A 119,784-nucleotide genomic window follows, 5' to 3' on the forward strand; every position below is an offset into this window, starting at 1 on the left:
CTTCCTGCATGGTAAGCCCTGGGCCTGACCCTAGGGATACAGTGGACAAACACAACTTTCTCATAAAATGTAGCCACAGAACTTGTCCATATTCTTAGGGTCTGGCGGGGGGATAGACTCTAATCAAATTATCACACAAGTATGTAGTTTCAAGCTGTGGTTAAGTGCTATGAAGGAAACATACATTTAAAAATGCTAACCCTTGGCCGGACATGGTGGCTCACACCTATAGTTCCAGCACTTTGGGAGGCCAAGGCGGGTGGATCACCTGAATTCAGGAATTCGAGGTCAGCCTGGCCAACACAGCAAAACCCTGTCTCTACTAAAAATACAAAAATTAGTCAGCGGTGGTGGTGGGCACCTGTAGTCCCAGCTACTTGGGAGGCTGAGACGGGAGAATTGCTTGAAGCCAGGAGGCATGGGCTGTAGAGAGCGCAGTTCTCCCCACTGCACTCCAGCCTGGGCAACAGAGACTCTGTCTCAAAAAAAAAAAAAAAAAAAAAAAAAAAAAAAAGTAATGCAGCAGAGGGCAGCTCATTCATTCATTCTTTTTTCTTTTTTTGAGACGGCGTTTCGCTGTTGTTACCCAGACTGGAGTGCAATGGCATGATCTCACCGCAACCTCCGCCTTCTGGGTTCAAGCAATTCTCCTGCCTCACCCTCCCGAGTAGCTGGGATTACAGGCATGCACCACCATGCCCAGCTAGTTTTTGTATTTTTAGTAGACACGGGGTTTCACCTCGTTGACCAGGATGGTCTCGATCTCTTGACCTCGTGATCCACCCACCTCGGCCTCCCAGAGGGCTGGGATTATAGGCGTGAGCCACCGCGCCCAGCCTCATTCATTCTTATGTTCATGCATCAACTCTTACTGAGCGCTCTGTGGGATGTCAGGCACCACCCTGCACTATCAGAAAGGTAAGGCCAGCCTTCTCTGGTTTGCAACTGGACACACATTCCCAGGGAAGATAACCACTTAAAGAAGAGAAGAGAGGGGTGAAAATAAAAAAAAAAACAATGCTAGTAGAACTCCTTTTCTGGTTCCAAAAATGGCATTGTTCATGGTAGCTGACGCTTTGAGTTCATGTCCAGTTGGGAAAAACAAGCCCCACATGGACACAATGTGAGCTCCTCAAACCTGGCCAAATCAATGAAGGAGAGGCAGTAGCAGAGCTGTGGCATGGAGAGAGGCCGGTTCTAGGGACAAACTGAACCATTTATCTCCTATCCCCTGAAACAGGACTGAGACCCTCCCTTCAGCCTTCAGTCCCTGGGGATGGGCTAATTCCAGCAGCATCTGCTGTAACTTAGACATCAGCATCTTCTCCATCAGCTCTCAGATATAACTCTGATGTATAAAGCTAGACGAAAATGAGATAAAAATTGGCAGAGGTTGAAGAGGGTCAAAGTAGTCCAAACATAAGGTAGACTATTGCTCCATTTATGTCATTCTGTGCACTTTGGAAAAATAAAATTACAAGTCCCCCTGAGATTTTTTCACTGGGAATGAGGTATTAGTCATTGGTTTTCCATAGACCCCCAAGGTTCCCAGCTGGGAGGAGCGCGGTAGCTGTTTCTGGTGCAGACCCCGCATGACCTTAGACAGTGGCGATGTGAATGTGTCTTGTGCCTGCAGACAGCCATGGTGAAGATGATGCTGCCTTACATGGTTCGCATCACACCATCGCAGTGTTTGCTTGGCTTCATCTTCTTATTCAATCTTTGAAAACCCATGCATGTAGCATTTATTGTCACTATCTGATAACTTGAGGAAACCGAGGCTTCAAGAAACCACGTTTTCAGTAAATGTCAGCGTGCCTGCTAGGGGCTGGGACACAGAAGTTAGTAAGACAAGCACCCTCTCCTAGAGCCTCACCAGTGTGAGAGAAAATAATCAAGTAAAATAACTAAATATAAAGAATAAATAAGGGTAGAATTAATTGTGAATGAAAGAAGTAGGATAAGGGAATAGAAAAATGGGAGAGTGTGAAGAGCCAAGGGAGGACTTTAACAAGGAAATCTTTTTTTTCTTTTTCTTTTTTTTTGAGACAGAGTCTCACTCTGTCACCCAAGCTAGAGAGCAGCAACACAATCACAGCTCACTACTGTCTCAAACTCCTGGGCTCAAGCAATTTTCCCACCTCAGCCTCCTGAGTAGCAGGGACCACAATTGCGCATCACCACATCCAGCTTATTTTTAAAATCTTTTTGCAAAGACAAGGTCTCACTTTGTTACCCAGGCTGGTCTCGATCCTCCTGCCTCGGTATGAGCCATGGTGCCCAGCCTAAGATATACCTTTTTAAAATATGGAGAATTATCTTAGGGGGACCAGGGAAAGATCTGAGGGATCAGTTAGTAGGCGATACCCCTTGTCTGGGCAAGACATTGCACTAGCTTGGGTAGGGTGGTGGGGTGAAGAGCTTGGATCTATTTTGAAGACAGGACGTCTATGAGGGTTCTCAATTTCTATTCCTCCAGTGCTCTTCCAGAGCACACCACCACCTGCTGCTGCCTCCTGCCTCCAGTGCACCAGAGTCTGCAGCAAGCTGCTTCTCTGGAGGGGGATAAAGGCAGGGGTCTACCTGGGGAGATGAAACAGCACCAACAGAAATCAGGGGTTCCAGAGAGGAGGACACCTGGCCCTGTGCTGCTGCGTGTGTGTGTCAGTTGTGATGCGCATAATCATCTTTGGTCTTATTTTTTCCAAGTAACTGGAAAAGTTCATTTCTAGTTTACTAATGTCTGTTCCTTCCTTAAGCTCCTCTAGTCTGGCTTTTGTCTCTGCCACTCCTACTGAAACCATTCTGCTCAAGGCTGTGGTCAATGTCTCCATTGCCCAGCCCTGGACTGTCAGGGCTGCTCCAGGACAGATGCACCAGATGCATGCATTTCCTGATACAGCGGAATCTCAGTGGGGGCTTGGCGTCCACCTGCCTGGTGCTCTGCGATGAATTTCTGCACAGATACAACCTCTGTGGGCAGAGGCCAGGATGAGGCTTATGCATCTGTAAAGACCAGCCTTCCATCTGTTTTCTGATGCAACCAAAATGCTTCAGGACTTGGCTTATCTGAGAGGCTTGATGGCTACATATGTGAGGGGCTTCCAGGTAGAGCTCAGCCCTGAGACCTCTGGTCTCCTGATGCACATCTGTATGAGGACGGAGAAGCACCAGTCAACCTCTGCACAACTCTCACCAAATTCTCCTGGAACATCCTCTGAAGGTCGCTGTTAGTGCTGGGTTTTGGCAGGAGAAAGAGAACTCAGGGAACAGAAGAGCTGATCTGCCAAAGTGATACTCTTCTTGGAGACACAGGAACTCTATCTCTCATTCTCAGTTGCAATTTGATGTGGCAACTCAAATATGTTTTTCCAGATGGAACATGAGCAGATGTGATGTGTTCACCCTCCAGGTCTAACCCATGCAAAGCCTCCTGGGAACACATCTCATGTCATTTCCTCTTCCATCAGCTGAATGTGGATGACAATAAGGAACTAGGGTGAGGTGGAGCCATAAAACACAGGGAGCCTGGGTCCCTGAATGACCACATGGACATACACATGCCAAAGACTGCCTTGTAAGCAGGAAATAAACATCTACTGTATTGAACCTTTGCATGTAGGGACTATTTGTTATAGCAGCATAGCTTACCCTGACTAATACAATCTCTGCACTCAGAGAGTTTATAGTCGTTTTAAGGAGACAAGACTCAGTCACACAATTCTGCAACAATAGTAGGTGGCTCAGAAGAAGGGGTTGTAGTGTTTAGACTTCCAATTGTGAAGTCAGAGGCTGCAGGCCCCTGGATATGTGACTTTCCTATCTAATCCCTTTTCTGGAAAAAATGGAGAACAGTCAGATTGGGGGAGACCCCATCAAAGGTTCACAAGTAGGACTTGAAGCAAGTCAAGATGAGACCAATAATGTCAATTCTTAGAAAGGACAAAAGAAAATCGCCTCTAAAACCCTAAGAGCTTTGGCTGCCAAAGGAATGAGATGGAGGCCAGTTTCCTAACTTCTGTCCTGTGACTCCACACACCTCAGACGTTCCCTGGGGAGGAGCCCTGAGCCTGGGTGTGTGGGGATTTGATTATTCTAAGTGAAGGAACTCAGTAATGAAAAACCAAACATTGAATATTCTAACATGTAAGTGGGAGCTAAGCTATGAGGATGCAAAGGCATAAGAATGATACAATGGACTTTGGGGACTTGGGAAGGGTAGGAGGTGGGCTAAGGATTAAAGACTGCACATTGGGTACAGTGTATACTGCTTGGGTGATGGGTGCACCAAAATCTCAGAAATCACCACTGAAGAAATTATCCAGGTAACCAAACACCATCTGTTCCCCCAGAACCTATAGAAATAAAAATAAATAGGCTGGGCATGGTGGCTCACACCTGTCATCCCAGCCCTTGGGAGGCTGAAGCAGGTGAATCACGAAGTTAGGACATCGAGATCATTCTAGCAAACATGGTGAAACCCTGTCTCTACTGAAAATACAAAAATTAGCCAGGAGTGGTGGCAGGCACCTATAAGCCTTGCTACTCAGGAGGATGAGGCAGAAGAATCACCTGAACCCTGGAGGCAGAGGTTGCAGTGAGCCAAGATCGTGCCATTGTACTCCAGCCTGGGCAACAGAGTTGAGATTCTATCTCAAAATAAATAAATAAATAAATAAATAGGTAAAAAAAAAATGGGAAACCATGAATAATAAAAAAAGAAAGCTGGATCACCAGCTCTCTTAAAAATATAAGACTGGGCCAGGTGGGGTGGCTTATGCCTGTAATTCCAGTACTTTGAGAAGCTGAGGTGTGCAGGTCACAGGGTCAGGAGTTTGAGATCAGCCTGGCCAACATGGTGAAACCCCGTCTCTACTAAAGATACAAAAAATTAGCTAGGTGTGATGGAGCATGCCTGTAATCCCAGCTACTCAGGAGGCTGAGGCAGGAGAATTGCTTGAACCTGGGAGGTGGAGGTTGCAATAAGTCGAGATCGTGCCACTGCACTCCAGCACAGGTAACAGGGTGAGACTTTGTCTCAAAAAAAAAAAAAAAAAAATGGTAAGACCAGGTCTTGGAGGGCTGCATTCCAAGCAAGGGTGATGGTGGACGCCTCTTTTCTGTAATTCTCAGTTCCTGCCTGGCCAACTTCACTCATTAGGGCACTTACTTGGCTCTTGTAGACAGTTGAGTTTGAGATGTTTGGTGTAGAGAATGTTACCCCACAGTTACCACGAAGGAAATGCCAAGAGATCTCCAAAATATCTGATCACGCCAACGGATTGCCTATGGTATCTTGTGATCTTTCTGTTGCCTTTGAGAGAAGGTCACGGAACAGCGGGTGGCAGGGCCAGGTGGGCTCAGAGGTAAGGAGGGTTCTGACACAGTCAGGGAAATGCTTTGTGGCACAGAATCAAAGATCCCAGATGCCTCCCACCTAACTAACATGGCAGTATTCCAAAGACCTGTTGACCAGAAGCATCTTAAAGCAGGTGTAAGACCTGGGAGAATTCGTTTTATTCCACTCCCAGGAAACAGACATGCCCCTCTCTGGCAACATCACCAGGCCACTCCTCTCATCCACAGAGCAGGTGCCTGTTTTCCCTGGGCCACTTGACATTGGAGATACAAAAGCCGCAAGAGAAAGCTCAAGACAGTGGGCTGAGCCCTGGAGGGGAGTTTGCAAGTTCTTTCTCTCTAGGCCCCAGAGTCCTTCCAGGTAATGCAGACTCTCTTGAGGCTCTTCCAGGTTGTTTATCTTGTGATCTTTGGTCAGAAGGGATCTTTCACAGGTAACAGGTGAGTGGAGGTAGGATCCCCAGAGCCCTGGGCTTCCCCCAGCTCCTCTTCATGGCCCCAGAAAAGACTCCATGGGTACACTTTGAATCACCTGGACTAGATGATTCTTACAGCTTCCCGTCCCAGTTAAATATTCCAGGGCCCCTTGAAAAACAGGAAAAGGTCTTATCAAGCCAGAATCCCAAATAGAACTCAACTACCCAGGAAGTTTACATGGCCCTAATTAGACCCTGCAAGGGATGGGTGGCACAGGAGTGTGGACTGGCGGTGGGCATGAGGCTTTTCCCTGCTGCCTGCTCCTCACTGCATTTCCTCCTTGCTCACTCCCCATGCAGGGACTCTCTCCAGGACTTGGCTCAATGTCTGTTTCCCCCTAGGAGAACGAAAGCTCTTGAGGGCAGGGTGTTCTCTGTTGCCACAGGCTGTGTTCCCATCACCTGTCCCATGGCAGCATTGGCACAGCTCACAGCAGGTGCTGAATAGACACTCATAAACTTTGAAAACTCCTCACCACGCAGGATGTGAATCAGCCATCCTCTCCCTGAGACATGCACTTTCCTGTGTCATGGACCATGTGGTGATGCACAGAAGGCTGGCCTCTGCAGGGGCAAGGAATCAACCGAAATGTCCATAACAGCTGATGGGATAAAGAAAATGCAGTTCACAGGCTCCATGGAATACTATGCAGCCCTAAAAAGGAGACCACATCTTTACAGAAACATGGACAGACCTGGAGACCAGTATTCTAAGTTAAATAACTCGGGAGCAGAAATTCTCACTTATAAGTGGGAGCTAAATGATGAGAACACATGGACACAAAGAAGGGAACAACAGACACTGGGGCCTTCCTCAAAGTGGAGGGTGGGAGGAGGGAGAAGAGTAGAAGAAATTACTATTGGGTACAGGCTCAGTACCTGAGTGATGAAATAATCTGTATAAAAAACCCCCGTGACACAAGTTTACCCATATGATAAACCTGTACATGTACCCCTGAATCAAAAATAAAAGTTAAAAAAACAAAAAAGTTTTGTGGTGGCTCATGCCTGTAATCCAAGCACTTTGGAGGCCAAGGCGGGTGGATCACCTGAGGTTGGGAGTTGAAGACCACCCTGACTAATGTGGTGAAACCCCGTCTTTAAAAAAGAAAAAAAAAAAAGGTTTTGCAATGATAAGAAAAAGTTTACTTTTTCATTCCCCTCCCGCTGTTAACTGACAAGAGGCCCTCCTTCACTCGGAAAGCACAGAGGAAAATTAAGGGCTTCCTGACGACAAGGCAGTTTGTGTGAAAGCATGGCAGGCTGTGCGGGAAGTGTGTATTGGACAATATGACACATCGGCTTCTCATTGCTGCTGCCTTTCTCATCAGTAATACATGTTTTCAGAAAGCCTTGTCTTCATGTACACAATGGACTATAATTACCACAAAGGTCCACTGAGACCTGTTTCTAAAAGTGCATTTGTTTTTGTCGGGTTTGTCAAAAATCAGTTGGTTGTAGGTGTGTAGCACTACTTTCGAGGCCTCTGTTATGTTCCATTGGTCTGTATCTCTCTGTTTCGGTACCAGTAAACTGGACCCCTTCCTTACACCTTATGCAAAAATTAAGTCCAGATGGATTAAAGATTTAAACATAAGACCTAACACCATAAAAACCCTAGAAGGAAACCTAGCAGTACCATTCAGGACATAGGCATAGGCAAGGACTTCATTACTAAAACACCAAAATCATTGGCAATGAAAGCCAAAATAGACAAATGGGATCTAATTAAACTTAAGAGCTTCTGCACAGCAGAAGAAACAATCATTAGAGTGAATCCACACCAAAAGAATGGGAAAAAAATTTTGCAAGCTACCCACCTGACAAAGTGCTAATACCCAGAAATCTACAAAGAACTAAAACAGATTTACAAGAAAAAAACAACTCCATCAAAAAATGGGTGAAGGATATGAACAGGCACTTTTCAGACGAAGACACTTACACAGCCAACAAACACATGAAAAAATGTTCATCCTCACTGGTCATTAGAGAAATGGAAATCAAAACCACATTGAGATATCATCTCCTGCCAATTAGAATGGTGATCATTAAAAAATCTGGAGACAACAGATGCTGAAGAGGATGTGGAGAAATAGGAACTCTTTTACACGGTTGGTGGGAGTGAAAATTAGTGCCACCATTGTTGAAGACAGTGTAGTGATTCCTCAAGGATCTAGAAATAGAAATACCATTTGACCCAGCAATCCCATTACTGTATATATCCAAAGGATTATAAATCATTTGATTATAAAGACACATGCACATGTATGTTCACTGTGGCACTGTTTACAATAGCAAAGACTTGGGATCAATCCAAATGCCCATCAAGGATAGACTGGATAAAGAAAATGTAGCACATATACACCATGGAATACTATGTAGCCATAAAAAAGGATGAGTTCATGTCCTTTCCAGGAACCTGGATGAAGCTGGAAACCATCATTCTCAGCAAAGTGACACAAGAACAGAAAACCAAACACCGCATGTTCTCACTCATAAGTGGGTGTTGAACAATGAGAAAATATGGTCACAGGGAGGAGAACATCACACACTGGAGTCTGTTGGGGGGGTGGGAGGCTACAGGAGGGGCAGCAGGGGGTGGGGAGGTTGGGGAGGTATAACATTAGGAGAAATACCTAATGTAGGTGACGGGGGGGATGGAGGCAGCAAAGCACCATGGCATGTGTATACCTATGTAACAGTCCTGCAAGGTCTACACATGTACCCCAGAACTTAAAGTATAATAATAAGTGCATTTTTATTATTAAGTGCATTTTATTATTAAGAAGTGCATTTTATTATTAAGAAGGTGATCAAGTCCACACATAGGCCCCGTCGCACACTAACCAGCCTCTGGCCAGTGGTGCCCTCAGACTGGGGCCGCCTCATGTGAGCAAATCCCCCAGGAGCTTGGGTGGGCCCAGGCATGAATCAACCCACTATTCCAAATGTGTCATTACAAGGTCAGAGGAGTGGTCCTCTGTAGCAAAGGGGGCGCTGGGGTCCCAGGCTCTCTCCCTCCAACCCCAAGAAGGCTAGGGGTTCCCTGGGGAGAGCTGGAAGTCTATGGTTGAGCCAGGACACAGAAGACAGGTGTGGGCTCTGGCAGGCTAGTCTCGTGTTTGGCCACCAGCCCCTCACACCACACAGGTGCATGCTGTCACCTGTGGGTGCGTGCTGTCACCTGTGCAGATGGGAAGCCCAGACTATTTGGGTCGGGGTCCCCTGACTTTCTGTGCCACCTAAGCACTATACACTGGCTCCTTGGGCCTCATGGCCACAGCTCCTCAAGCTGACCTGATGGGAGAGAGGCTGGTGACAGGGCAGATGGGCCCTGAGGGGGTCCATCTGAGGGTCCAGTAGAGAGAGGAGAGAGCCCAGCCAGGCAGTCAGCCTGTCCAGCATCAGCCAGGGTCTGGCCAGAGTGGCTCCTGGGAGGTGGGGGGAGGGGGCTATTCAGGTCCACCCCTTCCCTCTTCATTCTCCTGGGAGACTGAAGGTCAACAGGCAGCTATGGCTTAGGCAGTCAGGAGGGGTGAGGGGCAGGCCTCTCACTGTCAAGCCTGGAGCTGGTAAGTTTCAGCTCCCTGCTGCTGCTCTCTGGGAGGTTTCCTGAGAAGTCAATGCAATTGAGACAAATGTAACTTTTTTTAAGACTGAGTTCTCCCGGGTAGAGGGGGGAAGGGCACCCCCTCCACACTCCCCCCATGAGGCTGAACATGGCCACATTTTCCTATAGAAGAAATTTACTGCTTCTTTAAATAAACATAGAAATTGATCATCCCAGTCTTAAAGAAAGTTACATTGTCTCAATGGCAGAGTCTCATCAGGAAACCTCCCAGGGAGCAGCAGCAGGGAGCTGAAACTTACCAGCCACTGCTGCCTGTTGACCTAAAAGAATGTCCTTGGGGTGGAGGGCCCAGGAACCTGGGCCTGGGGTGCTGCAGAGCCAGCCCCTCCTCTTCCTGCTGTGTCCTGGCTGAGCTCAGGACTGAATCAGTGATCTATACATCGCTCAGCAGATCTGAAAAAGTGAAGTCACCCTGGCAGGCAGGAGGAGGAGCTGCCAAGACAGGCTGGCTGGGACTTGGTCAACTTCTATGTCCAGAGCAGGCCTGCTGAGGGGTAGGTGGTGTGGGCACCAGCCCAAGAGAGCTACTCTAAACCATTGGATGCTCTACTGCCTGCCACCCACCCCCACCAGGCCTTTCAGAGCTGGAGTTGGCCACAGGGGGCTCCCTTGGGTGCAGACAAGCACTGTTTCTGTTGCTAGCAGCTATGCAGGCTTCATCCTCAGGCCTATGCCCAGGGAAGGGCTATTGTAGGTAGGCAGGGACTGAGGGGCACTTTTGGCAACAAACAAGCTTTTGTGACTGTCTCCCAGGACAATGAAGAGGGAGGGGGTGGGCCTGAATAGCCCCCTCCCGACACCTCCCAGGAACCACTCAGGCTTGGCTGCTGCACAGACTGGATGCCTGGCTCGGCTCTGTGACCACATCAGGGCCCATCCGAGGCTGTGCTCCTGCCCAGCATCTCAGGCACTTCTCCCTCCCCAGCCCCACCCTTGGGGGGCTTGAGTGAAGAACACCTGACATCAGGGGGGATATAGTCTTCTCTTGGGATAAAGGTCTGGGAGCCTCACGTGGGTGTACCCCTGTACACTTGCATACATACACACATGCACACGGGTGCATACTTTCTTCGATGTGCACACCCAGGGACCTGACTAGAGGGTCGCCCAGTAGAGGACAGAGGTGGAGCCTGGGGACTATGGGGAGGGGAGACAGCCCTATCTGGGTGTGGGCTCAGGATCCAAAACATTAGGCAGCAAAAAATAGCTCCTCACCAACACAGGGGAAATGAGGCCACCCCAGAGGTCCCACAAGGGGAGGTGGAGGTGGAGTGGGTACAAGCAGAGTGAGTACAAGGCCCTGGCTTCTCTCCGGTTCCTTGGGTGAGGGCGGCCTGCAGGGGGCTCTGCCTCCCTTTCTTACCTTCCCTTAGTCAACTCTCTCAGAGCCTGCTTCCCCAGCTGTATACATCTCCGTCTCAGAAGGAGGTGTTGTAAGAATTAAAGAAAGAGGAGAGCAACATGATGGTTTGCTCAACAGTCAACAGGTTTATTTCAAACTTGGGAGGGACTTCTGACCGAGTTAGGTCAGAAGCTGCACTCCCTTACAGACTAAGGGTTTTTAAGGATTCAGGATGGGAGAGTTTGTCAGCGACTTCCACTGCTTCCGTGTCTCTTTGTTGTGCTTGTCAGAGGGAGAGTTGTGTGTCTGTTCACATACCTTTTTTTTTTTTTTTTTGAGACAAAGTCTTGCTCTGTCACCTGGTGTCAGGCTGGAGTTCAGTGGTGGGATCTTGGCTTATTGCAACCTCTACCTCCTGGGTTCAAGCAATTCTCCTGCCTCAGCCTCCTGAGTAGCTGGGACTACAGGTGCACACCACCATGCCCAGCTAACTTTTGTATTTTTAGTAGAGACGGGGTTTCACCATGTTGGCCAGGATGGTTTTGATTTCTTGACCTCTTGATCCGCCTGCCCTGGCCTCCCAAAGTGCTGGGATTACAGGTGTGAGTCACTGCGCCCGGCCTGTTCACATACACCTTTCTGCAGCTGCAGGCATATCTTAGAGCACCTGAAGAGAAAGGAGTGTGCTTATTAAGGCCCACTGTTTTATTGGGGCCCATTGTATCAGGGTGAAGTTTGGCAGTTACCGGAGAGACTCCCCCACCTCCTTCTGTGCCCGAGCTGTCTCCTCTGTGTTTACTGTCTGCTCTTTCTGGCTGTTTGTAGTTCGAAGAGAACTGATTTCTTTGAAATGCCTGACGTAGAAAGAGCTGGAACTTGAAGTGGCGATGTTTCTCCGAGATGACACTGCTCCTGCTCTGTCAGGGGTGAAGATAAAAAGAGGGTGTACATGGGAGACTGGAGCCCAGTGCCAGGAAAACAGGCAGCACTCAGTGAGTCCTAGCCAATGTCTTGCCCGGGCCTCCCTGGGCCAGGGCTCCACCCTTACCACACCACCCTGTTGAGGGGCACGGGCTCTCTGGGAGCTGGAGGAGCTCCCTGACCCTGCCCACAGGTGCCCTTGGAGAGCCAGGGGCAGCTCTTATGAAGACCCAGTTTCCTGAGTGCCCCCTCCATACAAATCCTCACTAGAACCAAAGTCCCCGAGAGGTTCTGGTGCAGACATCTGCTTGGAATTATCAGATTGGAGTCTGGATTTACCACTCAGTTGTGTGACATTGTACAAGTCACTTTACCTCTGAGCCTTGGTTTTGTCATGTGGAATGGGGGCTGAAATAGTGTCCCTGTCTGGGGACTGTGAGGAGTGACTAAGGTGGTGTTTCCCAGGCCCTGCTCAACACATGGTAAGGTGCTCACACCTTCTCCCTGCAGCACCTGGGAACTTAGAAGTCCCTCCTGGCTTCTGAGCAGGGGAGGATGACCTGGAGACCCTGGGGTCTTCCCCACAGCACCAAACACAGCACAGGGAAGGGAGGGTGGAGGTCATGCCCAGCACAGATGGACATGTCAGCAGAGCCTGCAGGGTCTGCCCAGCAGCAGGAGCTGGGGCTGGGGTGGGAGGTGGGTGGGAGGCTGCACCCTTGGACCAGGTGGACATGGGTATGTCCGGCCTCACTGAGAAGGCCACCAATTGGAGTGAGGCTGAGTGCAGGGATGGGAAGCCTTGGCTCTGGGTGTGTGTGTGACTTACAGGAAGAGGGAGACACATCCAGGAGCACAGCCCCATCCTGGCGACACTGGAGGCTGGACAGGTGGTTGGAAGCACTGATTCTGAGACTGGCTGTGCACCGTTAGTGAAGTGCTCAGTGCCTCCGTTTCACCATCTGCCAGCCGCTTCCCTCTGCTCCCAGGTGGGCTGTCAACATGAGAGGCAGGTCTACGATTTGCCTCCCTGCCCCTACTGTTGGCCTCTCCAAGGGCAGCTGCAGGGAGGAAGCTAGTGCCCACCAGCTGGCTCTGAGGGCAGTGCGGGGAAGGGTACTCGCCAGCCCATCACACCAAATATGCTGTCCCCTTTAACTTGCTCACAGGATGCCCAGCTTGGGCTCCCAGGGCGTGGCTGTTGGCACCTGAGGTCCACAAGCAGGTGGGACCTGCACAAAGATGGGGGCCTCAGCCCAGCCTCGAAGACCCCTGCCTTTACCCTCCCTGGGACCTGACTATGAACAGTGTGCCCAAGGCCTGAGGCCCTGGCTCCTGAGCACAAGAAATGAGCCTGCATGCCCATCAGAGATGCTGGGAGACTCAGAGAAAGCTCGTCCCTTCCTCCCACTAAACTATCCACCCCCTCCCGCTAAACCATCCACCCTCTCCCATTAAACCACCCACCTCCTCCCAGTTACCCATCCACCCCCTCCCACTGACCCATTACCTCCTCCCCTTGACACCTCTACCTCCTCTAACTGACCCATCCACCTCCTACCACTAAACCATCCACCCCCTCCCACCGACTCTTCCACCCCCTCCCACTGACCGTCCTCATTCCTTTGCCCACCTCACTTTTCCATTTTCCCTCCTGGGTTATCTTCTGAATTTCTTCCCCTCTCCCTGCCATCTCCCTACCCCTCCCTCCCTCTCTGTCTTCCTCCTCCTTTCCCCTCCACCCCTTTCCCCCAGCACTAGAGCTAGGCTAGCCACATCACTCAGTAGCTTCTGTGGTCTTCTCTGGGCCTCGGGCTCCTCCTCTGTGGATGGGAATGATACAGGTACTGCCTTGAGGGTAAAGCACAATGATGCATCAATGGGCTCGGCACACGGTGGTGTTTCCTGCCCCTCTCCCAGGGTTCCCTCTCCTCCAGGAGGCTGTCTAGCTGTGAGCTGGGCCAGTGGCATGGTGGGGAGTCTTCAGGGAGGCTCTGAGTGTGTCCTGGCTTTTTCATCTTGTGACCTTGGCAGGTTACCCAGAATTTCTGGGCCACAGTGGGAAGGCAGAGCTCCTTCTCCCCAAATTCCCATGTGATCAGTCAGTCCACACAGAGCCTTCAGTACAGGACTCCAGGCTGTCAGCACGGGCTGCCCTATCAGCCTCTAGCCTGTGAGCTGGAGGAGCTGAGGCCCAAGTGGCCAGTAGATGGTGCTAGAGTGGCACAGAAAGCCAGGGGGACCAAGACACAGACAGACTGGGCTTACCCCCTTCATAGGTGACAGCAGGCACCTCTGTGCTGTGTGGGGCTGGTGGCCAAACTTGAGACTGGCCTGCCAGAGCCCACAACTGTCTCCTGTGTTCTGGCTCAGCCACAGGCTTCTTGCTCTCCCCAGGCGATGCTCACTGTGCAAGATATATTCACATAGCCACAGCCGATGTCTGAGGTCACGCTGGGCACAGAAAGAGCAGCTATTGCGCTCCTCCCAGCTGCAAACCCTGGGAGTCTGTGAAAAAACAATGAGAAAGCCTCAGGGATATTTGTAATTTTATTTTTCCCAAGTGTACAGAATAGCGTAAAGCAAAAGGAGCAATAGTCTGCCTTGTATTTGGACTACTTAATTTATTTGTTTTTGTTTGTTTTTTTAGATGGAGTTTTGCTCTTGTTGCCCAGGCTGAAGTTCAACGGTGTGGTCTCGGCTCACTGCAACCTCCACTTCCTGGGTTCAAGCAAGTCTCCTGCCTCAGCCTCCCGAGTAGCTGGGATTACAGGCATGAGCCACCACGCCCAGCTAATTTTGTATTTTTAATAGAGATGGGGTTTATCTATGTTGGTCAGGCTGGTCTTGAACTCCCGACCTCAGGTGATCCACCCGCCTCTGCCTTCCAAAGTGCTGAGATTACAGGCGTGAGCCACCGCGCCTGGCCAGACTACTTAATTTGTAAAAAATAGGTTCATGTCGGGGAGAGATCCAAGATGGCCGACCACTAGCAGGTCGGACTGCAGTGAAAGCGCAGAGAACTAGACGATGCCACACTTTCAGATGAATTCTTGTTGCTCAAGGACCAGCAGATTCCCAGCGGAGGAGCCCCACGGGTCGCCAGCGCAACTCTTGCAGCCGGCGTTGCGGTTTTGCCGGTGCCCGGTCGCAGCCATTCTCGTTGCAGAGTAAACGGGACTGGTTCCCCTTTTGGCCGACGAGGTTTGGAGCTGATTGAAACAGGGATTCAGGAGGGAAGCCAGACTGGAGACTCCCGGACAGAAAAGCACCAGGAATCTTGATGCTGCTGTTTTAGCCGGTGCAGTGGGTTGCTCACATTTCGGCCCTGGGAATCGACAAGTTGGACTTCCACTAAGAGACCTAATTTGAAAGTCGGTAATCACAAAGATGACAGGTGGATAAATTTACAATGATGGGAAGAAACCAGCGTAAAAAGGCTGAGAATAATCAAAATCAGAATGCCTCTCCCTCTAAAGATGATCATAGTTCCTCATCAACAAGGGAACAAGGCCTGATGGAAAACGAGTGCATTCCATTAACAGACTCAGGCTTCAGAAGGTGGATAATAAGAAATTTCTGTGAATTAAAAGAACATGTTCTAGCCCAATGTAAAGAAACTAAGAACTTTGAAAAAAGATTTGACGAAATCCTAATGAGAAAAGACAATTTAGAGAGGAATATAAGTGAATTAATGGAACTGAAGAATACTATACGAGAACGCCAAGAAGTATGCACAGGTTTTAACAGTCGAATTGATCAAGCAGAAGAAAGAATATCAGAGGTTGAAGACCAACTTAATGAAATGAAACGAGAAGACAAGATTAGAGAAGAAAAAGTAAAAAGGAATTAGCAAAGTCTCCAAGAAATATGGGACTATGTGAAAAGACCTAATTTACTTTTGATAGGTGTACCTGAATGTCATGAAGAGAATGAATCCAAGCTGGAAAATATTCTTTAGGATATTATTCAGGAAAACTTTCCTAACCTAGTAAGGTGGGACAATACTCATCTCCAGGTAATACAGAGACCACCACAAAGATATTCCTTAAGTAGAGCAACCCCAAGACACATAATTGTTAGATTCATGAGGGTTGAAACAAAGGAGAAAATTCTAAGGGCAGCTAGAGAGAGGTCAGGTTATCCATAAAGGGAAGCCTATCAGACTTACAGCAGATCTCTCAGTAGAAACTCTACAAGCTAGAAGAGAGTGGGGGTTGATATTCAATATTCTCAAAGAAAAGAATTTTCAACCCAGAATCTCATATCCAGCCAAACTAAGCTTTATAAATGAAGGAAAAATAAAATTTTTCACGAACAAGCAAGGACTCAGAGATTTTATCACCACCGGGCCAGCTTTACAAGAGCTTCTGAAAGAAGCACTACACACAGAAAGGAACAACCAGTATCAGTTATCCCAAAAACTTACCAAAAGTTAAAGAGTACCTCCATAATGAAGTATTTATATCAACTAATGGGCAAAATAGCCAGCCAGCATTAAATGACAATATTAAACTCACAAATATCAATATTAATCCTAAATTTAAATGGATTAAATGCCCCAATCACAGACACGCAAACTGAATAAAAAGTCAAAACACATCGGCACTCTGTATCCAGATCCATCTCATAAGCAAGGACACACAAAGACTCAAAACAAAAGGTTGGAGAAAGACTCACCAATCAAATGGAGAGGAAAAAAAACAAAACAAACAAAAAACAAAAAAACAGGAGTTGTAACTTTCATCTCTGACAAAATAGACTACAATAGTAACCAAGACTAAAAGAAACAAAGAAGGACATTGCATAATGATAAAAAGATCAATGCAACAACAGGAGTCAATGATCATAAATATATATGTACCCAATATAGGGGCACCCAGATATATAAGACAAGTTTTCAATGACTTAAAGGGACTTGGACTCCCACACTAATAGCGGGAGACTTTGACACCACATTGTTAATATTTGACGGATCAACGAGATAGAAAATTAACAGAGACATTTATGATTTGAACTCAGACCTGGAACAAGTAAACTCAGTGAATATGTATAGAATTCTTCACCCCAGGTCCACAGAACATACATTTTTTTTTAGTATCACATTACACCTATTTTGAAAGTGACCACACAAATGGAAGCAAGTCACTCTTCAGCACTTGCACAGCATTTCACAGATTTAAACGAAATATTGGTTGGCTGTTTGTTTGTTATTTTCTTTCCTTATTCCTTCCTGTCTCCGCTGTTAAGCACAATCATCAGCATAAAAGAGGTTTTTAATACCTATTTCTAGATTGCATTCCAGCTTGGGCAATAGAGCAAGACTCCTGTTCTCTCTCCCCCTTTTCTCTTTCTCTTTCTTTCTAAAAAAAAAAGAACACATCAAAAAAATTATGCATAATGACCAAGTTGGATTTATCCCTGTCTCAACACAGTTTTTACCATGAAACAATGGTAAAGATGCTGAAGAGGCAACTTAAATACTGAGAGAATAGATTTACCAAACATAGTCTCTCTTAAACGTTTAATACCTAAAATATGTAAGGAATTCAAACAACTCAATAGCAAAAAATAATAATAACCTGGTTAAAAAATAGGTAAAGGACCTGAACAGACTTATCTCCAGAGAAGACATAAAAATGGCCAACAAGTACCTGAAAAGGTGCTCAACATCACTAGTCATCAGGGAAATACAAATCAAAACCACAATGATTTATCCACTAACGTGTTGGGATGCTTGTTACGAAAAAGTTAAGAGATAAGTACTGGTGAGGGTGTAGAGAAAAGGAAACACTTGTAACCTGTTGATAGGAATGCAGATTTATGTAGCCACTTTGGAAAACTTCACAGAGCTTCCTAAAAGAAATTCAATGTAGAACTACCATAAAAAAAAAAAATAGGTTCATGACCTCAGAGGCAGAGGTTGCAGTGAGCCGAGACTGCACCACTGCACTCTAGCCTGGCGACAGAGGGAAACTTCATCTAAAAAAAAAAAGAGGTTCATGTCTGGGAGGAGATGGAATAATGGAGTTAAAGAAACACAAGAGATTACAGGTGGTAAAACTTGTCATTGTGGTTTTAATTAGTATTTTTCTAGTGACTCATCATGTTGCACTTTTTTTAAGTGTTTATTTGCCAACTGTATGTCCTCTTTGATGAAATTCCTATACATACCCTTTGCATATTTTCTGATTAGATTATTGGTATTTTTAATGCTGAGTTCTGAGGGTTCCTTATTTAATTAATTAATTTATTTATTTGAGATGGAGTCTGACTCTGTTGCCAGGGCCAGGCCAGAGTGTACGTGGCATGATCTTGACTCTCTGCAACCTCTGCCTCCCAAGTTCAAGCGATTCACCTGCTTCAGCCTCCTGAGTAGCTGGGATTACAGGCAGGCGTCACTATACCTCGCTAATTTTTGTATTTTTAGTAGAGACAGGGTTTTGCCATGTTGGCCAGGCTGGTCTTGAACTCCTGAGCTCAGGTGATCTTCCCACCTCGGCCTCCCAAACTGTTGGGATTACAGAGTTCTTTACATGTTTTTAGATACAATTCCTTTGTCAGATATGTGACTTGCAAATATTAACTCCCAGTCTATAATTTGTCTTCGAATACGCCTACCAGTCTATCACTGAGCAAAAGTTAATTTTGATGAAGTCCAATTAATTGACGTTTCCTTTTATGGATAGCGCTTCTGGTGTCAAGTCTAAGAACTCTGCTAGATTGGCAGAGCTCTGCCTGAAGATTTTCTCCTATATTTTTCTTTTTTTTTTTTTGATGTCCTATAATTTTACATTTAAGTCCAAGATCCATGATAAGTTAAAAATTGTAAATGGGAAGGTTAGGTCAGGATTTTTTTGTGTGGGGCTTTTGCCAGATGAATGTATAATTGCTTCAGCACCATTTATTGAAAAGGTGACCACTTTTCCTCATTGAGCTGCTTTCTTCCTTCTTCAAAAATTAATTGAAAAAGCCACTCGAGGTGGGTTATGCCTGCAATCTGAGCACTTCGGGAGGTAGAGGCAAGATGATTACTTGAGGCCAGGAGTTCGAGACCAGCCTGGCCAACATGGCAAAACTCCATCCCTACTAAAAATACAAATTAGGGCCTGGCGAGGTGGCTCATGCCTGTAATCTCAGCGCCTTGGGAGGCATGGTGGTGTGCACCCGTAGTTCCAGCTACTCAGGAGGCTGAGGCGGGAGGATCGCTTAAGCCTGGGAGGCTGCCGAAAGCTGAGGCTGCAGTGTAGCCATAATTGCACCATTGCATTTCAGCCAAGGCAACAGAGTGAGACTCTGTCTCAAACAAAACAGTTATTTTTTTTCGTTTGTTTCTTTTTTTTTTGAAACAGAATCTTGCTCTGTCACCAGGCTGGAGTGCAGTGGCGAAATCTTGGCTCACTGCAACCTCAGCCTCCTGGGCTCAAGCAATTCTTCCGCCTCAGCCTCCAGAGTAGCTGGGACTAGAGGTGTGTGCCACCACACCCAGCTAATTTTTGTATTTTTAGTAGAGACAGGGTTTCACCATGTTGGCCAGGATGGTCTCCATCTCTTGACTTCGTGATCCGCCCATCTCAGCCTCCCAAAGTACTGGGATTACAGGAGTGAGCCACTGCACTAAGCCTGTTGGTTTCTTTTTTTGAGAAGTGTTGTTCTGTCACCCAGGCTGGAGTGCCATGGTGTGATCTCAGCTCACTGCAACCTCTGTCTCCTGGGTTCAAGCGATTCTCCTGCTTCCCATGTAGCTGAGACTACAGGTGCATGCCCCCACCCTCCAACTAGTTTTTTAATAGAGACGGAGTTTCACCATGTTGGCCAGGATGGTCTCAAACTCTTTACCTCGTGATCTGCCCTCCTCTGCCGAAAGCTGCTGCTTTAAATTCCTGCCGGCGCCTCTTCCTCTTCCCCGGGCGCCTCCATGGGTGCCTCTCCGGGTGCCTCCGCCACCACCAAAGCCTCCAGCGCCACGGTTTCTAGTCATGCCGCCTCTGTTTACGCTCCGTGCAGGTCTCCGCTGTATATCGATCTGTGATGTGACAAGCTGAATGTACATGTGGCGGCCATCCAGAGGGACACCGTTATACTGCTTCATGGCTTTCAGGGCGTCTGCCTTCCGCTCAAAGTGTACATCTGCTGTTCCTAAGCTGCGGCCAGAGCGGTCATAGTGCACAGCTGCCTTTTTCAGTGTTCCAAATTCAGCAGAGTTCCTGAATATCGGTGTCTGACACTCCAAAATCCAGGTTGGACACCAGCAGTTTCCCACCCGTCTCCTCCACGCCAGCACCACCCCCGAAGCCACCGTCGAAAAGATCGTGCTGCCACTGTAGGGCGCCGGTCGCTTCCTGGCGCCTTCGCCGACCGTGCCGCGGGCGATGGCCGGCCGGTTCCGGATGGGCCTGCCGCCTCGATTCACTCGCCGCGGCCTCCTCGCTGGCTCCGGTTCAGTTTAGTGATGTCGTCCAGAGACTTGTCCATTTTGTCAGCCATGGCGGGCGCGGAATCGGGCATCGGCTCCGAAATAAATTTAAAGAGCAATTGACCAGAACTAGAGAGAAGTGAGGGAGGGGTGGGTGTGGCTATATATCTTGGGGTGATGACACAGGTATCTTTTTTTTTTTTTTGAGGCAGGGTCTAGCTCTGTGACCCAGGCTATAGTGCAGTAATGTGATCATGGGTCACTCACTGCAGCCTCAACCTCATCTCAAGTGATTCTCCCACCTCGACCTCCCAAGTAACTGGGATTATAGGTATGTGCCACCATGCCCAGCTAGTATTTATTTATTTATTATTATTATTTTTTGAGACGGAGTTTCACTCTTGTTACCCAGGCTGGAGTGCAATGGCTCGATCTCGGCTCACCACAACCTCCGCCCCCTGGGTTCAGGCAATTCTCCTGCCTCAGCCTCCTGAGTAGCTGGGATTACAGGCACATGCCACCGTGCCCAGCTAATTTTTTTGCATTTTTTAGTAGAGATGGGGTTTCACCATGTTGACCAGGATGGTCTCGATCTGTTGACCTCGTGATCCACCCGCCTCGGCCTCCCAAAGTGCTGGGATTACAGGCTTGAGCCACCGCGCCCAGCCAGAATTTTTTATTTTTTGTAGAGATAGCGTCTCACTGCATTGCCCAGGTTGGTCTTCAACTTCTAGCCTCAAGTGATCCTCCTGCCTCAGCCTCCAAAGTGTTGGGATTACAGGTGTCAGCCACTGTGCCTGGCCCAGGGAAGTATATTGATTGTGGTGGTGGACACCTGAAGCTGCATGTAACAAAGTTGCACAGAGAGCCCCTCTTCCCACACACACACACAAACGAGTGCATGTGAAACTGGTGAAATCTAAATAAACTCCATGGTTTGAACCAATGTCAACTTTCTGGGTTTGAGATTGTATTATAGTGGGCAAGTACAGTGGCTCATCCCTGTAATCTCAGCACTTTGGGAGGCCGAAGCTGGTGGATTACTTGAGCTTGGGAGATCCAGACCACCGTGGGCAACATGGTGAAATCCCATCTATACCAAAAATAAAAATAAAAGGCTGGGTGTGGTGGCTCACATCTGTAATCCCAGCACTTTGGGAGGCCAAGGCAGGCAGATTGCCTAAGGTCGGGTGTTTGAGATCAGCCTGGCCAACACGGTGAAACCCCATCTCTACAAAAAATACAATAATTAGCTGGGCATGGTAGTGTGTACCTGTAGTCCCAGCTACGCAGGAGGTTGAAGCATGAGAATAGTTTGAACCTAGGAAGCGAAGGTTGTAGTGAGCTGAGATTGCGCCACCGCACTCCAGCCTGGGTGATAGAGCGAGACTCCATCTGAAAAAAAAGAAAAAAAAAAGAGAGAGAGAAAGAGATTGTATTATAGTTACACAAGATATTAATTTTAAGGAAGCACACCCTTCTTTTCTTTTCTTTTTTTTTTTTTGAGACAGAGTGTTGCTTCGTCGCCAGGCACCAGGCTGGAGCACAGTAGTGGGATCTCAGCTCACTGCAACCTCTGCCTCCTGGGTTCAAGTAATTCTCCTGCCTCAGCCTCCCGAGTAGCTGGGACTACAGGCGTGCGCCACCACAACCAGCTAATTTTTGTATTTTTAGTAGAGACAGGTTTTCACCATGTCGGCCAGGATGGTCTCCATCTCTTGACTTCATGGTCCACCTGCCTCGGCCTCCCAAAGTGCTGGGATTACAGGCATGAGCCACCACGCCCGGCCCCTTCTTTTCATATATCATCCCATTCTCACCCTTTCCCCAAGGGGGTGACCCAAAGGCTTACATGCCAGTATGGCTTCTGTGGTCCAAAGTCTATGAGTTAAAAGATCACCTGCCTCCAGCACATGCAATGTATGACTAGCATTAGGAATAGAACAACTGCAGCAAACAAAAAAGCAATGTAATTCAGAAAATGGGAGGATGGTGGCGTCACAGCAGTGGCTGCTCCATGCCTGTCTGCTTTTCCTTCCCTCTGCCGTCCCTCTGCTCTGGAGGTAGAGGGAGTTATGGGTCAGCCCATCTGGGAACCCTTTGCCCATTGACTGAAAATGATATTGTCCCTGCTTTCTAGAAAGTTTATTTTCTTTCACGGTCACATTGGACTTGGGAATTACACCACCTGCTTCCTACTAGTGTAAGTTTGGGGGGTTGGGTGTTGCCTTTGAGGTTAAGTAATTATGTAATTGCAGGCCATATTTGTGGGTTTTTTCTTTTTTTCTTTTTGAGACAGAGCCTTTCTCTGTTGCCCAGGCTGGAGTGCAGTGGTGGGATCTTGTCTCACTGCAACCTCTGCCTCCTGGGTTTAAGCAATTCTTTTGCCTCAGCCTCCCAAGTACCTGGGATTATAGGCCCGTGCCACCACACCTGGCTAATTTTTTTATTTTTAGTAGAGACGAGGTTTCTCCATGTTGGTCAGGCTGATCTCGAACTCCCGATCTCGTGATCCACCTGCCTTGGCCTCCCAAAGTGATGGGATTACAGGTGTGAGCCACTGCACCCAGCCCTAACTCTCACATTTCTTAAGTAAGGTGAGTCCACAGATCTCTTTCCCTGAATTCTATCCACAGATCCCGTAGTGGTCCATGGACCCCAGAGTAAGAATCCCTGCCCTAGGGGATGACAGGACCATAAGAGGAAGGGACCTGGGTCCCTGAATCAAACAGAGGAAGTCACCTGCTGAATTGGAATGCTTCAATGGACAGCTAGCAAAAAATAAACTGATAATGTAGCAACCCACAGATTTTGTTTGTATCTGTTCATTAGAGCAGTGAGTGTTACCCTGAGCCAATAAATTCCCATTTCTGCTTAAATCGCTTTAAATCACATTCTACTATAGAAACTGAATGAGTTCCAATAAATTCAGACAGTGGCCCATGAATCAAGTTATGCCTGAAGAAACCTGGGAGTCCTGTTCGGGGCTCCTAGATAAAACCTCGTGTCCCCTCCATCTTCCGGAGGACCTACATCTCCTGCATCTCTTCAGCTCCACTGATGTTCCCCTTGGAGACCCTGCATGGGGGTTCTGGACTGATCCACTGCCTGCAGAGGCAGGTGGGCTGATGTGGGGCCACAGTTCAGTGTGCAATGCCCTTTTGGGTGTCCTTGAGGCAACCGCCACCCCTCAGCTGGAGTGTTGTGGCATTCTGGGGGACAGTCAGGTCAGTTTTTGGAAATTTTTTTTTTTTTAAAGCCATGGTTTCTCCATGTTGATCAGGCTGTTCTCCAACTCCCAACCTCAGGTGATCCACCCGACTCAGCCTCCCAAAGTGTTGGGATTACAGGTGTGAGCCACCATGCCCAGCTCAGTTTTTGGAAACTTAATAAGTCTTGTGTTAACCTGCCAGGAACAAGAGTCACCGTGCCCTAAATTCTCCAAGGGCAATCTCCACAATAAATGCCTGTTTAGGCTGCACACGGTGGTGCACACCTGTAATCCCAGCTCTTTGGGAGGCCAAGGTAAGCAGATCATCTGAGGTCAGGAGGTCAGGAGTTCAAGACTAGCTTGGGCAACAAGGAAGAAACCCATCTCAACTGTAAATTAAAAAATTAGCTGGGCATGGCAGCGCGTGCCTGTGATCCCAGCTACTCGGAAGGCTTAGGCAGGAGAATCACTTGAGCCCCAGGCAGTGGAGGTTACAGTGACTTGAGGTTACACTACTGCACTCCAGCCTGGGCGACAGAGGGAAACTCTGTCTCAAATAAATAAAAATTAAAATAAAAAAAAAAATGCCTGTCCTAAGTCAGCCTCCTGCTCAGGCCAGTACCTCATATCCTATAATAAGTAGCAGGGCAACTCAAAATGTTTTTCTCCCAAGGGAGTATCAGTGATTAATCTGCCTGCAGGCACTGGCGTCTAGGGGCATCTCCCTGGAACTCCACCCTGGCCAGGCACGGCAGCCAAGCAGACCCACCCTCCAGCCACTCACGCCCAAGCCCTGTGCTACCCCAATGCCCCTGCCTCTCACACCACACACCTGACCAGCAGAAACTCCTAGGGGGAGTATGATCAATACAATACAGACTGTCTAAACTGCCTAGAGCTTTCCTTGCTTTTTTTTCTTCCAGATTGACAATGGGACGCATTGGTTTAAATTTAGAGGTTAATTTATCTCAAACACTGTCTGGTCATTGAAGAAAAACACACAGCATATGATTTGAAATGCGCTTAATATGCTGTTTAAAAATAAATTTGTCCTGTTTCTAGGCCTTTTAGACACCCCGTATTAAGCCTTAAGTCAAACAGCCCTAAAAGCTGCCCTGTCTCTATCTGGACTTCTCGTCATGAGAGTCAGTAACTGTGGCGGGTTTGTTATTTAAGGCCAGCGCATGGTAATCAATTCAAATGCTTGTCTCTGGGGAGTGTGGCTAGAATAGGGACAGGGATGAGATATCCACTTCCTTCTTCATGACTTTCTGCTTCTTAAGTTTTACTAATTTTTTTAACTTTTTTTTTTAGAGGCAGGGGATGGTCTCGATCTCCTAACCTCATGATCCTCCTGCCTTGGCCTCCCAAAATGCTGGGATTACAGGCGTGAGCCACCACGCCCAGCCTAAGTTTTACTATTTTATTTTATTTTTTGAGACCGAGTCTCACTGTTGCCCAGGCGAGATCTTGGCTCACTGCAACCTCCGCCTCCTGGGTTCAAGCGATTCTCCTACCTCAGCCTCCCAAGTAGCTGGGATTCCAGGCGTGCCCCATCATGCCCAGCTAATGTTTGTATTTTTAGTAGAGATGGGGTTTCATCATGTTGGCCAGACTGGTCTCGAACTCCTGACCTCAGGTGATCCGCCTGCCTTGGCCTCCTAAAATGCTGGGATTATAGACATGAGCCACCACGCATGGCCAGTTTTACCTTTTTAAAAATCATGACTGCAGGCCAGGCTTGGTGGCTCACATCTGTAATCCCAGAAATTTGGGAGGCCGAGGTGGGTGGATCACCTGAAGTCAGTGTTAAAACTGTCGCTCTGAATGAAGAGACACCCCCCCAACACCAAACAAGCTTTGTGCGAGCAATATGGCTGTTTATTCACCTGGGTGCAGGTGGACTGAGGCCGAAAAGGGCATTAGCAAAGGGCGGTGGGGTAGGATTTGATTTTATAGGTTTGGGGTGGGCAGCGGAAAGTTACAGAAGTTATTTTAGGGCGGTATTTTGCAAGCTGGGAGGGGTTCCTAGGGTGTGGAGTCACGAGGTTGACCAAGGCCAATTACAAAGTCCAGTGACCTTATCAATTAGGGCGGGAATAAGGAACAATAGAGAATATCTCAAAATTGGCTGGGCTCAGTGGCTCATGCCTGTAATCCCAGCACTTTGGGAGGGTGAGGCGGGTGGATCACCTGAGGTCAGGAGTTTGAGACCAGCCTGGCCAACATGGTGAAACCCTGCCTCTAAAATAAATAAATAAATAAAAATAAATAAATAATTAAAGAGAATGTCTCAAAGTTAAGTAGGTGCCTTGGGGGTTGATCATTTCTTCAGTCTTCCAGTTACTTTAGACTTTCCAGGAACTCTTCTGGAGTGTCCGTGCAGGTCACAGAGGTTAACATGGCATCCATGACACTGTCAGTTAGCCTAAAAGAACTTACAGTCAGAAGTTTGAGACCAGCCTGGCCAACATGGTGAAACCCTGTCTCTACTAAAAATACAAAAATGAGCCGGGCATGGTGGTGGGTGCCTGTATAGTCCCAGCTATTTGGGAAGCTGAAGTGGGAGAATCGCTTGAATCCGGGAGGCAGAGGTTGCAGTGAGTTGGGATCGTGTCGATGCACTCTAGTCTGGGCAACAGAGTGTGACTCTGTCTCAAAATAAAAATATCATGACTATAAATTATTTTTTAATGACAAAAAAAGGTGGTTTAACCTTTAAAAGGTAGGGCCTGGTGTGGTGGCTCACGCCTGTAATCCCAACACTTTGGAAGGCTGAGGAGGAAGGATCACTTGAGCCCAGGAGGTTGAGGCTGCAGTGAGCTCTGATCAAACCACTGGCAGAGGAAGATCCCATCTCTTAAAAAAACAAGAAGCATCCGGTATAGTCATGATGCTGTGTTAGAGACTAATGAAAAATAAGTTGAAAAGAGAGAAAAAAAAAAACAAAAAGTAAAACCAGAAATAAAACCAGATTGGCTGCCTTTTCCCCTTCCCACCAATTCTCTATAGTGAAGTCTTTGGGGAGTGCGTCTGAGCTCTGCATGGGAAACCCCGTCTCCACATTCTGAGACCTCGAGGCATCTTCTTGACTCCACATACTGAGTTTGAGGCCAGGACAACACAGGTGCCCAAGGAAGCAGCTGGCAAGACGCCTGTGCCATGTAGGTGGAGGCTTGACAGAGCATGGACCTCAGGCCTCTGCCTCTTTCTTCCTTGATGCTTCTATTCCTCTCTTCCAGCAATGGCATCCCAGATTTTTCTCTGACTACCCCCATCAACTGTTTTGTTTTGTTTTTTTTTTGAGAAGAAGTTTTGCTCTTGTCGTCCAGGCTGGAGTGCAATGGCATGATCTTGGCTCACTGCAACCTCTGCCTCCCAGGTTCAAGGATTCTCCTGCTTCAGCCTCCCAAGTAATTGAGATTATAAACGTACACTACCACGCCTGGCTAATTTTTTGTATTTTTAGTAGAGACAGGGTTTTGCCATGTGGGCCAGGCTGGTCTTGAACTCCTGGTGTCAAGTGATCTGCCTGCCTCAGCCTCCCAAAATGCTGGGATTATAGGCATGAGCCACCACGCCCAGCCCCCTTCAAATCTTTCCATGTATGCTTGCGTGCAGCTGAAGATGACCTGCCCCCATGATTAGGGCATGTGACTTCTTCCTGATGGGTGTATGACACACACCAGAGCACGGTGTTTGATTTGGAGCTGGAAATGAGAGTCAGGGCTAGGGCTGCTGTTTGACCTGGTGTGGTGGCTCACGCCTCATTTGGGGGATGAGCATCATTTTGGGGAGGCTCTCTTTCCTGCCAGGCTTGAACCTTGGAGGAGCTGGTATCACTTTTACTTGAATATGGTACCTGATGACAAAGTCACCATGGAGGTAAGCAGAACCAAGTGGCATTAGCTCCCAGATCAAGCCACACCTGCAGCTAGTGTACTCTTCCTGGTCTCATAAAGCTATCTGAGCCGACTAATTCCTTTGACCCCCTCTTAAAGCTGTTTGAGTTAGGTTTTCAACCAATTGCAGGCTAATACAATGGGGTAAGGGACAAAGGATAACAAGGGTAAGAAATGATTGGGATCAGAAACTGCATCTAGGATACCAGGCCCTATCTAAGGAAAATTGTGGTCTGCAAGCCTCAAGTCCAGAGAAGGGAAGACAGATGGCCAGGATGTGTCCATGTCTCTAGCACTGCATGGCAGTGAGAAATTTTGGTCATCAATGCTGATCTCTGGCCACCAGAGGAGAGGTCCAACTGTTAGAGCTGAATGGCTCCACAGGCCTGTATTTAGACTCACCAAACAACCTCTGAATGGCTTTGCTTCCCTCTAGAATGTGCTTTTCTACTAGTAGACAGTTTGTCACATGGCTGTTCAGTTTGTCTTACAAATAAACCTTGGGACCTGCTTCATTCATCAGTCTCCTGTGAATTTTGGTTCTTATGGTCAGTCTCTAATCAGCACTGCATATCTCTCTCTAGGTTATGGTCAATATCATCTCTGTTCATTTTCTTTTGCCTATAACAGAATCTTTCTCTCTCTTTATTTTATTTTATTTTTTTGAGATAGAGTCTTGCTTTGTTGCCAGGCTGGAGTGTAGTGGTGTGATCTTGGCTCACAGCAACCTCTGCCTCCTGGGCTAAAGCAATTCTGTCTCAGCCTCCCTAGTAGCTGGGACTACAGATGTGCACCACACACCCAGTTAATTTTTGTATTTTTAGTAAAGACGGGGTTTCACCATGTTGGCCAGGCTGGTTTCAATCTCTTGACCTAATGATCATCCCACCTCAGCCTCCCAAAGTGCTGGAATTACAGGTATGAGCCACCGCACCCAGTTCACAGAATATCTTACGCTGGGTAGTTTATATAAAAAAGGAATTTCTTTTTCTTTCTTTCTTTCTTTTTTTGAGACAGAGTCTCACTCTGTTGCCAGGTTGGAGTGCAGTGGCAGGATCTTGGCTCACTGCAACCTTCACTTCTCAGGTTCAAGCAATTCTCCTGCCTCAGCCTCCTGAGTAGCTGGGGCTACAGGCACACCATGATGCCCAGCTAATTTTTGTATTTTTAGTAGAGATGGAGTTTCACTATGTTGGCCAGGAGGGTCCCAATCTCTTGACCTCATGATCTACCTGCCTTAGCCTCCCTAAATGCTGGGATTACAGGTGTAGGTCACCACACCCAGCCAAAAAGGAATTTATTTCTTACAGTTCTGGAGACTGAGAAGTCCAAGGTCAAGGGGCCACATCTGGTGAGTGCTTTCCTGTTGGTGGGGACTCCCTGCAGTCCCAAAGCAGCACAGTGGGTCACATGGCTACCAGGCTGGGTATGTGGAGGTGCTAGCTCAGGTCCTTCTTCCTCTTCCTACAAAAGCACCAGTTCCTTTCCCATGATAATCAATTAATCCATTAACCCATTAATTGATCTATGAATAAATTAATTTATTCACGTGGGCTGAATTTTACCTCAGTTAAAAGAAAATAGGGTAACCTAACCTTGAGAACATTATCATAGAAGCTTTGAGGAATTATTTAGCTTTATATATATGTGTTGTGAAATTCAAATACTTATTTCCCATAGACTCTTATTCATGTATGTGTAAGAGACAGAGAGTGAGTCAGAGACAGAGTTTTAGATGATTTGAAAAAAATAAACTATGGGCTGGGCATGGTAGCTCACACCTGTAATCCCAGCACTTTGGGAGGCTGAGGCAGGTGGATCACAAAGTCAGGAGTTCAAGACCAGCCTGGCTAATATGGTGAAACTCCGTCTCCACTAAAAATACAAAAATTAGCCAGGCATGGTGGTGCACACCTTCGGTCCCAGCTACTCAGGAGGCTGAGGCAGGAGACTCGCTTGAACCTAGGAGGCAGAGGTTGCAGTGAGCCGAAATTGCACCTCTGCACTCCAACCTGGGTAATAGAGCAAGACTTGGCCTCAAAAAAAAAAAAGAAAAAGAAAAAAAGAAACTTAGATTTTTATATATTGTTGGTGGAAATAAACTGGTACAGCCTTTTGAATGAGCCATTTGGTGATATCTACCAAAACCCAGTAAATTCTTTTGTAGAGATGGGGTTTTGCTATGTTGTTCAGGCAGGTCTCAACCTCCTGAGCTCAAGCAATCTGCCAGCCTGGGTAGAGTCCCGATGACCCAATCACCTCTTAAAGGCCTTACCTCTCATTACTGCGCCATCCCCGAAACCATTCTGCCCTCTAGGCCCTCTAGGCCTCAGAGCCTGTGACAGCAGGGGACGCCTCAAAGACTTCTAAAATGCCTTAGAGGTCTTCCTTCCATTCTCTTTGATGATCCTTTTTCTCTGTACTAATCTTAGTGAAAGACCACTGGGCCACCCTTGGTTTCTGCTTCTGAACACACATTTTCACTCTACACGACCGGGCTGAGTTTTCCAAATTTGTCTGCTTTGCTTCTCTTTTGTTAATTCTGTCTTCATGACTGCTGGAGGGGACATATATTCAAACCATAGCAACATTCTCCATCAGTCCTGGGTTGGAATTCCAGTGCTCCAGTGTTTGAGTGACAGACACCATAGCAACAGCAACAATTATGGCCATGACCCGGGTGTCCATTTTCATTATTCAACCACCCATCGGAAGCCCTTCTCTCAGGGTTAACAGGAATCCTGGACAGAAACATCGTTACAATTAAGCATTAATCAGGCAGCACTTTGACCCACTTCCTTATAACAGTAAGTCATGTAGCTCTAGACACTGACCATGTGCAGCCCCTTTGTTCCTACAAACAGGATTTCTGACGTTAGAGTCTTAAGGCTTTTGTTTAAGAATCAAACAAAAGCAGCCAGGCACTGTTGCTCACGCCTGTAATCCCAGCACTTTGGGAGGCAAAGGCCGGTAGATTGCTTGAGGCCAGGAGCTGGAGACCAGCTTGGGCAACATGGTGAAACCTCATCACAACAACAATTATCTGGGTGTGGTGGTGTGTCCCTGTAGTCCCTCACTCCAGAGGCTAAGGTGGGAGGATCACCTGAGCCCAAGGAGGTTGAGACTGCAGTGAGCTGTGATCATGCCACTGCACTCCAGCCTAGGTGACAGTGAGACCCTGTCTCTAAAATAAAATAAAATGAATAAATAAATATAGGCTGGACGCAGTGGCTCATGCCTATAATCCCAGCACTTTGGGAGGCTGGGCGAGTGGATCAAGAGAGTTTGAGACCAGCCTAGTCAACATGATGAAACCCAGTCTCAACTGAAAATACAAAAATTAGCTGGGCGTGGTGGCATGCTCTGTAATCCCAGCCACCCAGGAGGCTGAGGCAGGAGAATTGCTTGAACCTGGGAGGCAGAGCTTGCAGTGAGCTGAGATCTCACCATTGCACTCCAGCCTGGGCGACAGAGCAAAACTTGGTGGGACACAGGGGGTCAGGCCTGTAATCCAGCACTTTGGGAGATCGGGGCAGGCGGATAACAAGATCAGGAGATTGAGACCATCCTGACCAATATGGTGAAACCCTGTCTCTGCACAAAATACAAAAATTAGCTAGGTGTGGTGGCAAATGCCTGTAATACCAGTTACTCAGGAGGCTAAGGAAGGAAAATCGCTAGAACCCAGGAAGCAGAGGTTACAGTGAGCCGAGATCACAGCACTGCACTCTAGCCTGGTGACAGAGTGAAACTCTATCTCAAACAAACAAAGAAACAAACAAAAAGCAAAGACAAAGCAAGACTCTGTCTCAGGGGAAAAAAAAAAAAGAACAAAAATAAATAAAATACATATATAGGAGGCTGAGGCAGGAAAATCGCTTGAACCCAGGAGGCAGAGGTTGCAGTGAGCTGAGATTGCGTCACTACACTCCAGCCTGGGCGACAGAGCAAGATTCCATCTCAATCAATCAGTCAATCAATAAGAAGTACTCAAGCAGAACCTGAATTCCAGCAGAACAGCTGATGCCAACCAGTTTGAAGACCCCCCAACCCCCACCCAAAGGAACCAAATCAGCATGAGAACACCCTGCTTCACCCTGCTCTCCTTGACAAACCAACAATCTCCACTCTTCGGCCCACTCTAAAACCCTTGAAAACCCTAGCTGCAAACTCAACAGGGAGGCAGATTTGGTTTCCTCCAGTCTCCATGTCCTGTGGTCCTAGGATTAAACCTTTTCCTCTGCTGCAGCCCGCTGTCTTGGTGCACTGACTTGCTGTGCACATCTGATGATGACCCTATTCTGGTCATGTATCCATCTTTGCAATGCATTTACAGAGTCAAATTAGAATTATTTTGGTTCTAAGCTACAGAAGCCAAACTCAAACTAATTTAAGCAAAAATGAATAAATAAATACAGTATTGGTGTGTATACTTGGAATAGGTCACATGCTAAAGGGAAAAACTAGTGAAATCAAGTTGTCAGGACTTTACTCTGAGACTCCACATCTTCATCACTGTCTCATCTCTCCCTGTGGTGAGGAAGATGGTGCTGGCTGCCAGCAATTCATGCTGTCTTAGCTTAGTACATCTCAATCCCAGATGGCTCCTGCTTTGGTACTGCCTGGCTGCAGTAGAAACAAGGCCCAGGTCAGGCCAGTGAGAGCCCGCCCTGGGTCTTTGGCTGGAACCATTAGGAAAGAAGTACCTTCTCTAAGTGGAGAAGCTGGTAGAATCTAAGCCTGCAGGTATTGGTGGCATCTTTTCTGCCTGTGTGAGACCAGGAGAGAGAGAGTGAAGAGCAGGGTGGAGGGTGGGAGGTGAGATCGATTCTTGATTCCACCTTGCAATGTCTGAATGGTTCAGCCATGTGACACTTGGATATGTCAATTCCCTCTTTTTTACAAAGCCTATTGAGTTGTGAGTTTCATAACTTGCAATGGGAGGCCTAATGTGAGGGACACTTTGATCTGGGTCTGAAAGGGTGAATAAGCATTTTGCAGGGTTATTTTCAGATATGCAGAAAGAACAGGGCACGCACAGCAGAGCCACCATTGAACCCTCCTGGTGGTAGCAAGTCTCCCCAGAGGGCTCCAGTAAGTCCACCCGCCCTGCATGTGCACACGGCTCTCCACAGCTCCTGAATCTGGCTTGGGCTGTGCCTGCTTTAATTAGCAGAATACTGCAGTGGCCTTCTTCAGAAGCCTTGGCAGCTTTGGTTTCCTCTTGGAGCCCCTGGTTGTCATGTAAGAAGTGCAGGATGACCTCCTGCTGGAGAGAGGAGTCACACACAAAGGCTGAAGGATAGGATGAGACACTGCAGGGGGAGGCCTCATTAGGGGGCACTGAGGTGCCAGATGTTCAACACCCAGCTGCCACCTATGGCACAGGCATGAGGCCCCAAGGGAGAGTATCAGACTCATGAGATACAGTAAAACTGTTGCTTTATGCTACTGAGTTTTTTGATGTGCAACAAGACCTCCCCTCCTCCATATACACCATGCCAGTCACAAGGGAATAGCTCCCTCTGTTTTTTTTTTTTTTTAAATACAGAGTCTTGCTCTGTTGCCCAGGCTGGAGTGCCATGGTGCAACCTTAGCTCACTGCAACCAACCTCTGCCTCATGGATTCAAGTGATTCTCATGCCTCAGCCTCCCAAGTAGCTGGGATTATAGGTGCCTATCACCAAGCCTGGCTAATTTTTTTGTATTTTTAGTGGAGATGGGGTTTTGCTATGTTGGCCAGGCTGGTCTCCAACTCCTGGCCTCAAGTGATCTGCCCGCCTTTGCCTCCCAAAGTATTGGGATTAAGGTGTGAGTTACCTCGACCGGCCAAGAGTAGCTCCCTCTGGCCCTACAAATTACAAAAAAAAAGCACCAAGCCTGGAGCACAGGCGGCCAGGGCACTCACACAAGCAGGAGAGGCCCTGCAGGATGACTGTCCCATCGGCCCTTCAGCCTGGATGCTCTGTACAGCACAGGGCTGCATGACTCCCTCTGCCTGGGGTTGGAGGAGGCTCTGGAGGGATGGCCACAGGCAGCTTGCTGGTCTGCAGGTGTTCTTCCTGACTCCTGGGCTTTTGCATTGCCCTCCTTTTGCACAGTGTCCTGTGGCCCTAGAGGCATGGGCTGTCACTACTGATGTCATGGCAGTGCCAAGGAATGACCATCCCAACACCATGCTGGGGAGAGGGAGATCATCTTGATCTTTTATTTTTTTTAATTTAATTTTTTCTTTTTCTTTTTTTTTGAGACGGAGTTTCGCTCTTGTTACCCAGGCTGGAGTGCAATGGCGCGATCTCGGCTCACCGCAACCTCCGCCTCCTGGGTTCAGGCAATTCTCCTGCCTCAGCCTCCCGAGTAGCTGGGATTACAGGCACACGCCACCATGCCCAGCTAATTTTTTGTATCTTTAGTAGAGACGGGGTTTCACCATGTTGACCAGGATGGTCTTGATCTCTTGACTTTGTGATCCACCCGCCTCGGCCTCCCAAAGTGCTGGGATTACAGGCGTGAGCCACCGCGCCCAGCTTTCTTTTCTTTTTTAAAGATGGGTTTCACCATGTTGGCCATGCTGGTCTTGAACTCCTGACCTCAGGTGATCCACCCACCTTGGCCTCGAAAAGTGCTAGGATTACAGGCGTGATCCACCGGGCCTGGCCCATCTTGATCTTTGAGCAGCTTTTGTCCCTCATCCTTTCCTTGCCCTTCCAGCCAGGTCTCCACCATCCCAGACTACAAGAACCCATTTCCCACATCCCCAGCTCAAAACAGCCTTCAATGAAGTAGAAGCTTTGGTTTGTTGCTACTGTTGGTTCCTGGAACCTGTCTCACTCTCATTTCTTTAGGGTTGATTTTCCAGGAAGCAGTTAGCAACCTATCCTAGTCTGCCACATAGGTGGGCAGGCAGATATTCATTTTCCTACCCTTTAGCACATACCTCGAATTTTTTTTTTTTTTTTTAGACGGAGTCTTACTCTGTCTCCAGGCCGGAGTGCAGTGGCAAGATCTCGTTTCACTGCAACCTCGCCTCCCAGGTTCAAGCGATTCTCCTGCCTCAGCCTCCCGAGTAGCTAGGATTACAGGCGCCCGCCACCACGCCCAGCTAATTTTTTGTAGTTTTGGAAGAGACGGGATTTCGCCATGCCTGTCAGGCTGGTCTCAACTCCCGATCTCAGGTGATCCGCTCGCCTCGGCCTCCCAAAGTGCTGGATTACAGGTGTGAGCCACCGCACCCGGCCAAAAATACAAAAAAATTAGCCAGATGTGGTGGCGGGCGCCTGTAGTGTAGTCCCAGCTACTCGGGAGGCTGAGGCAGGAGAATCACTTGAACCTGGGAGGCGAGGTTGCAGTGAGCCGAGATCTCACCACTGCATTCCAGCCTGGCGACAGAGTGAGACTCCATCTCAAACAAAACAAAACAAGTCTGTTGGGTGTTATTCTTGGCCCTAGACTGTGAGCTTACTCAGGGCAGGGTGGGGTCTGATTCATCTCTGTGCCCTGAGCATCAGTCAAGTAATATTTCCCAATGTAAGCATCATGAATCAGCCAGTCGTGCCCTCCTTCAATCACCAGAGTTTGCCCTGAACAGAACATCTTGATCTTTGAACGCCGCAGCTCCTGTCCATTACTCAGGCTAGGACCCCAGCACCAAAACTGTCCATTAATGTACCGGAATGAATTACCACTAATGGACTGAAACGGGCTATTAACTTATTTTTTTCTGCAAAATTGAGAAAGGAATAATTATTCGACTGTTCACGATTGAATGTCTTGTCTTTAGGCAGAGCAAAATACTGTCTATGGTCAAAAATCTGTTTCGACGTGATTGACAGGTGAAGGCCTAAGGAAAAGGAAGAGGAGAAAAGGGGAGGAGGATCAAGGAAAAGAGGGAAAGGGGAGATAAAAGTGGACAACCCGAGGCGGAAAAAGAGCTAGATGAAAAATGAAGGAGCGCTAAGGAGAGGAGAAAATAGAAGCGCCAAGGAAGGAAAGGAGCGAGGAGAGCGGGCAGAGAAGGAGAGGATAGATGGACGGAAAGACGAAGGGAGGGAGGGCGGGAGGCGGGGAGGGGAGGCAGGGTCCTCAGCGCGCCGGGCCGAGCCACCGCTCCCCAGAGCGGGGGTGAGCAGGCGGGGCCGGGGCAGCGGCGTGCCGGGAGCGACCCCTGCACCGAAGGCTGGATGGTTGCGCCTGAAGGCGGCGGCCAATGAGCGGCCGGGATGTTGGAGCGGAGGCGGTCCGGGCGCTCGCTGGCTGAGAGACGGCAGCCACCGCCATGATGCTTGTTTGCTGTCAATGAAAGCGAGGGGGGCGCGGAGGAGGAGGCGTCGGCGTCGGTGGCGGCGGCGTCGGCGGCGCGGAGGCGAAGGGGGCGGCGGGCGCAGCGAGGAGGGCGAGGCCGGGGGCCCAGAGGGCGCGAGGGCGTAGTGGCCGCCCGTAGGGGCGGCTGAGGCGGGCGGCTGAAGTAGGGGGAACAAAGAGCGGCAGCTAAGGCGGTAGAGGAGCGGCGGCGACGGCGCTGCAGCAACGGGCGGGACTGGTATGGTGGTTCCACAGGTCAGACCGCGCTGCACTCACAGGGAGGAGGCGGCGGCAGCGGCAGAGGAAGGCGGCGCACCCCGAGAGGTGAGCGGTTAGCGAGGCAGGCCCGAGGCCCGGTTGGGGCGCCGCTCTCCGCTCCGGCTGCGCACGGATCCCCCATCGGCTGGGCTCCTGGGCCCCAGAGCGTGCCGGGCTCGGTCGCGGGCAACTTTAGTTTCTTGGGCGGCGATCCCAGCAAGCTGGAGGCTGTTGGTGGGGGGGCCCTTCGACGTGCCGCGATTCCGCCCCGCCCCGCCCCGCCCCGCCCCGGGCCGAGTCCAGGGGCTGGGGGCGTTGATTGACGGCGGCGGCGGCGCGCGGTGAGGAGGGGGCCGGCGCTGGGCTCCCGGATCCCAGCCGATCCCGGCTGCGGTCGCCAGAGGAGGCGAGTCCATGTCCCTGAACTCGTGGCCAAGATGGGTGGCAACTTTTGAGGAGCGCTCTGTGGATGGCGTGCTGCGTGGTGTGGAACTTGGCACTTCGTAGCGGCAATTACTGTCAAGCGAGAAACCAACTGTTTATCCCCTCCCCCAAAATGTTTTTAAAATTCAGTTTAACGCAGATTTTGTGGGGAGAGGACGGGGTGGATTACAGGTTAAAGAAGCACTTAGCATGCAATGAAGAGATTTATGGTATTGCTAAGGATTTGGAGATTGTACTGGTTTCTTGAAGCAGCTTTCTCTGGTAACCCAAATTACATCCCTCCTTTTTTCCCAACACTAATCGTTGCTTTCTTTGGAAACTCTTCCGTTGACTCTTTACCTCCTTCACCTTCCTTGAAGAGCTTGCTAACAACACCTGTAGCCTTACTTCTGTTTTTAACCGTTATTGCCATTGACAACATTGTGAATGGTCATCTCGCTTGACCTTCTTGGATTTGTTGTTACTGTGTTAAGCTGGTGTGTTTTAGATAATATGTTTGAATTTGAGTTCCATACTTACCTGTTTTCCAAGTGGATTGTCTCATTGTTAGTGCTGAATCTCCTTGCCTACTTGTATCTGGGAATTTAACTTTTTTTTGGGGGGGGGGCGGAATTTAACTTTGACGAGGAAGAGAGTGAATATGAATAACTGAAAAATAAAATAGTGTAGTAGCACTTTGTATTTTTTACAGTATACTAGAATTTACCACTCCAGAACAGATTTGTAGGCTGTAGGACTGGACACGGGCCGTTGATCAAAACAGTTTAAAGGCTTTTTTGGGGAATTGCTGTTAAGACATTTATCACAGTCTTTATTAAATGTATTTATTGTTTTTGAGACAGGATCTCACTATGTCGCCCAGGCTGGAGTGCAGTGGAACAGTTCTTGGCTCACTGCAATCTTGGCCTTCTGGTTCAAGCGATCCTTCTGTCTCACCCTCCTGACTAGCTGGGACTACAGGCAGATACCGCCACGGCTAACTTTTTAATTTTTTTGTAGAGATAAGGTCTTGCTTTGTTACCCAGGCTGGTCTCCCAGCTCCGGGGCTCAAGCAGTCTTCCCTCCTTGGCCTCCCAAAGTGCCACCATTACAGGCATGAGCCAACATGCCCGGCCAACACAGTCTTTAGAATGTGATGACTTTTAGAGTAAAATTTAGAATAAAAATTGTTTAATATCTTTAGATCTGTGATCTACTCCAGGTGTTTTGTTTTAAATATTTGAACAGCTGCTGATGAGAAAACAGACCTTTCTAGGTGGAGATGACTTGCCCATGTTATGGTAGTTATGAGGGAAAGGACCATGTTTGTGTGCATGTGAGGGCACATGAGAATGTGACCTAATTGCTAGAGGTTTGTTCTTTTGGGAGGGTAGGGGTCATTTTAATGGTTGGAAGTTATTTAAGGTAGTTGACTCTGGTCACTTCTTAGTAGGTGAACAAGATGCTTAATGAAATGGTCAAAAAGATTGTTTTTCCTATATGTAAGCAAAAAAAAAAAAAAAAGATTATGTGATGGCTAGGCATGGTTGCTCATGCCTGTAATCCCAGCACTTTGGGAGACTGAGGAAGGATGGCTTGAACACAGGAGTTTGAGACCAGCAAGACCCTGTCTCAAAAAAATATGAAATAAAATATGTAAAGACTGTGATAACTGTCACAACATAGTGAGACCATGTCTTGATCAGTTTTAAAAATGGTGACGAGAGACCAAAGATTTTCTCTGGAAGTCAATCATTAGGTAATTTCCAAAGTGTCTTGATAGTGGTGGTGTAGCTCAAGAGGCTCCTTTTGAATACCTCTTCAATTTGTAGGTATTTTCAGTTTTCTTAAATCTTGTTGGCAAATAGTCCCAGCTACTTGGGAGGCTGAGGCAGGAGGATTGCTTGAACCCTGGAGGCGGAGGTTGTGGTGAGCAGAGATTGTGCCATTGCACTCCAGCCTGGGTAACAGGAGCGAAACTCTGTCTCAAAAAAAAAAAAAGTAAAACTACAGTTATTGGGAAATTTCAAATTGTTTTCTTTTGAGCAGACATAAGGTTGGTTTATAGAACTTGGTCCTATGTACGAATATGTAAAGGCATTGTAGGAATGTCCACTGTAGCTGTAGTTTAAAAGTATACATTTTATGCCAGGCATGGTGACGCACCCCTGTATTCCCAGAACTTTGGGAAGCTGAGACGGTTGGATTTCCTGAGGTTAGGAGTTCGAGACCAGCCTGGCAAATATGGTGAAACCCCATCCCTACTAAAAATACAAAATCAGCCAGGTGTGGTAGTGCATGCCTGTAATCCCAGCTATTCTCTAGGCTGAGGCAGGAGAATTGCTTGAACCCGGGAGGTGGAAATTGAAATGTGAGCCAAGATCGCACCACTGCACTCCATCCTTGGCGACAGAGTGAAACTCCGTCTCAAAAAAGTATGTATTTTGGTTAATGCTTATACATTTCAGTGCCTGTATTTGCCTTCTTATATTCTTTAAAGTGTAAACATTTTTCATAGTACAATAGAAAAGGATTATATATGTAAGGCATATTGTAATAAATGGTTAAGGCAGCTTACAGCTGTATTCTTTGGGACATTAGGGGTGAGGGATCAATATGTTCAGCATATTTAGAACCCTTCCCATATGCAAAGTCCACTGGTTTGGGAAGCTCTGCTTTAAAGCATTTATCACTTTGAAATAGTCCTAATAGGTTCAGCCAAAAAGGTATGTTTTACTGGGATAGCCAAAGACTTGGGAGTTATAGATATCTTTGGCCCACTACTCAAAGTAGTCATTTTACAACAAAGTATGATTAATAGGCTGGGCACGGTGGCTCATGCCTGTAATCCCAGCACTTTGGGAGGCTGAGGCGGGTGGATCACCTGAGGTCGGGAGTTGGAGACCAACCTGACCAACATGGAGAAACCCTTTTTTTTTTTTTTAAGATGGGGTTTCACCATGATGGCCAGGCTGGTCTTGAACTCTTGACCTCAGGTGATCCACCCACCTCGGCCTCCCAGAGTGCTAGGATTACAGGCGTGAGCCACCGTGCCCAGCTGAGAAACCTGTCTCTACTAAAAATGGAAAATTAGCCGAGCATGGTGGCGCATACCTGTAATCCCAGTTAGGAGGTTGAGGCAGGAGAATCGCTTGAACCCAGGAGGCAGATGTTGCAGTGAGATCATGCCATTGCACTCCAGCCTAGGCAACAAGGGTGAAATTCCATCTCAAAAAAAAAAGAAATGCTGAGTAAACTGTAAACATACTGTATGCTTAGCTGGGGTGCATTAGAGTACAGTGGAATATACCATATTTTGGTTCTTGAATGAGTAATTAGTGAGAAGGGGGGTTAGTTGATGCAAAATGGAGACTCATTTAGGCTTTCACTTTACCTTCTCTGGTCTCTACCTCTCTTTCATCCATTTATATTTTCTTGGTAACTTAAGTTACACATTAAGGTAGGTACTGGCCACAGTGTTTAACATTGAGAATTCAAAGAGAAATGATACTCCAATTTTGTCTTCTGGTCATATATAGGCTTGATAGGTGCACAGAGTGCTGTGGAAGAAGACAATAATGATTAAACTTGTGGAGGGTGTGGAGGTAGTTTACGGAAAATAACCCCAAATAGGAATTTGCCTCACTGGGGAGAGAGAGTCATTTCAAACAGAAGGAACTGTGGGTGCACTGCGGAGTCAAGTGTTAGGGGAAGAAGGCTAGTGTTAAGGTATGTTACTGGAACAGTGGGAATGACTTGATGAGCCTGCAAAGGTGGGTCTTGTCTAGATTTTGAAGGACCATGCTTGCTAAGCTAAAAATGAAGTTTATACCTGTATTTTATAGCAGAAGAGAGAGCCAAAACATTTTCAGCAGGGGAGCAAGGTGATTTAGAGATCACTTTGGCATCCCTGTGGAGAATAGAGTGGAGGCCCTACAAGTAAAAATCACATTTGAGATAGTATAGAGTTAATGACTTTGAATGTATTTTTTTTCTTTTTCTTTTTTTTTTTGAGATGGAGAATCACTCTGTCACCCAGGCTGGAGTACAGTGGCATGATCTCGGCTCACCGCAGCCTCCACTTCCTGGGTTCAAGTGATTCTCCTGCCTCAGCCTCCTGAGTAGCTGGGATTACAGACACCTGCTACCACAGCCAGCTAATTTTTTGGTATTTTTAGTAGAGAGGGTTTCACCATTGGTCAGGCTGGTTTCAAACTTCTGACCTCAAGTGATCTGTCTGCTTTGGCCTCCCAAAGTGCTGGAATTACAGGTGTGAGCCACCACACCTGACCTGAATCTGTTTTTAACTTGGATATGGTGTCTTCTGAGTCTGTGGTCCTTTCTGTAGTAGGCTTGAGGGCTATGCCTAGTTGCGCTATAATACAGGGTCATTTAAATTCAAAATGTCAGTATGTTTTGGAATAGGTTAAGAGCAGTCAAAACTATGAAAGTCATAAAATGGTACACATGAAGGTTCAGGTATGGAGAACACTTGTCTTCTGAGTTAGGCTTAGGCAGACTATAGAACTTAAGCTGGAAAATTCAATCCAGTGCCTACCTGAAATCAAAGCCACCAGACTTAAAAAGTTATCAGTATCCTGATGGTTTGCTAGGGTATGGGCTGTAAACATTTTGTGAAATTTTGGGGGAAGGCAGTCATCTCCCTAGTAAATTATTGGAATTGAAATAGAGTAGCTTAAAGTCTAAGAAGTCCTCATTCAGCTGTTAATTTATACAGTCAGTTCTGCTGTAAAGCAACGTACAGATTCCTATACATCACTCCTTTGCAAAATCCTGTAGTAGAAATGACGGACAAATAGGATTGGGGTATACATGCTAAAGCGTTGTCAGTGACACATTTAAAAAACGATCCTGGGCTGGGCATGGTGGCTCATGCCTGTAATCCCAGCACTTTGTGAGGCCAAGGCGGGCAGATCAAGAGGTCATGAGATTGAGACCATCCTGGCCAACATGGTAAAATGCCTTCTACCCTGTCTTTAAAAAAAAAAAAAAGAGAAGAAAAAAAGGCCGGGCATGGTGGCTCACACCTGTAATCCCAGCACTCTGGGAGGCCGAGGCAGGTGGATCACCTGAGGTCAGGAGTTTGAGACCAGCCTGACCAACATGGAGAAACCCTGTCTTTAAAAACAACAAAAAACCTTCTCTACTGAAAACTACAAAAATTAGCTGGACATGGTGGCTTGTGCCTGTAACCCAGCTACTTGGGAGGGTGAGGTAGGAGAATTACTTGAACCAGGACTCGGGAGGCAGAGGTTGCAGTGAGCCAAAGTCGAGATTGTGCTACGCACTCCACTCCAGCCTGGGCTACAGAGTGAGACCTCATCTCAAAAAAAAAAAAAAAGAAAGAAAGAAAGAAAGAAAGAAAGGAACCTGGTAAAAATGATAGAATAGTTTTACACATGTTGAATAGTTAAGGAATATGTAGATACTGTAATAAATGTGGCATTTTGCCTTTTGTTTTTATTTATTTGTTTTCTTAATTATTTTTTTTTCTGAGAGTATTCCAGGTAAGCATTTTGCCTTGAAGAAGGCCTGGTTTGCTTGTGGAAAGGGAAGTCAGAAAGGTTGCAGCTTATGAGTTTGCTGTGAAGTGGTAGAAGGAGAGTTATTACCTCTAATCTGATGGAAAGTGGTAACACTAGAAGCGAATGGGTGTGGCTCTTAACAGAGTGAACTGACTTAGCTGGTAGGTGTTTGAAGTGTGTTTCTTGTATTTCTACAAAGTTCAGTTTGGCTGGATGCAAGTTTTTTACCTTCATCTAGTGTTTACATGACAAAATAGCACATAAATAAACAGAAAATATGCATTGTGCTCAAATTCTCTAATTTGTGTATCAATCACATTGGAACAAATTCTCCTTTCCTTTTCCTTTCTTGTCAGGGTCTCACTCTGTGTCACCCAGGCTGGAGTAATCATGGCTTGCTGCAGCCTTGACCGCCCAGGCTCACGTGAGCCTCCTGAGTAGCTGGTATCACAGGTGTGTGTCACCACACCTGGCTGATTTTTCTTATTTTTAGAGGTCTCTCTATGTTGCCCTGTTTGGTCTCACACTCCTGGGCTCAAGCAGTCCTCCTGCCTTGGCCTCCCAGTGTGCCGGGATTATAAGAGCCACTGCACCTGGCCAAATTCATGTTTTCAAAACAAGTGTTACAGATGATTATACTTGTTTAGTACTGTTTTTAAATAGTACTAAAACTCAGTTTCAAAAATACTTGTTGAACAACCTGTGTGTCAGGTACCATGCTACCTTTGTGGGGCTGGCAGTCTTTTGTACCAAATAGGTTTATAATGTGGAGAAAGACAAATGAACCAATACAGCACTCATCAGGTTATACAGTAATAAGGAATGCACAAAACATTTTGGGTATGGTAAGGAAGGAGAAACTTACTCTGCTTGGAAAACCCACAGAGTCATCTCAGAGGTCTTTAAGCTGAGTTTTAAAGGATGAATAGGGATTTGTCAGGTTGAGTAGGACAAGGAGAAGGAGCAGCATGTTGGGAACAACTTGGGCTGTGGAGCATAGGACACAGGAATGAGAGGGATGGGAAGACTGTTCAGAAACAGCTTGTAAATGGTTGTAGGCTTTTTCATTAAGTGTTGGGATTTCCTCCTGTATATGACTGAAATCCAGTGAGTTTAGGTGGATGGGGGGAGCAAATGGTGCATGTAACATCCTTTTTTTTTTGGAGACGGAGTCTTGCTCTGTCGCCAGGCTGGAGTGCAGTGGCGCAATCTCGTCTCACTGCAGCCTCCGCCTCCTGGGTTCAAGCGATTCTTCTGCCTCAGCCTCCCGAGTAGCTGGGACTACAGGCGCGTGCCACCACACCCGGCTAATTTTTGTATTTTTAGTAGAGACAGGGTTTCATCACGGCAAGGATAGTCTCCATCTCTTGACCTCGTGATCCGCCCGCCTCCGCCTCCCAAAGTGCTGGGATTACAGGCGTGAGCCACCGTGCCCGGCTGTAACATACTTTTTTTAGGAAGCCCATGATGAAAATGTAGAAGCTGGATTAAAGGAGTCACAGTTCATTTACAACCTGTGAGAGCTCAAGTACGTCAGCTTAGGGGATAGAAAAGCATAGGATACCAGAATTAGGGACAGACAAGCCATGAGCTATAATAATAGGGAAGAATGAATACGATTCAGAAGTTGTTTAGCTTGGAGAACTGTTGGTACAGTTCAACTTTGGAAATAGAACAGAGTTGGACAAGGAAATTAGAATAGTTTGAATTTTGATCCTGTTAAGTTTGACGTACCTCTTGGATATATCTAACAGGTATCTGGACCAGAGCGTGGTTTGGGGTTTGATAGATTTGGTCATTGTATAGTTGGCATTGGAAGTTAGGGGATTACTCAGGAAGAGTGTGTGAACAAATATTTTTTACCTTTTTGGCAGAGGTAAGATCCCCATTTGAGAATTGGTTGAGAATTATGGACTCTGCTGAAGAGAATGAAAGTATGCACATACACAAGTGTGAAACTTAACTCATGGACCACAAGAGGAGAGGACTAAGGGAACCCTAAGGAACAACTAATATTTCATTCTGGACTAAAATGGTTAAAGAGATAAGGGCAGAACAGGAGAGAGTAATGTTATAGATGCCAAGAGGTCATAGTGCCAAGAAATGGAGTTTTCAGTAGTGATCATTGTGCCCAGGTTTAGGGTGTGATGAGGAGATCTGGAAATGGATTGATAGGATTTGGCAGGTGGGGAATGAAAGCAGGGAAAATTTTGATGGGACCAGGGGATATGTAAGTCAGACTGTAGATTGGGCTGAGGAGCCAATGGGAGGTTAAGATGAAGGTTATAGACTACTATTTGGAAAAATTTAACTAGAAGAGAAGGAAAGAAGGGTAGTAGTTTAAAGAGGAGACAGGGTTGAGAGAAGGTAGGCACCTGTGTTAGTCACCAGCTTTGTTTCCTTAAGTCCAAAACTTAGCAAATAAATTTCTGACATATATTGCATGTATGTTTTTCAGATGTTCCCCTGATCTATTAGTTGAAATGATTGTATTTTTATTTGGTCACACAAAATTGTTTTGCCTGTGGAATTTTATGTGATTTCAAAATCAATAAAAAAATTCTTCCTCATTAGAGGTAGAGATTATCTGCCGTAAAATTATAATATTAAAATCTTTTTTTTTTTTTGAGATAGAGTCTTGCACTTTCGCCCAGGCTGGAGTGCAATGGTTCAATCTTGGCTCACTGCAACCTCCGCCCCCCAAGTTCACGCGATTCTCCTGCCTCAGCCTCCCGAGTAACTAGGATTACAGGTGCATACCACCACACCCAGTTAATTTTTTTTTTGTATTTTTAGTTGAAACGGAGTTTCATTATGTCGGTCAGACTGATCTTGAACTCCTGACCTCGTGATCAGCCCGCCTCAGCCTCCCAAAGTGCTGGGATTACGGGCGTGAATCACTGCGCCCAGCTAATATTACAGTCCTCGGCCTTTAGTTACTAGAAGAAGATTTGCTTTCATATGCCCTGTGCTAGGTTTGCACTTGTGTTGTGCTTCATTGCCCAAACTTTGATTAAATATTTGATGCAGTTTTAAGTGTAAAATAGTAGGTAAGAGAGAATCATTAGACATGGTCATTTTCTTTCCAAGTTATTACTGCAAACACGTAGAGACTTAATAAAACAAATTATCCAGTGGCTCCATGTATCCAAATACAGAGTATTACTGGTGATTCTTTAGGTACATGGAGTGATTAAATATAGTTTTACCCGTCAGATTTTGATTATAGGGAGATAGATATATTAGTAGTCTTCTAATTAAAGACTAAACAGAGATGATGATGTGACTTGACTAAATTAAATCAAAAATTTTATTGCACTTAGCATTTTGGGAGGCAAATTTTTTCTTCTGTAAGATTATGTATTGTTAAGTAAACACTTCAGCATCATAAAACAATGTTTGATGGAGCTGACTTCCTTTGTTGATCTAAAACTACAACAATGAAAACTAATTTATTTGAGACTAAAGAATTGTCATTTGGTTTTAGTTTTGTGGAAACTACAGAAACTCAAAGATTTAGGGGTTCGTAACCACTGAAGAAAATAGTATTGAATGCTAGTGGTGCAGTGGGCTCTGCCTCTTTACATGTATGTACCTCATTTAATCCTCACATCAAAATTGTGATGCGTAGATATCACCAATTTATAAGTGAGGAAATTTAAGCATTAAAGATGATTATAAGCCCATCATTTCAAGCCAGGACTTGATACAGGTCTGACTCCAGTTTGTATTCTTTTTTTTTTTTTTTTTGAGATGGAGTTTTCACTCTTGCCTCTTGTCCTCCAGGCTGGGGTGCCCTGGTGTGATATTGGCTGACTGCAACCTCTACCTCCTGAGTTCAAGCAGTTCTCCAGCCTCAGCCTCCTGAATAACTGGTATTACAGGTGCGTGCCACCACGCTAGGCCAATTTTTTGTATTTTTAGTAGAGATGGGGTTTTGCCATGTTGGCCAGGCTGGTCTCAAACTCCTGACCTCAAGTGGTCTACCCACTTCAGCCTCCCAAAATGCTAGGAGTACAGGCGTGAGCCACCATGCCCGACTCCAGTTTGTATTCTAACTGACACTGTGCCCTACTTCCTTTTTTCTCTTAACAGACTCCCAGGGTGTTATGACTTGGAATGGTCCTTTGAGGTTAATTTGATAATATAGGAAGACCCAATTATTGCCCCAAATTTATAACCACTTATACTAGTAGTTCATCATGTTGACATAATGGAGCTAAGCGATAGAATCTTTGTTAATATTTGTGATTCTCTTTTTGGTTATGTATCAAAAACTTCCTGAGAGTCCACATAAGATTACTCTTCATGCTAGTCAAAAATTCAGTTAAAAAGCATTTCATTATTTTGGAAAAGGCAGTCTGTTATGCATCTGTAGTCAAAAAGCAGTGTGTAGTGTTAACATTTTCTGAAACATTATCAGTGGCCTTAGAATAAGATTTTAGTATTGTTTATTTTATTTTATTTTATTTTGAGATGGAGTTTTGCTGTTGTTACCCAGGCTGGAGTGCAATGACACAATCTCGGCTCACAGCAACCTCCGTCTTCTGGGTTCAAGCAGTTCTCCTGCCTCAGCCTCTCAAGTAGTTGGGACTACAGGCTCGTACCACCATGCCCAGCTACTTTTTGTATATTTTTAGTAGAGACGGGGTTTCACCATGTTGACCAGGATGGTCTCTATCGTTTGACCTCGTGATCCACCCGCCTCGCCCAAAGTGCTGGGATTATAGGCGTGAGCCACTGAGCCCAGCCGATTTTAGTATTGTTAAAAGCTTCTTGATGCTTTGTAAGGTTGACATTTTATGAATAATTTTCTTAGTTTTTTTTTTCTTTTGAAGCACTGTGGTTTGTATATATATATATATATATATATATTTTTTTTTTTTTAAGACAGAATCTCACTCTTTTTTTTTTTGAGACGGAGTTTCGCTGTTGTTACCCAGACTGGAGTGCAATGGCACGATCTCAGCTCACCGCAACCTCCGCCTTATGGGTTCGAGCAATTCTTCTGCCTCAGCCTCCCAAGTAGCTGGGACTACAGGCGTGCACCACCATGCCCAGCTAATTTTTATATTTTTAGTAGAGACGGGGTTTTGCCTTGTTGACCAGGATGGTCTCGATCTCTTGACCTTGTGATCCACCCGCCTTGACCTCCCAAAGTGCTGGGATTATAGGAGTGAGCCAACGCGCCTGGCCCCAGAATCTCACTCTTTTGCCAGGCTGGAGTGCAGTGGCGCAATCTCAGCTCACTGCAATCTCTAACTCCCTGGTTCAAGTGATTCTCCTGCCTCAGCCTCCCCAGCAAGTAGCTGGGATTGCAGGCAAACGGTGTCACGCCCAGCTAAGTTTTTGTATTTTTGGTAGACGGGGTTTTACCATGTTGGGAAGGATGGTCTTAATCCCCTGACCTCGTGATCCTCCCATCTTGGCCTCCCAAAGTGCTGCGATTACAAGTGTGAGCCACGCGCCTGGCTTCTTTCTTAGTTTTAAGGGGAAAAGACTAGTGGTTCAAAACTGATTGCTAGTACATTACAACTTCCCAAGTCATTGTGTATCTGAATTAGCAGCTAGAATAAATGTTGAATGGCTCAAAAGACCAAAATTCCTAATAGATAATAGTACTTAGAATATTATGATTCATTGTAAGGTAGATTTTGGAAAGTCTGGCAAAAGGTAAGAAAAATGCAAAGATTCATGTTGGCATAAATGTTAGGGTACTGAAGCTATAAGTGAAATGGTGGCTGCTTGTCTCTTGCTTAGAGTTAAGATTTAGGATTGATGACTTCCCCACTCTTTACCTTTTTAATCTTGGTGAGAGTTTTGCAACACAAATTGTAGCTTTGACTTAATACCTTACATATTAGTATGCAGACTTTAAATAGAGATTTGCAAAACAGTGAGACAGTGTCACTCTTCTCACTAAATTTTACTTGTTTTTAAAAAGTTTTCATAAAAGTGTCATTTAACATGTGATAGGTTTATTACTGTTACTGAGTTCATAAATATTTTAAAAGTTCTCAGTTCTGATTTGATTATTTATTTCTTTTTTTTGAGACGGAGTTTTGCTCTTGTTACCCAGGCTGGAGTGCAATGGCGCGATCTCGGCTCACCTCAACCTCCGCCTCCTGGGTTTAAGCAATTTTCCTGCCTCAGCCTTCCGAGTAGCTGGGACTACAGGCGTGCACCACCATACCCAGCCAATTTTTTTGTATTTTTAGTAGAGACCGGGTTTCACCATGTTGACCAGGATGGTCTCGATCTCGTGACCTCGTGATCCACCTGCCTCGGCCTCCCAAAGTGCTGGGATTATAGGCATGAGCCACCACGCCTGGCCTCTTATTTTATTATTGATAGCTATAACTCACATCAGTGAAAGCTCTAAGGTACTAGTTAATTTTTTTTTTTTTGGACGGAGTCTTGCTCTGTCACCAGGCTGGAGTGCAGTGGCATGATCTCAGCTCACTGCAGCCTCTGACTCCCAGGTTCAAGTGATTCTCCTGCCTCAGGTTCCTGAGTAGCTGGGATTACAGGCATGTGGCACCACACCCAGGTAATTTTTGTGTTTTTAGTAGAGACAGGGTTTCACCATGTTGGAAAGGATGGTCTTGATCTGATCTTGTGATCCCCGCCTCAGCCTCCCAAAGTGCTGGGATTACAGACGTGAGCCACTGTGCCCGGCCAGTACTAGTTTGTGTGTGTGTGTGTGTGTGTGTGAGACGAAGTTTTGCTCTTGCTCTTGTTGCCGAGGCTGGAGTGCAGTGGCACAATCTTGGCTCAGTGCAACCTCTGCCTTCCGGATTCAAGTGATTCTCCTGCCTCACCCTCCTGAGTAGCTGGGATTACAGGCATGCACCACCACACCCAGCTAAGGGTTTCTCCATGTTGTTCAGGCTGGTCTTGAACTCCCGACCTCAGGTGATCCACCTGCCTCAGCCTCCCAAAGTGCTGGGATTGCAGGCATGAGCCACTGTGCCCGGCTTGGTACTGGTTAATTTTTAAGAGTGCAAAAGGGTTCTGAGATGGTAGTGTTTTGCGATCTGCTAAGTGTATTGTGGAGGGTTTGGGACTATAGAGTATAGATGAGGAGGTTAATTTGGGAAATATAATGCATCTGAGAAATAAACAAGGGGCTGATGATCCCAGCCACATAATACCTGGATAATGAACAGAAGATATTGGTTTTGTAAGTGATAGAATTCTTGAGAATGAGGCTGCAGTAGAATAGAAAGACTTTAGCTTTGCAGTTACATTGTCCCTGGTTCAAATCTCAGCTCTACAACTCAGTTACTAGGAGTGTGCAATCTTGGGCAAATTATATAAACTCTGGGTCTCAGTTTCCTCTTCTATAGAATGAAGGTAGAATCAGCCTTGTGGGTTGTTATGAGAATTAAGGTCATACAGGTAAATTATTGTATAGTAGTTGAAAGCACAAACTTCAGTCAGACTTGGGTTGAAATATCAGTTGTGCCATTTACTATCCCTGTGACCTCAGGAAAGTTACTTATTCTCTGGATCTTTTTTCTTTATGTAAGGATTATAATAGTGTCTGCTTACAAGAGTATCAAGGGTTAAATGAGATAAAGCATGTTAAGTGCTGGATAGATCTGGTGGGTAATGAGTGCTCACAGAATACTTGGCTGCTGTATGCCTACTGCAGTACATGGCAGATAGGTGCACAACACACTTTTGCCATTACAACTCTCCGTTTGATGTTTGCTCTCATCTTGCTATAGCATGTCACAGGATAGAGTTTGTATAGTTTAACCTTGAAGTTTGTCCCCTTGCTGCTTATCTCAGGCTATCCCAGAACCAGTGTTACTAGTTTCCTTGGATATGGAAGTCCTTTCTGTCTCTTTTCTCTAGATTTTGCCTTTTAGATAATAGTTTTTCTTATTCCTAGTAAGATAGGCTCTGCTTTTAAGGCTTCTTTTGCACTCTTACAAAATGTTTGCTTTTATATTATCATGGCTTCTTCATTTGAATTCATATAGGCATTACCTGAATATTTGCTAAGCTCTGGAGTTATAACAATACTTAGAATATAAGTGCAAGGAGCCTGTATTATAGAAGGCGAGATGAAAAAAATATTAAGGCAGGGTTAATGAATACAACAGTAGACCTTTTCAAGGTTTAACATAGCTCACAGCTGGAAACAGTAAACTGGTGTGGGAGTGATACAGAAGAAGGTTGTAATAGACCTTTTGAAGTTGAATGTCTGAGTTGGCATTTGAAAGATGGCTAGGGGCCTTTTAGTGTCTGGGGCATTTCAGGCAGAAGCAATAGCATTGCTAAGGCATGAAGGTTTGTAAGGGGTAAGTGGGAATTAGGGAGATCCAAGATGATACTAGGGAGGTATAAAGAGATCAAGTCAAATTCAACTTACTTGTTTTGTAAATGAGCCTGGTTTTTCTATTTCCAAGGGTATTGAGATGAACAAGATACAGTTTTAGGGGCCCAGTGAGGTGGCTCACATCTGGACTCCTAACCCTTTGGGAGGCCCAGGTGGTCAGATTACCTCAGGTCAGGAGTTCGAGACCAGCCTGGCCAACAAAGTGAAATCTCATCTCTACTAAAATACAAAAAATTAGCCAGGCATGGTGTTGTGTGCCTGTAATCCCAATACTTGGGAGGCTGAGGCAGGAGAATGGCTTGAACCTGGGAGGTGGAGTAAGCTGAGATAATGCACTCCAGCCCGGGTGACAGAATGAGATTCTGCCTCAGAAAAAAAAATTTTTTTTTTTTTTAGCTGGGTATGGTGGCCTGCACCTGTAGTTTCAGCTACTTGGGGGCTGAGATGGGAGGATCACTTGAATCTGGGAAGGTTGATGGTGCAGCTAGCCATGACTGTGCTACTGCACTCCAGTCTGGGCAACAGAGTGAGACCCCTATCTGGAAAAAAAAAATTTTTAAAAACGATTTTAAAATTAAAAAAAAAATTGGCCGGGTGCTGTGGCTCACACCTGTAATCCCAGCACTTTGAGAGGCTGAGGTGGGTGGATCACCTGAGGTCAGGAGTTCAAGACCAGTATGACCAACATGGCAAAACCCCATGTCTTAAAGAAAAATAATAAATAAATAAATAAATAATTGTTTTTGAGAGCCAGGGACTCTCTCTGTTGCCCAGGCTGGCCTTGAACTCCTGGACTCAAGCAATCCTCCACCTCAGCTTCCTGAGTAACTGGGATTACAGGCCTGTGCCATTGCCCCTGGCTCCATTTTAACATATCACTATTTTCCTCCTCCTCTTTCCACCAGGAGTATGGCTTGGAACTCATTTCTCTTAATCTGTTTTGAAATTTGTAGACTTTCATTCAGCTCTCTGCTCACTGGAATGTGTGAAATAATGAGGATCTTTGGAAAGATGAGTTATATATTGTGTGTGGGCTTTTTCGTTTTGTTTTGTTTTGTTTTTGAGACAGTCTCACTCTGTCTTCCAGGCTGGAGTGCAGTGGTGCTAACTTGGCTCACTGCAACCTCCACCTCCCAGGTTTAAGCAATGCTCCTGCCTCAGCCTCCCAAGTAGCTGGGACCACAGGTGCATGCCACCACTCCCAGCTAATTTTTGTATTTTTAATAGAGACAGGGTTTCTCTATGTTGGCCAGGCTGGTTTCGAACTCCTAACCTCAGGTGATCCACCTGCCTCAGCCTCCCAAAGTGCTGGGGTTATAGGCGTGAGCCTCCATGCCTGGCTGTTATATTGCATTTTAGTCTATTTCTGAAAGCTGTGAATTTCAGAATGGTCTGTGAAGAATACTCAGCAAAACTCTGCATTACTGTTCAGTCTAATCTTGCTTTGTGTAAGGCGTTCATGGTTCTGATTTTGTGAGAAAACAGCCTGTGAGCTGGTGATCTGCCCGTCTCGGCCTCTGAAAGTGCTGGGATGGCACCCGGCCTTCTTTATTTTTATTTTTTGTAGAGATGGGTCTCCCTATGTTGCCCAGGCTGGTTTTGGAATCTCTGGCTCAAATGATCCTCCCACCTTGGCCTCCAAATGTCCTGAAATTACAGGCTTGAGTCATGCCATATGGCTGAAACTTCCTGATTTCATAGTCAGAAGTCTGCTTCACTGTAATCTCAGCACTTTGGGAGGCCAAGGTTGATGGATCATGAGGTCAGGAGATTGAGACCAGTCTGGCCAACATGGTGAAACCCTGTCTCTACAAAAAAAACACAAAAATTAGCCAGGCATGGTGGTGGGTACTTGTAATCCCAGCTACTCAGGAGGCTGAGGCAGGAGAAGCACTTGAAACTGGAAGGCGGAGGTTGCAGTGAGCTGAGATCACGCCACTGCACTCCAGCCTGGGTGAAAGAGCGAAACTCCATCTCAAAAAAAGAGAAGTCTGCTTCACAAAGAGCTTGTTTTACTGAATTTTGCAGCGTAATTAGAACTTCGCTTTAGGAAGAATAAGTGGTATTTAGGTTAGTTGTAATCCTAAAACCGTAAGTACTGATTAGAAGAGGCCATTGTATTGGCTGAGGAAATGAAAATTAAAGTCCTAAATTAGAGTGGTGGTAGTAAAAAGAGAGTTGTAGTGTGAATGTATGGTTGTGAGATTTTTGTTTGCTTTTCGGTTGCTTAAGCTGTAAGGTCATGCATTTCTTATTTATTCTTCATTCCTAGTACCTGGCAGAGTGCTTGGCACGTAGAAGGTGCTCAATAAATACTTGTTGAAAAATGATTCTGTAGAGAAAGCTTCCTTAAAGAGCATGGTTCTGTATTGAATTGCTTTTGGATTTTTCTTCTGTGAAAACCTCATTTTGGTTGTGAAGGAAAAAAATCAACCACTACATTAGCGTAATTTGCTAGGCATTACACAAGACACTGGGAGACACAAACTGAAGGTGACATACTGTGGTAAACGTGTGGTGTGCATGCAGAGTGGGGAGTACTGAACTTGTTCCTGTGTCATCTGAGTTCCTGTGAAGAGAAAGTAGGAGTTTAGGATGAAGGTTGTCTTGGGTAAAAAGAGATTAGCATGTATTGAAATACTTATGTCTTAAGCTGGGAGCAGTGGCTCACATCTGTAAACCCAGCACTTTGGGAGGCCGAGGTAGGAGGATCCCTTGAGGCCAAGAGTTCCAGACCAGCCTGGGCAACATAGCGATGCCCCATCTCTACAAAAAAATACAAAATGTTAGCTGGGTGTGGTGGTGCTTGAGCCCAGGAGCTTGTGATTGTACCATTGGACTCTAGGCTAGGTGACAGAGTGAGACCTTGTCTCAAAAAAAGTCTTAGAACTAGGTTTCCTTTAATTAGGACATTATTGAGCAGGATATGTCAGAGTGGCTGGAGACAAGTGAGAAACTTAGCTAAGTCGAGGTATTAGAGGACTTTGAGGTTTGGACATTATGTAGGCAGGCAGGCAGGGCCATCTTAAGTTTTAACAGGATAGTGGCATGAGCAGGTGCATATGAGGAAGGTAATCAATGGCAGTGTGGGGAGGTTGTGTAATAGTTGAAATTGAGAAATGAGGAGGGTTTGTATTCACTTTAGTGGAAGTAGATTGGCGTGAAGGTTACGGTCACTGCCTTTTCAAATGTGCCCTAACTTACGATTGCTCTAAGGAGTCTGATTACTCAAAAGGGTCTTTCTGCTGATTGTTTTGTTTCTGCTTATCTCCCTTCTTTTCCTCTGTTGCTCTTTTTTTTTCTCCTTTATGGTTGGGAAAAGAAGTAAAGCACAAAGAATGGAGAAAAAGAAAATGTAAAAAGCATAGTAAAAGAAAAGAGAATTGTCAGATTCAAGATTAAAACATATTTTTTTTTTGAGATCAGGGTCTTACTCTGTCACCCAGGCTGGAGGAACAGTGGCTTGATCTCATCTCACTGCAACCTCCGCTTCCTGGGCTGAAGCCATCCTCCCACCTCAGCCTCCCAAGTAGGCTGAGACTATGGGCACCCCACCACACCTGGCTAAATTTTGTAGAGACAGGATCTTCCATGTTGCCCGGGTTGGTCTCAAATTCCTGGGCTTGGAGTGATTGGCCTGCCCAGGCCTCCCAAAGTGCTGGGAAAATTTAGGATTTTTTTTTGTTTTTGAGATAGAGTCTTGCTCCGTCACCAGGCAGGTGTGCAGTGGCATGATTTCGGCTCACTGCAACCTCCGCCCCTCGGATTCAAGCCGTTCTTCTGCCTCAGCCTCCCGAGTAGCTGGGATTACAGGTGCACGCCACCACGCCCAGCCAATTTTTGTATTTTTAGTAGAGACAGAGTTTCACCATGTTGGCCAGGATGGTCTCAGTCTCTTGACCTCGTGAGTGATCCACCCGCTTTGGTCTCCTGAAATGCTGGGATTACAGGTGTGAGCCACCGCACCCGGCCCCATAGTGCTGGGAAAATTCAGGATTTTATCTTGCCAATTAAGATTGCCTGTAACTCAGTCTCATTTCCTGTGAAGAAAATCTGGCCAACTAAAATAAATAGTTTAATGTCTGAGAGCCTTTTAACAAAAAACCACATTTTTGTACCTGGTCAAAGTAACATCACACAAATCATTAATGTGAACATGAACTAGGTATTAAATGTCTTCACTCATTGTCCATATCTTTTTTTTATGGCTGACTTGTGGGTCCGATGTAGGGACCGGAACATTCATTGCATCTGATTATATTCCTTAATTTTCTTCAAATCTAGATTAGTGCTGACATCAGTTTGTTGAAGGCAGCAGGCCCATTTACCTGCAGAAAGTTTCGCATTCTAATTTTGTCCGATTGCTCCTTTGATGTTATTTGGCCAGTACTTCTAGTTTTCAAATAGAGGTGTAAACATGACTGATGTGTATTTCATTCTGTATCTCATCAAGAGACCCCAATATCTGACTCTTCCCTCATAGTGTTGGTAAGATTGGTGAAGGGGGTAACGATTTATTCTTCCATTAAATATTTTCTACCTTAGGATCAGAAAGCAATCTATGTAGAATCTGTGTAGTAGTGCTTTTTAGCATTTCATTAATGCCATTATTCATCTAATACTTTTAACCCAGTATAATCGTTTCTTTTTTTCCCTAGGGGTTTCACTCCTGTCATCCAGACTGGAGTGCAGTGGTGTGATCACTGCCCACTGTAGCCCTGACTTGCCTGGCTCAGGTGATTCTCCCATCTCAGCCTCCCAGGTAGTTGGGACATCCTACCATGCCCAGCTAATTTTTGTATTTTTAGGAGAGATGAGGTTTTGCTGTGTTTCCCAGCTGATCTTGGACTCATGGGCTCAAGCTGTCTGCTCACCTCACTCAGCCTCCCAAAGTGCTGGGATTACAAGCTGAGCCACTACATTTTTTTTTTGTTTGTTTGTTTTGAGACAGAATTTCGCTCTTGTTACCCAGGCTGGAGTGCGATGGCGCGATCTCGGCTCACCGCAACCTCCGCCTCCTGGGTTCAAGCAATTCACCTGCCTTAGCCTCCCGAGTATCTGGGACTACAGGCATGCACCACCATGCCCAGCTAATTTTTGTATTTTTAGTAGAGACGGGGTTTCACCATGTTGACTGGGATGGTCTCGATCTCTTGACCTCATGATTCACCCGCCTCAGCCTCCCAAAGTGCTAGGATTATAGGCGTGAGCCATTGCGCCCGGCCTGGCTTTCTTTTTTTGAGGTTCTCATAATTTGTATTGATTCAGTGTGTTTTATTCTATTGTAGTTATGATTCTTACTGTTCACATGTCACAGTTTGTCCTGTGAGGACCCCTTCTAGCTGTCTTCTGTATCATGTTGACATGATTATTCCATTAGACTTAGCTTTTTGGCATTGAAAGATGTCCTAGGATCATTTTACACATTTCCTGCCCCTGTCTTGTAATTGGCCATTTTACAAAGAACTTTGCTTCTTGGTATTAGAGCTAGAAATTGAAAATTTAGAAATGCCATTATTTCAGAAGTAATATTGCTTCTACAAAACTTCAGTATATAGAAATAGATTAAATCATGAGTTTATATTCATATTCTCAAGCCAGATTTAGTATTTGTGTGTGTGTGGTGGGGGACAGTTGATGAGGGGAGGGAGAGACAAGGTCTCACTCTCACCCAGGCTGGAGTGCAGTGGTGTGATCATAGCTCACTGTACCCTCAACCTCCCAGGCTCAGGCAGTCATCCTGCCTCTACAGGCATGTGCCACCAAAGGTGGCTGATTTCTTTTTATGTTTTGTAGAGATGAGGAGTCTCTGTTTGTTGCCCAGGCTGGTTTCAAACTTCTGGGCTCAAAGCAGTCCTCCTGCCTGGGCCTCCCAAAGTGCTGGGATTACTAGTGTGAGCCTGGCCAGTGTTTCCATTTAATTTCCTTGATTTATATACACTCTCTTTCTCTGACAATCTTGGTTCCTTTTAATTTATTTTAGTTGTTTAAAAATTTTTTTTTGTAAAGACAAGGTCTCACCATGTTGCCCAGGCTGGTTTCAAACTCCTGGGCTCAAGTGATCCGCCTGCCTTGGCCCACCAAAGTTCTGGGATTACAGACGTGAGCCACCTCACCCAGGTTATCTTTGGTTCCTAAGGTGAAGCTAAAATGAGCTGCTGAGAGACCAACTTTCCAGTGTTTATTCAGGAATAGCAGGGGATTGTAATCAGGAACATACGTGCTTTAAGGGATCATAGGTACATCCAAGGAGGTTTTGGTAAGGGGAAACTTTTAAAGACAAAGAGGAGGTTGAAGTAAGTTGTTTTGAAAGAAAGACTGTTGGCTACAAGGGCTTAGTGCCCCTAACAAGGGGTTAGTGTTGGTTCACTGGTAGAGACAGCTGTGTCAGGCAATTGTGTAAGCAGATTATCTGGGATACTGCCATTTTGAGGGATTCCTTGCATAGTGAGGGGTACATTTTGTTAGAGCTTGACATCAGTCACTCCATTTTGATACTGATAACTTTTTTTTTTTTTTTTGAGACGGAGTTTTGCTCTTGTTACTCAGGCTGGAGTGCAATGGTGCGATCTCAGCTCACCGCAACCTCCGCCTCCTGGGTTCAAGCATTTCTCCTGCCTCAGCCTCCTGAGTAGCTGGAATTACAGGCACGTGCCACCATGCCCAGCTAATTTTTTGTATTTTTAGTAGAGACGGGGTTTCACTATGTTGACCAGGATGGTCTCGATCTGTTGACCTCATGATCCACCTGCCTCGGCCTCCCAAAGTGCTGGGATTACAGGCTTGAGCCACCGCGCCTGGCCTGATACTGATAAATTTTGCACTAATACCATTAATGTTGTAATGAGTACTTATTTAGCAAAAGTTCATGAGTTGTATGTTTTCTTAGTAATTGCTTGTCTGAAAAAAGTCCTTTTATCTGGCCACGTGTTAGAATATAGAATATTTTTAGTTTAGGTAAAATTGACATAAAATGCAATATGCATGTAGACCGTAAATGTATAATTTAAGACTTGATAAATATATATACCCATATAAACCATATACCTATTAATATAGTGAATATTTCCATCACTCGCTATAGGGGCAAAATGTTCTGATTTTTATCTCCACAAATTCATAAAAATGGAATCTCTTGGATCTCTTAATGTGTGCAATTTATTCATATTTGTGTGTATCAGGTCATCAGTTCATTTTTTTTTACTTGATCAGTAGTATTTAGTGGTGTTGATATGTTAACATTTTATTATCCATTTACTTTTTTTTTTCTTTTGAGAATAATCTTGCTCTGTTGCCCAGCTGGAGTGCAGTGGCTCAAACTTGGCTCAACACAACCTCTGCCTCCTGGATTCAAGTGATTGTCCGATTCTCCTGCCTCACCCGCCCCCCCTTTTTCCCCCCACACAACTGGATGTGCCACCACACCTAGTTAATTTTTGTATTGTTAGTAGAGGCAGCGTTTCACCATGTTAGCCAGACTGGTCTTGAACTCCTGACCTCAAGTGATCCGCCCACCTTGGCCTCCCAAAGTGCTGGGATTATAGGCGTGGGCCACCATGTCCAGCCTATCCATTTATTGTTAATGAATATTTGGGTTTTTAGTTTTTGGCAATTATGAATAAAGTTGTTATGAACATTTATATTGTCAACCTGAAATAATAGAAAGGATCATAATCCAGTTTCAAAGAGCTTATTTAAGTGGAAATTTGGGAATGACCATCTGGGAAACATGGAATCTAGAGCACTGGGATCTGGGCTTCAAAGTTAAAAGTTGAGGTCCTGGGTCAGGCGCGGTGGCTCATACCTGTAATCCCAGCACTTTGGGAGGCTGAAGTAGGCAGATCATGAGGTCAGGAGATGGACACCGTCCTGGCCAACATGGTGAAACCCCGTCTGTACTAAAAATACAAAAATTAGCTGGGCATGGTGGTGTGTGCATATACTCCCAGCTACTCAGGAGACTGAGGCAGGAGAATCGCTTGAACCAGAGAGTCGGAGATTGCAGTAAGCCAAGATCGTGCCACTGCACTCCAGCCTGGTGACAGAGTGAGACTCCGTCTCAAAAAAAAAAAAAAAAAAAAAGTTAAGGTCCTGCTTATATAGGCAGAAAAAAGACATTTAATAGGATTACAACATTTTCTTGTCGAGGTTGGTTTATGAGTTACAACAGTTTAATGAGTAACAGATTATTTTCTTTTCCATATAGCTTTTTTTTTTTTTTAAGATGGGGTTTCACCATAATGGCCAGGCTGGTCTTGAACTCCTGACCTCAGGTGATCCGCCCACCTTGGTGGCCTCCCAAAGTGCTGGAATTACAGGCGTGAGCCACCGCACCCCGCCAGCTTTTTTTTTTTTTTCTTTACAACAGTGTGTTTAACATTCCATCTTTTTTTTTTTTTCTTTTTTTGGGAGGCAAAGTCTTGCTCTGTCGCCCAGGCTGGAGTGCAATGGTGCAGTCTCTGCTCATTGCAACTTCCACCTCTTGGGTTAAAGCAATTCTGCCTTAGCCTCCTGAATAACTGCAGACTACAGGCATATGCTGCCATGCCCAGCTAATTTTTTGTATTTTAGTAGAGATGGGGTTTCACCATTTTGCCCGGGCTGGTCTCAAACTCCTGAGCTCAGGCAGTCCACCCACCTTGGCCTCCTAAAGTGCTAGGATTACAAGTGTGAGCCACTGCTCCTCGACACATTCCATCTTAAACAATGTGGTAGTCGTGAATCAGCCTGTGTGTGAGAGAGGAAAGAGGGAAATTAATCTGTAATGAATATCAACAGTTAAGAGGAAGAGGGAAGACATCTTCCCTGGCACTGGTTAGTCATTTACAACATTTTACAGAACAATGTAGGTAAGAAATAAGGTTAATTTATAATCAGAGAACCAAAAGTTACAGCTGCCTAGGTTACAGTTGCCTGCTTAAGTGACTTAGGTCCCGTAATCACATTCTCTTAAGGCTCAAAATATTTAACAAGTTCCAACAGTTTAGATTTTAAATTACTTATTTTCACAATATACATATCTTTTTGGGTATGTGTAGTTTCATTCTTTTGGGTAAATACTCAAAGGTATATATTCTGAGTTACAGGTTGAGTAATTTAAAAAAAAAAAATAATTTCAACTTTTAGATCGGGGGTATGTGTGCAGCTTTGTTACATGGGTATATTGTGTGACATTGAGGTTTGGGACATGAATGATCCCATTGCACAGGTAGTGACCATAGGTAAATTTTTAGCCCTTAGACTCCTTCCCCTCTCCTCCCTCTAATAGTCCCTATTGTTTATTGTTCCCATCTTTGTGTCCATGTGTACTCAGTGTTTAGCTCCCACTTACACAGTATTTGATTTTCTTCTCCTATATTAATTCACTTAGGATAATAGCCTCCAGGTACATCCATGCTGCTGCAAAGGATATGATTTAATTCTTTTTCATGGCCATGTAGTATTTCATGATGTATATGTGCTACATTTTCTTTTTTTTTTCTCTCCCCACTTCTTTGTCTTTCTTTCTTTTTATTTTTTTGAGACGGTCTCCCTCTGTTGCCCAGGCTGGAGTGCAGTGGCACCATCTCAGCTCACTGCAACCTCCACCTCCTGGGTTCAAGTGATTCTCCTGCTTCAGCCTCCCGAGAAGAAGCTGGGATAAAATTTTTTTGTATTTTTAGTAGAGATGGGGTTTCACCATATTGGCCAGGCTGGTCTGGAACTCCTGATCTTGTGTTCCACCTGCCTCGGCCTTCCAAAGTGCTGGGATTGGATTACAAGCGTGAGCCACTGGGCCCGGTCCACTACATTTTCTTTATCCAGTTCACTGTTGATGGCAGCTGGGTTGAATGTCTTTGCTATTACTTTGCTGCATTAAGCATATGAATACATGTACGTACCTTTTTTGTAGAAAGATTTATTTGTTTTCTTTTGGGTATATGCCCAGTAATGGAATTACTGGGTCAAATGGTAGTTCTGTTTTTTTTTGTCCCCCCTTTTTCTTTTTTTTCCTTGCAGATTCATCAGGGTTTTTTTTTTTTTTTTTAGAGACAGGGTCTTGCTATGTTGCCTAGGCTGGAGGGCATTGGCTATTCACAGGCGCGATCCCACTACTGATCAGTAAGGGAGTTTTGACCTGCTTCGTTTCCAGCCTGGGCCGGTTCACCCCTCCTTAGGCAACCTGGTGGTCCCCCGCTCCCGGGAGGTCACCCGCTCCTGGGAGGTCACCATATTGATGCCGAACTTAGTGCGGACACCTGATCGGCATAGCGCACCACAGCCCAGAACTGGGCTCAAGCGATCCTCCCACCTCAGCCTCCTGAGTAGCTGGGAGTACAGGCACGTGCCACCGTGCCCAGCAGGATTTTTTTAAAATTCATTTTTGTCTATCTTTTGGTTATTTATTTATTTATTGAGACAGGGTTTCACTCTGTCACCCACGCTGGAGTGCAGTGGTGTGATCTCAGCTTACTGCAAACTCCACCTCCTAGGCTCACATGATCCTCCCACCTCAGCCTCCCAAGTAGCTGGGACCACAGGTACATGCCACCATACCGGCTAATTTTTGCATTTTTTTTTTTTGTAGAGACAGTGCTTTGCCTTGTTAACCAGGCTGGTCTCAAATTCTTGGGCTCAGGTGATCTGCCTGCCGCAGCCTCCCAAAGCTCTGGGATTACAGTTGTGAGCCACTGGGCCTGGCCTAGTTCTGTTTCTAGTTCTTTGAGAAATCTCCAAACTGCTTTTCACATTGGCTGAATTTACATTCCCACCAACAGTATATAAGTGTTCCCTTTTTTGGGCAGCCTCACCAGCATCTGTTAGTTTTTGTCTTTTTAGTAATAGCCATTCTGACTGGTGTGAGATGGTATCTCATTGTGATTTTGATTTGCATTTTTCTGTTTAGTTATGTTGAACATCTTTTCATGTTTGTCGGCTGCTTGTATGTCTTGGTTTTTGAGACAGGGTCTCACTCTATGGCCCAGGCTGGAGTGCAGTGGTACCATCTCTGCTTACTGTGGCCTTGACCTCTTGGGCTCAAGTGATAGCTCCGTCTTGGTCCCCAAAGTAGACTGAGGTGGGAGAGGGCATGGAAGTGCTGCACCCCTGTGCTATTCCTCGCCCTATATGCAACCCTATCTGTACTTTATCATATCCTTAAACCAGTGAATGTGTTTTCCCATGTTCTATGAGCCGTTCTAACAAATTAATCCAACTTCAGGAGAGAGTGTTGAGAACCCAGAATTGTGTGTAAGAACCTATTACTTGAGTCTGAAGAAGAGAGGGGCAGTATTGTGGGACTGAGCACATAATTTCAGTGGGATCTAACTCCGGGTAGATATTGTCAGGACTGAATTTAGCTATGGGACACTCAGTTGGTATATGCTGGAGAATTGCTTGGTGTGTGGGGAAAAACCTTCACGAACATCTGGTCACAGAAGTGTTCGTGTTAAGTGTGAGAGTAGAGGAAAAATCATGTGTCTTTTCTTTTACAGCAGCTTCTCAGGCACCCCTGTTGTTTTCCCCTTAAATATTCATTTTGAAGTTTAAGTATAGATGGCTTTTCTTTTGCTTATTGGGGTCGGGGAGAGGTGGGGTTGTGGCATACCTGCTGGCCAGGGGCCGTTATGACGGGTGGATTTCGGCTCTGATTTTTATTATTTTGTCATTACCAATCCTTTTCTGAGGGGGAGTACTCAGATGTTTGATTTTCCCCAATTTTCACTGAACATGTTTGATTCCTGACTGAAAAACACCAGAGGCCCTCCCCCTCTCCTAGGTTTCTTTTCACCTCTTGCCTAACCAGAGGAGGTTCAAATATATTTAAGCCCTTTAAATGTAACTTTTTATATTTGACCCTTGTGGGTGTCTTTATTCCAGTTGGTTTTCTTAACTTTTCTTATTTCTTTTTGCTTTACCTCATATTCTGCTGTAGGATACAGTAAAATTCCTGTTCAAAGGTTTAGTCTGTTAACTCCCTTTAAAATTCAAGAGGGAGGCAATTGTTAAATACAATGAGTTCTGGGTTTCTGTTCAAAGAACCAGCATATCAGTATGTTCAGCTTCCCTGTTCTTTGTTCTCCATTTTAAAGTTTAACTTCCTCATTCTTTATGCCTCATTGCCCCTAGTTTCAGTAAACAACCTTCTGCTAGCCTCTGTCACCTGATGTATCACCTGCTCTGTCTTAAGTCATCCTAAGTCACCTGCTCTGTAATGGTTCTTCCTGCTGAAACTACTCATCCCACCCCTCCGACTGGTACCTCAGCTCTCTTTAAAATAGCCAATTGGAATTAGCTTAGACTATGCGGTCCAACCCTAGCCAGTAGGGAAAAGACACAGCAGTAGGGACTAACTGCATTAGGGATTAGACCCCTTCCCCTCCCGTGTCTGGTGTGTTCTCCCCATTGTTCCACCCACAAGACACACCCTTCTATAGAAGTACATAGCCTTGCTGAGAAAACTTTTGCATGAGTGCTATTTTCACTTTGCAGCACTGAGCATTTTACTTCCAACACTGCTAAGTCTCTTATACCCCTCACTGTGATTCCTATCCCCAGCTCCCCCTAACCTCCAGCATTTCTAGAAGTGTGAAGTAAATTGGATTCATGAAGGTTTTTTTCTTCCTCTAGATTCTGGCAAGCATTTGAGGTTTCTGGTATATATATAGGCCGCTTTTAATTTAAATGTTTTTGTATGGTCTTTTCATGGTTTGTAATTCTGCTTTGCACCATTGACTTTCCCAGGATGGTCATAAGTTTTGTATGTTTAAGCTATTTTGTAAATGAATCTGAAAGCATATCTTTCTAATAAATACAAGTAACGTTTTATGTTTGAGTCAAATAATTATTCTAAGATCATGAAAAAGTGCTCTGAGATCTGAAACAGGTAGAGATTTTTGTTGTATTGTGCCGGGATCAGTAGTGGTGTCTGGCATTTAATTAGTAAGATGTTAACTGGTTAGGTGCTATATGCCTGCTGACTCTGACTCTGTCCTAGCTATTAAAAAAAAGTATTCTTTTGTAATTCTCCTTGAAAGTTTTCAGGTTTTTTTTGGGGAATACTTTTGTTATTTTAGATAGTAATCTTAAGTGGCATACTATACTTTTTAGAGAGCAAGAATTACTTGTTGATTTAAAAAGTCTTGGGAAAAATCCTAAATTGCCTGTATTTCTGTATCCTTTCTGTTACCTAGACTTCAATGCTACACTTTGTCAGACTCCCAGAAAAATGGATTGGGTTTTTCTGTGGGCATATGTCCAATCTGCTGTGTTTCTTTTATTCTAGCCTTCTTTTTTTACTTCCTAATTACCAATCTCAGAGATTTGGAAAATAGAGAAGCACTGAAGATCTCTTCAGTGCTTTGGGGATTAGAATAATGAGTATCTTAAATTTTAAGTCAGCTGATCTCATGAAAAACCAAGAAAGGGAGTGATTGAATGCCTAGGCAGAAATCAAGACTGTTTGATGGAATGGCCATAGGTACAGGGCATGGTTTTCAGATTTCTTAGGCCAGTAACACTTCCTGAAGTGTGATCAAACTGAACATTGATTCACACTAAGCTTACATGAGATTGGTAAGTCAGATTTCTGAACTTCAATCGAGAATTCAAATGATTAATAGAACTAAAATACTAATAGCTGGTCAGAGTAATTTCTTATCGTTATTAAATTCTATTTGGGAAAGCTAATGAAGATCAGATAGTAATTTTGTAAGTGGAATCTGGTCAGAAGAGTGGCATTTAGATGATCTTAAGGGATGTTTGTCATCAAGCTCTGGTAGCACAGAACAGAGCATTTTATGTTTTCTAGGTTATTACTGATATATTCATGTCATTCAGAAAGGACATTTCCTTTTCCACATTGTCCTCTAGATAGAATGAACACTTCTTTATGTTTACCTTTCTGTACTGGGTATTTTGTATCAGTCTAAAACCAGCAGTTATTATATTTCTATATTGGAGAAATTAATGTATGAGACCAATTTGTTTTATCTGGCCATTTATATTCTTATTTCAAGCAGCTTTTTAGGATTACTTACCTCCTTCTGTGCTTTAACTATACAGTCAAAACCCATTTCTATGTTTGAAAAGTAGGCCAGGTGCAGTGGCTCATGCCTGTAATCCTAGCACTTTGGGAGGCCGAGCCAGGCGGATCGCAGGAACCCAGGAGTTGGAGATCAGCTTGGGCAACATGGTGAAAACCCATCTCTACAAAAATTAGTCGGGTCTGGTGGTACATGCCTGTAGTCCCAACTACATGGGAAGCTGAGGGGAGGATGTTTTTTGAGTCTGGGAGGTAAAGGCTGTAGTAAGCAGAGATTGTACCATTGCACTCCAGCCTGGGTGACAGAGTAAGACCCTGAGTCAAAAAAAAAAAAAAAGTAGTTCTACTTCCTGTCAGCAGGGAGGCAGCCTAGCATAATTAAATTAGCTTTAACTTTTTTTTTTTTTTTGAAACAGAGTCTTGCTCTGTCACCAGGAGCCAGGCTGGAGTGCAGTGGTGCAATCTCAGCTCACTGCAATCTCCGCTTCCTGGGTTCAAGCAGTTCTGCCTCAGCCTCCCGAGTAGCTGGGACTACAGGTGCCCACCACCAAGCCCAGCTAATTTTTGTATTAGCTGGGATCCGCCCGCCTCGGCCTCCCAAAGTGCTGGGATTACAGGCGTGAGCCACCGCGCCTGGCCATTAGCTTTAACTTTTAATCAGACTCATTCAAAGCCTGACTGTGTTATTTCCTAGCCTTGTAACACTGGGCAAATTGCTTAAACCTTTTTTGAGCTTGTTTTCTGGTAAAATGGAGATAATTGCAACTCTGCAGGAAGAACTAGCAAAAAAACTAAATCTAGGGAGAGAGGAGGAAAATCAAGAAAATAGATATCCTAGGAACTGAGCAGTGTGTTTCAAAGAGGGAGTGATCATCTATATCAAATGATGAACATAAGCAAAAAGAGGTCAGAGAAGTGACCATTGGAAAGAAGAATATAAAATCACTGGGTTTCTTCTTTTTTTAAAAAAGAAATTTGTCAGAGACAGGGTCATGGTTTGTTACCCAGATTGGAGTGCAGTGGCATGATCATGGCTCACTGCAGCTTTGAACTCCTGGGCTCAAGTGATCTTCTCCCCTCAGCATCTCAAAGTACTGGAGTTACAGGCGTAAGCCATTGTGCCTGGCTACTGGGTTTCTTCTTGATAGTTTTTGGTGAAATGTTAAAAACACTTACTCATTTGAATGAGTTTAACTGGGAGGAGGAGAATAGAAGAGAACATAGACAACTCCTGAGGATTGTTTTTGCTATAGAGAGAATGAGAGAAGGGAAGTAGCTGGAGTGAGAAATGAAGTTAAGACATTTTTTTAAATAGAGGAAAGAATACCACATGAATGTGTGCTGAAAGTAAAGATCCAGTAGGGTGGCATAATGTGATGAGAAGAGGGAAGGGATTGTCCTTGAGTAGGCAGAATGATGGGGTGGATAGACGTGCACAAATAGCTTACATGTTAAGGGAAGGGATAGATTGGTATACGTGTGAGTTTGTATCCCCTTCTGTTTCATTGTGAAAATAGAAGTAAGGTCATCAGCTTAGAGGGAGGTTGTAGGAGTAGGTGTTGGAGGTTTGAAGACAGAAGTCATCTAGGAGAAGGGGATAGATTAGGAATTTCCGGTATTATTTCTGGGTAGTATATAGAGTCTGAGGAATTATTGCTGACTGGCTCACTTTAGGCTCACATGGTCATAGGTTTTTCTCCAGCTGTGTTAGCTGCATGGGTATACAGAGTAGGTGGACAATTGGTTAGATCAGGATTATGGTTTAGCCAAAAGAATAAAAGCGAGACAGGAACAAGGGCTTTGAGGGAATATGCATGGGAGTGATGTTTTATTTCACCTAAATATTTTAGAATGTATCATCTATTATGGACAAGGATTAAAAAAAATCACATACAGCCTGGGCGTGGTGGCTCATGCCTGTTATCCCAGAAGTTTGGGAGGCCAAGGCAGGTGGATCGTGAGGTCAGGAGATCGAGACTATCCTGGCTAACATGGTGAAACCCCGTCTCTACTAAAATACAAAAAATTAGCCAGGTGTGGTGGCGCGTGCCTGTAGTCCCAGCTATTCAGGAGGCTGAGGTAGGGTAATCTCTTGAACCCGGGAGGCAGAGGTTGCAGTGAGCTGAGATCGCACCACTGCACTCCAGCCTGGCAGCAGAGCAAAACTGTTTCAAAAAAAAAAAAAAAAAAAAAAAATCACATATAACCATAATACCTTTTTTTTTTTTTTTAAAGACGGGGGGTTTCACCATGTTGGTCAGGTGGTCTTAAACTGCCGACCTCAGGTGATCTGCCTCCTTGGCCTCCACAGTGCTTGGATTACAGGTGTGAGTCACCATGCCCGGCCAATATGTTTTTTTTGAGACAGGGTTCACTGTTGCCCAGGCTGGAGTGCAGGCACATACATCTCACTGCAGCCTCAACCTCCTGGGCTCAAGCAATCCTCCTACCTCAGCTTCCTGAGTTGCTGGACTACAGGTGTATACAACCATGCTTGGCTACTTTTTAATTTTTTTTAGTAAGAGATGGGGCCCAGGCTGGTGCCAGTCTCATAAACTCCTGGGCTCAAGACTCACAGGAGTGCTAGGATTACAGCCATGAGCCACTGTGCTTGAATCACAGTACTTCTTTAATATTAACTAATATTTAGTCCACTTTCAACTTTCTCTGATTTTCAAAATCGGAAAACCCAGGTTTGTTCAATTTGGGACTAAACAAGCTCTGTACATTGCCTTTGATTGCTGTGCCTCTTAAGTCATTTATTCCATATGTTTCATCTTACTCTTCTTTTTTCAGACCATTGATTTGTTCAAGAAATCTGGTCTTTTGTCATTCTTTTATATTCTGCATCTGGCTGACTGTGTTCTTGTATTATTTTTAATTGAAAAAATTTTTAATTGTGGTAAAATTGATAGTTGCTATCATAACCAAGTGTATCATTTGGTAGTATAAAGTTATATTCACATGGTTGTGTCCTGTGGTGTTACTTTAAACATATTCCTCTAGATCTCTTACTTTCTGTAAACTAGTATCAGATCTGGAGAGGCTTGATTTGATTCAGGTTCAGTTTTTGTTGGTGAGGGGTCATGGACATAGGTGATTTATGTGTACTTCTCATAGTGTCTTATTGGGAGGCACGTGATGTTTGGTTGTCCTAATGATGAGACCGATCATTGGATTTAGGTCTTCTAGCTCAGAGGTTCTCAACCCTGGTACTTGTCCATGGCCTGTTAGGAACTGGGCTGCACAGCAGGAGTGAGCGGCAGGTGAGCAAGCATTACTGCCTAGTTCTGCCTCATGTCGTCAGATCAGCAGCAGCATTAGATTCTCATAGGAGTGCAAACCCCTTTGTTAACTGCACATGCAACGGATCTAGGTTGTATGCTCCTTGTGATGCGATCTAACTAATGCATGATCATCTGAAGTGGTACAGTTTTATCCTGAAACTACCCCACCTCACCAAATCCGTGGAAAATTGTCTTCACAAAACTGGTCCATGGGGCCAGAAGGGTAGGGAACTGCTGTTTTAACCTGATCTATCCATTTGAAAATTTTCCACTGATTTTTTTTCCCACTTAATGGTTTTATTAACTATTGATAATCATTGCCATTATTTTATTAGAGATTGTAAACTGATTATTTTCTAATTATGTAACTTTTTGCATTTATTAGCTAGAATTTTGTTAAAAACAATCACTCACCTAGTTTCTGCCAGAAATGTAGGATAATTGTTTGATTCTTTTCTTTTCTTTCTTCTTTTTTTTTGAGACGGAGTTTCACTCTTGTTACCCAGGCTGGAGTGCAATGGTGCGATCTTGGCTCATTGCAACCTCCGCCTCCTGGGTTCAAGTGATTCTCCTGCCTCAGCCTCCTGAGTAGCTGGGACTACAGGCATGCGCCACCATGCCCGGCTAATGTTTGTGTTTTCAGTAGAAACAGGGTTTCACCATGTTGACCAGGATGGTCTCGATCTCTTGACCTCGTGATCCACCTGCCTTGGCTTCCCAAAGTGTTGGATTAAAGGCGTGAGCCACTGCGCCCGGCCGATTCTTTTAATTTACAATTTTCAGGTGACTTAAGTTTTTTGATTTTCAGATAAAATTATGAACTCATGAAATTCATAATGACTCAGTTGCAGTCATTCTTGTGATGTTCGGATTGTCTCATATTTGGCCAGTGGAAGTTTCTTTAAGCTGGCTCCTGTGTCTGCCATAGCTGCACCCTTGTTAGCTTCTCAGCTTGTTTGTATCTGTCTTGTCCTGCACTTGAAATAATCAGTTTCTGCAAGAAGTTCTTTTAGTGGAAGATGGTAGAGATTTTGCATTTATTAGCTAGATTATAATATGGGTGTCCACGTTTAAAAGGTGGTGTGGGCCGGTCATGGTGGCTCACGTCTGTAATCCCAGCACTTTAGGAGGCCGAGGCAGGCGGATCACGAGGTCAGGAGATTGAGACCATCCTGGTTAACATGGTGAAACCCTGTTTCTACTAAAATCCAAAAAATTAGCTGGGCATGGTGGCACGCGCCTGTCGTCCCAGCTGCTTGGGAGGCTGAGGCAGAAGAATCGCTTGTAGAGGTTGCAGTAAGCCGATATCACTCCAGTGCACTCCAGCCTGGGCAATAGAGTGAGGCTCTGTCTTAAAAAAAAAGTGATGTTGTGGCTTTTGTTTATTTGATTTTTTAGAATGCTGATTGGTTTCTTTTTTTAACAGGCATGCCCAAAGAAAAATACGAGCCCCCTGACCCTCGGAGGATGTATACAATTATGTCTACTGAGGAAGCAGCAAATGGAAAGAAATCCCACTGGGCAGAGCTTGAAATAAGTGGTAAGACATGAAAGCATGAATTTAGTATGGAAATTAAGATATGGTAGTAAAGTGAGATAGTGAGATTTCTAATTCCAATACACAAAAGAAACAATGATAATGTTTTACGAATGTAGTACATTTATAAATGATTGTATTTTAGTAACTTACCTTAGAAGTTAGAAGGTTCAATGAAAAGAATATGATTTGAGTCAAAGTTCAAAACCCATTCATTGCATATTTTCTCAGTATTAGTGTCCTCTTACAAAATATATAAATGTAAAATAACAAGGATGAAATGAAAATAACACATGTAAAATGCTAATGCCCAGTCAACTATTTGTTCTGGTATTTGATTCTCTGATAAAGTTGGAATGATAAAGTAGGAATTATCAAATGATAGATTTCTAGTGGGGTTTGAATGGATGACCTGTATAGATTTTGGGGTAGATTTGTTTCTCCTTATTTTCTTCATTGGGTTCTCAGTCTGAGTCACTGAGGACAGCCTTATTTAGAAACACATAATCTTAGGAGTTTGAAGCAGATGTCAAATTTCCCTTTCCCTTTTAATTCAATCTGGACATATTCAAAGAAATACATGAACCTTCAAATGTGAAGGATATCCTTTCCCCGGCATGTCTGCCAGTGGGCACACAGCCTCTTTTAAAATATTTCAAAGATGGTGAAGGGACATTACTTCTCAGGGCAACCAGTGCTAATGAAGTTTTGTGTTACTGTTGGCCTAATATGCTCCCCCTTACTTTCCTTTCTGATTTTTGCCTTCTGAAATAGTACAGAACCAATTTTCTGTTTGACCTGACTGCCCTTGATTTTTAAAAGTTTAACGCACCAGGCATACTCAGCATATGTGTGTGTAAAACATTTTACCTGGTCCTGGCCCACGTGCATGGAAGATATATAAAAGTTCCTCTTTTTATGGAGGTTATGACATTAGGGAGTGTGCAAGTATAAATAACTAATAGACAAAACATAACAAGTCTAGGTATGAAAGTGCTGTAACAGGAAGCAAAAAGGAAATAATGATCATAGCATTCCTCCTTTCTCAGCTCAAAATTTCTGGTTAACCTATAGAGTAAATTTAAATGCCTGCCTTTGCAGCTGTAGTAGGGGTCGGTACACACATGGGTCTCTCCTGTTTTCCCTCTTCTGATTTCTAGAGTGCTGGACTTTACTAAACCAAGTTCAGCTCAGTAAGTAGGTATGGTCATGGAGGGTAAAATTTCTCTCTTTCCTCTCCTGTCAGATTTGGCTTTCTGTGCCAGGGGAGCTCAAAGAGAAATATGCACTCTTGTTTTGTAGTTATTCTCAAAGCACAGGCAGTTACTACTCCTATTTTTTCCTTTTTAAATTTTGCAGGATTGGCATTTAACTATATTTATCTCTCCTTTTTTCAGCCCTTATTAGCAGTTTTTGAATTATAATTCCTTTGCTTAAAAGGAAGTTTCCCCTTTCTTAAAGCATTGGAATACACTAGAAAGGCACTCAGGTCATTGATACAGACCTCTGAGGCTAAGGAGATTCTCCTCCATCCTCTTCTCCTTCCACCACATGCTGTGAACTCCTTGGTGATTTTGAATCACTCTTCTTTGCTTACCCTGAACTTTGGGAGAAAGTCCTGTATACATGTATAGGGAAAAACTCTCAAACCATGTTTTTTCTTTGCTCTCACACCATCACAACAATCATCAACACAAAAGAAGATTTCTGTGACCAAAGGTGTGGGTTTCTTTTCCCCACACACCAGTTAGGTGCCCTCCGATTCAATTCCAACACTATTTGCCTGGAGGTAGCATTGGATCCCATAGTCTGGACTCAGTCCCCAAGATTTCCCTCTCTTACTTGAGTCACCAGTCTCACGTCTGGGCCTCTAGAACGTTGACCAGCTTCAAGTTGGGGTTTCCACAACCCCCTATTTAGGTTCAATTAATTTGCTGGAGTGGTTGACATAACTCAGAGAAACATCTACTTACATTTACCAGTTTATTTTAAAGGATGATGTTACAAAGGATACAGATGAAAAGATGCATAGGGCAAGGTGTAGGGGAAGAAGGAGTACAGCATCCATGCCCTCCCTGGGCATACCACCCTTAAGGAGGAATCTTATGGGTTCAGCTATCTAGAAGCTCTCTGAACCCTGTTATTTTGGGTTTTATGGAGAATTCATTGCATAGGTATGGTTGACAACTGTAGAAATGTGATCATTGAACAAGCAAGGCACATCTGCTCAGACCTTTCTTGGGCTCTCTGTAGCATTCCTTCCTCTAGAGTATGCGGCAGGACTCTGTCTGGAATGAGGGTCTTTTGACCCACAGTCAGATTAGAGTCCTGCCTTGGGCAGATGAAAGAAGGACAGGAGAAGGTCAGAGAGAGATCCTGTTTCCTGAGGCCTTAAGCACTCCAACATTATAACAAAGACTATGGGAGTTAGGAACCAGGAACTGTGGATGAAAACATATATATATGTATAAAACTCACCATAATACAACATAAGAAGGAAGAGGAGAGACTCCTCTAAAGTAACCTTTCTTAATTTATTATTATTATACTTTGTGATGAGGTCTTGCTCTGTTCCCAGGCTGGAGTGCAGTGGCATGATTATACATAATTTACTGTATCGTTGAATTCCTGGGCTCATGCGATCCTCCCACCTCACCCTTCTGAGTAGCTGGGACTACAGATGGATGCCACTATACCTGCCTAATATTTAAAAAAATCTTTCTTAGAGGGCCGGGGGTGGTGGCTCACGCCTGTAATCCCAGCACTTTGAGAGGCTGAGGCGGGTGGATCACAAGGTCAAGAGATCGAGACCATTGTGGTCAACATGGTGAAACCCTGTCTCTACTAAAAATACAAAAAATTATCTGGGCATGATGGCGCGTGCCTGTAATCCCAGCTACTCAGGAGGCTGAGGCAGGAGAATTGCCTGAACCCAGGAGACAGAGGTTGCAGTGAGCCGAGATCGCGCCATTGCACTCCAGCCTGGGTGACAAGAGCGAAACTCCGTCTCAAAAAAAAAAAAAAAATCTTCCTTAGAGATGGGGGTCTTGCTTTGTTGCCCAGGCTGGTCTTGAACTCCTCCTGGCTTCAAGCAGTCCTGCCACCTCAGCTTCTCAAAGTGCTGGGATTACAGGCATGAGCCACTGTGTCCAATCAAAAGATGCCTTAACAGTTAATCATCTTTACCATTTATCTTTACGGAGGATAAATTATTGGTTGAATAGGTTTGTAGAATGGAACCTTGTACTTCCTATTAATGAATTATTATGAGGCCAAAAGTCTTGTAATCACTACCCAGGTCAAAAATTAGAACTTTTTTAACTTTACCCAGAACCTTCTCCATATGCCACAGCCAGTTACAGCCCCCACCCTGCTCCCAAAATTAACCATTATCCTGACTTCTATAGTAGTTACTTTCTTGTCTTTCCTGTGGTTTTAATACCAAATTATGTATACAGGGAAGATTTTTGGAGGTGCCAAAACTACTACCTGTTTTAATTGTGGTGGTTACATAGCTATGCATTTGTAAAGGAATCATAAGACAGAGTGAATTTTATTGTATGTAGATTATACTTTGATATTTTTTTAAAAATAAAATTTTTTTAAAGATTCAAGGGAGAGTGACAGATAAGCAACATACAGAGAAATAGACCTCTGAAAAAAATCAATGCACAGGATTAGAACAAATACTAAAAATGATAATTCAAGGAAACTTTCCTAAATTAAAAAAAAAATTTAACTACCCACTGAAAGAACACACAGTATACCTGAGAATGTCAATGTAGAAAAACCAACACCAGGATATATTCTGATAAAATTACTGAGTTTAAGGAAAAAGAATATGTTTTGGGCATCTAGGCTAAAAGAACAAGTGACTAATAAGAAAATTCGAGTGTCATTAAACCTGAAGCAAGGTTTTGTGCCATACCAAAAAAATTTTTTTGGAGTAACATATATTTAAGATTCTTTAAGATCATGTGAGCCAGATCTAGACTTCACCAAAACTGGTTTTCAAATATAAAGGGCACAGACTGTTATCAACATACAGTAAACATAAGACATACTGTTAGTGTGAGTGCTTTTTTTTTTTTTTTTTTTTGAGACGGAGTCTTGCCCTGTCACCAAGGTTGCAGTGCAGTGGTGCAATCTTGGCTCACTGTAACCTTCACCTCCCAGGTTGAAGCAATTCTCTACATCAGTCTCCCGAGTAGCTGGGATTACAGGTGAGTGCCACCACTCTTGGCTAATTTTTTGTATTTTTGGTAGAGATGGGTTTTCACTAGGCTGGTCTTGAACTCCTGACATTGTGATCCACCCGCCTCAGCCTCCCAAAGTGCTGGGATTACAGGCGTGAACCATCATGCCTGGCCCCTATATATGCCTTTTAAAGAATCATCTAGAGAACAAGCTTCTAGACAACCAAAATGATTGACATATGAACTAATAGGGGGCGTTTAATATGTAGTGACTTGAAAAGCTAAGTCCAAAAATAGGAGTTTATGCAGGTTAAATGGGAGAGCTATAGTATTTAGTGGATACATACTCTGCCAATGTAGACAGCACAATTATGTAAAGGAGGGCAGGGCGGATGAGTTATGCACACAAAGTTTTGTCTGCTCTTGGTAATCATTTTGGTGGGATGAAGTAAATAATTATTCTATCATCCCATATCCCTGAGAACCAGGACTTTCAGTATTAAAGAAGATACAGATATAGTTATAAAAGAGGGTAACTAACAGCCCTGTTATCCTGAATTTGAATTAAAAGTTCAGTATGTTTTCATAAGATATTTTAGCTTAGGGGAGTACTAAACACTGGGGTCTATTGGGGGGAAAAGGGGAGGGCTAGTGGGAGGGGGAGGTGGGGAGGGATAGCCTGGGGAGAAATGCCAAATGTGGGTGAAGGGGAGAAAGCAAACAAAACACACTGCCATGTGTGTACCTATGCAACTGTATTGCATGCTCTGCACATGTACCCCAAAACCTAAAATGCAATAAAAAAAAAAAAAGATATTTTAGCTTTAAGTGTATATTTGATATTTTGTCATACATCATATAAAACATATAATTATATCACACCATTTATTTATAAATGCATATGGCTACATATTTATGTCCTAAATCTGTTCATTGAAAACCTAGAAACAAGACTGACTCTAGCTGTAAATATCTCTAGCACTGGCTGAGTTTTATTTTTCTTAGAGATTAGGTCTCATTATGTTGCCCAGGCTGGTCTTGAACTCTTAGTCTCAAGCAGTTCTCCCACGTTGGCCTCCCAAAGTTCTGGGATTATACCCATAAGCCAACTTACTCAGCCCAGGTTAGCTTCTTTAACTTATTTATTACATTTTTTATAGATTTAGAGGGTACAAATATAGTTTTCTTTTTTATATTTTAACAATCTGTTTATTATGTATTTATCCCTCCATAGAACCACCACCCATAACAAGGTGGAGTGGGTCACCACCTGGGGCCTGGACTCTGAAATCTAAGGCTTCCTTCTCCTTCATTTTATGGCTTAGGTGGGGGCATGGTTCAGGCAGAACTCGTGTCTCCTTTTGAATGCTGCAGAAGCAGAAGCTAAGCATACCCATAAAGGTGGCCACACCCATCAGGGTTGATTGGCAGGCTGGAAGACAATATTCTCCTAATAAAGGCATTTTTACCTCTATAGGGGGTTGGGAATTGGTTAGCTGGAAGTGGTGGTATTGGGGCAGGGAAGCGTTATTTCAATGGAGGACTTATTTTCAGATTGCAGAGAGAAATGAGGGGAGTTTGCCTACACTGGGCCATCTGTGGGGTCAGTGGGGGCTGCTGTATGTCTTTGCTACTGAAAGGGGAAAGTTGACATACGCATTAAAGCCAAAGAGGCACGTAGCAATTAGGCCCAGTACCCCTAAGATGATTTTGGAGTGGTTTCCTCTCTCAACAAGGATGATAATGGAGGTGATTAGAGGATCACTGCTAAGAAATCACTCTGAGGCCAACTGATGAATGGTATTTTGGTGTGCAGATCACACATGTAGATGATAAAATAGCACATAGGATCATTTCAGCTACCAGCAGGGAGGAATACCCTGGTGTGGAGGCACTTAAAGCACATCAGGATCACCAGGCACAATATAATCTTAGCAAGCCTAAAGGATTCCCTTTTGGGTACACAAGAAGTTGGCCCAGCAGCAGGAGGGCTGAGAGGCACTCTGAATCTACCGTGGCTGAAGTTCTTGGTGATGCAGAAGATTGCTCACTTGTTCATGGCGTTGAGGACACTGTCCATCCAACCATCTGGCTAGGAAGGGGGCCCCTGGGGCAGAGGGAGTCACAAGTAGGTTTCTTACCTGGGTATATTGTGTAGCGGTGAAGTCTGGCCTTTTAGTGTACTTACTGCCCTAATATAGTGAACATTGTACCCAAAAGGTAATTTTTTCACCTTTTCACCCTTCCTTATCTTGGAGTCATCAGTGTCTGTTTTTCTACTTTGTATGTTCGGGTATACCCATTGTTTAGTTCCCCTTTGTAAGTGAGAAGATAGATATTTGTTTCTGAGTTGTTTTGCTTAGGATAACAGCTTCCAGTTCTGTCTACGTTGTTGCACAAGATAGGCTTTCATTCTTTTTTATAGCTGAGTAGTATTCCTTGGTGTATATATACTCTACCTTTTCTTTATCTAGTCATCCGTTGATGGACGTTTAGGTTGATGACATATCTTTGCTATTATGAGTAGTACTAGGAGACATTCGAGTGTACATGAATATGAGACATGATGATTTTTTTCTCTTTGGGTATACCCAGTAGTGGGATTGCTGGATAGAATGGTAGTTCTATTTTTAGTTCTGTGAGAAGTCTCCATATTGTTTTCCATACAGACTGTACTGATTTACATTCCTACCAACAGTGTATATAAGTGTTCCTTTTTCTTCACATCCTTGCAAACATCTGTTGTTTTTGACTTTTTAATAGCCATTCTGAGTAGTGTAAGATGGTATTTCATTGTGGTTTTAATTTGCATTTCTGTGATAATTATTGATGTTGGGCATTTTTTCATATTTGTTGGTGACTTGTGTGTCTGTCTTTTGAAAAATATTTCATGTCTTTTGCCCACTTATTATTGGGGTTCCTTGTAGATTCTCCATATTAACCCTTTGTCAGATGTGTAGTTTGCTAATATTTTCTCTCATTCTATAGACTGTTGATTATCATTATTATTTTTGCTGTGCAGAAACTTTTTTTTTTTTTTTGAGATGGAGTCTCACTCTGTACCCTAGGCTGGAATGCAGTGGCACAATCTCAGCTCACTGCAACCTCTGCCTCCTGGGTCCCGGTTCAAGCAATTCTCCTACCTCAGCCTCCCAAGTAGCTGGGATTACAGGCACGAGCCATCATGCCCACCTAATTTTTGTATTTTTTAGTAGAGACAGGGTTTCACCATGTTGGCCAGGCTGGTCTTGAACTCCTGACCATGTGATCCACCTGGCCTCAGCCTCCCGAAGTGCTGGAAATACAGGTGTGAGCCACCACGCCCAGCCGCTGTGCAGAAACTTTTTAATGTAACTAAGTCCCATTTATCTATTCGTTTTGAGGTAGGGTATCATCATTCTGTGGCCCAGACTGGATGGAGTAGTGTGTAACCTCAAACTCCTGAGCTCTAGCAATCCTCCTGCCTCAGCCTCCTGAATAGCTAGGACTATAGGTGCACACAACCATGCCTGGCTTTTTTTTTTTCTTTGAGACAAGGTGTCACTTTGTCACCCAGGCTGGAATGCAATAATGCCATCTCTGCTCCCTGCAGCCTCAACCTCCTGTGTTCAAGTGATCCTCCTGCCTCAGCTCCTCAAGTAGCTGGGACTACAGTAGTATATGCCACCATGCTCAGCTAAAGGCTAATTTTTATATTTTAGTTTTTTGTAGAGACAGGGGTCTTGTGTTGGCCAGCCTGGTCTCTAACTCCTGGCCTCAAGTGATCTTCCTGTCTTAACTTTACAAAACACTGGGATAACAGGCATGAGCCACTCTGCCCAGCCAGCTTCTTTAACTTAGTAACAGACATTTATGTTTTCACTATGTCTTTTTATGGTTTGATAGCTCCTTCCTTTTTAGCATTGAGTAATAGTCCATTGTCTAGATGTACCACAGCTTATTTACCCGCTCATCTACTGAAGGACATCTTGGCTGCCTCCAAGTGTTGGCAATTTTGAATAAAGCTACTATAAACATTTATGTGCAGTTCTTTGTGTGGACGTAAGTTTTCAGCTCCTTTGAGTAAATGCCAAGGAGGCATGATTGCTGGATTATATGGGAATAGTGTGTTTGGTTTTGCCAAAAAGTTCCAAACTATATTCTGAAGTGGCTGTATCATTTTACCAGCATATTTTCCTCAGGATGTGGTGGTATAAGTGTTTTGGATTTTTTGCCATCCTGATAGGTGTGTAGCAGTATCTCACTGTTTTAATTTGTGATTCTTTAATGGCATATGTGTTGGCCAACTTTTCATGTGCTCATTTGCTGTTGGTATATCTTTTTTGGCTAGGTGTCTGTTAAAATTTTTTGCCCATTTAAATATTGGGTTGTTTTCTTACTCAGTTTTAAGAGTTTGTTTTTTTTTTTTTTAACTTTTTTTTTTTAATGTGAATGTGTCTTTTGCAAAAATATCTCCCAGTCTGTGTTGTCTTACTCTTTTGATAGTGTCTTTCACAGGGCAGAAGTGCTTAATTTAAATGGGATTTTGATTGCAATTCTTTTTAGTTTATATATCAAGTTAGGAAGAACATCTTGACAGTATTGTGTCTTCATATCCATGAACATGGAATATCTCCATTTATTTAGTTATTTGATTTCTTCAGAGTTTTAGTAGTTTTCCTCATATGCAACTTGTAAATATTTTGGTCGATTTATTCCTATTTCTTTCTCTCAATAATTTATTTTTTTTTGTTGGTGTAAATGGTGTCTTTTTAGTTTTAAATTCCATTTGTTCATTGCTGGTATATACGAAAGTGACTTCAGATCTTTTAGGTATTTGCTTATTTGTGATTAAACGATTTTTAAGTCAGGGTGCAGTGTCTCACACCAGTCCCAGCACTTTGGGAGGCCAGCATGGGTGGATTATTCTGGAGACCAGTGTAGGCAATGTGGTAGAACACCATCTCTATTTAAAAAAATATATATACAAAAATTAGCCAGGTGTGGTAGAGTGCACCTGTTGTCTCAGCTACTCAGGAGGCTGAGGTGGGAGAATTACTTTAGCCCAGGAAGTGGAGGTTGCAGTGAGCTGAGATCACACCACTGTACTACAGCCTAGGTGACAGAGCGAGACCGTGTATCAAAAAAGAAAAAAAATGCCCGGGTGCTGTGGCTCATGCCTGTAATCCCAGCACTTTGGGAGGCTGAGGCAGGCAGATCACGATATCACGAGTTACAGACTAGCCTAGCCAATATGGTAAACCCCATCTCTACTAAAGAAATACAAAAATTAGCCAGGCATGGTTGTGTGCCTGTAGTCTAAGCTACTCATGATGCTAAGGCAGAAGAATCACTTGAACCGGGGGGCCAGTGTTGGTGTGAGCCAAGATTGCGCCACTGCACTCCAGCCTGGGTGACAGAGCAAGACTCTGTCTCAAAAAAAAGAAAAGGCTGGACGCTGTGGCTCACATAATCCCAGCACTTTGTGAGGACAAGGTGGGCGGATCACAAGGTCAGGAGAGTGAGACTGTCCTTGCCAACATGGTGAAACCCCATTTCTACTCAAAATACAAAAATTAGCTGGATGTGGTGGTATGCACCTGTAGTCCCAGCTACTTGGGAGACTGAGGCAGGAGAATGGCTTGAACCTGAGAGGCGGAGGTTGCAGTGAGCCGTGATTGTGCCACGCTGCGCTCCATCCTGGAGACAGAGTGAGACTCTGTCTCGAAAAAAAAAATCCATTTTCTTCTCGTTAAAAGTATTCTTTTTTTTATAGTTATTCGTCATTAGGCTCCTTGTAGTTTAGTTTATCTTTATTGAGCCTTTCATCTCATTTTGAAATACTAGGTAATAGTTTTTTGGGCATGTTTGGAGTATGCTTTTATTGGAACTTCTTAAAACAATTATCGGATTTGACTTCAGTACTTTTTTCTGTTCATTTGAATTCAGTTTTTCTAAACTTTTAGAAGGAGATGTGACTCAGGGTAGTTTTCCTAATGTCTATGCTCCCTTTCCCATAGTTTTCAGAGTGTTCACAATTTTGGGAACTTATTTTCTGAGACTTTCTGGTTCTGTTCCCCTCTCTGATTTTTATCTTTTTTCCTTTATATTTTTTATTCCTGTTCTACTAATTTTAATTCCATTTTTGGAGCTTTTTTTCTCAGTGTGGGACCTTGGCTGGTGGTCAGTTTGGAGAGTCCCTGGGGCCGAGACTGTTGTACTCTTTCATTTCAGGCTTAACTGTGGACACTGTACTCACTTGTTACTCACTGGGACTGTATTCCCCTTGGTTATAGGGATGTTCTGAAATTGGTGCTTTCCAGTGTATACCAGTGGGTTTCCCTCTTTTCAGTTCCATTAAACACATTTACATTTAATGCAGTTATTGATATGATTAGAGTCAGGTAAGTAATACTGTACCATTTCACTTACAAAAGTCTTATAACAATATACAGGCAGCCTCTGACTTACAGTGGTTCAACTTTATGATAGTATGAAGGTGTCATGCATTCAGTAGAAACCGTAATTTGAGTACCCATACAACCATTCTGTTTTTCACGTTCAGTAGAGTATTCAGTCATTACATGAGATACTCAGCACTTTATTAAAAATATGCCTTTTTTTTTTTGAGACGGAATCTTGCTCTGTTGCCCAGGCTGGAGTGCAGTGGAGCAATCTCATTTCACTGTAACCTCCGCCTCCCGGGTTCAAGTGATTTTCCGGCCTCAGCCTCTGGAGTTGCTGGACTATAGGCGTGTGCCACCACACCCGGCTAATTTTTTGTATTTTTAGTAGAGATTGGGTTTCACTGTGTTAGCCAGGATGGTCTCAATCTCCTGACTTCGTGATCCACCTGCCTCAGCTTCCCAAAGTGCTGGGGTTACAGGCATGAGCCACTAAGCCCAGCCAAAAACAGGCTTTGTGTTAGGTGATTCTGTCCAAATGTAGGCTAATGTAAATATTCTGAGCACATTTAAGGTAAGTTAGGTTGATGTTTTTATTGTGCCCTAACCCCATTGTAAGTTGAGGTGCACATGTATTTCTGTTTCTCTTCTCCTGGCCTCTATGCTATTGTAGTCTTGTATTTTATTTCTACATATGGTGTAAGTCTCAAAATACATGGTTATTTTACTTTAAACATTCAAGTAATAGGAAATTGGTGAGTATTTTCCTGTATACTTAGCATTTCTGTTGTTTTTCATTTCTTACTGAGTGCAAGTTTCTGGAATTTTCCTTCTGACGAAAAGACTTGTAACGGGGTCTGCCAGTTTGTGTGTGTGTGTGTGTGTATTTTAGGTTTTATGTCTGGAAAAGCCTTTCTGTTGACTTATTTTGAAAGAGATTTTTGTTGAGCATAGAAATCTAGGTTGACGGTTTTATGTCTTTCAGTACTTTATTTTCTTTCTTTTTAAATTAAATTTTTTTTTTTTTTTTGATATGGAGTCCTGCTCTGTTGCCCAGGCTGGAGTGCAGTGGCACAATCTCGACTCACTGCAACCTCCGCCTCCCAGGATCAAGTGATTCTCCTGGCTCAGCCTCTCAAGTAGCTGGGATTACTGGCGCATGCCACCATGCCCAGCTAATTTTTGTATTTTTAGTAAAGATGGGGTTTTACCATGTTGGCCTGGCTGGTTTCAATTTCCTGACCTTGTGATCTACCTACCTGCCTTGGCCTCCTAAAGTGCTGGGATTACAGGTATGAGCCACTGCGCCTGGCCAAGAAAAATTTCTTAAGAAACAGGTTCTCATGTTGCCCAGGCTTCAGTGCCAGGGCTGTTTACAGGTACTATTGTGATACACTACTGCCTCAAACTCCTGGCCTCAAGGAATCCTCCTGCCTTCCAAGTAGCAGTGATGACCTGGAAGGCGCACATCACAGTGAGCCCTTCCATGCTGCTCAGTGGCCTTCTGGTGTGCGTTGTTTCTGAGGAAAGGTCATTTCTGTCCTTGTTTCTTTTATGTATTCTTGTTTTCTGTGGCTGCTTTAAGAGTCTCTCTTCATTGCTAGTTTTAAGTAGTGTGATAATCATGTGTCTTGGTGTAGTTTTGTTGTGTTTTGTTCTTTCATTTTTCTTGTGCTGCTTAGGTTTTGTTGAGCTCTTGGCTATTGGGTTTATGGTTTAGGCTACCATTTTTCAAGTAATTTTTTTTTCTGCCTCCCTACCTCCTCTCCTCGAGGAGTACAGTTGCTTGTATTTTAGGCTACTTGAAGTTGTCTTATAGCTAACTAATGCTATGTTTTATTTTATTTTTATTTTCTTTATAAAAAATATTTTAGGCAGCTTTTATTGCTGTTTCTTCAGTTTTACTAATATTTTATTTGCAGTGTCTAATCTGCCATTAATTCCTTTTTTTTCTTTTCCTTTTCTTTTCTTTTTTTTTTAAGAGAGAGGGTTTCACCACGTTGGTCAGGCTGGTTTTGAACTCCCGACCTCAGGTGATCCACCCACCTCAGCCTCCCAGAGTGCCATTAATTCCATCTAGTAATAGTCTAGTTTTCATCACAAGTTGAGCCATGGATGCTTTTTATATCATTCATGACTCTACTTAACATTTTTCCTCTACTTTTTAAAGTATATTTAATACAGGTACCTCTTAATGTCCTTATCTACAGATTCTGTCATCTTTTTCATTTCTTGGTTTGTTTTAGTTTATTTCTGTCTTGTACTGGTAATGTGCCTGGTAATTTTTTATTGGACTCAGTATACTGTGCATTTTACCTTCTTTGGTGGCTAGATATTTTCGTATGCCTAGAAGTACTCTTGAGCTTTCTTCTGAGATACTATTAAATTATTTGGACAGTTTGATTCACTTAAAGCTTACTTTAAAGTAATACTCCTGAATGAATACTCGGTTAAGAGGTTTTCTACTCTGACTGATCGAACACAAACGATAGCAAACTATTCCTGACCCATGTGATCCCCAAGGATTGTTCCCTGTCTTTTTTTTTTTTTTTTTTTTTTGAAACGGGGTTTCGTTCTTGTTGCCCAGGCTGGAGTGCAATGGTGTAATTTCAGCTCATTGCAACCTCTGCCTCCCAGGTTCAAGTGATTGTCCTGCCTTAGCCTCCCAAGTAGCTGGGATTACAGGCACCCACTACCACGCCCGGCTAATTTTTTGTATTTTTAGTAGAGACTGGGTTTTCCCATGTTGGCCAGGCTTGTCTTGAACTCCTGACCTCAGGTGATCCGACCGCCTTGGTCTCCCAAAGTGCTTGGATTATAGATGTAAGCCACTGTGCCTAACCCCCTCTGCTATTTTTGATTTGTCTCCACCCCATCCTTGGTCCCTGGCCTCAAGTTTTTCTCTCATGCATTTGCTGTGTAGTCAAAGACTCAGGAGGCAGGGCCTCATCCTTTTCAGCTTTCCAGAGCTTTGTGTCTGTACCTCTCTCCTCTTTGGCAATCTGTCCTGTGGACGTGAGCCACCTTGGTCTCTCCATACTCCCAGCTTCGTTTCCTCAATTTACATACTATGTAGACCACCTGGGTTCTGTCCCTCTGCTCTACTGTCAGGAAAGTTCCAGTAAGCTGGAACGGTGATAACTGCTCACTTGTGGTTTCCCATCATTGTCCTGTGCTGTGTGGTATTTAGTGTCTAAAAAATGATTTTTTAATATGTTTTGTCTGGGTTTTTAGTTGTAGTAGACAGGAGGATAAATCCAGTTCCTGTTATTCTATTTTGTCCAAAAGTTTAGTAAGCCTCCCATAGTTGTTTTTTTTTTAAGATCATATCTTATAACTTCAGTGTCTGAATCTTCTGGGGGTTCCTTTGGTCTGTAATTTTAACTGAATGCTGGAAATGGTAGAATGTGATGGTGTTCTCTTCCTTAGGAGTGAATTCAGGCTGGGCGCAATGGCTCAAGCCTGTAATCCCAGCACTTTGGGAGGCTGAGGCGGGCGGATCATGAGGTCAAGAGATCGAGAGCATCCTGGACAATATGGTGAAACCCCATCTCTACTAAAAATATAAAAATTAGCTGGGCATGGTGGCATGCACCTGTAGTCCCAGCTACTTGGGAGGCTGAGGTAGTAGAATTGCTTGAACCTGGGAGGTGGAGGTTGCAGTGAGCCGAGATTGTGCCACTGCACTCCAGCCTGGCGACAGAGTTGAGACTCTGTCTCCAAAAAAAAAAGAATTTTTTAGGCTGGGTGCGGTGGCTCACGCCTGTAATCCTAGCACTTTGGGAGGCCAAGGTGGGTGGATTACCTGAGGTCAGGAGTTCAAGACCAGCCTGGCCGTCATAGTGAAACCCCATCTTATTTAAAAAAAAAAAAAAAAGAGTGAATTTATTTTTGTTTCTCAGGAAGTTGTGGAAGGAGTGGATGGCCTTAATCTAATTAGGATTTTGGCATGGTATCATGGCTCATACTTGTAATTCCAGCACTTTAGGAGGTCTTGGCAGGCAGATGACCTGAGATCAGTTCAAGATCAGCCTGGCCAACATGGTGAAACCCCATTTCTACTAAAAATACAAAAAGATTAGCTGGGTGTGGTGGCAGGCACCTCCCGGCTACTTGGGAGGCTGAGGCTGAATTGCTTGAACCCAGGGTGGGGACAGGGTGGAGGTTATAGTGACCCAAAATTATGCCATTGCCCTCCAGCCAGGGCAACAGAGCAGGACTCCATCTCAAAAAAAAAAAAAAAAAAAAAAAAAATTGGGCATGGTGACTCAACACCTGTAATCCTAGCACTTTGAGAGGCCAAGACGGGAGGATCATCTGAGGTCAGGAGTTGGAGACCAGCCTAGCCAACATGGTGAAACCCTGTCTCTAATAAAAATAAAAAATAATTAGCTGAACATAGTAACAGGCACCTGTAGTCCTAGCTCCTTGGAAGGCTGAGGCAGGAGAATCACTTGAACCTAGGAGATGGAGGTTGCAGTAAGCGGAGACCATGCCACTGTTCTTCAGCCTGGGTAACAGAGTGAGACTCTGTCTCAAAAAAAATAAAGAATAAGTAATAATAATAATAATTAGGGTTTTATTGAATTTAATCAGATGTTCAGTGCTTGTGAGGGTTGGCCTCTTGCTGGGTCACCCCATTCTATTTGTAGCTCTCAGCTGTGTAAGATGACTTTAATAAGTTCCACTCAGTGCCTTATACTCTGATTTCCAGCTTTTGGCTCATCAGCTTGCCTCTTAGCTGCTGCTTGTGATTCTGTCTGTTCTTCGAGAGGTAAAGTGGTAGGATGTGTCCTGCTTAATATCTCTCTGTGCTTCCCTTCTCTCCAGGTTATTTGTCACAGCTTTGCTGCCTTTATAGTTCTCTGGTGCTTTTGAAGTTGTACTTTTGTGGGGTTTAAAAAAATTTAGTTTTTCTTTCCCTCAGTGGGATGGTTGGTCAACACAAACAACTCTTGTTACAGGAAGCTGAAATCAGACATGAACAAGCTTTAAAATACTGCCTGAAGACCTGAAAATACCAAATTACTCTTCTGTTTGTGTTGTTTCTATTACATGGGGACAGTATTGTGGTCACCTGCTTTTGAGGTACATCTGTAGCGCACAACAGCTGTACTTATTCTAGGCCCTTGAGATGGCATTGTAGGGCAGAGAAATGTATTAACCAGAGCCACACTCAGGAAGCTTCTAGGAAATAGACACTTGGGTTTGAACTCCTCAGTAGTCACTAAATGATCTCTGAATCAGGTGCCCTGGCTGTAGTCCCTACCTTCGCCTTGGTTTTATTTGTGGCATTCTCCAACATTTTGAAGCCTTTAAACAGTGAGAGTGTTGGCTCTATTTATACTTATTTTTCCATGAAAGAATGATAGACCAAATCTCTCAAAATCTAGATAATAGTCTTCCAAGGTTGTTTTAAAAAGAGAATATTGTATGTAGCTCTTTTTTTTTTTTTTTTTTAATAGTCTTGCTGTGTCAGCCAGGCTGGAGTTCAGTGGCACAATCTTGGCTCACTGTAACCTCCACCTCCTGGGTTCATGCCATTCTCCTGCTACAGCCTCCTGAGTAGCTGGGACTACAGGCCCACACCACCATACCTGACTAATTTTTTGTAATTTTAGTAGAGACAGGATTTTACCATGTTGGCCAGGCTGGTCTCGAACTCCTGACCTCAAGTGATATGCCTGCCTTGACCTCCCAAAATGCTGGAATTACAGGTGTGAGCCACTGTGCCCGGGTGCTTGCTAGTTTTTTCTATATCAGCAAATGCATAGTTATTTTGATTTTCTGGTAGCTATACTAATTACACCTAGTTCATGGTGTTTGCTAATCACTCGCCTGATTTCAGAAAGCACAAATTAATTCCTCTTGTCTCCTGGCATTTAACAATAAAAGATACTGGGTATTTTAGAATGAAATCACTTATCAAAACAGGACTGTTAATGTAGGCCAGGATAATCCCAGTCTTCCTTAAGTCACTAAGTTGCTTAAAAATAAGCAAATTTGCCGGGTTCGGTGGCTTACCCCTGTAATACCAGAATTTTGGGAGGCCAAGGTGAGCGGATCATGAGGTCAGGCGTTCAAGACCAGACTGGCCAACATGGTGAAACCTCGTCTCTACTGAAAAATACAAAAATTAACAGGGCATGGTGGCTTGTGCCTGTAATCCCAGCTACTTGGGAGGCTGAAGTAGAAGAATTACTTGAATTGGGACCCAGGAGGTGGAAGGTTGCAGTGAGCTGAGATCACACCACTGCAACCCAGCCTGGGCTACAGAGCGAGACTCCATCTCAAAAAAAAAAAAGCAAATTTTTGGCTGCTTATGAGTATGTACAGTTTTGTGGGGGAAGAAGTAGATAGATAATCACGAGATTATCAAAAGGTGACTTCCTTTTGTTCATTGATCTCTTCCAGAAAGTTAGGATTCTTAATTTCTTGTACTGCATAGTTCCATGCTAGAGATTTATCTTTCTCTAGTATGTATGTTCTTTTACTTCTGTAACTGATATTTTTCTTTTCTTTTTTTTGGAGACAGTGTCTCATTTCATCGCCAGACGCCAGGCTGGAATGCAGTGGCGCAATCTCAGCTCACTGCAAGCTCCGCCTCTCGGGTTCAAGCAATTCTCCTGCCTCAGCCTCCTGAGTAGCTGGGACTACAGGCATGTGCTACCATGCCCAGCTAATTTTTGTATTTTTAGTAGAGACAGGGTTTCACCATGTTGGTCAGGATGGTTTCGATCTCTTGACCTCATGATCTGCCCACCTTGGCCTCCCAAAGTGCTGGGATTACAGGCATGAGCCACTGGCCTGTAACTGATATTTTTTAATGAAAATAAGTGCCATGTTTTGAAATTTGCTTTTTTTGCTTCATTTGTTGTGAACATATTTCCACATCAGTGTATTTAACTGTTTCATTCTAAAAGGGAATGACTAAGGAATATTATATGAATGAAACATAATTAAGTATGCTCTGTTAATGATCATTTATATTTGTAATTTTCCCCAACTACTAACATATCTTAGCATACCTGAACAAGTGTTTTCATAAGGTAAATCACAACTCGTGGAATTGATGGGGCAAAGAATACTCAGGTTTAAAATTTTAGTAGATATTTCAAAGTAGCCGCATCTTTCCCGTAATGAAACAGTGTGTCTGTTTTCCCCTTAGCCTTGTCAGTATTGGATATTAGTCTTTTTATTTTGCTGTTGTAAACATTTTTTATTACTGAGGATGAACATTTGTTTTTAATATGACTTTGTTTTTTAAGTGACCTCTTCTTATCCATTGTTCATTTTCCTGTTGATTTGTTTGTTTTCTTTCATTATACAACTCACAGGAAATCATGAAGACAGAGATACGGTTATTATTTACCATTCTATTCCCATACCAGCATGGTAGATACTGAAAATTGACGGAATTAATGGTTAGCTTCCATACATGTTGGTGTCTTCACCATATAGAAAGAAATTTTACATTTTAATGACTTCAGACCTGACAACTCTTGTCATGTTTGGATTCTAGGATTTGAGTTATGCTGAGGAATATTCTGTTTAATTTCTTTCTTGGTGTTTGAGTATTTAGAAATTTATTCCAGAATTGTGTGTATGGTAGGGATTTGAGTTCGTCTTGTCTTCTTGCCTCTACCTCATATGGTTATTCTTTTACTTGACTTTTTTTCCTTTTCTTTATTCACAGACTTTGTGGTTTCCTTTCTGGCTGCCTTCTCTCCTCTTGAAATGGCAGATAGAATTATGATCACCCTCTATGGGAAAATGAGCTATACAAATTGGCAGACATTTAAAATGAACCTCTGTAAGTCCATAGAAATTTTCTGTCTCCATTCAGAAGCTCTATTTGCTTCTTTAGGCATGCCCTTGCCCTCTCTTGAGGGAAGAGGGCAGAGAAACAGAAAACATGGTAGGTAACTAGGCGCAGTGGCTCACGCCTGTAGTTCCAGCTACTTGGGAAACTGAGGCAGGAGGATCACGTGAGCCTAGGAGTTAAAGGCTACAAAGAACTATGAGCATGCACACCACTGCACTCCAATCTGGGTGACAGAGTGAGACTGTGCCTCAAAAAAACAAAGTCCCCCTTATTCATATTGAATATCAACTGTGTGTTTTCAGTTTTATGAATGGAAAATTAAGTAAATAAAATTCTGTTCTACAATAGCTTGTGGTATGTTGTCTGTTCTGTTTATAGCAAAGTAAGGGTAGTACCTTCTTGAATTAAGATAGATTTTATTATATAGTTTTACTGAAGTAGAGTTGGCATTCAAAAACTTGGCATTTATAAAGTGAATAATGTATATATTTTGACTCTGTACACCTGTGAAACCGTCACCACCATCAAGAATGATCATATTCATCATTCCTGAAAGTTTGTGATCTTCCTTCCCCACCTCTTCTGTTTATTCCTTCCTCTATTTCTAAGCAACCACGGTTCTGCTTTCTAGAATTGTAGATTAGTTTGCATAAATGATTTTATACAGTATGAACACTTTCTTCATGCAAATGGCCTTTTTTTTGGTGATTTTGGACTGCTCTTATCCTCTATACTTATTTTGTAGTTCATCCATATTGTTTTGTTGGTTTTTAGTCGTTAATTCTTTTTTATTACTGAGTAGTAGTAGTCCATTTTGTGGCTGTGCCAGCATTTGTTTATTTGTTCTCCTGTTGAACACATTTGGGCTGTTTTTAGTATCTGACTATTACAAATAAAGCTGCTGTGAACATTCCTCTTTGTATGGGCATAACCTTTATTTCCTAAAAATGGAATTGATCATATGGTAAATGTATGTTTAACTTTTTAAAAAACTGAAACTGGTTTGCAAAGAGGTCTTGTCTTATATTCCTACCAGATGTCTTTGATCCATGCCCTCACTAACACAAGTCTTAAATTTAGCCATTCTTCTGGGTGTGTAGTGCTATCTTAGAGTGGTTTAAATTTGCGTTTCCCTAATGACTGTCAATTTTGAGCATTTTTTCATGTGATTATTTGCCATCCGTTTATATCGTCTTTGGTGAAGTATCTGTTCAGATCTTTTACTCGTTTTAAAAATTATGTTTCTCTCTCTCTCTCTCTTTCTCTCTCAAGACAGAGTCTCGTTTGGCTAATTTGTGTATTTTAGTAGAGGTGGGGTTTCACCATATTGGCCAGGCTGGTCTTGAACCCCTGACCTTCAGTGATCTGCCGGCCCCGACCATCCAAAGTGCTGGGATTACTGGCATGAGCCACTGCACCTGGCCCCTCACTCTTTCTCTTTCTCTCCCATTTTCTTTCTTTCTTCCTTTCTTGCTCTCTTTCTTTTTTTTGAGACAGAGTCTCATTCTGTCGCCCAGGCTGGAGTGCAGTGGTGCCATCTCAGCTCGTTGCAACCTCTGCCTTCTGGGTTCAGGCGATTCTCTTGCCTCAGCCTCTCTAGAAGCTGGGATTACAGGTGCCTGGCACCACACCTGGCTAATTTTTGTATTTTTAGTAGAGATGGAGTTTCGCCGTGTTGGCCAGGCTGGTCTTGAACTCCTCACTTCAAGTGATCCACCCACCTTGGCCTCCCAAAGTGCCAGGATTATAGGCATGAGCCAACTGTGACCTGCCCTCATTGAGTTTTTTTGTATCTGTGAGTATAGAGTTTTCATCAAACATAGACATTTTCTGGTTTTGTGTGTGTGTGTGTGTGTGTGTGTGTGTGCGCGTGTGTAACAACTTGAGATACAATTCACATACTGTAAAGTTCAGCCATTTAAAGTACAAATTTAGTGGATTTTGTATATACACAGAATTGTACCATATAGCAGAATATACTCATCATCCCAAAAAGGAACTCTGTATTCATTAGCAGTCCTTCCTCTGACATTTAGGAACAAAATCTAGCCTCAGTTCTTTGTGAACTTGGGGATTGCTGCCTCAGCAATCCTTTTGGGTGTTTTTTTCCGCTCTGGCTCAGGCAGTTTCTCACATGCATGTACCGATCAATACTCTCTTGACAACTTGAGCTGGGCAGTGGGGGCCTCTTCAGATCTCCAGTCTTTTCTCTGTTCTTCTCTCTTCTCTGATGTTTTGCCTCTTGATTTCTAGTCACCTTGGCTTCTCTGGACTTTCCGTCTCCAGAACTCAGGGAAGATCACTATGCCCTACCTGGTATTCCCCTCCTTGGGCTTCCTCTTGTAAATGCTGTCTAAGCAGTAAGCTGAGACTGTTAGAAGGTCTACCTTGTTTGTTTCTCACCCTTCAGGAATGACTCTCCTGCATTGGTTGGTGTCTCATCTTAGAAATTTATTGACTCATGTATATTATGTGATAACGATATGTGTTTCAGGTGGCATGGTAAATTTAGTTCCTGGTACCACTGTTTTGTTAAGAAGTCTCAAGTTTGCATTTTCAGCCAATAGAAAATAAGTTCTGAAAGACTGGTATGTTTTCATTACATTTGTTTCATTCTGTCTCAGATTAGATCCTGAACCATTAAGGAGATTATGGGGAAAATTCTTAGATTGTAGAAACCATTGAGAATTTATCAAGAAGAGCCAAAGTATAGATTTACTATTGCATTGAAAGATTTTATCCTGTTCTTAGTCACTGAACCTTATGCCCACTACTATTTGCTTATAATAGTATGACTTAATATCTGAAGTGTTTTTACTTGTTAAAATGTAATACATATATTGTTTTACTCGTTAGCATACAACACAAAACATGTAATACAAATTCTGCTTAGTTGTGTGGTTCTTGATTCAGTTACCACTTGGGTACTCTAGTCTTTTTTTTTTTTTTTGAGACAGAGTCTTGCACTGTTGCCTGGACTGGAGTGCAGTGGCATTCTCAGCTCACTGTAACCTCCGCCTCCTGGGTTCAAGGGATTCTCCTGCCTCAGCCTCCCAAGTAGCTGGGATTACAGGCATGCACTACCACCTCTGACTAATTTTTTGTATTTTTAGTAGAGACAGGATTTCACTGTGGTGGCCAGACCAGTCTTGAACTCCTGACCTCATGATCTACCCGTCTTGACCTCACAAAGTGTTGGGATTACAGGCGTGAGCCAGCGCACCCAGCCTGGGTACCCTGGTCTTAAAACTCAGTTAAACTAATACCTTGTGTTCCTTTTTGTTTTGAGGCAAAATTCCTGTTTTCTGGAGATATGAACAGCCTCTGAGATATTAGAATTTGTGTTATTTTGTATAAGTCCAAACCAATCATGATGTTCAGATGTTGGATTTATCATTACTATAAATTAATCATATTTCCCTCTCATGTCTCAGATCATTTTAAAGGATAAATTCTTCTTGTGCTCCTAAAAGTAAAGATGCAATCTAAGCAGTATTGGTACATTAACTTTTTATTTTAACCTGCTAAGTGAAGAGCTTATAACTTAATCATAGCATAGCAATGAATTGCCACAGAATGGGTAAGATTTCCTGTTAACCCCTTCTCACAAGTTTTTGGATAATAATTTAAGTTACTCATAAAAAGAGCTAAACTGGCCGGGCGCGGTGGCTCAAGCCTGTAATCCCAGCACTTTGGGAGGCCGAGGCGGGTGGATCACGAGGTCAAGAGATCGAGACCATCCTGGTCAAAATGGTGAAACCCCATCTCTACTAAAGATACAAAAAATTAGCTGGGCATGGTGGCGCGTGCCTGTAATCCCAGCTACTCAGGAGGCTGAGGCAGGAGAATTGCCTGAACCCAGAAGGCGGAGGTTGCGGTGAGCCGAGATCGAGCCATTGCACTCCAGCCTGGGTAACAAGAGCGAAACTCCGTCTTGGAAAAAAAAAAAAAACCCAGCTAAACCTTATTTGATCTACAGAACAAATTGTAGAGAAACTATATCATCTGTTCTTATCTTTTTTCTCTTACAGGAAAAGTAAGAAGCTTAAGTGCATCTTTGTGGTCACTAACTCATCTGACAGCTTTGCATTTGAGTGACAATTCCCTGTCCCGAATTCCTTCAGACATTGCCAAGCTTCACAATCTGGCGTATTTGGACCTGTCATCTAATAAAATCCGTAGCTTACCCGCAGAACTCGGAAACATGGTATCACTCAGGTATGCAGATTCAATTTAATACGTACTAACTGTATAACCCCTAAAACAAAATACAGCATTTGTTATGTTAGGAAACAAAACTGTTCATTTAATGGTATTTGAATAAAAGGGAATATAACTATATCCTTTATAACTTTATGTTTTTGGGAACACTGAATTGTCAGCTAATAATAAATTAAGGTAGATTATTGCCTGAAATTTTAAATTACTGTATTTTGTGTAATATACTTATTCTCAAATGAAAAAGTTTGGAGAGAGAGGGGCTAAGGCACTTATTTTACCCCACATACTTACCCATGACAAATAGTTAGGGCACTGTACCGTCCTTAACCCAGGGCCCAGGAAACCATTGCCAATTGGTGAAACCTTTTTTGCCATCCCAGGGCTTGTATGTTTGATAGTAGTAGTAAAGCCTGGACTTGAAAGAGCTAGAATTAATTATTAAATTTGGGGGGGCTATAGCATGAAATATGTAGCATTTGGAGTCACATGTGAGTTCAGGTTGGAATCTTAACTTTGCCATTTACAATTTGTGTGATCCTAGACAACCTTCTTAACCCAGGATTAGGGATATTTGAGATAATGGGTAAAAAGCATTAGCACTGTGCCTGGCATATTACTGTATTTTAAGGAATGGTAATTACTGACTGCACGTGGTGGTTCACATCTGTAATCCTAGCACTTTGAGAGGCTGAGGTGGGCTGATTACTTGAGCCCAGGTGTTGGTCTTTGTGGCTTGCAGCTGTAATCCCTGCTACTTGGAAAGCTGAGGCAGAGGGATGCCTTGAGCCCAGGAGGTCAAGGTTGCAGTGAGCAGAGATCATGCCACTACATGTCTCCACACTCCTCCTGCCCACCTCCAATAAGAAAAAAAAAGAAATGGTAATTGCTATTTATAAAAGATTTGTTCTGTTTTTATTTTGATGGAGATGGAGGTCTCGCTGTGTTGCCCAGGCAGCTCTTAAACTTCTAGTGTGTACCTTGGCCTCCCAGAGAATTGGGATTTCAGACATGAGCCACTGTGGCTGGCCCATTATTATTATTATTATTATTATTATTATTATAATACTTCTGTTTTATAAGTTAAATAAGATCTAATTAAGTTAACATTTCATCTATTATGTTAATCCCAATGGAATATTTTGTGCTATTTCATATTAACTGACTTTTCACCATGGTTCCTCTGGTTTTTTTGCTGCCTTGTGCCATTAGCCATGTAGTAAAAAGGAATAAGGACCTTGTGAAAGGTCTACCTCTGTTGCTCCTACTCCAGCCCTTTTCTAGGCTTAATTATTGAGTTTTATTCTATGACTGTTTTTAGTCCTGTGAAGCAAATTTACTTGAAGGATCTCCTTTCCTTTCCTGCCTTCCTGCCTTCCTGCCCTCCTGCCCTCCTGCCCTCCTGCCTTCCTGCCCTCCTGCCCTCCTGCCTTCCTGCCTTCCTGCCTTCCTGCCTTCCTGCCTTCCTGCCTTCCTGCCTTTCGTGGCTCTTGTCACCCAGGCTGGAGTGCATGGAGTACAGTGGTGCAGTCTGGGCTCACTGCAGCCTCTGCCCTGGTTTCAAGCGATTCTAGCCTCCCGAGTAACTGGGATTACAGTCACCTGCCACCACTCCTGGCTGATTTTTGTATTTTTTTAGTAGCTATTGGATTTTACCATATTGGCCAGGCTGGTCTCAAACTCCTGACCTCAAGTGATCCACCTTCTTGGCCTACCAAAGTGCTGGGATTACAGGCAGCAGCCACTGTGCCCAGCCGAGGGACCTCCTTTTTTCTGTGTATTACATTTGGAAATAAACAGGAGTCAGATATTCAGAACTAGCTGTTGTTCAGTTTACAGCCGTACAGACCTCTGGCTTGCTCAGTAACCAAGATTCATTTAAATGTCAAAACCCAAAGATTATAGAAATAGATTTCCTGCACACTTAAAAATTGACAAAACTTAATGTGTTACATTGCTAGTGTATCAGTATTTGGTCTCTGGTTGTTCTTTCCTTGCATGTCTCCCTCACTTGGAAGATTCCTTTGACATTTATGGTTATCTCTGCAAAACAAATTATTAAGAATAATTATGAATAGTTAGTACAGCTGCTGTTATTTTTTAAATGCAACTTTAGTTAATAGTAATCATAAGCTTAATTGTGCAGCTGCTGTAAACTCTTTTGAGTCGTTAACTAAATGGTCATTTTATTTTTCTTGTAAGAATTCACATGGTAGGCTGCTTTATCATTTCTACTTTCTTAAGTGTGTAGTAGATCCCACATGTGATCGACCAGTGATACTCAGTGTGATCTGTGACCTGGTGCCAGTTTGCAAATTGTCTTGCCAGTCTGCGGTGAGAGTAATACAGCAATTTAATAATTTTATATGTCAGTTGAATCTAATACTTTTTATAAATTGCAGTTTATATTTTATCCTTTTTCCCTTATTTTTCTAGTAATTTGTTTCTTGTATTTTCTGGCAGTTTTTTTTTTTTTTAAACCACATGTAGTTTAAGAAACACCGTACTAGACATTGGAATATAATACAACATTTTTTCATTCTTAGGTGCTTACATTCCTAGAAACTGTGTTGTTGATTTTAAATGCTAAAGGCTAGCATGTTTTTCTGTCTTACTGGAATTTTTGCATCAACAGGGAGCTCCATTTAAATAACAACCTGTTACGAGTTCTACCTTTTGAGCTGGGAAAACTGTTTCAGTTGCAGACTTTAGGCCTGAAAGGTATGACTTCTGTATTTGTTCTTATAGTTTGTATATATGTCTTTGAATCTAAAGAAGCCGATAGTCTTTCTACTAGGGGATTTTTCAAAAGTCTGATTTTTCCCAGACTTCGTCAGTTTCTTAGGTATTTCTCAATGGTTTTAATCTCTTCTCTGTTCAGCTGTAGACTATCTACTAGTCTTGTTGTTGTTTTTTATCATCATGTTAATCATGTTAAGTGGCTCTTCACCAGCCTTGGGTAGGTGTGTCTAGCCTACTTCAAAAAAGTCCCTGGATGAAGTTTTCAAGAATTGCACTCATAGGCCAGGCATGGTGGCACACACCTGTAATCTCGCCACACTTTGGGAGGCTGAGGTAGGTGGATATCTTGAGGCCAGGTGTTCAAGACTAGCATGAGTAACATGGCAAAACCCCGTCTCTACCAAAAATAGAAAAGTCTGCTGGGCATGGTGGTTGCCACCTGTAATACCTACTTGGGAGACTGAGGCACAAGAATTGCTTGAACCCAGGAAGCAGAGGTTGCAGTGAGCTGACATTGTGCCACTGCACTCCACCCTGAGTGACAGAGTGAGACCCTGTCTTTTTTTTTTTTTTAAAGAGGAATTGTAGTCTTAATTTCTTAAAAACACAGTTATATAAAAGGTTTTATTTCTGTAAATATTTCATATATCATAAAATAACAGTATTTTTTTAAAAAATAAAAAATACAAATATATGTTTTAAAATGTATGGAAAGTCATTTAACAAAGGTCAGTTTTCTAAATGGTTCTTTGGCATGTTTTTTTTCTGTGTGGGCTGAACTAGCTAAGGCTTCTATAAATAAGGGCCAGTGAAATGGAAGATGAAGATGCCCTTTTCTGTTATATTTCCCAGTCTAGCTGTTGCTAAATTTGAAGAACAGAAAAGTACTGTGTGGCAACGTATTCATAAAATAACTGCCAGAATTAACAGTGAATTTATCATTTTTGTGTATAATTTTTTTGTATACAAAAGAAGGAATGCTGAGACCCTCTTTGTTCTTCCAGTCCGCCTCATGGCAGAGGTAGTTACTGTTGTATGTTTTTCCAATTCAAGGTTTTTATAATCTTACAGTTTACAAAGTCATACTCACTAAGGCTTTTCACATTGGTTGAAGTTTTAGGGTCACCAGTCACAAATTGGCCCTTTTTTTTTCTTTTTCTTTCTTTTTTTTTTTTTTTTCTTTGAGAGAAAGTCTCTGTCGCCCAGGCTGGAGTGCAGTGGCATGTTCTTGGCTCACTGCAACCTCCGTCTCCTGGGTTCAAGTGATTCTCCTGCCTTAGCCTCCTTAGTAGCTGAGATTCCAGGTACCCACCATCATGCCCAGCTAATTTTTTTTTTTTTTTTTTGAGACAGAGTCTTGCTCTGTCACCCAGGCTGGAGTGCAGTGGAGATCTTGGCTCACTGCAACCTCTGCGTCCCACGTTCAAGTGATTCTCCTACCTCAGCCTCCTGAATAGCTGGGACTACAGGCATGTGCCACAACGCCCAGCTAAGTTTTTGTATCTTTAGTAGAGACGGGGTTTCACCGTTTTAGCCAGGATGGTCTCGACCTACTGACCTCGTGATCCACCCGCCTTGGTCTCCTAGTGCTGAGATTACAGGCATGAGCCACCGCACCTGGCCCAGTTTTTTGTATTTTTAGTAGAGTTGAGGTTTTACCATGTTGGTTAGGCTGGTCTCAAACTCCTGACCTCAAATGATTCTCCTGTCTCGGCCTTCCAAAGTGCTGGGGTTAAGGAGTGAGCCACTGCACCTGGCCATAAATTTTCCTACTGATTTAATGTACATGAAAGCCTCTAAGTGTAAATGCCTACAAGGGTAGGGAAGTTCTTTATGACTCCTTACATTTTTGCTGATCCCCTTGCTCTTCCATTTTTCTTTCTTGGAAGTATAGTTTGAAAGAGACATTTGTTTATCTCACATATCCTACTGGACAGTGTTACACATTTGTAACGGCAGTCTTCTTTTACTGGTTTTACCTCCTTTGGACAAATCCTTTTTTTTTTTTGAGCTTTTGCAGTTTACGCTTTAATTCTAATGTCATGTCAGAACACTGGGTGGAATGATCCATTTTGGGGTAGATCTGCTACTTTACTTCTTAAAGTGATTATATCATCTTTGCCCTCTGAAAACTACCATTGCTTTCTCCTGGCATCCGTTTGGAAGAAACAAAATATGTTCAGAGTCATGTCTGTTTGCAAATTATATGTCATACATTCTTGCCAGAACCAAAGTATTTGTCTCATGAATCAGTTCATACTATTTTCTTTGAAGTTGTTGCATAATGGCTGGCATTCTTCACTTTTTCTCCCTCAGATTTTTAAATGTTCTTCAAAATTGTGCTGCAGTGATAGAGTTAAAGGCAGGACTGTGACCTTAGGTGCTCATTCACTTTTTTTTCCTTAAACTGTTTATTTTGAGACATTTGTAGATTCCCATGCATTTACAAGAAATAATGCACAACAGTCCTGTCCTCTTTACCCAACTCGCTTCAATAGTAGCATCTTTCAAAACTATAGTTTTACATTATCGTACACAGAACAGTCAAGATACAGAATATTTTGTGAAATAAGCCAGACACAAATACAATGATCTCACTTAAGTGTGAAGTCTTAAAAAGTCAAACTCATAGAATTAGAGAGTATGTTCTCAGAGGTTGTTCTCAGAGGCTGGGGACAGGGGACAGAGTAGAAAGGAGAGATCTTGATCAGAGGGTACGCAGTTTCATTTACACAGGAGGAATAGGTCTGGTGATCTGTTGCATAGCATAGTAGCTATAGTTAATAATAATGTATAATTTTAAACAGCTAAAAGAACGGATATTAAATGTTTTCACCACAAAGAAATAACTATTGGATACTCAGAAGGCTGAGGCAGGAGAATTTTGCTTGAACCTGGGAGGTGGAGGTTGCGGTGAACAAAGATTGTGCCATTGCACTCCAGCCTGGGCAACAAGACTGAGACTCCATCTCAGAAAAAAGGAAAGAAATAAGTATTTGAAGTGATGAATATGTTGATTAGCCTGATTTGATCATTCCACCATGTATAACTGTGTGGAAACATCACATTTTTCCCCATAAGCATACTATTGTATGTCCATTTAGAAAAGGATGCGACTATTTCCATCACCGGAATATCCTTTTGTTGCACTTTTATAGCCATACCCCAGTCCACTCCTATAGTTTTGCTATTTTAAGAATGTCACTGAATGGAATCATACTGTATGCAGTCTTTTGAAATTGGCTTTTCCACTCAGGTTAATTATTTGGATATTTATCCTGTATAGATGAGACTAGTATTCTGTGATATAAATATCTCCTGGTTTGTTTAACCATTTACCTGCTGGAGGGCATCTGGGTGGCATCTAATTTGGGGCTGTTACAAATAAAGCTGCTGTGGACATTCAATGTACAAGTTATTGTGTGAAAATATGTCTTCATTTCTCTAGGATAAATATCCAGGAATATAATTCCTGGGCCATTTGGGGTTATGTTTTTAATTTTTTAAGTAATTGCTAAATGGTTTTCTATAGTGTCAGTACTGTTTAACATTCTAACCAGCACTTTCTCTACATCCTCACCAGCATTTGGTGGTGTCACTATTTTTATGTTAGCCATTCTGGTAGATGTGTAGTTATCTCGTGGTTTTGATTTATAGTTCCCTGATGGCTAAAGATATCCAATATCTTTGCAAGTGCTTATTTGTCATTGGCAATATTTTTCTTCTGTGACATTTTTTGTCTTGTATTGTTTGCTTTTTTAATGGGAGTCCTTTTATATTCTAGATATGAGTCCTTGGTGGGATATGTAGTTTGCACATTTTTCTCTTAGTAGGTAGCTTTTAACAAGATCATTGCCTAGCAAAAATTTTCAATTTTAATGAAGCCCAGTTTATCAGTTTTTTCTTCTATGGATCCTGATTTTTGTTTCAAGTCTAAGAACCCTGAATAGCTCTAAATCCCAAAAAGTTTTGTCTTAGGTTTTGTTTTGAAAGTTTTATGGTCTAGGCCGGGCGCGGTGGCTCAAGCCTGTAATCCCAGCACTTTGGGAGGCCGAGGCGGGTGGATCACGAGGTCAAGAGATGAAGACCATCCTGGTCAACATGGTGCAACCCCGTCTCTACTAAAAATACAAAAAATTAGCTGGGCATGGTGGCGCACGCCTGTAATCCTAGCTACTCGGGAGGCTGAGGCAGGAGAATTGCCTGAACCCAGGAGGCGGAGGTTGCGGTGAGCTGAGATCTCGCCATTGCACTCCAGCCTGGGTAACAAGAGTGAAACTCTTGTCTCAAAAAAAAACGTTTTACGGTCTTACGTTTTACATTTAAGTCTATGATCCATTTGGATTTAAGATTGAGTTAAGTTTAGCTCAAGGTTCTTTTTGTGCATGTGTGGCCTGGTTGTCCAGTTGCTCCAGCAGAATTATTGAAATATGATCTTACCTCCATTGAATTGCTTTTGCATCTTTGGCAAAAATCAGTTGAACATATTTATGTGACTCTGTTTCTGGATTTTTCATTGTTTCATTAATCTGTGTGTCCATCCTTCTGCCAACATCTGCAACTACCAATTCTGAGACACTAAGAAGGAATTGGCTCTTTGCCTGAGCCTCAGAAAGGGGCAGCTGTTCGTGACCACAGGGAACACACTCAAGGCAGCAGGGGTCTAGTGCCCAGGCACTTTTCTTAGGATGTGGTCCACAGAGAGGAGGAAAGAAATGTTCTTTAGTCTCAGAGACCAAGACAGACACATGGGAGGAGAAGGAGATGGTGAGGATGCATGATGAGTGGAGAGCCTGAGACAGGATCCATGCGATGGGAGGTGGTTCCTGTGAACGGGGAGACCTTGAGCAGTTGGGGCTGACTGGACTGGGCCCCCTGCTCCTCACAATGAGGCCTAAAGCTACGGCCTCGTATCCAGTGCTGTCCAGTGTTGCCCAGGAAGGCATGCCCTCCTTCGGCAGAAACAACTTTAAAAAAAACTGCTATTGCTTTTTAGACAAAAATGATATGGAGACTTTTATTTCATTGAGTTCCGCTTTTTAGTATTTCCTTTCTTCTTGCTTTTGTTCTTTTTTTTCTAGGTTCTTGAGGTGATAGATTATTGGATTGAGACTTTTGTCTTTATTAATGTTTACATTTAGTGTGGAAATTTTCTTCCCAGCCCTACTTTAGAAGCTATGTCCAGCAACAAATTTTGATATTTGTATTTGTATTTTCATTTTCACTAGCTCAGTACATTGTATTTATTTATTTATTATTTTGGGATGAGATCTGGCTGTGTTACCCAGGTTGGCTTCCAACTCGTGGGGACCAAGCAATCCTCCCACCTCAGCCGCTCAGGTAGGTGGAACTATAAGCACTTTACTCCCAGCTTAGTTATTGATTTTTAATATGATTTAATTGTGGTCAGAAAATGAATATTCTGTATGATTTCAATTCTTTTTAATTTGTTGAAGTTTGTTTGATGGCCTAGGATATGTTGTCCATCCTGGCATATGTTTCTTGAGCAATGGAAAAGAATGTGTTTTCTGTTTTTGGGTAGAAGGTTCTATAAATATCTGTTAGATCCTATATATTAACCTAATGTCTATTAGGTCGATGATAGTGAAGTTTTTGTTACGTGCTGTCACTTATTGAGAGAGGTGTTAAAGTCTCTACCTATAGTTTTAGACTCTGTTTTTCTCTTAGTTTTGTCAGTTTTTGCTTTTAAGATATTTTGCACTTCTCTTGTTTGGAAGTACACTTAGAATTGCTGTCTTCTTGAGATATTGACCGTCTATTATTACATAATGTTACTTTCTATCTCTGGCAATTTTATTTCCTCTGAAGTCCACTTTATCTGATATTAATATAACCACTCCTGCTTTCCTTTGATCAACTTTTGCATTGTATTATATATCTCTTACCATTCCTTTCCTGCTTCTATTGTTATATTTGAAGTGAGTTTCTGTGGACAGTATATAGTTGGGTCATATTTTTAAATCCATTCCACCAGTCTTTTAATTGGTATATTTAGACCATTTACATTTAAAGTTAATTGCTAAGTTAGGGTTTAAGTCTGCCATTTTATTTTTTTGTTTTCTGTTTCTCCATCTTTTTTTTTCCCCCCCTTTGCTTCTGCCTGCCCATGGGTTACTTAAACATATTTTAGATTCCATTTTGATTCTTCTGTAGTGTTTTTAGTATGCCTATTTGTATAGATGTTTCATGAATTCCTTTGGGTATTACACTGTATATGTATAACTTATCACAGTCTAGTGGGTGCTGTTTTACCAGTTCAAGGGAAATATCAAACCTTAACTCTCTTTACATCCTTTTATTCACTGCCATTGATAACAGTTCAAAATACTTTCTCTATAAATTTAGAATTACATTAGTTTTATTATTATTATTATTTGAGACAGAGTCTCTTGTTGCCCAGGCTAGAGTGCAGTGGCACTATCTCGGCTCACTGCAACCTCTGCCTCCTGGGTTCAAGCAATTCTTCTGCCTCAGCCTCCTGAGTACTTGGGATTATAGGCATGTGCTGCCATGCCCAGCTAATTTTTGTATTTTTAGTAGAGACAGGGTTTCACCATGTTGGTCAGGCTGATACTGAACTCCTGACGTTGTGATCCACCCACCTCAGCCTTCCAAGGTGCTGGGATTACAGGTGTGAGCTGCTGTGCCCGGTTGAAATTTTTTTTAACTGTCAAACATGATTTAGAAAACTTAAGAGAAGGAAATCCCATATTTGCCCATATTTTTTTGTTTGCTATATTGTTTTCTTCTTTCGTAATGTTCCAAAGTCCTCCTTTTATCATTTCCCTTGTATTTAGATAACATTTTTTAATGGTTCCCTTTGGGTAGATCTGTTGGCAACAGATTCTCTTGGTTTTTTTTTGTCATCTGAGATTATCTTTATTTCTCCTTAATTCCTGAAGATTATTTTCACTGGATATAAGATTCTGGGTTTGACAGTTCTTTCAACACTTGAAAAATACTTTGTCACTTCCTTCTGGAATGGTTTATGATGAGAAATCTGTTGTCATTCAATTTTTTTTTTCTCCTGCAGGTAAGGTGTCATTTTTCTCTGGCTGCTTTCAATATGTTTTTTCTTTGTCTTTAGTTTTCAGAAGTTTAATTATGATGTGTCTTGCTGTGGATTCCTTTGGGTTTTTCCTGTTTAGGGGTTCATTCTGCTTCTTGAATCTGTAGGTTTATATTTATTGCCATATTTTGAGAATCTTCAGCCATTATTTCTTTGAGTACTTTTTCAGCCCTGTCCTTCCGTGTCCTCAGCTTCCAAGGCTCTGATGACATGAATGTTACATCTTTTGTTATAGTCCCACAAGTCCCAGAGACTGTTCTTTTTCTTGTTGTTGGTCTCCCTCCCTCCATTCCTCCCTCCATTCCTCCCGTCCGTCCGTCCGTCCGTCCGTCCGTCCATCCGTCTCAGGCTGGAGTACAGTGGTACAATCTTGGCTCACTGCAGCTTAACTTCCCAGACTCAAGCAATACTCTCACCGCAGGCTCCTGAGTAGCTGGAAACACAGGCATATGCCACTATGCCTGGCAAATTTTGTTTGTTCGTAGAGACAAGGTTTTGCCATGTTAACAAGGCTGGTCTCAAACTCCTGGCTTCAAGTGATTCTCCTGCTTCAGCCTCCCAAAGTGCTGGGATTACAGGCATGAGCCACCCTGCCCAGCATTCATTTATTTTATTTTTCAGTTCTAATAGTTCCATTTGGTTTTAAATGTTTTATGTTTTATTTGCCTGAACTTTCTTTTTCTTTGCTCAGTTCTCCTGTTTTTTTTTTTTTTTATTTTTCAAGCATATTTATAATTTCTCTGAAACATTTTTGTCATGATCCCTTTGTCTTGGTTGGATAATTCTGTTTCTGTCATCTCAGGGTTGGAAGCTATTGTTTATCTTTTTGTGTTTGATATCTTCCTGGTTCTTGGTGTGGTGAGCTATTTTCATTTGAAACTGGACTTATATTATGAGACTCTAGATTTCATTTAAACTCTTTAATTTGGTCTTCTTTCCCTAGCACTGCTGTAGCAAGGCAACCAGGGCATTGTCTCCTTACAGCCAGTGGAGGTAGAAGTTCAGGTTCCACTTAGTTTTTATTGACACCTGGGAGTAGGGACTCCTTACTACTGCTGGTGGAGGTGATAGTTTTGGCTCTTCATGTGGTCTCCACAGACACCGCATTGGTGTGTCCTCATTACTGCAGGGAGATGGTTAAAGTCTTGACTGTACTTGACTCCTCTGACACCACCTCAGAGGGAGGAGGGGAAGCTCCATATCACCTCCTTTCTTTCTCTTGCAGCAGAAGTCTAGGCTCTCCATTTGCTCATTGCTGGCATGAGTAGAGATGGGACCACATTTTTTTCTTTAGTGTTAAGCTCGAGTAGAGTAATTCTTACCTAAAAACTTTTGTCTTTTTAGGTAGCCCTTCCCTGGTCCTTTGGCTTTTGTTAGGATTATTTTGGGTCTGCACCCATCAGTGTTTCCATGTTACTGGCTTCTTAGCTTCATGCTTGGGATAGCTGAGGCAAAAAGTAAACCCAGGGAGCTCATCCTGTGCCGTTTGTGAGGTCCTTCAGTCTCTGGCTATTCTACCATCTCTCCACGTTTCTGAGTTGTCTGTTTGTTTTACGTATAATAATGCAGTGCTGTTAGTTGTACCTAGTGGGAAGAATAGGGAAAAGTGTTTTTATTCCATCTACCCTGAAGTAACCTCTCATTTACTTGTTCCTTTCTCAGGACTCAGTGTAATGTTTTAATTCCAGCATTTTATTGTTAACTTTATTCATGGATATTATTTTCTTTGGCAGGTAGTGAAGAACAGATTAATTTCCATTTAAAAGAATTCCTCAAAGCAAGCAGATGTAGGTGACATCCACCATTGGGTTTCAGATACATTTATTAGAGTCATAAATGGGTCTTCGTATTTGGGGATGCTTTTTAGTTTACAAAGCAAGATCTTTAAGAGGGGGATCACATAGTTAGAAGCAGTCACTTCTTAATATTTTTTGCACTGGCAAGTAGTAAAAAGACAGTGTCACTATAGGTCTGGTTAGAATGGGCTGTTTACCTGATACTGAGAAGTTTTCAGTTGACTTCATTTTCTCAAGATATGTTTCACAAAGGGTCCTGATAGATTTCAGGTTATAACTGGCTATCTCACAGGATTATGACTCAGTGAAAACATGAAAAGGCTTTGGTGGGTATAAAGCACCACACATGTAAGAGAATGGTACTCTTGTAATTGTCTTCCTGCAAAGACCTACTTTGAACTTAGAGCAGCACATTTTTACTTTCTGTAATTCTTAGAATCCTAGAATCTTAAAACTGAAAGTGATCTTAAAGGTAAATGAGTGCCAGGCATGGTGGCTCACGCCTGTAATCCCAGCACTTTGGGAGACCAAGGTGGGTAGATCATGAGGTCAGGAGATTGAGACCACCTGACCATGGTGAAACCCCGTTTCTACGAAACATACAAAAAATTAGCTGGGCATGGTGGCGTGTGCCTGTAGTCCCAGTTACTCAGGAGGCTGAAGCAGGAGAATCAATTGAACCCGGGAGGCGGAGGTTACAGTGAGCCAAGATTGTGACACTGCACTCCAGCCTTGGCGACAGAGCAAGACTGTCTCAAAAAAAAAAGGTAAATGAACTTTGCCATTTTTCCCATCCATGCAACTCAGCTTCTTTGAAGGATACTCCACTAGCTTACAGCACAGGGTGTCTCAAATCGTTAGCAATGTTTGCCAATCTCTTCTGTTCTGCCTTGGCCTTTCCTGTTAGATCTTAGCTCTCTGTTCTGCTTTTTGAGTCTAGTCTTTTATGAGAGAATAGGAAAAAACCACTTCTCTGGGTTGTGGTCATTCTTTTTCTTTTTTTGAGGAGGGGTTGTGGTCATTCTTATCTGCCATATCCTTTCATTTTTCTTCATTTTGTATGGTTAAGATCTTTGACCATTTTACCTGCTTTCTTCAATCTGCAGAATTTGAGTTTCTTAAAGTGGTGCTGTGGCATCCAGAATAATACACAACGCTTGTGTAGGACGGATAGGCACTTTGCTCCATGAAACCCTGCACTGCACTGTTGTTATTTGTAGTGTTTTTTCTCATGTACATAGAAACCCTTCTGAGAGGATTTGAGAGTCTTGTAGGTATATGTAAATCATTGTATTTGCTCTGATTTTGGCACAAAACAGTTACTGAATTTACAGGTGGCCCTGGGATATTTTCCCCCCTCCTTAGCAAGTTAATTCTTAAGTCTGTCCTATTTTGTTGCTTTATTCAGTATGACTGTAGAAAATCTAAGTGCAAGTGTACATTTGTCATTAGGATGTTTTCTTGTTGGCATTGTAGAGTTTTTTGATTTTTCTGACACATTACGCTGGCTTTCATCCTTCCCTTCACTGTTTCCTCTTCCCGACCACTCCCCCAGTCATCTGCCTGCCCCGTTTGTGTTTTATTCATTCCTGTTTGTTATAACAATCTGTGTTATTGAAAGTGTTGGTGAGGCAGGGTCAGATACAGAGCATTTCTGATTGACATCAGCTCATTAATAATCCTGTTTTGACTTTGTGTATAGAACATGGTATGAATCATTTTTACTTTTACATAAAAAACTGGGAAAAAAAGATATTTTCTATATGTTTGACATTTTACTAGTAACTATAACATTGTTATAAATAATCTGATAATATTGATACCTTTTTTTTTTTTTTTTTTTTTAAGATAGGGTTTCACCATGTTGGCCAGGCTGGTCTTGAACTGCTGACCTCAGGTGATCCACCCACCTCGGCCTCCTAAAGTGCTAGGATTACAGGCGTGAGCCACCACTCCCAGCAATATTGGTACATTTTAAAATTTTGAAACATATTTAGTACCTAGTTTCATTTTACCTATTTTAAAAATATTTCCAGGAAATCCCCTTACCCAGGATATATTGAACCTTTATCAGGAACCAGATGGAACAAGACGGCTGCTGAACTATTTGCTTGATAATTTGTCAGGTACTGCAAAAAGAAGTAAGTGGTTATTTGTTTAAACCTTTTTATTAGGAAAATGTGTAAGAATATTGCTTAACTCTTTATTTTCTGTTCAACTAGTTTCAACAGAACAACCACCTCCAAGGTCTTGGATTATGTTACAAGAACCAGATAGAACAAGGCCAACTGGTTGGTAGTCTTTTATTTTTTAACTGTTATTTTTGTTCACTTTCTGTAAGCCTAACAGTATTGTCAGCATGCTTAGATAACAGGTAGCATTAAGATAGAATGCTTAAGGTTGATTTAGTTTGGGAGGTAATAAAAAAAAAAGAAATTTTTGCTCACATGACCTCTATATATACTATGTTGTGTTATATAGAAAGTGTGCTATAAAGCAGTGCTTATCAAATGGACAGTTTATCCCCCAGGGGACATTTGGCAATGTCTGGAGACTATTTTGATGGTCATAACCGGGGAGAAGTGCTGCTGACTGCTAGTGGCTGGAGACCAGGGATGCTGCTCAACATCCTATATAGTACCTGGCACAGGACCCCACAACAGACTTCATCTAAAATGTCAGTGGTGCCTCTCTTGTTGAAAAACCCTTCTATAATTTATTGATGAAATTCACTTAAAATGAATACACTCAAATCTTTCTCTGTTAGAAGTTTCCAAATCCTAGCATGTTCCAAATGGATTTGACACTACTGAGTTATAAGAGGGCTAAAACCCTTACTTAAGAGGAAAATTGAACTAATGATCTCTAATCTCCTTTTAACCTAAATTCTACGAAAATAGTTTGGGAACTGTCATGGCGTGTGTAACAAAATTTAATCTATGATACCATTTTTATTTTACATAAAATAATAGTTGTCCTGTAGGAGAAAATGAGACATGCCTATTAAGGAAACCGGCTTTCCTACATTAACAGTTGGTGGCATGGTAGAAGGAGTCGAGAAATGAGGAATGTTAGGTTCAGAGACTGAAGGGCTCACGAGCTTAGACTTTTCACTTCCAAATCTTCTGTGCCTACCTCTGTAGCAGGTGTAGTACATTGTATTCTAACTTGTTCACTTATCTGTCCTGCTTGCATTATCCATGTTTATTTATCCCCTATGTGTGGCATATAGTAGCTTTTCAGTGGCTGTAGATTGAATGAATACAGTCAAACTTAACATTTAAGTGAAAACCATTATTGAAATTCTATATTTTCTTCTGCCACGTGTGTGAATAAGTAAAGTTATCTTTCCTACAGCCTTGTTTTCTGTCATGTGCTATAATGTTCTTTGTGATAAATATGCGACCCGGCAGTTATATGGCTACTGTCCATCATGGGCACTAAACTGGGACTACAGGAAAAAGGCCATTATTCAAGAAATCTTGAGCTGCAATGCTGATATCGTAAGTCTTCAGGTAAGTCAGACAGAAGAGAGTTGACCTAACATTGATAAAGCAAGGAGCAAACTAGTAATACATTACACAGATACATTTGAAGTTTCAGCTGTGGTAGTTCTTAAAGCACTGTTTTGTTTTGTTTTGTTTTTTATGTTATTAATGAATCGTGGGAGGACTGTCTGCTTTGCTTTGCAGTACTGTGTTGCAAAATAAGCAAATGAGTTAAGTTGGGTTTTATACATTTGCTATGACTGCTAAATACTCACCTCCCTCCTCCCTCCAATGTCCCTGCACACTATTTTTGAAATGGGTGGCAAAGTTACTGAAATTCTGGCATGGTCAAGCTATAACTTTGTATTCCTGACCATGTTATTAGAACAATTAAGGCACAGTATAAAAAGGACTGACCTTGGCACATAATCATTTTGGGTTCTCAGTCCAGCTCTCATAGTCACTTGCATAATCTTGAACATGTTACTTTCTCTGGAAGGGTCTGAAGTTACGATTTACAAAGTTTCTTCCATCTCTGTGATTCTCAGTCCACATCAATTCTAAGACATAAGGAAATACACATGCATAGAAGTATGTGTCTTTCCATTCATTGTTCCTTAACAGCAATGAATTGCCCTTGGCAACTGGTACCTGTAAAATGACAAGTAGGTGTTCCAGTTGGTTTCAGATAAATAGCATTGAAAAGATGTTACTTTTTTTTGGGGTGGGAGACAGGGTCTTGGTCTGTCCTCCAGGCTAGAGTGCAGTGTTGCTATCTCAGCTCACTGCAACCCCCGCCTCCTGGGTTCAAGCGATTCTTAGCCTCCCTAGTAGCTGGGATTACAGGCATGCACCACACCCAGCTAATTTTCGTATTTTTAGTAGAGATGGGTTTTGCTATGTGGCCAGGCTTGGTCTGAAACTCCAGGCCTCAAGTGATCCATCCACCTCTGCCTCCCAAAGTGCTGGGATTATAGACATGAATCACCATGCCTGGCTTGAAAAGATGTTACATTCTTGTCTGCAGACTAGTCCTTTGAAATTATTTCAAGCTCTCAGACTATAAATAAAAGTCAATATGCAGGGCTAATTTTTGTCATATGAAATAACTGTTCTGTTTACAATATTTCAGGAGGTTGAAACGGAACAGTATTACAGTTTTTTTCTGGTAGAACTGAAAGAACGTGGCTATAATGGATTCTTTAGTCCTAAGTCTAGAGCTAGGACAATGTCAGAACAAGAGAGGAAACATGTTGATGGCTGTGCAATATTCTTCAAGACAGAAAAGTAAGTCATCTTGTTTTTAAAAAAGAAAATTTTCTCAGTATTTGCAGGGTGGGGGCCAAGGGTGTGGAAATTAATTGGCAAATGAGAGAATGAGGCACTATATTATTACTCAAGAAAATAATGCTATTTGACCTAGGGGATTTTTGTTTGTTTTTAGTCATCAAAAATAACCTTGTTTTGGAGACATGCTTAAAGTACTGCTGTTTCTTCAGGTGTTTACTAGGGTTTAACTCCAATTGTTAATTGAATCACCAAGTAGTTAAAATTCCCTCTAGGATGGTGCAGGGATTCTTAAATCCATACTTTAAAAAAGAATTGTTTAAAAATTACAAGGTAGAATATTTCAACATAAAACCTAAACAAGATGACTACATTTTTTTAAGTTGTAATTTTCAAATTGTTATTTGTATCAGTAACAGACTTAGTGCAACTTTAAATGGATGTGGAAAGCTTGGTGCTAAACGTGAAGGATTTTCCATAATGTGATTTAAGTGCCATCATATCTGTTAAGGAAGTTTGGGAAAACTACAGTTCCCACAAAGCTAACCTCTTGGTATTCCCAACTCTGTTTGTGTGTGTGTTTTGTTTTTGTTTTAGATTTACTTTGGTTCAGAAACACACTGTTGAATTTAATCAGCTAGCCATGGCAAATTCTGAAGGGTCTGAAGCTATGCTGAACAGAGTCATGACAAAAGATAACATTGGAGTTGCAGTACTGCTAGAACTTCGAAAGGAATTGATTGAAATGTCATGTGAGTGGCCTTTTCACTTCCTGTAAAATTGACCACCAAAATTTAATAGTTCTGACTAGACATCTTCAAAAGAATAGAAAACAGAAATTTCATTGTGTATTAAAGGTCTTGTCTAACACCTGAAGAAACTCAGTGAGAATTTGTCTTTTCTAAAATGTATCTCTTTTTCTCTGCCACAAAGCTTTTGAGAAAGCATTAGCCCATTAAAGTATTACAAAACTTGAAAAGCATTAAAAAACCTTTTTTTCTCTTAAGAATTTTTTATGTAAAAGAAATGTTGAAGTAAATATTAAAGTAACTGCTCAGGGGTAAGAAGTCTATACACTTTTATAATTTTTTGGCAGCAAGGATATTTCTGTAAGCTAACTTCTTTTCCTGATCTCTTTAAAATAATTGTTTTCAAGGTCTTGAGTTTTGGATAAATGGACCACTTCAAATTGAAAGTATATATAAGTGACCATTATGCCAAGAGCTGAAACTTTGTCACTTGAGCAGTTGGAATAGGGATATTTAATGTGAAGTATAGAAAAGATGGAAACAGGACTTAGAGTTGTCTTAAATTTAAGAAAGAGCATTTAGATTTAATTTTGTGAGGCTTGATTTCGGACATCCAAACTAAGACCAAAAGTTTGAAGGAGACAGAATTTTAAAACTTAAGCTGTCCCGAATAGGTGGGGTTATTTTTGTACAAGTAGTGAATGCCCTGTGCTGGAAGCATCAACCCAGTTTTAGATGTGTATTTCTTGGGTTTGTTGTGGGTCACATTTAGTCATCAGGGGGGAATTTTAGGTGACTTTTCTATTCTGGGACTCAGATTGCTTTCAGACACTGTAAGAATATCTGGGCTGATGGGCGGGTTTTGTCTGTTTCTTTGTTTTGTTTTTATCTAATATAGCTGGAAAGCCACATCTTGGAACAGAAAAACAACTTATTCTTGTGGCTAATGCTCACATGCATTGGGACCCTGAATACTCTGATGTGAAGTTGGTGCAGACTATGATGTTCCTCTCGGAAGTGAAGAACATTATTGATAAAGCCTCTCGTAACCTCAAATCCAGTGTATTGGGAGAATTTGGAACTATTCCACTTGTGTTATGTGCAGATCTTAATTCTTTGCCAGATTCTGGTAAGAAAATAATGTGTTTTATGTAGAATACTTTTGACGTAAAATGATTTAGTAATGTATTGTTTCTGATCATTCCAAATTAAGTCCAAATAAAAATTCCGTTTGTAATGGCAGCTATGAGCAGGTTTGTAATGTGTAGGGGTAGAGGAGCTGTTTTGAAGATGAAATGGTATTATGGAAAGGATGTAATCATCTTGAATAAACACATAATAAACACATAGGCAATAACTCGAAATGACTCTTTAAAGAACATATTTTATTATCCCCAAGTCAGAGATAATTATGGTTATTAAGACAGCCTCTTTGAGATTCCAGCATGTGGTAGTATAATCACAGTTTAAATTTGAGTTAAAATTACAGAATCTCAATTTTGCATATATTTGTAACTTGGCTAGAAAAATACACCTCAGGTGGAAATTGAGCTCCTTTATTTACACACATAACAGTCAAGTTTTTTTTTTTTTTTTTTTGAGATGGAGTCTTGCTCTGTCGCCAGGTGCCAGGCTGGAGTCAGTGGTGCAATCTCAGCTCACTGCAGCCTCCACCTCCTGGGTCCAAGCAATTCTACTGCCTCGGCCTCCTGAGTAGCTGGGACTACAGGCATGGGCCACCACACCCAGCTGATTTTTGTATTCTAGGAGAGATAGGATTTCACTATGTTGGCCAGGATGGTCTTGATTTCTTGACTTGTGATCGGCCCATCTCAGCCTCCCAAAGTGCTGGAATTACAGGTGTGAGCCACCGTGCTTGGCCAAAAGTCAAGCAAGGATCTTGACTTTTGTTAAAATGTAGAATACAGAAAGCTGGATCTGGAATGCTTTCCATATATAGTATACAATAAACAATAGCTCTTGTAATAAAAGCTATTTTTTCCCTTTTGTGTTTAAATTCATTTATACTCTTATACAAACAGGAATACTTTTCCTTGGACTTGAATGTATACATGAACACACACACACATGCACATTTGGAAGCACACGTTGACATCACAATAGATAGGACCATTAGGAAGAAAGAAACTGGCCGCATGCTGTGGCTACGCCTAGTAATCCCAGCACTTTGGGAAGCTGAGGCGGGCAGATCACTTGAGGCCAAGAGTTCAAGACCAGCCTGGCCAACATGGTGAAACCATGTCTCTACTGAAAATATAAAAAATTAGACATGGTGGTGCACACCTGTAATCCCAGCTTCTTGGGAGGGTGAGGCACAAGAATGACTTGAATCCTGGAAGCAAAAGTTTCAGTGAGCCAAGATTGAGCTACTGCATTCCAACCTGGTTGACAGAGTGAGGCTATCTCAAAAAGAAGGAGGAGGAGGAGAAGAAAGAAACTGAGTTAAAATTTGATTTCAGGGAAAATAAAGCTATCTAAAATCTTCTGTAATTCTTTATTCCAGCTCATCAAGTTAATCCGGTTATTACTACTACTACCACCAAAGCAGTTGAGTAGTAGTCTCTGGCAGTTTGTCTACATGCTTTCTACTTTCTTTGTAGCTACAAAGTATCTGAGGAATAAAGAGAAAATCTAGTCAAACATTAACATGCAAGACCCATTTCAGCATTGTGAAATACAGTATTATAATAGCAGGCAGGTCAGAAAATGTCCAGCCTTGCTAATTGGTGAATAAAATACAAATTAAAATATATTTGTAGAGCCCATCTTGTGCTTAGTAAATTGGGAAAATAATTCACTAGGGATGGGTAAGTTTGCTCTGTGACTAGTTGGTGGTATTCTCTTCCATAGTTGGCAGTATTATAAAGTGGCACATTCAGTCCTAATCTTGGGATTTTATACCAAGTAAATAATTGAGCATAAGCAGAAATCTACACACTAAGATGTTGATTGTGGTATTACCTTTAATTCTTTTTAAAAAGTGGAAACTACCCTGTATTTTACAAAATTAGTAGTAAATATTATCCACCAGCCCAACTGCATTGTGCAGCCATTAAAGAATGATATTTGGGAAGACACATGTTTATAAAGCGAAGTGTAAACTGTTCAATATTCTGTGATTACAATTGTGTAAAAATAGATTTGGACAAGTCCTGGCAAATATAAAAAGTAATGTTTTGGAACCTGGGAATAGTGTGGTTTAAAACTTTTTACTATTACATGATCTTTTAAAATTACTTTTTGTTTATATTTGACAATAAAAAATTTGTCTTCATTGTAGGTGTTGTAGAATATTTGAGCACGGGTGGAGTAGAAACAAATCACAAAGACTTTAAGGAGCTGAGGTATAATGAAAGTCTCACAAACTTCAGCTGTCATGGGAAGAATGGAACCACCAATGGAAGGATCACTCATGGTTTCAAGTTAAAGAGTGCCTACGAGAGTGGTCTGATGCCTTACACGAATTACACATTTGATTTCAAGGTGTGTCTTGAGACTGATAAGTTTTTCAAATCTCTATTTTACTGGCAAGTTTTCTGATGCATTATTATGTTTTTAAAAATGTGGTTGTGTGTTCAGACTGGAATGAAGCAGTCTTGAATTCATTGACAACAATATTGTTTGTTTTATGTTTGAGACAAGGTCTCACTTTGTCAGCCAGGCTGGAGTGCAGTTGCATAATCACGGCATGAAGGCTGAAATGATCCCCTCACCTCGGCCTCCCTAGTAGCTGGGACTATAGGCACACACCACCACGCCTGGCTAATTCTTGTATTTTATGTAGAGATGGAGTCTCACTATGCCCAGGTTGGTCTTGAGCTCCTGGCCTTAAATGATTCTTCCACCTCAGCCTCCCAGAGTTCTGAGATTACAGGCGTGAACCACTGCACTCAGCCAGTAATATTTTTTTATTACTGTTTTTAGAATTTCATGTGATTAGTGTCACAACCTTACTTTGTAGATATTTATTCCAATATTTTCCAGGATAAGAAGTTAGATCAAATAATCTGTAAAATTCCTAAGCTGACTTTTCACCTTTTGGTGACAATTACATTTCTTATATTCTCATTATTAACAGCTAGATATGCTGAACCATGCTATCTAATTTGGGTGGCAGTTGGGGTAAGGTGTTCCTTTTCTTACATTGTAATTTAACTGAAACTAAATTATTTTGAATGTCAAAATGTGGTTATTAGCTGTTTTTAAATGTTTCTAAGATACATCTTTTTTTGCCCCCAGAGACAGTCTTGCTCTGTTGCCCAGCCTGGAGTTCAGTGGCACAATCTTGGCTCACTGCAACCTCCCCCTCCCATATTCCAGTGATTTCTCATGCCTCAGCCTCCTGAGTTGCTGGGATTATGTGTGCACCCCACCACACCCAGCTGATTTTTGTATTTTTAGTAGAGACAGAGTTTCATCATGTTGGGCAGGCTGGTGTCGAACTTCTGGCCTCAAGTGATTTACCCATCTTGGCCTCCCAAAGTGCTGGGATTATAGGCATGAGCCACTGCACCTTGCCAGACTCTAATCATTTTTTTTATTTAGTGCTATGTCACTTTCTTGTGTTTAACTATCCTTTTTTTTTGGCCGGAACGGGGGCTTCTCCATTGTTGCTGTAGATAGGTTTAACTGTCCTTTTTTAAAAAAAAGAGAAAAAGAGATGTCGTTTCAGTCTGTCATCCAGGCTGAAGTACAGTGACATGATCATAACACACTGCAGCCTTGAATTGGGCTGAGGCAATCCTCCTGCCTCAGCCTCCCCACTAACTAGGACTACAGGTGTGTGCCACTGTGCCCAGCTAATTTTTTTTTGTAATTTTGTTTTTTTTTTAAGACAGGGTCCTCCTATATTATCCAGCCTGATCTCGAATCCCTGGCCTTAAGCAATCCTCCTGCCTTAGCCCTCCAAAGGAGGCTAAGATTATAGCCAGGAGCTGGGATTATAGGCAGGAGCTACTGCAACTGGCTCAACTGCCTTTTAAACTACTTTTTGCATTTCTGCTTTCTTAACTCCTAGCTTTCTATTTCTAAGCTGCTGGCAAAGTAATAATTTACATTAGATTGTCAGAGTGTAAATAAGAGTTTTTAGATAGTATCTCTGGAGCTCTTACACTTTAGAGTATAGTAAGTAAAGCCCCTGTTTATCCTCAAGTGCCCCTTCCTTTCAAATTCTTAAGGAGGCATTGAAGAGAAGGCATGGGTGATAGCCAAAGGGTGGGAAAGCTTAGGGTTTTTTTCTCTTTATGTTGCTGATGGAGGCACGAAGAAGACACTTAAATGTGCTTCAGAGTGCATTTGGGCAAGAGCATGTAGAGGAGAGGAGCAGAACCATCAGATGGGAACAGTTTGTTAGATGCCATGCTGGGGTGCTGCTGAGAGAGAAGGGACAGGTAGAGACAGCCCTGCCCTCATGTAGCTGAGATGTGATGAGAGAGACAAGTCTCAAAAATGACACCTTGAGATGGCCATTAGCAAGGGAAGTGAATCAATAGTGAGAAGTAGTAAGTAGGTGGGAGCAGGATTCAGGAAGGTCTTTGGAAAGCAGTTGAACCTGACACTGAAAGATTAAGAAGGAATTAACCTCATAGCAAGTGTTACAGGCAGATTGGAGAGTGACTGAGTGTGTGTGTGTGTGTGTATGTGTGTGTGTGTGTGTGTGTAAGTCCTGAGGCAGGAAAGAGCTTGGTACCTAATATTAAGAAGGAATTGATATCATAACAAGTGTTCCAGGCAGAATGGAGAGAGAGAGAGTGTGTGTGTGTATGTGTGAGTGAGTGAGTGAAGGTCGGGAGGCAGGAAAGAGCTTGGTACCCATAGTTTCCCCTCCCACCCTCACCCCTTTCTCACTCCAAAGGCTAGTGTGGCAGGGAAAGTGGTGCAAATTAGGTTAGGAAAGAGAAGCAGAGGCTACATCCTGAAGGGTCTTAGATCTTGTTAAAGATCCAGGTAGGGAGAATGCTTCATTCTGCTGGATTTGACATTTTGTGGGAGGAACCATTTGGTGTATGTAGTACAGATCTCATCCTACAAGCTAATAAGTTTCACTTGTTTAGTTCTGTTCACCAAACATGACTGTAAAGACATGTCTTGAAAGCACTCAGAATTTTCCTGTTGTCTTATGTGGTGCTTATATCTTTCTTTCTGTTGTTTTTCAGGGTATAATCGACTACATTTTCTATTCTCAACCTCAGCTGAACACCTTAGGCATTCTGGGCCCTCTGGACCACCACTGGCTGGTTGAGAATAACATCAGTGGCTGCCCACACCCCCTCATCCCCTCTGACCACTTCTCACTTTTTGCACAACTGGAGCTCTTACTGCCGTTCCTGCCCCAAGTCAATGGCATCCACCTTCCTGGCAGGAGGTAGTCAAGCACCTTCAGAGGACAGCCTCGATTCACTTGTAAACTTGGGAAAATCTGAACATAGGGGAGTGAGGTATGGCCACTGAGGGTTTTTGTTTGCTTAAGAATGATTTGAATTTTCAATCTGATTATTTGATAAGGATATAGTATGAAAGCCAGGTGCTAGCAACAGACAAATTCTGAGCCCAATATGCTTTATACTGCTAGACAGGGATTGGTGTGTTTGCACCTATCTTTAATTTGTTATAAGAAATTTTCCTATTTCCTCTATCCAATATAATATTTTCATGCCTTGAAATAGGAAAATGTTTGAAGAGCATATTCTCTTTGCACAGAAATCTGTAGCACTACTTTTTTGAGGCCAGTAGTAACATCCAGAGACCATTCTTCCATACTTTACTCCCTCCTTTTTCAGACTTGTTTGTAAAATATAGAATTTGAATTTAGCCTTTATGATTGTATATGATCCACAGAAGACCTGATTTATGAAATTTTGTACTAAAAAAAAAATCATTTGGAAATGATTGTATTGTAAACTAAGGCTAAATTTTTTTTTAAACCTGTTTCATGTGTTATAAAGGCCAGCTTGTAAAAGAAGCTGCAACAGACTTTCTCTGCTCATGATTTGCACTCTTAGGGTTTTGTTAGCCCTTTTGTACTACTTTATTTTTAAATTGAGAACATGGTTCTTTAAATATAAATCTGCTTAAACCTTAGGATGTTTTCAGACCCGAGGCAACTTATTCATGAATTTTTACGAAAACATCTACCAGGACAGATAAGCTGAACAGTGATGATCTGTAGGCATTTATGGACTGAATGTAATGGTTGATATATGTACATTCTGATATTTTTAAGTCTTTAACTTTTTTAAGTTAAAAAACTACAGCTGCTTAGGTACAGCTTAACTCCTTTTTGAGATACTTCCTGTCCTATCTCCACTGTGCCTGCCTAAATTTGTTCTCACCAAGCACTGCCTGTGCATGCAGAGAAAATCTGTGCATCCTCTTTTATATTTTTAAAATACTGTTTAACATTTGTGAGAATTTTATGAAAATGCTTTTGTATGAGCTGTGGCTTTTTTTCCATTATGAAGCATCAAATATCGCATTTTGGAACATGTTTATAGGGTGGGTCCCTGGATCTTTGCTCACCAGATCCAAGCACTGCTTCTTGGTGTCATTGCAGTGTACTGCTTGTCACCCAGAGTACTACTATCATGTGAATTCTTTTTGTTGTCCGTGTATTCCTTAGTCTTTTTTTTTTTAATCATTCCTTATTTAAGAAGAAGTAATTTTCCATTTATGAAGCAGTATAAATTAGATGCATTTTCAAAACAGGTCCCTAAGACAATTGTTCAGATCATTTTTAAAATGACTAAGTCATTTTAGTATGTCGACCAAGATAAAAGTTACATCACACCCTCTATTTTGCCCGTAGTGCTATTAGTAGAATAGAAATGAAAACCAGCTTTAACTTTGCAAAGTGAACGTGTACTACATGGTCTGTTCTCATTTATTCATTATTCTGTTAAAAGTCAAATGAATTGAGAGGGAGCTTGGTCAAACTGCTTTTGTTTCAATTGCAGGCAGGGGAGCAAAAGGACACCACGTGAGCATTAGGAAAAGAAATGTTGACTGTTATTAACAATTTTTATACAGAGAGTGAGTCATTTTGGATAATGACGTAAAATTTTATGAAAAATGTTCAGCACTTAAATGTGCTTATTCTGTTTTTAAGAGAAAATAAAATTACATACTGTTTAAATAAATGATTCTTTTTTTTTTTTTTTTTTCCTTTTAGAAAATTCTCCAAAGGGTTTTGATCTTGAATCTTTGTCTTGGACCTGTTTTTTCCTTTGAGGGTTTTTGTTGTTTTTTTTAAGATTTCATTGTGATGTTTTGGTTTTGTTTTTTTGCTTTTTGTTTAAGTTGTGCTGACACCAAACACATCCAGTTTATAATCAGTACATTGGAAAGCTGGGATTGATGTAGAACCAGTACATAACTTTTTATGGAGTTTTTGTCATTGGTTTTTTTTTTTTTTTTTGGTGAAGTGTGAATAAAAGGTATGTTTACTCATTTTTCCTAAACACTGTGTTGGTAATATGCATTATGACAATTTCCAGTGAAGGTGAGCTGGAGCTAGTTGGACTAATGAGACTGAGGAAGCAGTCTTTCCTACGATCTGCATTATGTAATCACAGGTCCAGAGAGCTTTATGGAAGGGGAAGGGGAGGAGCACTTACTTATTTTGTATTTGTTCATGGAGGACGTAATCTTTTCGTAGATGCTGGAACTAGAGTGCACTTGTTAGATGCTAAAGGTTTGAGCTTTACACAAAATGTATTCATCTGTATTTGTTATTGTCTATAATATATTTGAATTGGGGGCAGCATATTAAGATATAATGGCCTGTTATGTCTTGAAAATACTTGTTTTGCCTCTTCCAGGCATACTGCATTATGTGGATCAGTTTGAACAGCTTCTCCATCTTAATTTGGAGACTGATAAATTGAACCAAGAGTGTAGATTTACAATTTAACCTTCAAAAGAGGAAGAAATATTTGGGGTCTATAGGGAATAAACAGTCACACCAAAATAGACTATGATGCTTTTGTTAAGCAAGGTTTCATGTTTTAGGTATTTTCTGTGTCTTAAATAATTTCCGATAATCTATACTTTATAAAATGCAATAAAAACTAGTATGTTTTCACAGTGTAGATTCTTTTTCAAAAATTCTGTAACAAATATATTTAATGTGTTGCCATAATGTAATTTCAGTGTTTTTGCTGGATAAACCCATTTTAGAAATGTTTTACAAAAAGTTTGAGGCATGTTTTCTGTTTTAAAGATCAGGTTTTTGGAGGCACTCAAGTCCTTGTTGCAAATCTCTTGAAGTACAGCTTTACCATATTAGTGGTAATTATTTATACCTTGAGAATTTAAATATTGTTTGTCAAGTTAATTTATGGCATAATTTAAGCTAAAGTTGTATAAATGAATTGTTGAGTGCAACTTTAATAGTCCCAAAGATAGGCAAAGAACATCTCCAAAAATGTGTGTGTGTTTTTTTCTTTTGATTTAGTGACAACCAGGAAAACTTACTTGGGGTTATTAGCACTTTCAAACTTAAGGACATTACTAATTTGGATGGAATGCACTTCTAAATGTTTAAATTAAAATTTCAAAGCTCTTCTGAGATTCAGGTTCTCAATAATAACATTGAAGTTTTAGAGTTTCACTCTGTACAATTTAAATTTATGGAACTAGTTTCCATAGTGACTTCTTAGGTTTTGAGCTCATATAAGGACAGAAGTCAACCTAGGCAAAACAGTTAACAAATGTTGCAGATAATTCCAAGAACACCTTTAGCAGATGTTTCTTCACTATTCATAAACAGTATTTTAAGATGTTCACTTTGCTTTTCTTTTTGGTTACATACTTTTTAATAGCTGGTATGTTGAAGTAGTGTCTAAAAGTATCAGTCTTTATTCACAGTACATTATATTGTGTAATGCACTGGACTAACTCTTGTTTACCATTCATGTAACAAAACCCAGCACATTATCTGCACTATAAGCTCAAAGAATGTCACATTTGCCCAGGCAGCTCTTTGATAAGGGTGATGGGAAACTGAATATATATCATATGGACTGGTGGTAACAAGGGCTTTTACTGTTATTTTCAGTGGAACCTTCTCGGTCAAATTGTAACTAGCTAGTATTATATTTATATACAGGGTCTTTTTTCTTTACCGATGTATTTTCCTACTCATAGCCAACCAATAAATTCAGTATCTGTTTCAAATATTTTAGAAGTGTAATTTATATAGCTGTAGTACTGAGGTTTGAGGAAAAATAAATGTTAATCAGCAGACCACGTATTTAAAATTCTGAATCATCTGGGACAGGGTTGTAACTCACCCTTACAAAGGGAAGAGTACAGGGGAACAGGGCCATGATATGGGGAAATGGTGTAAACAAATGTATTTCTTTATTGGCTGTGTTATTCTGTATAACACTCATATCTTTGCCAAAGTTCAATTTTATATTTAGGCAACTGATGGTCCTTTTGCATTTAGGATTTTCATTGTTACCGTATACCTCATAATATAAGAAATGGGCTCATGTGTCTTCCATCTTTTGGAAGGAGGTTGACATATTTTAAATAAATGCTTTTAAATACAGTAGCAAACGTTGTGTTGGGGTTATAATAATTCATTAAGTGTTTTACTTGTTGCATGTATTTTGTTGTATATGTGAACCTTAAAAACGCTTGACTTCCTGAGTCTTCAAGATGTCAGCTTACAATTGAGAAAACAACATGAGTTCCTTTACTTTTAGAAACTACTTCTACAAGGTAAATTTTTATGTAGATGCGGGAAAAATCATTTAAAATCCGGACAGTTTAGATTAAATGAATATTTGCTTTGATCTCCGATTTTTAAAGTAGGCATGTTCTACTTAATTCTTAGTACAGTGATGCACGTTAGGGGGATATATTCTGAGAAATGCATCCTTAGGTGATTTTGCCATTGTTTCTACATCAGAGTGTATTTACACAAACATGGGTGGTGTAGCCTCTTACACATCTAGGCTATGTGGCTTAGCCTATTGCTTCTAGGCTAGAAACCTGTACAGC

At 42.8% G+C, this 119,784-nt stretch overlaps 1 protein-coding gene and 1 pseudogene across 6 annotated transcripts; one reads left to right on the top strand and one right to left on the bottom strand.

The window, feature by feature from the left end:
* Positions 1 to 19,387: 19,387 nt before the first annotated feature.
* On the bottom strand, positions 19,388 to 20,243 carry LOC144581564 (THO complex subunit 4 pseudogene; annotated as a pseudogene).
* Positions 20,244 to 35,512: 15,269 nt separating this feature from the next.
* CNOT6 (CCR4-NOT transcription complex subunit 6) lies at positions 35,513 to 119,337 on the top strand. 6 transcript variants are annotated; one of them, XR_004739600.3, is made up of 13 exons: positions 35,513 to 35,882; positions 68,872 to 68,985; positions 91,418 to 91,604; positions 94,240 to 94,325; positions 105,269 to 105,373; positions 105,455 to 105,523; positions 106,590 to 106,747; positions 107,853 to 108,007; positions 108,605 to 108,759; positions 109,655 to 109,885; positions 112,058 to 112,260; positions 114,933 to 115,214; positions 116,945 to 118,950. XR_004739600.3 is itself a non-coding variant. In XM_078364790.1 (13 exons), the coding sequence occupies exons 3-13, from the start codon at positions 68,874 to 68,876 to the stop codon at positions 115,143 to 115,145; spliced, it is 1,659 nt and encodes a 552-aa protein (XP_078220916.1). In that variant the 5' UTR covers positions 35,685 to 35,882; positions 45,572 to 45,669; positions 68,872 to 68,873; the 3' UTR covers positions 115,146 to 119,337. The 6 variants fall into 6 exon arrangements, 5 of the variants coding, with proteins under 5 accessions (XP_035146675.1, XP_035146677.1, XP_078220916.1 ...); XM_078364790.1 differs by adding an exon at positions 45,572 to 45,669 and having other exon boundaries at positions 35,685 to 35,882; positions 105,269 to 105,358; positions 114,933 to 119,337; XM_054251957.2 differs by adding an exon at positions 45,572 to 45,669 and having other exon boundaries at positions 35,698 to 35,882; positions 114,933 to 119,337.
* The last annotated feature ends 447 nt before the right edge of the window (positions 119,338 to 119,784 follow it).

Source organism: Callithrix jacchus, chromosome 2, assembly GCF_049354715.1.
Source record: "Callithrix jacchus isolate 240 chromosome 2, calJac240_pri, whole genome shotgun sequence".
NCBI lineage: Eukaryota > Metazoa > Chordata > Mammalia > Primates > Cebidae > Callithrix > Callithrix jacchus.

What these genes read in the sequence shown, in the direction of transcription:
- CNOT6 (XM_035290784.3), top strand. Translation starts at nt 68,874, where the DNA reads ATGCCCAAAGAAAAATACGAGCCCCCTGACCCTCGGAGGATGTATACA. An exon ending in GGAATTGATTGAAATGTCAT is followed by an intron (nt 108,760 to 109,654) that starts GTGAGTGGCCTT and finishes TATCTAATATAG; the next exon opens with CTGGAAAGCCACATCTTGGA. An exon ending in TAATTCTTTGCCAGATTCTG is followed by an intron (nt 109,886 to 112,057) that starts GTAAGAAAATAA and finishes TCTTCATTGTAG; the next exon opens with GTGTTGTAGAATATTTGAGC.